At 43.6% G+C, this 144,179-nt stretch overlaps 1 protein-coding gene, 1 long non-coding RNA gene and 1 other non-coding gene across 8 annotated transcripts; 2 read left to right on the top strand and 1 right to left on the bottom strand.

Annotated features, from left to right (window-relative positions):
• Window positions 1-44,171: 44,171 nt before the first annotated feature.
• SLC1A3 (solute carrier family 1 member 3) lies at window positions 44,172-135,648 on the bottom strand. Of its 6 annotated transcripts, none has more exons than XM_085001565.1 (11): window positions 135,519-135,648; window positions 133,632-133,903; window positions 109,741-109,878; window positions 109,295-109,396; window positions 66,577-68,831; window positions 62,563-62,605; window positions 58,852-59,144; window positions 56,223-56,456; window positions 55,514-55,708; window positions 48,991-49,125; window positions 44,172-46,517 (listed from the first exon to the last, which is right to left on the bottom strand). In XM_085001565.1, exons 5-11 carry the CDS (start codon window positions 66,777-66,779, stop codon window positions 46,313-46,315), a joined length of 1,308 nt encoding a protein of 435 aa, XP_084857691.1. In that variant the 5' UTR covers window positions 66,780-68,831; window positions 109,295-109,396; window positions 109,741-109,878; window positions 133,632-133,903; window positions 135,519-135,648; the 3' UTR covers window positions 44,172-46,312.
• On the top strand, window positions 90,796-96,839 carry LOC146395501 (uncharacterized). The gene is made up of 2 exons (XR_014830824.1): window positions 90,796-91,903; window positions 94,321-96,839. It is a non-coding gene; the product is annotated as an uncharacterized LOC146395501 (long non-coding RNA).
• LOC146395500 (U6 spliceosomal RNA) lies at window positions 122,382-122,488 on the top strand. Its single transcript, XR_014831641.1, has one exon. It is a non-coding gene; the product is annotated as a U6 spliceosomal RNA (small nuclear RNA).
• Window positions 135,649-144,179: the final 8,531 nt, after the last annotated feature.

Genomic DNA, 144,179 nt, shown 5'->3' with positions numbered 1-144,179 from the left:
CAGCTCTCTAGAATTCTTGAGTCCACGCTTGCTGAAGTGGCCACCTCCACCCCCTCAACCTGGAGAGATTAAAATGCCAATGAGGGAGTTCCCTTCGTGGCTCAGAGGTTAATGAACCCGACTAGTATCCATGAGGATTCGGATTTGATCCCTGGCCTTGCTCACTGGGTTAAGGATCCAGCGTTGCCAAGAGCTGTGGTGTAGGCTGCAGATATGGCTCAGATCCCAACTTGCTATTGCTGTGGCTGTGGCCTGCAGCTGTAGCCTCTGTTTAGACCACTAGCCTGGGAGCTTCCACATGCCACAGGTGCAGCCCTAAATAAATAAATAAAAATAAAAATAAATAAAATAAAATGCTAACCATTTGCTGCAGGTCACTGACTTTTAGTTCCAAACGGGGAAGAAAAAATTAATGAAGACCACTGATACACTTGAAGGAAAGGCACCTACCCTCATGCATAAAACAATGTCAAGGAAGCATCAGGTAATTGGGCAAGATACGGATGGAGGGGGTGGCTAGAATTGAATTGAAACCCTGATTCTGTCACTTCCTGCTCTCTCTGGGTCACAGTTTTCTCATCTCTAAACAAGGGGAGTGATTCTACCTCCTCATCAGGTTTATATAATGCTTAGTAATACACAAAAGTACAGAGCACAGTGTTGGCACATGATAGAAACTGCAGAAGCATAAAATCCTGTCACTGCTTCTTGTCCTCATGATTCTGGGCCTTCATGAAGTATTTCTTAGGTTTAGCAAAATCTCACCTGAAGCAAACCATGCATTTTGCTTCAAACCATCCCAAGATGAGTGTGCATCAGGGCGGAGCCCTGTGTCAGCATTCTCTGCAAATTGTGCATACGAGACTCAAATTCCAAAACCAGAAATCATCTTTCCAGGAGCTTGTCTTAGGCAGGGCTCATTCCAGAAAGAAGAGGCCGAGACAAGGGCTGGTAGGCAGGTAGCTTGGAAGTTAACCTAAGGGAACGGGCCTGGGGAACTGGGAGGACAGGAAACAGGGAAAGAAGAGAAGCCAGTTCATATAAAGTTCATGATCAAGTTTGGTCACGGCGGTGAGAGACTGATCCTTCTGGGACAGTCTGAAAGCCGTGAGGAATGTATCTGAGAATTGCCCACTCGGGATTACAAGCAGAACAGGTACCCACATGCTCCCATTCCTAACTGGCCAAGGATGGCCCCACATGTTAACTCATCGCACACTGCCAGGTTTGCACAAGTGCTGGCTGGTTCTCATCCGTGTCCTAGGCCAGGTGGCTGAGGAGCCCAGGCAAGCACGTAGCCGAAGCGAGATGTGCTTGGGAAAATGGGAATAAAATGTTAGGTCCAGAATGTGGGAAGGGAACACAACCACGTCCAATGCTGGGGTCAAAGGAAATGCCAGGCAGACAGAAAAAGGAGCGAGTCTGCTTCAGACCTCGAATCGCTTCACTGTGTACAAAAGCGGCCACTGGAATATCCTTCAACTGCCTCTGTGAGGCGTTTGTAACCTCACTGGTCTCTTGCTTTCCTGAATTCTGATTGCATGTACAGCCTCAGTAATTTGGCCCTTGATGATCTATTCTCTTCCTTGTCCCCCAGTTTCTTTATGTATTTGAATCATGTCTCTCTTCCCCTTAGTCTCTTTGGGAAGCTTGAGGTGTGTCTTCTAACTCTTTTTTATCCTATCAGCACCTAACTGTGCTCAGCAAAAACCTGTTGACTTGAACGCTTTCGATAGATGATAAATCTTTTCTCTAGAAGCACAATGATCTTTTCGGCGCCTGTGGAGTCGATTTCCTAACTAGATTGAGACCCTCTCCAATTAATGGGGCTTGGAAAGCAACATCGTTAATGAGGGGCCGGGAGCTGGGAGCCCGGTGCTTTAGCGCCTCGGGGTGTTGTAAGGTTTTCATCAGCAATTCATTCTGCACTCCTTCTATTTGGTTTCCTTCCAATTGCCTCACAGCCAGTGGCACTCAGGAGGGACATCCATTTAGACAAGACTTCAAGCCTCTTGTCGAAGCTTTCTATATGTCATAAAACGTAAATGTGCTGGCTCTTTCTCTGCCTATCCTTTTCCCTCTCTGTTTCAGCCCTTCCTAACTGTAAATACCCAGTAGAGCTGCGCGGTGACACAGACCTGGGGTAGATCAGAAGGGAACTAGCATTTGTTGGATTCTTCTTTTTCTTCTTTTTACGGCCACACCTGTAGCCTATGGACGTTCCCAGGCCAGGGACTGAATTGGAGCTGCAGCTGCAACCCACACCACAGCCACAGTAACACTGGGATCCAAGCCAAATCTGTGACCTATGCTGCAGTTTGTGGCAACACTGGATCCTTAACCCACTCAGCGAGGCCAGGGATCAAACCTACATCCTTGTGGAGACTATACTGGGTTCTTTTCTTTTTTTTTTTTTTTTTTCCATTTCACATTTAGATCTTTAATCCATTGGAAATGGGTTTTTTATTTATTTTTTATTTTTTTAATTTTTTTTATTACTCAAATGAATTTATCACATCTGTAGTTGTATAATGATCATAGCAACCTGATTTCACAGGATTTCCATCCCACAGCCCAAGCACATCCCCCTACCCCCCAAACTGTCTCCTCCGGAGACCATAAGTTTTTCAATGTCTGTGAGTGAGCATCTGTTCTGCAAAGAAGTTCAGTCTGTCCTTTTTTCAGATTCCACATGTCAGTGAAAGCATTTGATGTTGGTGTCTCATTGTATGGCTGACTTCACTTAGCATGATAATTTCTAGGTCCATCCATATTGCAAAAAATGCTGGTATTTTGTTCTTTTTAATGGCTGAGTAATATTCCATTGTGTATATGTACCACATCTTCTTGATCCACTCCTGTGTCAATGGACATTTAGGTTGTTTCCATGTTTTGGCTATTGTAAATAGTGCTGCAATGAACACTGGAGTACATGTGTCTTTGTATGCTGGGTTCTTAACCCCCTGAACCACAACAGGAACTCCTATGTGTTGGATTCTTTTGGATAGCAAAAAAGGGAACACATTCAAGTTACCTTTAGTATTTTTTAGTGTGAACTTGGAACAACTTACATGAGTTATTGATGCTGCCACATTTAGTTGGGCAGGTTGTGCCTTGCACAAATCTCAGGAAGTAGTCACATCAGAGTCAGTATGACTGTGTCCCCACAAAGAGTGGCCCTATCTGAGGCCCCACCCTGGTTCTACTCAACCCGCATCTCTGAAGAGAGGGCCCAGAATCAATATTTTTAAAACATTCATAGGTTCTTGTTAATACTAAAGTTCTTAGTTAACACTAAATTTTAAAAATCACTGCTTAGGAGGTAGATTTTAAGAAAAGCATGCATAGGAATTCCCATTGTGGCTCAGTGGTTAATGGATCCGACTAGGAACCATGAGGTTTCAGGGTCGATCCCTGGCCTCACTCAGTGGATTAAGGATGCAGTGTTGCCATGAGCTGTGGTGTAGGTTGCAGACACGGCTCAGATTCTGCATTGCTGTGGCTGTGGTGCAGGCCGGCAGCGGCTACAGTTCCAATTGGACCCCTAGCTTGGGAACCTCCATATGCTTCGGGTTTGGCCCTAAAAAGACAAAAGACAAAAAAAAAAAAAAAAAAAGAAAGAAAGAAAGAAAAAGAAAAGCATGCACCAAAAGGGAAAGAAAAATGTGAGAAATTATCTCAGCACCTATGCCATCACAAGATTCTCTGCTTCCCAGGCTGAAATGCCTAGCTGGATAACTTCATGGATAACTTAGTAAATTATTGCCATTCAGAGTATGACCACCCCATTAGTGATTGGGTCATCTTTTCAACGGCTTCCAAATAGGCTCCTACTGCTTTCTCTTCTGTTTTTGGGGGGTTTTGTTTTGTTTTGTTTTTTACCACACCTGTGGCATATGGAAGTTCCCAGGCCAGGGACTGAATCTGAGCAGCAGCTGTGACCCATGCCACAGCTGCAGCAACACCAGATCCTTAACTGCTGAAAGACATTGCTGGATCTTAACCTGCTGTGCCACAGCAGGAACTCCTTCTACGTGCTTTTATATCCCAACTTTCCACGAGAGACGTTCCAGTCAGGCTGGGTTGTCACTACCCACTATGGAGTGTTCCATTTAGGTAGCATCTCAAGTCATCTCCTTGTCAACAGGGCTTAATTATGTTTATCTTACTTACAAATGTATTGCCTTGGGCCTGGGCATTTATTTTGTATTCAATAACCCTTAGTTATGCTGTCTTAGTGTAGAAAGAACTACTCATGACCACTTTCCTCTGAAGGGGGCTGTGGGTATGGTCAGAATCCAGTGCTTCATTGTTTGTTAGGACAGGAAGGAGATACAGTTACTTAGTACACCATTCAAATGCTATGTCCCACAACAATAAGAGCGAATATGGATTGAGGACCACTTTATGGTAGACATTTTTCTATGCACTTGATTAACATTCATAATTCAAACCTCAAAAACAACTTTTTCTGGTAAATTCTATTATATCTTTATGGATTAAGAAATTGAAGCATAGAAGTTCCCCTCATAGCTCAGTGGAAATGAATCTGACCAGGATCCATGAGGACTCAGGTTCAATCCCTGGCCTCACTCAGTGGATGAAGGATCCGGCGTTGCTGTGAACTGTGATGTAGGTTGCAGATGTGGCTTGGATCCCGCATTGCTATGGCTGTGGTGTAGGCCAGCAGCTGTAGCTCGTGTTCTACCCCTAGCCTGGGAACCTCCATATGCTGCAGATGCGGCCCTAAAAAGACCAAGAAAAAAAAAAAAGACAGAGAAAAGAAATCGAAGCATAGAAATTGTTCAGCCGTTTTTATATTGCAGAGCTACCATTGGAATGGACAAAATTTAACTCTGAAGCCATTGCTCATTATGACCGTTTCTAATCCTCATGACGGAGAACCACTGTGTGTGTGTGTGTGTGTGTGTGTGTGTGTGTGTGTGTGTGTGCGCGCGCGCTGGGAGGTGGTGGGACAGATTTACAAGGGAGAATGCCAGGCACAATTTAGGAAAGACTAGAATGTGCAGAAACCTCCATGGGTGCGTGATGAGGGAAGCAGTTGGAAGACAAGGACAGACAGATGTCACAAAGCAATAAGACACCACTGGGGTTGCCTTGAAGCCAGAGAGGATTGTAGCATGAGATCCGGAGCGGTTTCTCTCACTCACTTCTTCCCTGACTTCTTAGAAAGTGGGTGGGAATGGCATCAAAATGTCCATGGATCCTTTTCAACATAATGCCATATCAAATACCTTCCTTTGGAGCCATATGCCTCCAGCCTAGCATGGCACCTTGACAGACAAGATTGCAGAATTTGGGGTTAGACAGGAAAGTTTGGATTGGAGTGTGATTAAGGAGAGAAGGTGGAGGGTGATTATATGCACAGTGCCCAGGAGCATGCAGTTTGTGGTAGGAATGTGAGAAAGGGAGATTTACTCCACCAGGAAGAATACACTTAAGGACCAAGCCCAGAGCAGCTACTTAGCTGTAATCCAGTTTCCACTGAAGGTTGAGGCCATTATTCTAGTGATTCAGGAGGAAGGGGAGCTACTGAATTACCAGAATAATTATCTCCATGTCCTTTTTTTTTTTTTTTTTTTTTTTTGGCTTTTTGGCTTTTTGCTATTTCTTTGGGCCGCTCCCGCGGCATATGGAGGTTCCCAGGCTAGGGGTCAAATCGGAGCTGTAGCCTCGGGCCTACGCCAGAGCCACAGCAACGAGAATCTGAGCCGCGTCTGCAACCTACACCACAGCCCACGGCAACGCCGGATCGTTAACCCACTGAGCAAGGGCAGGGACCGAACCTGCAACCTCATGGTTCCTAGTCGGATTCGTTAACCACTGCGCCACGACGGGAACTCCTCCATGTCCTTTTTTCTTTTTTTTGATTTTTATTTTTTTTCCATGATAGCTGGTTTACAGTGTTCTGTCAATTTTCTACTGTACAGCAAGGTGACCCATTACACATACATGTATACATTCCTTTTTCTCACATTATCACGCTCCACCATAAGTGACTAAATATAGTTCCCAGTGCTATACAGCAGGATCTCACTGCTTATCCACTCCCAAGGCAATAGTTGGCCTCTATTAACCCTCAATTCCCAGTCCATCCCACTCCCTCCCCCTTCCTCTTGGTAACCACAAGTCTGTTCTCCACGTCCATGATTCCATGTCCTTTCTTTTTTTGTTCAGAGAGAGATCTGGTCTGCTCACCTCAACATGTGCCACATGGCTGGGAGAGGGCTGCCTCCTAAATCCTTCACCTCTTCATGAAATATTGTAATCATTGAAATATCATTTTCTTGGGCCCCTCTGGGCCTTAACCAGGTCTCCTTGGTGCTTCTCTGGCAAAACCTTTCTACCTTTCATTGTTACCATTTCTCTTTCAGTCACTGGCTTAGGAAGTAACTGGGGATACTTGATTTGAAAAGAAAACAGGGCCCTAGTTAGTGTTGTCATGCCATTCCCAAGTCACAATCGGTCTCTTGTAGGTCGGGAGTGATTTTGCAAAGTTCTGACTGAAGGTGGGGGGATGGACAGGATAATACTTTGCTCTCCCATTTCCTTTTTTTTTTTTTTTTTTTTTTCTTTTTTGGGCTGTGCCAGTGACATCCAGAAATTCCCGGGCCAGGGATTGAACCTGCTAGTGGCAACGCTGGAGTCTTAACCTGCTGAGCTACCAGGGAACTCCTGTTCTCCCGAATTCTGAGCAGGCTGGTGGGCTGTGCAAGATGTGGGTTGCAGCCAATACTTGGCGCACTGTGTGACATGGGTATTTACACATTCGAATCAATAGGTTTGGTGCCGAGAGCAGTATTTGAAGGAGAGTCCGTTGCTCCTCTGAGAAACACAGAACTGTCCTCTGCTTCAGGCACAATGATTCCTCCAGAGACTCCAGGAGTTTCAAAACAACTGAATGCAAGATAAGAAAGGAGATGGCTTGAGGAAAATAGATCGTTCATCCTCCCTGGGACTCTTCTGGAAGACATATTATTGACTTTAAGGCAAGAGGCCATGAACGTGTGCCTTTCCCTTAAGTCAGTAAATGCTCTGTTTTCTGAAGTGAATGGAAAAAAGGGGGTGTTTTGGTTCCCTATAGCAGTTTCCAGAAATGAGTATATTGCACAATGTGCTTCAGTCTATAATGCTACCAAATAGAACTTACTGTTACTCAGATGATTCAGAAGACCCTCTGGGATCTCATTAAAATAAACAGCAAGTATTTTGTGCGGCAGCTGGGTAGACAAGCCATTTCTCAGTGACTTCTAGCAATGAGTAAGAAAAATAAAAATAAATGCCTTTCTCAATTATCACATGTTCTAAGCCAATCATTCCGTCCATTGGAATTGATGGTGTAGCTCTAACTGTTAAGGGATTAAACAGACATGAGGCCAACATAAAGGACCGCCAGTGGTGGATTCAGTGGTTGCAAATAGAGTTGCGTCTACACAAGTTCTTTGTCAGAGTTAAGACGAGAACACAGCATTGGGTGTTTGAGATGCGTTTTGGTAGATCTGCCCCCAGAATCCACTGTACCTGCCTTCTAATATGCCTCCCAGCACTGTAGGAAGGCAAACCCCCAACAGAGAGGCAACTCCCCCATTTCCCAGACTAACCTACCCTCAGGGCTCTGGATGTGATATAAGTCTAGTCATGATGCTGCACGAGTGTAAGGTCCGGAAGGCAGAAATGAGGCCGAGGCCATGCTTTTACTGCTTCTGCTTTTTCTGTTAAAAGTCTAGTTGTGGAGACATTTGCATTTTCTGCAGCAGCCTTAGCAGAAGTTTGTGGGTGTCAAGAGGCAGCTCAGAGGGAACCCATTCCGCAGGTGAGGATTAAAGCATGTCTGCTTGGGTGGGGAGCCAGTTCCTGCCCATAAAGGCCTCCACACTGTGGTGGCTCCCTGGCTTTGCCTGTAATATTGTTCCGAAGGTGGCAGTTTCCTACTCTTGGGATAACCAAGAGCTTCCTTGGTGACCCAATTCGACCGCATGGCTTGGGGAGCCATTTCTGAAATCTCAACCTAAGTCTGTTTCCCCGGCCATCCCAGTGACTCAGTGAGATTTTTAATGCTCTACAATAAATCCTGTCATGCTTCAACTTGCTGGAATGGCTATGTTCTCTACAATTAAACCCTGTCCATGACTGCGATTAGCACAGGAGAGTTATCGGCAATAGACTCTAAAGAAATTAGATGTCTGGGTTTGTTGTTTTCTAATTTGATTACATTTGAAAAGAGCAATGATTACATTAGCATGAGAATTTGGGGGCATTCCTGTTGTGGCACAGTGGAAATGAATCCAAATAGGAACCATGAGGTTGCAGGTTCGATCGCTGGCCTCGCTCAGTGGGTTAAGGATCCGGCATTGCCATGAGCTGTGGTGTAGGTTGCAGACGTGGCTTGGCTCTGGCATGGCTGTGGCTGTGGCCGTGGCTGGCAGCTGTAGCTCCGATTAGACCCCTAGCCGGGGAACGTCCATATGCCGCAGAAGCGGCCAAAAAAAGCAAAAAAAGAAAAGAAAAGAATATGGAATACTGGCAATGCATGACATAGAGTGGTGAAATCATTACTTAGAATATGTATCCCTTGGAATGAAGTGCACGTGAAGGCAAGGCTTTGATGGACTGGGTGCCTGTTGGCCACTGTGGTGAGAACGAGGGACACAGGACTGTCGAGCTGGGTGTCTGCTTTTACCTATATTAGAGAACTTGAAAAAAAAAATCTGCTCAGGATTCTAAAGTTATTGTCATAAGGCATAATCAGAGGACCAAGAGGTGCCTATGAATTTCTAGAAGAATCATTTATTTCGTGAAGCTGTAGGGCTGATACATTCTAACATCAAATGAGTACTGATTAAAAGAGTGAGACCATATGAATTGAGACCATTTGGCTGGGTTCAATTGAACCTACATACCAAGGTGCCCTGAACTCCATTGAGTCTCTGTTGCCAGTAGAAGCATCTCCTTCTCTTCTGTTGGATGAGGCTGGTCCAACCTTGCTTAGCAACTCTGTAATGACCTTGCTGGGGTCGTTCCCTTGCAAGGAGTTTCCCAGTTGCTCTGCACTGGGAACAGAGAACCACCCAAACTGGTGAGGGCTTATTGGATTCCAGTTTTCATTAACATGAATGCCCTAAGACTCCAAATACTACTGTGGTCCTCTAGAGGTGATAAATGAATCTGGGTCTGAGTTTGTCTCTCAGTGGTCCCACTGGGTTTGTGAAACCTTTTTGTAATTGTTTCCCTTCCTTCCTCTTAAAGGCATGGTTGGAGGATACATTTCAGCAACCGCAGAGTTGCCACACTGGTTTTATGGAGTAAAAGCTATTAACCAGGAGGGGTCCAGTGGAAGCTGGAGTAACCCTACCCACACAAAAGTAAACTCAAACCAAACCCAAACAAAAACAAAAACAAAAACAAAAACCCACCCTAAAATAAAATAAAAAAGCCACCCCAAACTACTGCAACCCTGAAGAAATCACAGAGATTAGTGTCATCATAGAGGCTTTTAAAAGTGCAGGGATGGGAGTTCCCATCATGGTGCCTAGTATCCACGAGGACTCAGATTTCATCCCCAGCCTCGCTCAGTGGGTTGAGGATCTGGTGTTGCTGTGAGCTGTGGTGTAGGTCGCAGATGTGGCTCAGATCTGGTGTTACTGTGGCTGTGGTTTAGGCCAGCTGCTACAGCTCCTATTCGACCCCTAGCCTGGGAACCTCCATCTACCACAGGTTTGGCCCTAAAAAGAAAAAAAAAATGCAGGGATGATGATTCTTTTCATATCTGCCTTTGTCTCATCTATTTAGCCTGTACAAGAAAATGGTGGGTCTTGGAGAATGACAGTGGATTATTGTAAAATTCATCAGATGGTGATTCTAATTGTATTTGCTGTTCCACATGTCAAATTAACACAATTTCTAGCACCCCTAGAATGGACCTAGACATTTAGCAAATACTGTTTTTTCTTTCTAGTTGGTAAAAAACACTGGAGTCAGTTGTCTTTTTAGCTCACAGAGCTAGTAGTATTCTTTCCCTATCTTATTATCGGGGCCATGTCTACTCTCAGATGCTCAGTCATACCTTCATCCTCATGGACGCTGATCATCATGCCATGCTATGGAACACCCTACAGGTCCACGCTATGGATGACACCATTCAGTTGGGCCTGGTGAAAAGGAAGTCGTATGCATTCTTGGTAAGATGCAGGCATGGCAGGATATTTAAGAGATCATAAACATATAAAGGTCTGTTCACCTTAGTAGAGTTTATGATGAAAGACCGTCTGGAGCATTTGGGGATGTCCCATCAAAATGACTAATTGTACCTTCTACTAAGAAAGAGGTTCAAGTGTGATGGTTTTCTTTTGGCTCTGGAGACAGCATTACCATATTTGCATGTGCTGCTTGGACTCATTTGCTGAGTAATCTTAGGCCGCCATCTTTGTGGGGGCCCAGAGCGGGAAGAAGGGTACAAGCAGGGCTGCCACCTGGCCCTAATAATCCAGCTGATCTAGTGGTGACTTGTAAAGGAAAAAATTCAGGTTTTTGCTACTGCAGGGCAGTACCCAGTTCTTCCTGTGTGTTTCTTCCCCTAGAATCTCCTTTATTTTTACTTAGACCCTTCAGTTCTGACATTCCGGTCACCAAATTGTGTGGAGGTTTTTCCCCACACCAATCAATTCTTTGCAACACCAGCTGGGTGTTGTACAATTGCACTCAGTTCTTATACTATTTACCGGGAGACAGCGTCACATCCCACAGGTTAGGAATCAGTCCCACTGCACCCTGCCCCCCGACCCCCACTTCAGATGCCAGGTATCACCTGTACTTCTGACTGACTGGCTGTAGATCACCGGCTCTGACTCCCTCCTTGGGTTTGATGAATTTGCTAGAGTGTCTCACAGAACTCAGAAAAACACTTAACAATGGCCAGTTTGTTAAAGGACACGATAAAGGATACAGATGAACAGATAAAGGATACAGATGAATGGATAAAGGATACAGATGAACAGCCAGATGAAGAGATACACAGGATTCTCAGGAGAGGAACTCAGGCTACAAGCTCCAGCACTGGAGTTAGGATGTGTCACCCTCCCAGTGTGTGCGTTCATCAGCCTGGAAGCTCTTGGAACCCTGGACTATTGAGACTTTTAGAAGTTTCCTCACATAGGCACGATCAAGCATTAACTCCATGTCTAGCCCCTCTCCGCATTTTGGAGAAGTGTCAGGAGAATGCTGAAGATTCCAAGCTTCTAATCATGGCTTGGTTTGTCTGATGATCAGCCCTCATCCAGGAGCCAGCAGAAGCCCACACAGAGTCACCGCGTTAGAACAGAAGATAATCCTAGTATATCACGTAGGAATTTACAAGGTTTTAGAATCCCTGTGTCAGGGACAAGGTCAGAGACACAACTAGGATACGAGATGCTCCTAGGAAATCACAAGAGTTTTAGGAGTTCTGTGCCAAGAACCTGGGGCAGAGACCAATATGTGTATTTTCTACTATCTCACATGACTGGAGCATCTTTATCAGATGAGGATGGTCCACAGAGCCTGTCAGTGTACGGAGCCTCTACAAGAGTAATACAGTACACTTCCCGAGAGTCTGGAGCAAAGTCATCTTCTATTTGTCAGTTGATTACTTTCTTTTTTGAGAAAGAGGCCCGGTTTTCTTCTCATGGCCAAATGACCACATGACCTGAGCTATCCATCATGGGCTGTGTGTTATCTGATTAACCAAGCTATGGAAGCGGGTCTTCTCATTCTTCATTCTCCAACACTTCATTATCAAGTGGTCTTGAAGGACAAGCACATGGCATGAACAGAGTGCTCACACTGCCAGGGCATCACCTACTGCTATGTTACCCTCTCCCTCAATCAATTCCTATAGATTCTTGGGGTGGGGTCATTGAACAAGCTTCAGCAAAAGTCACAGATACAGCTCAGATCCGGTGTGGCTGTGGCTGTGGCGTAGGCCGGCAGCTACAGCTCTGATTCAACCCCTAGCCTGGGAACTTCCATATGCTGCACGTGTGACCCTAAAAAGAAAAAAAAAAAAGTCTAGCTTGGTTTATGGGTGCATCCATATAATGTGCTTGATTTAACTGAAAATCAGCTTCTGTAGTATAATAGACCCATTCAGCAATGACCTTGGAAGACAGTAAGGAAAAGAAAAACTCTCTGTGGGAAGAACTTGCCAATGTTGCTTGAAAAAAAAAAAAAAGATGTTCACACCTGAAACCAACTCTGCTGTATGTTAACTCTACTCCAACACAATTAAATTGAAAAGAAAAAAAGAAAATAAAGATGTTCAGATGTCTGGGTTGACACAGATTTATTGGTAATGGCGAATGGGCCTTGGGTTAGGAGGATGGTTAGAGATTTGAAGGGAAAAGATTGGAGGACTGGCATCAAGGAAGACTGGGGAAGGAGTTCCCATTGTGGCTCAGCAGAAGAGAATCTGACTAGCATCCATGGGGATGCAGGTTCGATCCCTGGCCTCACTCAGTGGGTTAAGGATCTGGCGTTGCCTTGAGCTGTGGTGTGGGTCACAGATGCAGCTCGGATCCCGAGCTGCTGTGGCTGAAGTGTAGGCCTGTGGCTACAGCTCTGACTCAACCCCGAGCCTGGGAACCTCCATGTGCTGCAGGTGCAGCCCTAAAAAGACAAAAAAAGAAAGAAAGAAAGACAGAAAGAAAGACAGGAAGGAAGGAAGGAAGGAAGGAAGGAAGGAAGGAAGGAAGGAAGGAGGAAGGAAAGGAAGAAAGAAAAACCGGGGAAGAGGTATGTGAATGGAACTCTCAGGATGGTCACAGAGTAGGAGGATGTGTGTGATTCATAAGTTTGTTCAAAATAGGGCATGTTTTGAGGAGAATCCGTGGACAAATAAATTGGACATATTGACCTGTTTTGTGGCCGTCTGTGTCTTTCCCCAGTCTGACAGATTGTTTCCCTGTGATTAGATTCAGGTTATGCATTTTTGGCAGGAATACCACATAACTAATGTGGTATCCTTTTCTATCAACATTAGGAGGCATATGAGATCCATTTGCTCTGTTAAATTGGAATTTGAGGTTGCTAGACTCACCATTTTGAGCACCTTGTGCAAATGAACCAAAGGCAAGAGAGGGGTCAATACTGTGTCAGCTGAGTGTTTCAGCCCAGTTATCAAGGGGAAATAGGACGGATGTTTTGCTCTGGGAGCAGGGAGAAATATTTTAGGAATGCAGAGGATTCTCTGGGGCACTTTATATATAGTAGTGTCCTGCCCAGTGGTAAAAGTTATATTAAATTACATATTTAATGTACATTGTTTTGGCCACATCTGCAGCATGCAGAAGTTCCTGGGCCAGGGATCAAAGCTGACAACACCGGATCCTTAACCTGCTGAGGAAACTCCTTTTATTTAACTTAACTTATGTATTTAACAATAACTTTAGTGGACAACTACAGAACTCTATTATACTCAGGATCCCCAATGGTTCAGATCCACTAGGAATGAAGATCTGGGTCACTCTGCCAGTAAATAACTTGGCCCTGCTGTGATGTTGGCTGAGGGCAAAAGTAACATAAGACAGGCTGTGGAGGAAATAAGTGGGAAGTACCCACTGTAGACTTGCAACTACCACAGGAACTGTCCTAGCCGCCAATGACTTCTTCCTTGTTCTGTTGTGTATATTTCATATATAGTAACCATTTTCCATCCTCTTGTTCCCTTTTCCTCAAACCTTTATAAGTGATCTACTAAAGGTGGCTAATTTTATCAGTGAATTTCTATATTATGGAATATCACAGTGGAATTGTTACTGAACTAGAGAAGGAGTGAATATTACCCAAGATAGATGCAGAGACTTATGGAACTTTGGATCTCCACTATTTTTCTTTTTCTCTCTTTCTTTCTTTTCTTGTCTTTCTTTTTGCTTTTTTTTTTTTTTTTTTTTTTTTTTTTGCTTTTTTAAATTTTTTTGGGGGCTGTGTCCATGGCATATGGACATTCCCAGGCTAGGGTTTGAAATGGAGCTGCAGCTGCCAGCCTAAGCCACAGCCACAGCAACACAGGATCCAAGCTGCATCTATGACCTACACCACAGCTCATGGCAACGCTGGTTCCTTAACCCACTGAGTGAGGCCAGGGATTGAACCCACATTCTCATGGATACTAGTCGGATTTGTTTCTGCTGCACCACAATGGGAACTCCCTGGATTTCTTCTTTTGAGGGGGAGTGTGTACATTTTGGGGGAGGGGTACAGGGACAATGAAGCTACTGTTTGGAAATTTAAACATAGAGAGGGAGTAAGTATGGATTTTGAAGACCCAGAAAATATGGCTTGTATGGTGGACTCGTGCTCAAGATCCATTTCAATAAAATAAAAAAACATTTTTACCTGGACTCTTTTGCAGCTAAGGTTTTGGATGTCGTTGGACTGGGCCAGTCAAACACATTTGGGCAAGATTTGGAAGGTGGAAATGGAGTGGAGACTGTATTTCTGCTGTGCATACTTTCTTTTTTCCTAGAAAGCATGATCATGGAGGAATCTCTTTTCTGAGGCAGCATGAACATCAATCCCAGTGTCTAGCAACTCTGTTGGTTGGAGAACTATGAGCTAGAGTATAAGGCGTTTCTGCTGGTGTGGATCAGAGCAGTCATGGTACGTACCACTTCCTGCTGGGGTAGCTGTCTTCGTTGTAGCAGCTGCCAGATCACGGCTGTGTAGTGTGATTCTGGAGCCAGCTGCTTCCTGACCACAGAAGAGGCAGAAGCTCCTTCGATGACCCATTTCTGTGTTGTGGCTTTTTGTTTTTGAATGCTTACCATGGAGGCTATTTCTTTAGCTTTCCCAACAATTCAGCAAGCCTTCACAGTAAGCTTGTAATAAGCATTTTTCCTGCTTTAAAGTAGCTACAGTGGATTATGTTCTTTGCAAGTAAACCCTGATCAACATAGGGACTTAGAAGCCCACAGTCTTGTGCCAATAGTTTACATGAGGAGCAAGCAAGGTTTGAGTATAACTTCTCCACTAGTGCTTGTTATGCTCTGTTTTCTAGAGGGACATCTGTCAAAAATGACATGTCATTTTATATCTTTTATTGCTCTTTCATCAGCCTTTGATTCTAATATGAAACAGTTATCTGAAGAGTATGAGACCAAAAACTATTGAGGCACCGAGGGGTTAATGAGGACCTATGTGACACCCTCTGTGACAGTGGTTCTCAAACATACCTGTGCATTAGAATTAACTGGGGAGATTTGAAAAATTCCTGATTCCTGGGCTGTCCGGGGAAATCAATCTCTGAGTGTAGGACCCAGCATTCAGCATTTTAAAAGCTCCGCAGGTACTTCCAGTGTGTATCCAAGTTTGGAGAACCACTGCAGTCTGGAGGAGAGGGGTCAGTTCTCAGGTTATGCATGAGTGGCAGTTGAAGAGAAATAAAATACTAGTAAAGCAGCAAATGTGCCACCTCGCAGTCACAAAACTGAAACATGTCTTACCGGGCTAAAATAAGGTGTCTGCAGCGCTGGTTCCTTTAAGGACGCTAGAGGAGACTGTGTCTTTGCCTTTTTCAGCTTCTAGAAGTGGCCTGCATCCCTTGGTCCTTGGCCCCATTCCGTCTTCAAAGCCAGGGAAGTCTGGCTGAACCTTTTCTGTGTGTGTGTGTCTTTTGTCTTTTTAGGGCTACACCGGCGGCAAAGGGAGGTTCTCAGCCTAGGGGTCTAATCAGAGCTGTAGCTGCCGGCCTACGCCACAGCCACAGCAATGCAGGATCCGAGCCATGTCTGCAACATAAAACACAGCTCACAGCAACGCCAGATCCTTAACTGAGCAAGGCCAGGGATTGAACCTGTGTCCTCATAGATACTAGTCAGATACGTTTCCATCGAGCCATGATGGGAACTCCCTGTACATTCATACTCTGCAAGAAGCATGGTTAGCCAGAATGGGCTGCTAATAAATTTAATAAAATTTGAAGTTGTTTAGTCTTGCCACTTTTCTCCTATTTGCAAAGTTGTATTTCCATGATTTGAAACTTCTTTGCAATCCCCTGGATGCTTGCTGGGCTGTAGATAAGGGGAGAATACAAACAGGCATACCTTTCCGTGTGCTGGCCTCTTGTTAGGAACCAAGGAGCTTACCACAAACAGGCGGTCCTGCCTGCTACTTGTTTTCCCTTCTTTAAGAGCCATTCTATAATAACCATCCTAAAATGAAAATTATTCTTTTGGCAGATGTCCCTCGAAATTTATTGCTTCATACCTGGTAACTGCAGGCGGATTCTAGTTCCCCAGGGGTATACTGTGCAGTGAATTCATCCAGGCAGTTTCAATGGGAAGCTGACAGTATTCTGGAGTTTTGCCTTTTTTTTTTTTTTGACCTTGTTGAATGGTCGGTCACACCTGCTTTAAGCAGAGTCTGTGCCAAGAGCATCGGCGCCATAATCTGTAGCATAGAATGCCACAACCTTAGCATTTATTTGTTGCCATGTTCTATCTCAGGGGAATTCCTGGCTTTGTCCTTGTTACCCTGTATAGATGCTTCTTTTACCACTTGCTCATCTGATCTCAAAAGCATCTGGGTCTACTTTTTTTTTTTTGGCCACACCCACTGCAGGAAAAATTTTCTGACCTAGGGATCGAACCCTCCCCACAGCAGTGATCCAAGCCACAGCAGTGACAATGCTGGATCCTTAACCCGATGAGCTGACAGGGACCCGCAGAATCCACTTTTAACCAACATCTCAGATTATCTACACACTGAGTCCTCGACTGAAAACTCGCAATCTATGTTTCCACAAAGCCATACTAAATGGGAATGGGAGTGGAGTTAGGCTGAAAAAATGGGAAACTAGTTGGGATCTCTGGCTCACTGGCTACCCTTAGTCCAGACTGGCGGGCTGGCCAGACTCGCCCTTTGTGTGCTCTTGCCTACAAGCTGCCTTGTGATTCCAGCAGCTCCTGCTGTCCCCTCTTCTCTGGGCCTGAGATAGGCCTCATGGGCCATCTTAACTCCTAGGCTGCTGCTCTGGCTGCACGGAAATGTCTCTCTTAGGCTAAATTGGATGCACAATTATAGGCCCTATAGAGGCTGTCATGGGTTTTCCTCAGTCTCGACTTTCTATTTTTGTTTATAGTGTCCCTGCTGCTGATTCTTTTTAAAGATTTTTTAAAATTAAACTCTAGTTGAGTTACAATGTTGCATCAATTTTTGCTGTACAGCAAAGTGACCCAGTCATACATATGTATATATATATATACATTCTTTTTCTCAAACTATCTTCCATCAGGTTCTATCAGAAGTGATTGATTGGAGGTGGCTCAGCAGGTTAAAACCCAATTAGTAACCACGAGCATGCAGGTTCCATCCCTGGCCCTGCTCAGTGGGTTAAGGATCCAGCGTTACTGTGGCTGTGGCATAGGCCGGCAGCTGCAACTCTGATTTGATTCCTAGCGTGTGAACTTCCATATGCCGCAGGTGTGGCCCTAATAAAAAGAAAATGATTGGAGATAGTTCTCTGTATCTGCTGCTGATTCTTTATCTTCATTTACATTACATCATGATATTATTGTACATGAGGATTTGAAAAGCTCTTCAAATCCTCCATGGACTAATACAGAACACAGAAAAGGATGTAGAATAATAACACCAATGCCCCTGTCCCTATCAAGAGACTGGTGATGGGTGTTGGCTGTGTGTTTTATGTCTCTACATTGAAAAGGCAGAGGGAAAGGTACAAATGGTGCCTATTTCACTTTGTGGATCAAGAGGGGTCTTGGTCGCCTGGGAGAGAAGAGGGGAGCTTCACCCAAACAGGTACTTTTCCCAGATATTCTAGATTAGGTAAGGGGTCTATAAAACTATAACCCATTGGGATTTGATCTACTGAGTAGATGGGAAAATTAATACCTGGGTCTTTCATTTTTGTAAAAACAAACAAACACACAAAACAGCCCCCTCAAAAACAAAACAAAACAAACAAAAAAACAAAACAAAAACCCATAAGTATAGCTAACTGAATTTCCAATATTAGAAAACATGTTTTTCATAAATAAAACCCGTACCATTTTAGCTCAATTGGCAGCATCTAGCAATCAGATTTTTTTAAAGGGTAATTTTGGGAGTTCCCATTGGGGTGCAGCAGTCATGAACCTGACTAGTATCCATAAGGACTTGGGTTCAATCCCTGGCCTCTTTCACTAGGTTAAGGATCCCACGTGGCTGTGGCAGTGGCTGTGGCATAGGCCGGCAGCTGCAGCTCCTATTGCCCCATAGCCTGGGAACCTCCCTATGCTTCAGGTGCGGCCCTAAAAAGCAAAAAAAAAAAAAAAAAGGATTTTGGATGGTGCATCTAAGGTGGAAGTTATCCTGAGGAAAACCTGTCTGATTCTCAGTCTCCCCCGTACTCTCCTCTTTCTCTCTCTCCTCGCCTCATCCTGCGCATTCCTCCTCTCTCCTCCTCCCTTTGCCTGGCCTGACACTGGATGGAGTTTCCATGCGGGCCCCACTGCGGTGCTAATAATAGCGATCACTGCTATTTATCAAGCCTTTCCCACTTGCCAGGCGCTGCGCAAAGCGCCCTGGATACATTACCTCACCGACTCCTCTCGCAGCGCTCCCGGAGGCTGGGCGTATTTGTGTGATGTGATGAGCCCGGACAGACAGGGCGTCTAATAGCTCCATGATGGCCTTGTCAGCACTCCAAATAACAAAGTTATTGGTATTCTTGACTTTGTCATGCTTGGCTTAAAATATATTGGTAAATATGAGGCTGGCTACAGAAAGGAACTAGCAGGAGGCCTATGGGGAATTGGAGTTATGCTTTATATATTTTTTTTTTCATCCTTTCCCTGAGCGGTAATTACTAGTGGTAAATGAAAATACTGGAAGCCGTGGTTTCTTACTGAACTTTAACTGCTTCCTTCCCTGCAGTAAAAAAAGAAAAAAAAAATACTGTAAAGATGATTAAGAGCCTAAGATGTAGTGGGAGTTCTCACTGTGGCTCAGTGGGTTATGAATCCAATTAGTATTCATGAGGATGTGAGTTTGATCCCTGGTCTTGCTCAGTGGGTTAAGGATCTGGCATTGCCATGAGTTGCAGTGAAGATCTCAGGTGTGGCTCGGATCTGGCATTGTTGTGGCTGTGGACTAGGACGGCAGATGCAGCTCTAATTCAACCCTTAGCTTGGGAACTTCTGTGTCCCCCAGGAATGGCTGTAAAAAGCAAAAAAAAAAAAAAAAAAAAAAAAAAAAAAAAAAAAAAAAAAGAGAGAGAGAGAGAGAGAGCCTAAGACGTAGAGAAGTGTTAAGTTTTGAACTCAACTTCTCCTAATAGGCTCACTCTTAACCATCATTGTCAATGCTTAATCCTAAGAGAGCCAAAAGGTACCAGGCCTCCATGCTGTGTATTTTGCAGATGAGACGTTCCAGGCTGTCTCTGGAGGGTCTGACCTTTTCGGGTGGAGCAAATGAGTCTGGAGAAGATGGCAGATCAGGGGAGGCAGAGATTTTTGTACGGGTTTTTCCCTCCTCCTTGACTGTATCTCACCTTCCTACCTTCCTCACTGTCCTGGTGAGCCCACCAGAGTACAGAACTCTCCAGAGTTCCGCTGCTTCACAGGTAAAGCCCTGCAGGTTGCTTTTAAAGTGCGACTCTTTGGGACTTCAGGGACTGACACACGTTCCCCAATCAGGCAGCCCAGTTCTCACACGGGGCACAGAGCCAACTTGTTGGGGCACGAGGGCACTGGGGGAGCACAGTCTTGCATCAGATGCTAAAGATCTTTCATCACATCACTCTGACAATGAGGCTACAACAACCACAGTTGAGAACTGATGCAACAGGTAGAAGGGGCTGGAAGCGCTGGGAGTTAAGCTACCCTTGCGAAAGGGAAGACGGAAAGGAAAATTAAAAACAGTATCTTGAGGCACTGAATTTAAATTACCAGCTGCATATTACCTGAGCCATCCCACATCTTTTAAGATGACCTAAGGGAAAATAATTATGTCACATAAAGTAATGAAGGATGTGAGAGGTTCATCAGAATATTATCCTTTCTTAGTTTTATTAATATGAATAAGGTGTGGACAGCAGTTTTGTTCTTGTACTTGTCATTAATTTGTGAATGAAAGCTTCAACGTTAGAGAAAAAAAAAATTACTGTAGTGGGCTGAATAATAGCTCCCAAAGATATCAGGTCCTAGTCGCTGGAACCTGTGTATGGTTCCTGGTTTCAAAAAAAAAAAAAAAAAAAAAATTCTTTGCAGGTGTGATTGAGTTAAGACTCCTGGTAGAGTTCTCTGGTGGCTCAGTGGGTTAAGGATCCAGTGTTGTCCCTACTGTGGTTCGGGTCGCTGCTGTGGCGTGAGTTCTGTCCCTGGCCTGGGAACTTCTACACGCCATGAAGCGCAGCCAAAAAAAAAAAAAAAAAAAGACCCTTGAAGTGGGAGCATTATTGTGAATTACCCAAGGAACCCTATGTAATCACAGTATAATCCCTTTAAGAGGGACATAAAGGGAGATTTGACATAAAAGGAAGAGGAGGAGGAGGAGGCAATGTGACTGTGGGGGCAGAGATCGGAGGGTTGTGGTCACAAGCCAGGGAAGGCTGGCAGCCACCAGAAGTTGGGAGAGGCCAAGAATAGAATCTTCCCTAGAGCCTCTGCTGAGCCCTAGATATTGGCCCAGTGATGCTGATTTCAGATATCTCACTTCCAGGACGGTGAGAGAATAAATCTCACGTTTTAAGCTCCCAAGTGTGTAACCTATTACACCTGTCATAGGAAACTGATACGCTTAATTTGAACCTAGGATGCTAGATTCTTCTTCTTCTTTTTGCTTTTTTAGGGCTGCACCCACAGCATACGAATGTTCCTCCCAAGCTAGGAGTCGAATGGAAACTGCAGCTGCAGGCCTACGCCACAGCCACAGCAATGCCAGATCCAAGCCACGTCTGCGACCTGCACCATAGTTCACGGTAACGCAGGATCCTTCACACACTGAGTGGGGCTAGGGATGGAACCCACATCCTCATGGATACTAGTTGGGTTCATAACCTGCTGAGCCACAAAAGGAATTCCCTAGGGAGTTAGATTCTTAAGTAATGAGCATAGGTCTCTCTACTGAAAACTGTTAGTACCTTTCTGTGACATAGAGGAGACACAAGAAACTGGCAGCAGTGGTTTCCTCTTGGAAGGGGAACCAGGAGAGTAAGCCTCTAAAGTAAGAGGCAGATTTACTGTTAGTTTTATATACTCTGATGCTGTTTGAATTTTTTTCCAATGCATGTATTCCTTTTTTTTAAAAAATAAACTTTCAAATTTAGGATCCTTCTAGATTGACAGAAAAATCGCAAAGATAGTACGGAGAATCCCCATATACTTAGGCCCAGTTTCCCCTATTATTAGCATCTTACATTAATGTGTTTCCTTTTTCACAATTTGTCACAGTGAGCCAATATTGATATATTATTATTATTGTGTGTGTGTTTTTAGGGCCATACCTGTGGCATATACAGGTTCCTAGACTAGGGGTTAAATCAGAGCTGCCGCCGCTGGCCTACACCACAGGCCCAGCAATGCCAGATCTGAGCCGCATCTGTGACCTACACCACAGCTCAGGGCAGCACCAGATCCTTAACCCATTGAGTGAGGCCAGGGATTGAAGTTTCATCCTCATGGATACTAGTCGGGTTTGTTACCGCTGCGTCACAAGGGAAACTCCAATATGTTATTATTAACTAAAGTCCATACTTTATTCAGACTTCCTTAGTTTTTACCTCCTGTCCTTTTTCAGTTCCAAGATCCCACCTGGAACAGCACATTACACTTAATTGTCATGTCTCCTTAGACTCTTCTTGACTATGACAGTTTCTCAGACCTTTCTTTGATGACCTTTTGAGGAGTACTAGTTAGTACTGGCTACTAGTCAGAGGAATGTCTCAACTGGGATTTGTCTGATTTTTTTGTCGTGATAAGAATGAGGTATGTATTCCTTTTTCAATTGAAAATTAGTTAATAAAAAAGGAAATATATGAGCATACTAAAATACTTATACAGATTATTGTGAGGATTAAAAGAGTGTGCATGTGTATGTTAGGTAGTATAATAGTATGTTAGATTAATGTAGTAAAGTCAGAAAGATTTAGGTTGCAATCTCTGTCCTATCACTTGTTAGTTCTGAGGTCTGGGGCAAATAACCTCTCTGAGACTCAGTTTTGAAATCTGTAAAATTATGACAATAATATATGCTTAAAACAGTGGTGATGAATGTTTTAAAATTACATGCGAAACAAATGCAGCTACCGTAAATTTTGTATTATTCTCAAGTATAATATTGGAAGATAAACTATATGCAATGGATTGTGACTGATTTGCTTGTAATGCAGAGAGTGTACAAAGAAAGCAGCCAAGTTATCGCTTTAAGTTGCCCTGGCAACTGGGGCAGCTTTGTCTTGAAATGTAAGTGGCTAGAATTTTTATACTCCATCTACTCTTGATTATCAACAGGTTGGATGCACACTGAAGAAAATTGCGGGAGGAGTGTAGACAAGTAGAAGAAAAATATTCAAACATAAATTCTGTTTTGGCATAGTTCTTCCAGTGTTTTCAATTATGAGTTTTTAAAAACTTAATGAGATCATATTGTATGTACCAATTTATTTTATTTTATTTTATTTTTGTCTTTTTGCCTCTTTCTAGGGCCGCTCCTGCGGCATATGGAGGTTCCCAGGCTAGGGGTCAAATCGGAGCTGTAGCTGCCGGCCTACGCCAGAGCCACAGCAACGCGGGATCCGAGCCATGTCTTCCACCCACACCACAGCTCACGGCAACGCCGGATCCTTAACCCACTGAGCAAGGCCAGGGATCGAACCTGCAACCTCATGGTTCCTAGTCAGAGTCCAGAGTGCTAACCATTACACGATGGACTCACGTTCCTAATCAGATTCGTTAACCACTGCGCCACGACAGGAACTCCTGTATGTACCAATGTAGTATCTGATTTTTTCCACCTACTATTTGATAAACGTTCTTTCATCACGTTCAAACTGCTTTTAAAGCATCATTTAAAATAGTTGCATAATATTTCCTTGTGCTAATAGGAAATAGGTTTAGCTACTGTGAAAGAGACACAGTACAACAGTGACTTAAACGTGATAGAAATGTGTTTCTCTATTGTGGAATTCTAAACTGATGTGGTGGCTCTGCCCCGTGACGTTGCCAGCGGCTCAGGCTCTTTTATTGCATTGCTCTGCCATCCCCAGGTGGGGCCCTCATCTGCATCATCTAGGATGTCTCACCACCATGTTCATGCGAAAATCAGAAAGGGGGGAAAAGATGGAGAAGGTACACCCCTAATCTTTAAGGGCACAACCCAGAAGGTATGCCCATCACTTCTGCTCATATTCCGTTGGTGAGATCTAGTCATGTGGCCGTAAGCAGTTGCAAGGATGGGTGGGAAACATAGTATTTATTCAAAGTGATTATATATCCAACTGAAAACCAGTGTTTCTTCTACATTACAAAGACAAGACTGGGAGTTCCTGTTATGGCTCAGCAGGTTAAAAACCCAACATAGTGTCTGTGAGGATGCAGGTTTGATCCCTGGCCTTGCTTGTTGGGTTAAGGATCCAGTGTTGCTGCAAGCTGTGGCATAGGTCGCAGATGTGGCTCAGATCTGATGTTGCTGTGGCTGTGGTGTAGGCTGGCAGCTGCGTCTCCGATTCGACCCCTAGCCTGGGAACCTCCATATGCCACAAGTGTGGCTATAAAAAGAAAAAAGAAAGAAAGAGAAGATAGATGCTGAGGGTTAGGTAGCAGTTTCTGTCACACTTTGCCTGGCTGCCCTCTGCTTGTATAAACCACACATGGTTGATAGAGATTTTTGATATCTCCATTTTATTTTGCTTTAATGATGAATCTTTAATATTTTTTGCTTACCAAGTTTCAAATGTTTGACATATCAGTTCATGTAAGCCTCACAATAATCTTATAGATAAATACTACAAGCCCTATTTTAAAGTGAAGGGGGTAAAGTTTAAGGAATTGTTCAAGGTGACGTAATTAGTCAATGGCATGGCCAGGATTTGAACCCAGAGACCACATTTTAGAACTACCACTATATGCTTCTCATTGTTTACACGTACTGATGACTGCCTTAGAGAAGATTTCTAGAAGAGGAATTACTGTGTCACAGGTGTGGACATTTCTAAGGTTTGTGATATGTTCGAATTGGCCTCCCAAATTAACTCTTTCATACTAGGCTTGGTTTTCCAGAAGTTCTGCCTCTAAGATGATAGTGGTGCTCATAGACGGGCAGTGGTTACTTACACACGCTTATACACCCCACAGTGTCCAGCCAAGTGGGAAGGAGCTCGCTGCACACTTGTTGCATTAACTTGGGGGACACACACTCCCGTGGAGGGTGAGCCTCGTGCCTGGCCATGGAAGGTATTCAAAAATACTTCTTACGTGACTTCACAGGCTCTTCCCATGGTGAAATGAATCTTTCCTCACCCCCACTCCTTCCGTAAGCTCCTACCTTTCTTTCACAGCCACATTCACAAAACCTTAACGGTACAGGGTTCAGTCCTCCTTCCCATCCCCGCTCCAACTTCCGGGCATCTAGTTTCCATCCCAACGTGTCTTCCCGGATGCCCTTTCAAAGGAGCGGGCTTGGAGTCTCCGTGTCAATAACAAGAGAAGGCAGTACTGTGTGTATAACCCACCACTATATTCCCCTGGTCCAGAGTAGATCCCCAGTAAAGATTGATTAGATGAATGAATATATATAATAGCCCCTTCGTAATTATAAAATCATGACATTTTTGGTCTAGAAGGAATTCAGCAACTCCAAACATGGTGCAGGCATAAAGTATAAATTGCTTCAGGGAAACACAGAGACAGCTAACAGAGCTGTCAGCGGGCTGGGGAGTGAGATAAGGAGGTGAAGGCAACTTCAGGCGTTTACTCTGTATGTTTCCTTGTCATTCAAATGCTTTACACGGGAATGAATTCATGTTCTCTCTCTCTCTCTCTTTTTTTTTTTTTTTTTTTTTTTTTGTCTTTTTGCCTTTTCTAGGGCTGCTTCCCGCGGCATATGGAAGTTCCCAGGCTAGGGGTCTAACGGGAGCTGTAGCCACCAGCCTATGCCAGAGCCACAGCAACGCGGGATCCGAGCCACGTCTGCAACCTACACCACCACTCACGGCAACGCGGGATCCTTAACCCACTGAGCAAGGCCAGGGATTGAACCCGCAACCCCGTGGTTCCTAGTCAGATTCATTAACCACTGCGCCACAATGGGAACTCCTCATGTTCTATTTTTAAAAACATATAAAATGTAAGCAAAAGCATTTAGTATATCTCTTTAAAATAATTTAGAACAAATGATAGAGCCCTAAAGGTTTTTCCAGTATGTTTCTAGGATACAGTCTCCCCCAGCCCTGCATCTGTGGTGTATGGAAGTTCCTGCAGTGATTGAATCGGAACTGCAGCCTCGACCTAGGCCACAGCAGTGGCATGGCTGGATCCATAACCCACTGTGTGGGGCCAGGGATCGAACCCTCGCCACCACGGAGACAATGCTAGATCCCTAACCTGCTGCACTGTACCAAGAACTCCTCTAGGATACAATCTTTATTATTTGAGACTGGCATGAAAGAGGACCTGAGTCTTCCATAACACAGCACTTGGTGTCATGATATCATGATTAGTCACTAAATATTAGGTTGCATGAGTCTCACCCCAGAAGAGTCATTTTATTATCAAATACAGATTTATTTAAGGTTTCTAACATGAATACAACTCCTCCCTTTTTTCCTTCTTCCCTCCCTCCCTCCCTTCTGCAGCACGTGCAGGACGGTGCTAGGTACCACGTGGGATAGAAAGAACATATACTTGGCTCCCACTTTCAAGAACATTAGGTATTGGCTTGGGAGATAAGATAAATGAAAAGGAAACAGATGATCTGCTATGAAAGAGGTAACACCGTAAGCTCAACGTGTGTGATTAAGTTCTAAAAGTGTAAACCCATGGGAAATGTTATGAAGGGTCTCTACCGATGCAGATTAAAGCAAAGCCGACCATACAAATGTAAACAAAGCATAACCCTGCTTAACTCTTTTTATTCCCTATTGTTCCGAGCGGTGGCTTCAGGATTGGTTACCGCCATGCTCAGATCGTTATCGTGATATTAACTGGCAAGTGTTTATCCTTCACATAAGAATGGAGTCCTAGCAAGTGATTTTGCCAGTACTTCTCGTTTCTGCTACAAAAGTAGAATGCTCACGCTTAAACTGGCACATGTACACACTCACCTGTCACTTGGGAAGGCCTCTCAGAATACAGCGTGCCCAATATCACACAGCCAGGAAGAGGCAGAGTCAGGAGCTGAACCAAGCTGTCTGTCTCCAAAGGCTGTAAGCTAAGCCTTTGTCTTCAGAAAAGGGAAGGGAAATCTAACCCCTGTTACTCAGATGCCAGGCACTCTCTTAAGCACTTTCACTTACATATTTAATCCTCATGACAATATTTAGTATCTGTTATAATCCATAGTTCTGTAGATGAAGACGACAGAGGCTCAGAGAGGTTAAGTTAGTTGCCTAAAGTCACACAGCTGGTAAATAGTGGAGATGGGATTCAAGCCCAAGTCTTTCTGACTCCAAAGCCTATGCACGTTCTATTATTTCAGGTAATAATGAGAAACATCCTTCAAAACATAGTGGTGGGAGACTAATAAAAAATGGTGATGTGGGGTGATCTTTGCCCTCTGCTAGCCTGGCTCCATCCTGGGTGCATGTTCGTTAGCAATTCTACTCTGACATTTCTCTTTACTCCCTGTAATCTGCCTCCAGCATCCTCTCCTTACCCTCTGATCGTTTTCGTCCACTCTTCAGCCACTTAATGATTCTCATCTTTAATTTCCATGAAATTAAAGAGCACCCCCATAGCTCTTTAATGATATTTCCCTCTGGCATTATAACTTGTACTAAAGCAGTGTTGTCATATGTATTTGTTGTTTTCGCCCTACTCTGACTATCCTGAGGACAGGAACTACCTCTCACGATTCATCTCTGTTTCTCTCGGGCTTGATGCTCACAGAGTAGGCACTCAGAGATTATTTTTTGACTTGAACTCCTACCTGGCTGTGCAGAGATATCTACTGAAAACCTTCTTCCCCACCTGCACTGCGTGTGTACCACCTCTTCCAGTTCCCACCCTTCACCATCAACCTACAGCGTTTTGAGTTCAGAGATAACTCAGTACACAAGACCTTCTGGTGTGCGGGCCGTGTCCTGTATCTGTGCTGCCCAACGTGGCAGCCACCAGCCACAGAGGCCATTGCACACCTGGAATGTGAGTAGCATGACTGAAGAACTGAATTTTACATTTCATTTTTAATAAAATTGACTAAATGATTGGCTGAAATAACTTTATCCAAATGAATTTCAGTAACAGCTACCATATGGAATAGCAGAGCTTTTCAAACATGGAACCAACAGGCTCCTCAATCCAAAGCTCAGATTGCAGAACAGGCTCTTTTGCAAGAATTCCTCTGAAGGGTATTCTGGAAACACACTAATGAGGACTGATGGGAAGCTGAACAGTTCACTTTCAGGCAGGTAGGTGCTCACGTTTGTTCTCAGGTTGTCTTGAACAAGTCATCGTGTAGTCAGGCTGTGGACCAAACATGTAAACGCCTATTGTCTACAGAGTGGCAGCTTCATTAAAATACCATTCATGTCTATGGGGTACAATGGGGGGAGATGCTTAAGTGGTTTGTGATTAAATGGCCCTAAAATCCTTTCAAAGGCATTGAGATGCGAACTGGGAAAAAGTCCTTTTTTCCTCCTCTTCGTTTCTGTCAAATTTAATTTTCTTGTTTTCTTTTCCTGGAACTCTAGTGGCTGTCAAGATTGTATTGCTGGGAGCCAAATTTGTCATTTTATCTTTGGCAGTTGAAGAACTTTGATTTTTCTTTCGAGGGGGAATGCATTTCCACTTAGAGCCTAGCTAAGTGAAAATGTACTCCTGAAACAAGATGTGCTCCGCTGGCTTCCTTCAATTTGTCAAAAAGACAAAAATCTCACCAGCCTCACTTTGTAATAATGCCCTGAAACTACCTGGAATCATCTTCCGCCTACTTTTCTTGTCTGTATTACCTAATATGTGTGGCAGGGAAGAAGAAAATGAACACATTTGCAGTGTAATGTTATGCTTATACATGTATTGTCAAAGCTAATTGTTTAAAGCAAGGTGTCTTATCTTCAGTTAAAGTGATCAGTGCCTATAAGTATCAAAAAAAAAATAGTAGTTTCATAAATCTTTTGCATAACAGAGTCCTGTACTTAACCCTTTCATATGTTGATGCCAAAAACAAAGACACTGTCCTGTTTCAAGCAAAGATTATCCTTCAAAAGACACAGATAAATGGCATGTTCATTAATGAAATTTTTTGAGGTTCCACTGTGCTCTACCTGGCTAGAAAGAGAGGTTTTTTTTTTTTTTTTTTTTTTTAATTTTCACTTGCAGAGAGGGAAACTGAGACCATCAATCAATCAAGGATCTTTGCTTTCCCAGTTTAACTGGGTATTAGCAATGTTGAATATTCAACATAATTTTCAAGTCCCCCAAATCTCAGTACCATCTTCAAAGCATATAAGGGTCTCTTTCTTTTTTTTTCTTTTTACGGCTGCACCTGTGACACATGGCAGTTCCCAGGCAACGGGGTCGAATTGGAACGGCAGCTGAGGCCTACGCCACAGCAATGCCAGATCTGAGTGGCATCTTCGACCTACCCTGCAACTTGCAGCAAGACTGGATCCTTAACCCGCACTGAGCAAGGCCAGGGATTGAACCTGAAGCCTCATGGTTCCTAGTCGGATTCGTTAACCATTGTGCCACGACGGGAACTCCCAAAAAACCTATTTTTAAACAGAAATAAACTCACAGATTTCAAAAGCAATCTTTTGGTGACCACAGGTGAAACTGTGGCGGGGAGGGAGAGTTGGGAGGGCGGGAATAACATACACACCACTGTATAAAATAGACGCTGAACAAGAACCTACTGCACAGCACAGGAAAATCTACCCAATAGTTTGTATTGACCTATATGGGAAAAAAGAATGGATGTATCTATGGATATATACATATGACCAATTTACTTTGTTGTACACCTGAAACCAATATAGCATTGTTAAGTCCACTATACTGTAATAAAATTATTTAAAACACACACACACACACACACACACACACACAAACAACCTAGTCAACAAGTATTGGGTTGGCTGATTGCAGTTCCCATGTATTGACTTCAATGAGTCCTGCTTTTTTTTTTTTCCACAACACCCCAGGAGGGCCTCTTGTATCAAAATTGTCATGAAGTCTTCATTTTTCAAAAAGCTGCTAAATTGTCTTGTGTTAAACACACCACCTTGGAGATCACAGGCCAGTTTGGGAGACTGGAATCATTTAAAAGTCTAAAAAAGAGTAGTTAAGGAGTTCCTGTCGTGGCGTAGTGGTTAACGAATCCGACTAGGAACCATGAGGTTGCGGGTTCAGTCCCTGCCCTTGCTCAGTGGGTTAACGATCCGGTGTTGTCGTGAGCTGTGGTGTAGGTTGCAGACATGGCTCGGATCCTGCGTTGCTGTGGTTCTGGCATAGGCTGGCAGCTACAGCTCTGATTAGACCCCTAGCCTGGGAACCTCCATATGCCGCAGCTGTGGCCCAAGAAACGTCAAAAAGACAAAAATAAATAAATAAATAAATAAGAGTGGTTAAAACCTAAGACTCTGGAATCAAACTAATAAAATTCTTAGTTGGAATTCCGACTTCAGCATTTGTTAGCTTTGTGACCTCAGACAAGTTATTTAACCTTAGCTTTCTCATCTGTAGAATGAGGATGATGATAATACTTTTAGATTTTTTTCTTGGAAATCTCCCAGCACATAGTAAGCTCTCAAGAAATCTTTGTTATTATTTTAATGGAGTAAGCCAGGCAAGCCATGATGAAGGAAGTGGGACTCTAGACTTTAACAGACAATTACAGAAGTTCCTGTGGTGACTCAGTGGTAACGAAACTGACTGGTATCCATGAGGACGCAGGTTCAATCCCTGGCCCTGCTCAGTGGGTTAAGGATCTGGCATTGCCATGAGCTGTGGGGTAGGTCGAAGATGCAGCTCAGATCATTGTGGCTGTGTCGTAGGCCGCCAGCTGTAGCTCCAATTGGACCCCTAGCCTGGAAACGTCCATATGCCTCAGGTGTGGCCCTAAAAAGACAACTATAACTATTACATTTAAAATGGATAGGCAATGAGGTCCTGCTGTATAGCACAGAGAACTATATCCAATCACTTGTGCCACAGCATGATAGAGGATAATGTGAGAAAAAGCATATGCATTTATGTATACATATAAACATAAATAAATACACATATATACATGTTTAAGTATATATGTGTATTTATTTATTTATTTATTACTGGGTCACTTTGCTCTACAGCAGAAATTGACAGAACCTTGTAAATCAACTATAACAAAAAATTTTTTTAAATAAATTTCAAAAAGGGTAACTAGCGAGTGCCTTATATAAAATAACAGAAGTGGGGAAGAAATCCAATATTTTTTGAATGCTTAGTAAGTTTCTGGAACTTAACTTTAAAGGAGACATTTTGAGGGTTAAATAAAGTAAGATCCCCCTAACCAGTGCAAGTTGTTGTTTTCTTATCCTGGTTTTGCAGCAGTCTTCCAGAGTTTAAGAAGCTTACCCAGCATCCTGTGACCCCGGTATGTTCTAAGTCCCTGTTCTTTCTCTCTGCCTTGCTTCATCCAACACAAGGAGGAAGGAGGTGAGCCAGGAAGGGTGTGGGGACATGAGGAATCAGTCAATCTGGCTACAGTCAGGGTTGGTACCTGGTTTCTGCCCGGAGTAAACACTAGATAGATAGATATAGATATGCACATAATGATAAATCCCAGGAGTTCCCGCTGTGGTGCGGGGGGTTAAGAATCTGACTGCAACAACTCTGGTGGTTGCAGAGGTGTGAGTTCTATCCCTGGCCCCAGGGCCATGGGTTAATGTATCCGGCATTGCCACAACTGAGACTCAGGTTGCAGCTGTGGCTCAGATTCAATCCCTGGCTTGGAAACTTCCGTATGCCATGGATGTCACCACAAAATTAAAAATAAGTAAATAAATAAAAATAAATAAATTCCAAATGGCCAAGATCCTGGGATGCTGGCCTCTTGACAACCACCAAATGTCAGTGCTAACAAGGAATTCCTCCCCTTCCTTCTGCTTCCAGAGCAAAGTATCAAGAGTGCACTCATTGCTTTATTTGGCTACAGTACTGGTAGTAGATGCAGCTGTCTAAGAGAAGTTTAACTTGGTTATGGAGCCCATCTTCAAGTTCACTGGAGCGCGGGGTGATTGTGGAGGGTTGGGTCGTATATGTTAGCAGAGCTCCAAACTGAATTTGGAAAATATATGATGGTAGAACCCTTGACTCGTCAGGATAAAAGTCCAGGAGTTCCCGTCGTGGCTCAGTGGTTAACGAATCCAACTAGGAACCATGAGGATGCGAAATCAATCCCTGGTCTCGCTCAGTGGGTTAAGGATCTGGCATTGCCGTGAGCTGTGGTGTAGGTCACAGACATGGCTCGGATCTGACATTGCTGTGGCTGTGGTGTACGCCAGCATCTGCAGCTGCACTTGGACCCCTAGCCTGGGGACCTCCATATGCTGTGGGAGCGGTCCTAGAAAAGGCAAAAAGACAAAAAAAAAAAAAAAAAAAAAAAAAAGATAAAAGTCCAAATCATCACATCCTGAGGAACTATTTGTGTTAGAAAGATGAATGTTTCTGGAAAGTAGGCAGTTTTGGAAACCAAAAGGCAGTCAAACCCTTAAAATCACAGAGTGAAAAAGTTATTGCTTGGTGTGATCACCAAAGGCTTGGAACTGTGGCTTTCCACTTTTACATCATCTACAATTAAAATAAAAATTTCCTAAAACCATATTTTCCTACATGTGGTGCACTCTGATATTTTCTGTTCTATTCTATTCTTTCATTAAAAAATATTGGTCAGGACCCAACAAACAGATGACCCACAACTTGGAAAACACTGATCTAGGAGATTATGCCCTAGTATGTTTTATTTTATTTTAATTTTTTGCTCCCTGCCCCCTTTTTTTAGGGCTGCACCCATAGCACCTGGAGGTTCCCAGGCTAGGAGTACAATTGGAGCTAGAGCTGCTGGCCTATGACACAGCCGAAGCACATCAGATCCTAGCTGAGTCGGCTAACTACACCACAGCTCACGGCAGCACCAGATCCTTAACCGCTGCGTAAGACCAGGGATCGAACCCGCAACCTCATGGTTCCTAGTCAGATTCGTTTCCGCTGCGCCACAACAGGAATTCCTGCCACTGTATGTTTTAGATGAAGTCCTGGGTTTGCAATGTATAGTTAGGGTTCAATTCCAGGGCTAGAGTAGTCTGGGGGGAACTTCTGCTTTGGATATGGATGTGGTTTAAATCACAACTTTGCCTTGAGTGAATTACTTATTCTCTGAATCTCAACTTTCTGGTATGTAAAACGGATATAGCATTGCCTCCTCATGGGATTGCTGTGAGGTGACTATTATACAACAGGTTTTAACATATGCCTTGTTCTTCTGGGTTTTACATTATACATGGTTAAAGAAATTACAATTTAACTAAACTGGGGCATTCTCATGTGAAAGGGAGATTAGATACGAAAGCTAGTGCCTGGAAATCCTTAAGACTAGAATAATCCCGCTCAGAGGCAGAGTGCTGGAATAATGCCTCTTAGAGGTTTGGGGAGAGAAAGATATGCCCAGTGTACAGTGGTGTTTTCTCTGGAAGTCCCCTGTCTGACCCTCTTCTAGCACCGATCACACAAATGTTAGTACTCTCTTAAGGATTTCCCCTGCTAGGATCTGTGCTTGGCTGGTAAATGGTAGGTGCTCAAGATACTGCTGACATTAATGCATAATTATGAAAGAGGGTGGCACTGTGGGTCACACATCCCATCTGGAGAACTCTAGCCAAGAAGCCCTGTGATGCCGAGGGGGGAGCTGGGAAGACTGGTCTTTTAATATTCAAGGTAATAACATACAGATCACTAGGGTACTGTGACTTGTTTCATAATGAGGCTGCCTAGACAGACCCCTTTCATTCTGGGAGAACCTCTGAGCCTCAGGAACAGCCTCAGACTTATGTCACATGAGGAAGAGACCGACCTAATACGCCAGCTCTTCTGAAGCCCTGGCGCGAGAACCTATACCACGGTAGGCAGTGTTATCTCATGACATATTTATATATCTCCTCCCCATTAGATTATAAATTCTTTATAAAATTTGTTTTTATGAAAATAAAACCCCTTGCTCTACGTGTGCATGATCCCTACCTTCCCAGCTACCACGACAAAGTAGCATCATTTGGCAGATGAGGGGCTGGAGGCTCAGAGAGGGTATAAACCTTCCCCAAGGTCACGTGGTTAGCAAAGAGCAGAATCAGGACTCAAACTCATCCCTCTAAAGCCAGAATTGGAACACGCAATAAATACGTGTTGACCTTGTCCACTGTTGGTGGCAACGTAAGTTGGTACAGCCACTGTGGAAAACGGTGTGGTGGTTTCTCAAAAAAACTAAAAATAGACCCAGCAATTCCATCTCTGGGCATATATCCAAAAAAAAAACAACAATACTAATGCAAGAAGATACACATCCATCCCAGTGCTCACAGCAGCATTATTTACAATTGCTAAGATATGGAAGCAACCCTAAGTGTTCACCAACAGACGAAAGGATAAAGTATATAATGGAATACTACTGAGCTAGAAAAAAGATTGAAATTTTGCCTTTGCAGCAACGTAGATGGACCTAGCAGGCATTATGCTAAGTGAAATAACGTCAGGCAGAGAACGGCAGATACTGTATGATCTCACTTATATGTGGAATCTAAAAAATACAACCAACTAGGGAATATAATGAAAAAGACTCAGACTCACAGATACAGAGACCAATCTTGTGGTTACCAGTTGGGTGAGGGGAGGGGGAAGAGGCAATATAGGGGTGGGGTATTAAGAAGTAGAAATGATTATGTATACAATAAGCTATAAGGATATATTGTACAACAGGGGTAGTATAGCCAATATTTCATAAAAAATATAAATCGACTATAACCCATAAAAACTGTGAATTACTCTATTGTACAGCTGGAACATATCCTAATGTTCATCAACGATAGTGTCCTAAAAATAAACTACGTGTTGGCGGTTGGCTGATCGACAGACCCAAGACTCTGCGATCTGATTCCCTGGAGATAAGCAGGAGCCTGAACTGCGACATCCAAGCTGGAAAGTGTTCCAGGATCCTGATCGCGGTCAGTGGGAGCATGCTTCAGAGCCGAGATTCAGGGGAGTGGCGATGCAAAAGATAATACTTTAGGGAGAAGAGAAATGAAAAACTAGTGAGCTAAGTCCTCTGTCTGAAGGCTAGAGAGAGAATGAGAGAGAGAACTGCTTTCATGAAATCTAGGGAGAGCCTTAAGGAAAGGAAGGCGGGGAGGCGAAGCCCTCTGAGCCTCAGGAACAGCCCCAGACTCTCTACACAGCACCCAAGTTCCTGCCTGGATGGGAAGGAGCAGAGAAGGAGGCTCCTTGTGGCTTCGGCGACTGGCTGGAGTTACAGTTCAGTTACAGTTCAGTCAATTCCAGCCATAGGTCATTTTCATAGACTCCTGAAACGCTGGAGTGGGGAAGGACTTTGGAGATTATTTGCTGCCATCCTGTGGTAAGATCTCTCTCTCCAGCTAAAACAGGAGGGACCTGCGGTGTGCCTACAATAGGAATAACATGAATGATAACAACTCCTGGAGGTGAGAGTAAAATCCCTCTGAAGCCTGGATGTTGAGCAATGAGACATGACACAGGAGCAAGCAACGGGTGTGGCTGGACTGGGCACTGGTTTTCAGGTGCATTTCGGCCCTGGCATGTGGACATGCTGGGCATGAGCTGTGTTCCCTCATTAAATCCCCAGAAAACCCCACGATCCTAATGATAATTCACCAGAGGAGAAGAGAAGGTTTGTAAAAGGGACATTATTGCCCCAGGACACACAATGAGTAAGGGGAGGTGTCTGATTTTAACGAGATGCTCCTGACTGCAAGGCGCATGCTAGGCTTAACCACTCTGGGGCATCTCAGAAGCACAGAGCTGCGACAAGGCTGGGCCAAGGAAGCATCTGCTTGGAGTCTGAGAGTTTGAGACACGTGGGTAAAGGAGTCATTTCTGTTCTGCTTAGAGTGACTTCTAGATTTCATCCAATAAGGACGTTGTGCGTTGCAGCCCCTACAACCCCTAGAGCGTTGTAGCCGTTCTGGTCTCCGAGTCCATTAGGGCAGGAAATGAATAGTCAATGGTGATCTCTTTCCAACATCAAGACCTTCCTTGGCCTTTTGGGAGTGGATTTGAAACAGCATTTCCTTTCTGTTTACTTCAAGCCTCCTCTCCACTTCCAAGGGGCTGGTACCTGGGAAAAATGGCTGAGGTTGGTTCAGGCGTGACCCTGCAGGGGCTGGAAGCCCCCGTCTGGGGTTCTTGACAATGTCTAAGCTCTACAACCATTCAGCTCTTTCCCCACTGTGAATCCATACTCTTTCCTCTCATGGGGCTGCTGACATGCACCAAAAGGTCCAGATGATCTGGCAATGTGACCTGGGGTAAATCACTGCCTCATGGGAGGGACAAATGGAGGAAACTGAGGGGCAGGGGAAACCTAGGCCAGACATTAAAAAACTAAAGTAGCTTGAATTTCACAATTGAGTGCATCTTGGGAGTTCCCATTGCGGCTCAGAGGAAGTGAACTGGACTAGTATCCATGAAGACACATCGTCAATCCCTGGTCCTGCTCAGTGGGTTAAGGACCCAGCATTGCTGTGAGCTGTGGTGTAGGTCGAAGACACAGCTCAGATCCCACATTGCTGCGGCTGAGGTGTAGGCTGGCACTGGCAGCTCTGATCGGACTCCCAGCCTGGGAATTTCCATATGCTGCAGGTGTGGCCATAAAAAGAAAAAAATGAATACATCTCAAAGGGACTTCTCAGGGAGAAGTGAAAAATCAGTCTTTGAAAAGACACTGGAAAAAACCCCTTGCATGAAAAAGAACCCTAATGAAACTTCCCTGACACTAGGCCTCATTTTTCTATAATAATAACTAGTATTATAATAATTACATAAGATTGTGGCGGGAAAAGTTGACACGATTTTCTCTTTTGCTTTTCTGAACATATATTCTGCCAAGCCTGGCCCAAGGGCACTCAGCTGCCTCAAGAAATCAGGATAATTACAGAGGGAAGAAATCAATAGTATTCAGGCGCTGATCTCCAAATAAGATCTTATTTCAAGGCAACAGGCTTGAGAGCAGGCATTGTGAAAAGATATTTTCTTGCTTTTTTTGTTCATTTTTGGCAGCCCCCGCGGCATATGGAGTTCCCGGGCTAGGGATCAGATCTGAGCTGCAGTCACAACCTAAGCCACAGCTGCAACGTACTGTGCCGGGCTGGGGATGGAACCCGCGTCCCAGCTCTCCCAACACACCCTGGGTCCCGTTGCGCCACAGCGGCCACTCCGTGAGAGATTTTCTAAATTCCCTCCTTTCCTTCCTTAGTTTATCAAGACCCAGGCCTGGTGAACCAGAGCATAGGGTTTCCACTGGGAGATGGATGCAGGAAGAGCAGTAGGTGGCAGAAACCCATCCCTTCCAGTCACCTTGGTGGCTTGAAAAAGAAGAGAGGCCCGCAGAGTATTTTCTTCCCAAGGCAGGCGTGACGTAGGCACAGGAGAACCCGGTGGACCGAGAGCTGTGACTCCGCCCCCTTGCTGTGCTGAGCTGCCCTGGCCAGCAGAGGGCACCGTTTGCTCATCTGAGAGCTCTCTCATTTGCGTGCGGTTTGGATATCAGGCTGAGAGCCTGCAGGTCTAAACAGGCACCCTGCCTGGGTAGGAGGGAGTTCAGGGCGGGGTGAAGAATGTAGGGAAGAGAAGAGGGAGCAGAAAGTCTAGGGAATCTCACTGAAAGATGCTGAGCATTTAAAGAGAAAGATGCTGAGCATTTAAAGAAGAAGATGCTGGGTTCCCCAAAGGAGATTATTTAGATGGGTTAAGACTAGGGTTGTCAACGGGGAGGATGAACAGAGAAATTAAAGTTCTCCTGTAGTGGAGCGGGTTAAGGATCTGGCATTGCCACTGCAGTGGTTTGGACCGATGCTATAGCCTGGGTTCGATCCCTGGCCCGGGAACTTCCGTGGGAGCAGCCAAAAAATAAAATAAGAGGACCCCCTGCCTCCCAAACCCCCAGTGGCAACCCCTCACACTTAGAATACATCCACAGTCCTTGCTGTGGTCTGCAGGACACCCACCAGGTGGGTCCTCCCTTGGCCCGTCTCTGACGCTCTCACCTTTTCCCAGCCAGCCTAGCTCCTGGCTTTTCCTCCCTCACAGCTCACACCTGCACCCAGGGGCCCGAGTCTTGCACTGGCTCTTTCTTTCCTTCCCATCCTCAGGCTTGATCTCTCATTCCCTTCAGGTCTCTCCTCCTCACACAGAGCCTCCTTGGGAAGCCTAGCCTGACCAGCCTATTTCAATAGTGCTCCAACCCCTCTCCAGGCCCTTACTCGGCTTTATTATTCCTCAGGACAATGATGAGAATTTGACCCTATGTCTTAGCTTGGGCTGCCTTCACAAAATCCCAGACACTAGGTGGCTTAAACAGCAGAGATTTTATTTTTCATAGCCTGGAGGTTGGAAGTTTGGGATCAGGCTACATGCCCGTGAGGGCTCTCCTCCTGGTTTGAAGAAGGCAACCTTCTTGCTGTGCGCTCCTATGGCCTCTCCATGGGCTGCGTGTGCGTGTGCGTGTGCGTGTGTGTGTGTGTGTGTGTGTGTGTGTGTGGAGAGAGAGAGAGAAGATCACCAGTCCTGTCACATTATGTCCCTGTCCTTACAACTTAACCTTAATTACCTCCTAAAAGCTGTATCTCCAAATACAATCACATTGGAGGTTAGGGCTTCAATATATGAATTTCGGAGGGGATGTTATTCAGTCCATGGCACCCTCATAAATACACATTTATTAGACTGAACTGCCATGAAGGGAGGGACTTTGCACATTACTATAACTACATGGCCCGTTATGTGTCTGGCACATAGTAAGCACTCTATAAATATCTCTAAAATATCACAGATACTTTATCTGTGAAATAGAGGGCCAGCATCTTCTCTGTTTATTCTGGTTGTAGTGTAAGTTAATGACTCCATTATAATAATAGCCCAGACAAGTACCATTCATCAAACACGTACATATGCCAGCATCTTCACCTTTGTTTCTGATCTAATCCTCAAGAAAATCCTAGGACATAAGAATGATTTTCATTGTGATAGGGCTGAGCCACCTGAAGCACGGCAAGGTTAAGTCACGGGACTAAAGTCACAACAGGCAAGGCCGAGATTAGGACCCTAGTCTGTCACCTCCAAAGTCCATTTCTTTTTAGACCCTGGACCAGTGCTTCTCAAACTCTGAGATGCTTCAGAACCACCTAGAGGACTTGTTACGACAGACGGCTGGGCGTCACCCTCTGAGTTTCTGGTTCCATAGGTGTAGGGTGGGACCTGAGAATCTGCATTTCTAGGACATTCCCAAGGGAGGCCGATAGTGCAGGTCGGGGGACCACACTTTGAGAATCACTACCACAGAGGCGTCATATCTCAAGTTCCTCTTTCTTTCAGACGCCTGAGCTATTTTCCGGGTCTCGAGTCTCTGCTTGAGTCCGTCAGTAATGCGTTTGCCGGAAATGCTCCGTGTCCCGTAGTCTGATGCGGAGGGGCCATCAGGAGCCTAGAGCAAGACCTTTACCACAGGGTGGCAGCAGCCGCCCGGGTACAGAGAGTTCGGCCAGACGCTGGGGACAGCTCATTAGCACTCCGTCCCTGGGGTTCCCACAGAGTGTGGGCCTGCCCGCCTCTGGACAGAGGGAGGGGGCCTGGCAGAGGGGGAGGCCGCTGGCACACAGAGCGGCAGTTTTGTTCTCTGGGAGACCCGGGAGGAAGCTGGGTGGTCCCCTCAGAGTGTCAGATTGTGCCCTTGACAAAACCACCATGCAGCGCGGGGCTGCTGGGAGAGCCGGGCCTGACAAAGGCCTCGGAGGAGACTGGCAGGGGCTGCCGGGACCCTGGGCGCGCACAGAGGCCTGGGCCCCTCTGGGAAGAGGCTTGGCGGTTTTTCAAGACGCCCGTCTCCAGGGGTGATGGGCCTCCGCAAAGCCTCCCTCCGAGAAGAGGTTGATCTGTGACCCCGTTGGGGAGTTCCTTCCTGCTCTCAGTGGACCCACGGTCCCCTCCTCCCGTCTCATGGCCATGCCTCTCCTTCCCTCACTAAACCAGTTTTGTTCTAAACATCTTAAGAATCTTCCTAAGTGCTTGAACGTTTGCTGAGACATTAGATGATTATCTATTTAATTCTCATTACACCTCAAGGAAAAGGTCTTGCTGGACAGACTGATGATGACAAGTTGAAGTCTCACCCATCATAGGCCAAGCTTGATTGACCACACAACCCAATCAATGGAAACCGGATATGAAAACGGGTTTGGAGATGTCAGGTTTCATCTGACCTCCACATGAACAGATGAGGACACTGGGGTCCAGGGAGACAGAAGGATTAGATCAAGGTACCACACAGTTGGTTAAAAGCAAGTCAGGGACTAGAACTCCCATTTCCTTGTCCAGGTAACCACTTGACCATAAAACCAACAGGTTATTTTCCAGGATTAACCAAAACAGCCCAGGGACCTGGGAGAAACGGCTCATGAATTTAGGGGTACCAGGTGTGGATTCAGGCCGGTTTGGAGTCAACCATTACTCCGAAGCCTTTAAGTTTTAGGAAGCATGAAACTATTTTTAGTATAGCTGTGTTTTCTTTTTCTTTGTTTCTTTGTTTCTTTGCTTCTTTCTTTCTCTCTCTCTTTTTTTTTTTTTTTTTTTTTTTTTTTGTCTTTTTAGGGCCACACCTGCAGCATATGGAATTTCCCAGGCTAGCGACACCAGATCCGAACCACATCTGCAACTATACCGCAGCCCACGACAATGCCAGATCCTTAACCCACTGAGCCAGGCCAGGGATGGAACCCGCATCCTCGTGGATACTCGTTGGGTTCTTAACCCGCTGAGCCACAATGGGAATTCCTAGCTGTGTTAGTTTCCTAACACACATGTAGATTTTCTGGACTTTTTCTGCTTTGGCTAATGGCTCACCATCAGCTTAAATGAACCAAAGTCTCCCTGAGGCCCTGTGGTGCCAAGGCCATGGAATTTGGTGACAGTTTTCAGACTTGTGTTGCTGATAGAATCTTTTGAGTGCTAAGTTCTCCCCAGGGCAGACCCATCATCAGTTCCTTTTGGGGCTAAGATGACCTTGGATGGTCTTTATTTTCTTCTGCTATGTCTAAAGGCTGGCTGCCTTTAGGCTTTTTTTTATGATCCCCTGAAACTAGAGAGTTGGAAAGGAAATGCAAATGCTGTCATTAGACACCATTTTCTTTGAGACCCACTACTCTCTGTAACCTGGCAGCCCATGTGTGATTACTGGAAAAGAACTTATGATTCTAAGGGGCATATTTTGTGCTCCGAGCCCTGCTTTTTTTTGAATCCTTCAGCCTGGGCTTAAAGAAGGGGCTCTTGTGGGAATGATGCCCATCCACGGAGGCAGATTTCTTCCAAAGACTTTGAAAAATGCCTCCTTCCCAACTTTACAATGACTGGAAAATGATGATCTTTGGGAAGTGCAATATGAAAAGAATATGGGTGCTTTTCTAAAAAGAACACCCCAAATGAAAAAAATATGTTCACATTGGAAAACAATATGTGGATGCCAAATCGTTCAGCCCTGTAATGGATTACAGAAAATATTTTATGTTTGGAGTTGGGGGCAGGGAGTTCTCACAGGAGGAAGGAGTGAGAGAAGGAAAGGGGGGGGGGAGGAGAAAAAGCAGATGTGAGTCTGAAAATATTTCAAGTGTGGATAACTGAAATGCCATTTACTTTAAGATTGTTCTGCGAAGTCTTAAAGTGATTGATCAGGCTTTTTAAATGCAGCCAAAAGATTTACAAGCACACAATGAGTGATAAGGCCCCCCAAACAAATAAATAGTAAGACATATTCTCAGATCTGAACTGCCTTTTAAAGCATGTTTTTGCCTGCAAAGAAATATTAAAAATTAGGATAGTTATTTTTAATAATCACACAAACTATTTCACCTATACTATTCACTTCCTCGAGGCAAACAAATTGTCTTGAATTTGTCCTTTTGCTTATTTGGAGGGTTGCCAAATAAAGGAAAAGGTACAGGTTGCCCCATGCAATATTTTGGGACACAGTAACACTAAAACATGATTTGTTACTTTGTTTTCAGATTTAACCTATATCTTGTATTTTACCTGACAGCGCTATTTGTATGTGTATACTCGGTAAAATGAGACTAATTCCAAACTGAAGGTTGAGACATCAGTTCTTTGGGCACAGTGAGGGAAGACCAGCTAAAAACGTTCCAGTGCCACTATCTGAGCACCTGTTCTGAACTCAGGTAACATAAGTGATGCCACTGGAAGATAATCCAGAACAGGATGGCATCCAAAAAAAGGAGATGCGAGGGGAGAGAAGCAGAGCACAGGGAGACAAAACAAAATACCCAGAAAGGAAGGGGGAGTTCCCATAGTGGCTCAGTGGTAGAGGAACCCGACTAGCATCCATGAAGACACAGCTAGATCCCCACCCCGCTCTGCTCAATTCCTGGCCCCGCTCAGTGGGTTAAGGATCTGGCGTTGCTGTGAGCTGTGGTGTAGGTCGCAGACTCGGCTCAGATCCCTGTTGCTGTGGCTCTGGCGTAGGCGGGTGGCTACAGTTCTGATTTGACCCCTAGCCTGGGAACCTCCATATACTGCAGGAGAGGTCCTTAAAAAAAAAAAAAAAAGACAGAAAGGAAGGGGATTTGGGGAGAAGTAGGATGACCATAGGGCAAAGGGAAACGAGGTGGGGAAGAATTTTAAACCCCTTGATAGCTTTCACATCTCGATCTTTTGCACTGCCAACCTTGGAATTCCATCCTGTGCTCATTCAAGCGAGTTCGCGAAGGAGTTCCGTTCCTTCCTGCGAAGCGCTCCGGGCTCCCCCCGGTGGCTATTGTGGGTATCGCTCCCCCGGACCCCGTCTCCTTTAGCCCAGACACTTCTCATCTCCCACTTTTCCCTCTGAACGCAACCCATCAGCTTCCTCCTTTCTTCCTTGCCCGCTTTTTCTGACGGCGTATTCATTCAGAGTCTGCTTTCGGTATGGGGCCTCCCAACCGCTCTGGCATCCCCGGAACAGACCACACAGAGCTGGTCATTGTTGCCCCAGTTCTGGGACCACCCGGGTGGGAGAAGGGGCAGCGCGTCGTCGCGGAGGCCGCATGACTGACAGCAGCGTCAGGTCAAGTGCCCAGCGGGCCACCAGGAAGGTCGGCGTGAGGCTCCCTCCCCGTCCCCACTCCCCTTCCAGCGGGAAATGAGCCCATCCTTCAGACACACGCAATTGACAGCGCTAAAACCTCTATTTTTCAACACGCTGTATATAAATAAAAGCTTACCAAAAAAAGGGGGGGGGGATCTTACTGGGAAAGTGAGACTTCTCAGCTTGGAAAGGGAGTTCTGCTTGGGGTGGAGCAGCGGTGCTGAAGGGGTAAATATGGGAAGCACGTAGACCCCCAAATCCTCACGGTGTAAGCTTTTTTAAAAATGTTGGGAGTGTAGCCACTCATCAAACACACACATACACACACATACACACACACACACACACACACACGCACAAAAAGTGTTACCGGAAAAATTTTCAGTTTCATTTGTGAGCAGATCTGGGACGACCACGCAGAGGGATCTAGGCTTGCTTCCCCCTCACCTTGGCCACACCCCGACAGGGCTGCCAGGTCCCTCAACTCTAAGGGCGTCTCCAAATCTTCCACAGGCTGACGGCCAGAATCTCAGGTGAGACTGTGGAGGTTGGAGGGTGAGGGGAGTGAAGCGGCAAAATTCAGCTTAGGCTGTGGAAGAGAAGTAAAGTGGTGATTGCAGGCAGGAGGAAGTATTTCTTTGAGGTGGATTGATTTTTTTTTTTTTTTTTTTTTTGATGGCAGGTCCCTGATTGCTTCCGTATCCAGATATCGGACTCTTCAGGGTGGCCAGGGCTGCTTTGATTGCCCCAGGCTGTGAGCATTTCCCCAAGGAGCCGTTGAAAAATAGATGCTTTGTAAAAAGTTAAATTGATCAGTGACTTGCCAATTTTTTAGTCAAAAGAACCTTTTGAGAAATTGATGGAAATTAAAGATTTCTCCCCCAGAAAGAGACAAATGAACAAAACTAAACTTTCTCCACAATTTCAAGGGCTATTTGAACCCACTGAGGTCCTCACGTGGGCCATCTTGGGGTCTGTGAACCATACTTAAGTGCCACCTTCTTCTGGGTGGCTGCCACCTGTCCGCAGAGTCAGATGAAAAGGTCTCCAGATACAACTTCAATCTGGGCATCCCATGATGTTGCCTCTGGATTCTTTATTACACAGCTTGATGGGGAAGAAAAAGCAGCCTACCAGCACATTGGCTGTTTCTGAAATATCCCTTGAGATGTCATTCAGCTCTTTTCACACATGGCAGGTGATAATCACATAGATAAATCTACCGAATTTGAAGGTCAGACAGGACATAACTTTTTTTTTGCAAGAGCCAATGATGGCATTACACTGTTCTAATTAATCCCAACATGGAAATGATTCCATTTATCTGAGAAAGTTGAATCTGAGGTGACCAAGTAAATGCAGGCTATTAAGCAAAGTGCTTCCCACACCAGCTCCGGTTCTAGGAGTTGAGCAGGGAGAGTGTGTCCTTATTTCTTTTCTTGTGGCTGGCTGCCCCAGCCGGTCCTTCCAAGATTTTACCAGTTAAAATTGGAAAAATAAAATCCGCATGACACCCTTCCTCGGCATTGCCCTGAACTCCATTGCGACATTTCCGTGAGTGAAGATTTTATTTTCCTGCGGGCGAAGAAGAATAACAACATGCCAAGGTATAATGTAAAACTAATTTGGTTTCTTTATTGAAAACACATCTACAAAGTAATGCTTCTCAGTCCACACCGGCTGCATGTAATATGCAGAGCCCGTGATGGGCTGGCGAGAGGGTCATCCCGAAGGACCTGCTTTCCGTAAGAAATGGTTAGTATAAAAAAAAAAAAATAAATCACACTGTGTAACAGAATTAATCTGACACGATTACGTTTTGCTCTACTGGTGTCATAAGATCACAGCCTTGTACATTAACTTCTGTAGTGTATTTCCCAAATAGAGCCTTGACATTAAAGGGTTACTCCACCACAGCCTAACGTTAACTTTTGTACACACATAATGCTGGCGATCTATATAAAAACATCTCTAATTGTATATCAGAGGATGGCGGTCTAGATTTTCAGTCTGTTAGCATAATTAAGTCCATTCTTCACCATTTACATGAGTAATTCAAACACAGCTGGTATTGTCTGACAGCTCCCGCTCTGCATCTTTGACTGGATATTCCTTAGAGTACAAATATTAATCTCCTTTAAACCTGGTAGCTGCCTCACCTGAAACTAAGGCCTCTTTTTTTCTCCCCTCTTGGAACCCCACTGATGTGGCTTCATACTGATGCTTCTTCTACCATTTCTCCCAGGGACACAAACAAAACCAAAATAATTCCCATTCCAGCTGAAGGTTTCGAAAGATTTGGTGAGTGGAATTCCAACACAAAGAAATATCCTGTTTCTCTCATTCTAAGAACTTTTGATTATAGTAAAAAAAAAAAAAAAAAAAAAAAAAAAAAAACTTTTTCAAATAAGAGACCACCCATGCAGCTCATGGGCCTCTAGTAGAGAGAGCTCATTGATTTGATTTGAAAATACATGTGACCTTATATTTTGATTTGCAGACTTCCTTAGGGAATGATTTTTGAACTGAAGAGAAAAAGTTTCAGGTTTGTTGGTTTTTTTTTCTTTTAAGAATCTCTCCTTCTAAAAAACTCTTCCTTAAAGATGACGTATAACCTTGGTATTCTAAAATCCTCTCTTTATCACGTCAACCATGCTCCACTCTTTCCTGGCTGGCTCTTTACTGTTCCATAGTAAGACCATGAGCATGCTTGCTAGTTGCTAGTCTTGCGTGGTATTTTCTAAAGGTCTATCATCAGTTGAGGAGTGGTGGGAGACACTCTTCCTAGCGTGGTTCCCTTTAGTTTGGGAAGAGTGGGTAAGACGGGAATGGATCCCCTGTTGGGAAGATCAAGGCAGAGTTTGGGGGAACACGTCCACTCCTGGAATGGCCTCCAGCCTGCTGACTCTGCCATTCTGGACATGGAACCTGGTAAACTGCACAGCCACCCTGCCCCTCCCTAGAAATGGTCACTCCCAACAACTCTCTTCTGAAAGTCCCATGCTCTGTGGAATGATACTTGCCATGGGATGTTCCAAGGGGGAGTAGAGGGCAGGCTCTTCCATGGCGCCTCAGTACCTCTGGGCTAGAATCAACCATAAGAACATCTAGGCAACTCGTTCCTTTTGCAGATGAAAACACTGAGGCCTAGAGATGAGACTTGCCCACAGCCACAGGGAAATTTCACTTTACATGCCTCCTCACGGCTGTGCTAGTTGTGTATTTCTATTGTCCTGCTACTGGTAAAATAAAGACACAAATCTCAAGAGAATGGGAGGAAAAAAAAAAACCTCTTCCAATGTCCAACTGAGAACCCACTGCTTATCAGGTTGCTGTGTTCTGATACTAAAACTGAATTGTATCCTGAAGGATTTTTAAATTTTGAAGGTTGATTTAAAACTATGTCTTCAGCTTACTATTCGTTTTGACGCTTTAATTTATAAGAATGATCACATTTACAGGATTGTGTGCCACATCAACTTTTAAGATCCAAGACCATTTCTGATCGCAGGACCTTAATAGATAAGACTAGCATGACATGATGGAAACATTTCAAACGTGGGATGAGAACTACACATTTGGGCCACTGCAAAATCCTCCCTTGTTTTGGGATGAATTCTTCCCAATCCTATCAGGGTAGAGAGGAAAAGGGAGGTAGGGGGCTTACTGGAGAGAATGAGTTGTAACGAGATGGAGACATGTCATAGCGGTTTTCAAACACCGGGTGCTCAAGGAAACATTTTATGTCCGTCTACATCTTGGTTTCACTGTCGATGGGTTTCTCGATTTCGCTTTCCTGGGCAATCAGCTGATATGGTTTCTTCATTTCATTCTCTTCGATCACTGAGTTGCCCATTTCGACATCCCGGTTCTTCAGTTCATGTCGGGACAAGTGTTCAACAATGCCGGCTCCCAGGGAGTCTCCCAAGACATTGGTTGTGGTGCGAAGCCGATCCCTGGGGAAGGGCAGGGAGGAAGGAAAAACGGGGCTCCCGTGAATATCACGTGATCTCAGCTGGTATTTTGGACCAGCCAGCTAAGTCACTGGGGGCATCTCTTATAATTCTGCTTGGTGTAGTCACCAATTACATCATTCCACGATAGACACATAGCATTTAAAATCACAGTTGCTAAGAGTTATAAGGATTGAAGTTCCTGTCGTGGCTCAGTGGTTAACGAATCTGACAGTGAGGAACCATGAGGTTGAGGGTATGATCCCTGGCCTTGCTCAGTGGGTTAAGGATCCCGAGTCGCTGTGGCTGTGGTGTAGGCCAGCGGCTACAGCTCCAATTCGACCCCTAGCCTGGGAACCTCCATATGCCACGGGTGTGGTCCTAAAAAAGACACACACACACACACACAAAAAGGGTTATAAGAACATATAGTTAATTTTCAGTTACTAGTTAATCAATGATAGGAATGACTCTTCCTTTTCTCCTTTTATTTAAAATTTCTCTTTGGGGAAGTTCCCATCGTGGCTCAGCGGTTAACGAACCCGACTAGGAACCATGAGGTTGTGGGTTTGATCCCCAGCCTCGCTCATTGGGTTAAGGATCCAGTGTTGTGTGCGCTGCAGTGTAAGTCACAGATTCAGCTCGGATCTGGTGTTGCTGTGGCTCTGGAGTAGGCCAGCAGCTGCAGCTACTATTAGACCCCTAGCCTGGGAACCTCCATATGCCACAGGTTTGGTCCTAAAAAGACAAAAAATAAAATAAAATAAAATAAAATTTCTCTTTGGTTCTCTTTTCTTACCATTCACCTTCCTTTTACCTGAAATTCTCAACCCCTGGGGGTCCCTGAAGTGAAAACAAGTATCATAATAATGTTAAGATGTTACTTGCTCTTAACCCTTTCATTTTCTCATGAAATGTCTGGTGGAGTTTGGCAAAGACTACAACACAAGAGAAACCACAACAGACTGAATGTAGAAGCAGTTAGTTTGGTATCAAGCCAGACATTAAGATTTGCAAAAATATAAAATAGTATCATTCTTTTCCCTAAATTTTTGGTTTGGAAAATGGTATTTTTTTTTCATAAAAATGTTATATGTGTTGACATGTAATGAATTCATTATTGTAATTACAGCATATGGAAGTTCCCAGGCTAGGGGTCAAATGAGAGCTGCAGCTGCTGGCCTGCATGGCAGCCACAGCAACGCATCTGCGACCGACACCACAGCTCTTGGCAACGCCGAATTCTTAACTCACTGAGCAAGGCCAGGGATTGAACCCACATCCTCAACCCACATTGAACCTGGATCCTAGTTGGGTTAGTTACTGGCTGAGCCATAAGGGGGAACTCCTATTATTGTAACTTCTGAATGAATTTAAGGTTAAAAAAAAAGTCTGTTTTTCTAACATGATAAGTATTGATAGATATGACCTCCACAGATAAAAGCTTTTGGGGTCCTCAATAATTTTTCAATGTAAAGGGACCATGAGACTAAAACCTTTGAGAACCATAGCTTTAAACTACAAAAGTACTGGCTGGGGAGCCAGACAGTAGGCTGAATGTCTTCCATGCATCACTGCATTTAATCCTTGCAGCACCACGGGGAGGGAGATGACTTTGCTGCCCTCACTTTATAGAGGAGGAAACCAGAAGGGCTGGGGTACCTCGGCCAGTGTCACACAGGGGCAAGACACAAACCCAGACCCAAGTGACTGTGGCACCCATGCTCTCCACTGACCACCCTCCCTCCACTCGTCATGTCTTGAGCACAGAGTTCTTCATGGTCATTAAATCTACTTAATGGCATCTATGTGGACCCTGGCACCTGCTGTACCCTAAGCTTTCACCTTGGGCACCTTGGAGGAGAATCTGTTACTAAGTGGAAAGGAAAGAAAAGTGACCGAAGACTATCAGCTGGAAGGGTGAGGGGCCCTAGGGGTTAGGGTCAGAGCCTATTTTCTTGGAACTTTCCCCAGAGTCAAAAATCAATTCCACTTAATGACGCCAGCTCTCTTCCCACTGTCTGCACGGCCACCCCTCTCCCTGTGGGGGTTCAGAGGGGACCATGTGTCTGGTATTTCGCCATCAGAATGGGAGGCACAAGGAGAAAGGCCGAGCCAGCCTGGGAGGCCTGCCGTTCTGTTCCAGCCGCTGTGGAGACGTGTTGTGCAATTCAGAAATGGCTCTGCTGATGTATGTTGACTTTACAGGCAGCGGGTTTCCCAATCCCCGACCGGCTTTATGGAGTGAGAAGTGTAGCAGCCAGATGTGCCCCACAGCCTGATAAGGCGGTGAGTGTGCACGGCATCCAGGGCTTGGGCTCCAGATAACGGCAGGGTTCGGGCAGGGAGGACAATCTAATCACACGCCGAGGTCTTTGCCGGACCATCTGGCAGGGGTGCTAGGCCGCCTGGCACCCTAGGATGCCAGAGGGGGCCCCCGAGACAGCAAGCTGAAAGCAGCCTAAGTGGTACTCACAGGAACCAGTCCACCGCGATGATGAGCGTGATGTCGTCAGTGGGCAGGCCCACGGATGTCAGCACGATGACCATAGTGACCAGGCCCGCCTGAGGGATCCCAGCTGCCCCGATACTGGCCGCCGTGGCTGTGATGCTGTTACAGGAAGTCCCCAAACAGAAAACATTTGGTTACATCTCTCCCCATAGAGAGCAGACCCTTTAAAACATGCATCGTGGCAATGCCTGCCTTGCTCAATCAATGTAAGAGGATGTACTTTAGAAAAATGTAAGTGAAACCCACAGCAAATATAATCCTCAATGGGGAAAAACTGAAAGCCTTCTCACTCAAATCTGGAACAAGACAGGGATGCCCACTCTCACCACTGCTCTTCAACATCGTTTTGGAAGTCCTAGCCACAGCAATTAGACAAACAAAAGAAATAAAAGGCATCCATATAGGAAGAGAAGAGATCAAACTGTCACTGTATGCAGATGACATGATACTATACATAGAAAACCCTAAACTCAAAAACTCCTTGAACTGATTAATAAATTCAGCAAAGTAGCAGGATATAAGATTAACATTCAGAAGTCAGTTGCATTTCTGTATACCAGCAATGAAACATTAGAAAAGGAATACAAAAATACGATACCTTTTAAAATTGCACCTCACAAGATCAAATACCTCGGAATACACCTGACCAAGGAGGTAAAGGACCTATATGCCGAGAACTATAAAACTTTAATCAAAGAAATCAAAGAAGATGTAAAGAAATGGAAAGATATTCCATGTTCATGGATTGGAAAAATCAATATTGTAAAAATGGCCATACTACCCAAAGCAATCTACAGATTCAATGCAATCCCTATCAAATTACCCATGACATTTTTCACAGAACTAGAACAAACAATCCAAACATTTATATGGAACCACAAAAGACCCAGAATCACCAAAGCAATCCTGAGAAACAAAAAACAAGCAGGAGGCATAACTCTCCCAGACTTCAAGAAATACTACAAAGCCACAGTCATCAAAACAGTGTGGTACTGGTATCAAAACAGACAGACAGACCAATGGAACAGAATAGAGAACCCAGAAATAAACCCTGACACCTATGGTCAATTAATCTTTGACAAGGGAGGCAAGAACATAAAATGGGAAAAAGAAAGTCTATTCAGCACACATTGCTGGGAAACCTGGACAGCTGCATGCAATGCAATGAAATTAGAATACACCCTCACACCATGCACAAAAATAAACTCAAAATGGCTGAAAGACTTAAATATAAGGCAGGACACCATCAAACTCCTAGAAGAAAACATAGGCAAAACACTCTCTGACATCAACGTCATGAATGTTTTCTCAGGTCAGTCTCCCAAAGCAATAGAAATTAGAGCAAAAATAAACCCATGGGACGTAATCAAACTGAAAAGCTTTTGCACAGCAGAGGAAACCCAAAAGAAAAAAAAAGACAACTTTCAGAATGGGAGAAAATAGTTTTAAATGATGCAACTGACAAGGGCTTAATCTCTCGAATATATAAACAACTTACACAACCCAACAGCAAAAGAGCCAATTAATCAATGGAAAAATGGGCAAAAGACCTGAATAGACATTTCTCCAATGAAGATATACTGATGGCCAGCAAACACATGAAAAAATGTTCAACATCGCTGATTATAAGAGAAATGCAAATCAAAACTACCATGAGATACCACCTCACACCAGTCAGAATGGCCATCATTAATAAGTCCACAAATAACAAGTGCTGGAGGGACTGTGGAGAAAAGGGAACCCTCCTGCACTGTTGGTGGGAATGTAAACTGGTACAGCCACTATGGAGAACAGTTTGGAGATACCTTAGAAATCTATACATAGAACTTCCATATGACCCTGCAATCCCACTCTTGGGCATCTATCCGGACAAAACTCTACTTAAAAGAGACACATGCACCTGCATGTTCATTGCAGCCCTATTCACAATAGCCAGGACATGGAAACAACCCAAATGTCCATCCACAGATGATTGGATTCGGAAGAAGTGGTATATATACACAATGGAATACTACTCAGCCATAAAAAAAGAATGACATAATGCCATTTGCAGCAACATGGATGGAACTAGAGAATCTCATACTGAGTGAAATGAGCCAGAAAGACAAAGACAAATACCATATGATATCACTTATAACTGGAATCTAATATCCAGCACAAATGAACATCTCCTCAGAAAAGAAAATCATAGACTTGGAGAAAAGACTTGTGACTGCCTGATGGGAGGGGGAGGGAGTGAGAGGGATGGAGAGCTTGGGCTCATCAGACACAACTTAGAATAGATTTACAAGGAGATCCTGCTGAGTAGCATTGAGAACTATGTCTAGATACTTATGTTGCAACAGAACAAAGGGTGGGGGAAAAATGTAATTGTAATGTATACATGTAAGGATAACTTGATCCCCTTGCTGTACAGTGGGAAAATAAAAAAAATAAAATAAAATTTAAAAAAAATAAAAAAAAGAGAAAAATGTAAGTGAATCTGCAAAGAACGCATTGAGCCAATAATCATATTAACTAGTATTTATCAAATGCCTATTATGTGCCTCCTGATATGTTACGCATGGCTTATCTCATCTGCTCATCACAACAGCACTTAGGAAGTTGGTCCGATCGTTACCATTACAGCCATTTTTTTTTTTCCCTTTTTATGGCTGCACCTGTGGCATATGGAAGTTCCCTGGCTAGGGGTTGAATTGGAGCTGCAGCAGAGGCCTCCACCACAGCCATGGCACATGGGATCCTTAACCCACTGAGCGAGGCCGGGGATCAAACTCACATCCTCACAGACACTGTCAAGTTCTTAACATGCTGAGCCACTTCTAAATGAAGGAACTTGTGCCTATGTACTTCTTTCACGTACCCCAAAGTACTCTCCAGTCTAAAATACTGTATAGTTACAGCAACAATTTGCTTCTAATAATTCCTCTCTCCCAGCAGAGACTTGTAAAGATACTGAACTTGTATGGTTAATGTGGTCAGAAAAAAAAACCAAATTATTAATTCGAAAGCAGCATGATTTATGAAAAGTTCTGTAGCGTGATCAATATCTTCTACAGAAGCAGCGTGCACCTGGTTCGTTTAATGCCTATTTGAGAAGGTAGAAATGTTTTCTAACTAGTAAAGTATCACCTAGATACAAAGTGGTATTAATAAAGTAATAAGTCTGTGGAAGAGACTGTTTGTGGTTCCCCCTGGTGGCTTCCCTCGTACAATGCGAGAATTTTCAGCTGGTGTATGGCCATTCACAAGGAAGACTGTATATATTTCCCAGGCTCCCCTGAAGCTTAGACTATGTTCTGGCCAATGAGACACATGTGGAAATGATCAAGCAACTTGCAGGCTGTGCCATTCTTCTTTTCTTCTTCTTCTTTTTTTAATTGATTAAAGTTAATTTTTTATTTTCTTTATTATTTTTTATTTATTTATTTATTTATTTATTTATTTTTGCCATTTCTTGTGCCGCTCCCGCGGCATATGGAGGTTCCCAGGCTAAGGGTTGAATCGGAGCTGTAGCCGAGGGCCTACACCACAGCCACAGCAACACAGGATCTGAGCCGCATCTACGACCTACACCACAGCTCAGGACAACACCGGATCTTTAACCCACTGAGCAAGGCCAGGGATCTAACCCGCAACCTCATGGTTCCTAGTTGGATTTGTTAACCACTGAGCCACGACGGGAACTCTAATTTTTTATTTATAAATTTTTTATTATAGTTGATTTACAATGTTCTGTCCATTTCTGCTGTACAGCAAAGTGACCCAGTCATACATCTATATACGTTCTCTTTTTTCACATTATCCTCCATCATGTTCCATCACAAGTGAGTAGATAGAGTTCCCTGGGCTATAGAGCAGGATCTCATCATTTACCCACTCCAAATGCAATAGTTGGCTTCTACTAACCCCAAACTCCCAGTCCCCTCTCCCCCATTCCCTCCCTTCCCCATTCCTCCTTTCTCATTGGCTAAAATTTGGAGCTATTCTGGACCACCTGGATGATAGAAACGCAAGCTTCCGTCCCTTACATGTAGAACATCTACCAGCCTGGAAGGCTTTGTGGAGGAGAGCTGCCTCCCACGAGAGAGAAATACAGTTCTATCTTATTGAAGCCACTGTTAATTTTTTAAAGTTATTTTTAATTCTATCACTTGCAACCAAAACCTTTTCATAAAGCAGGGCTTTTCAACCAGTACGCCAACGTATGCCCAAGAATAGGTTGCATACAAACATAGGCTGAATTATTGATCTCCCAGCTCCAGTGTAGCAAGACCCTCCCAAGACCAGTCACCTCTGGCCATGATCAGCCTCATCTTTTGATCCCAATGCATCCCACAACTATTATTATTTTCCAATAACACAAGATATATACACAGAGTCTGACATAACTTATTTCTAAATAAACATATGTATATACACACACACAATGTGAGAGAATTGATCTATCTATTTAAAAAGAGAGAACTCTGCCCAATATTCTGTGATAACATATGTGGGAAAAAACCTGAAAGAGAATGTATATATATGTATGATTGTTGTATAGATATCACTTTGTTGTACAGCAGAAATTATCACCACCCTGAAAATCAACTATCCTTCAATAAAACTTTAAAAAAATGAAAACGGGTCTTTCCCTATCATCAAAAAGAAGTGAAATAAATATTCCTCCTAATCTTGTCCCTTCCAAAAAAAAAAAAAAAAAGAGAGAGAGAGAGAGGCTGAGGCATAACAACCAGATATAAACTATAAATCTGTATTTGATCTTCATCTGGGGAAAAAAAAAAGCTACAAAAGACTTTTGGGGGATGAGTGGGGAAATTTGAATATGGACTAGACACTCTGGAAGTATTATTAAGAATCTTACTCTTGTGGTTACATAGAAAACCATCCTTATCCTTAGGAGATGCATGCTGAACTATGCACAAATGAAGTATCATGAAGCTAGGTGGGTGGTGGGGGATGATGGGAGAGGAAGGAGAAGCAAAAATGGCAAAATGCTAACAACTGTTGATCTAGGCAGATGTTTATTGCAGTATGCTTTCAACTTTCCTATATGTAAGACAGTTTATAATAAAAAGTCATGAAAAAATCTGACTTACTTCAATCTCCAAAATAAATTGCTAGTAATTAACACACACCATAAAGAGCAGTGTCTGATCTGTATTGTGAGGCTTTGCCTCCATTATACTTATTGGTCTGCTGTGTGCACTGACTTTCATTCAGCAAAAAGAAGAGATGATATTCACGTATGCACATGGATATGCACAGACTGCCTCTAGAAGAATACGAAAAAAACTAGCGAGCAACAGTGGTTGCCTCTGTAGAAGGCGTGAGAGGGAAAATTACCTTTCACTAGACACTTAAAAAAAAACCTATTATTTTAATAAAATTTAATAATAATTTGTTTTAATATTTTTCTAATTAATTTATTTAAATGATAATTTAATATTTATTTTATTATTCATTTAATATTTTAATTATTTATAAATATTTATATATTTATACTGTGTAGCATAAATTATCATTTAGTCTTTATAATTAACATTATATAAATATATATAAATAATATAATAATATAATATAATTATACTATTTCTATAATATTATATAGTAAATTTATTTAATTCATTTAACATTTTAAAAGTAAAATTATTATTATAATAGTCCTCAAAAATAAAACTCTCAACCTCTTTGTCAGTGTGGTCTGTCAGCTACTTTATAGGGCCTAAAAATTAACTCAAGAGAAAGGTCAATCCAGTTTTCAAGTATATTTTTATTTTCTAATACTGTCAATAAAACTAATGAATAATAAAAGCTAAAGTGTTAATGCCTTTTACTGAAGGCATTAATCTAACACTTTATAAATTTAAGATTTTTTAAAAGAGAAATATTCAGAGTATGTATGCGCAAATTTTAAAAGAGCTAGATATATTTAGACATGCGTACTGATAAGTAAGTATATCAATAGAGCAAGCAGTACATATAGTATGACTCCACTTTTTAAAAAAAAAAAGTGTGTCTATGTCTTTGCATAGGAAAAGGTCTTTATATACAAAATAGTAACAGTAGTCACCCATAGAAGGATGGGGTGATGACAATGTACTTTATACATTTCTATATTATTAGAAATTCATTATTACATGTGCACAGCTGTAGTCAAAAAAACTAGTAAAAAATCTCCAAATATCAAAAATAAAACTATTTATGAGTTCCCTGGTGGTCTAGTGGTTAAGACTTGCTTTCACTGCTGCAGCCCGGGTTAAAACCCTGGTCTGGGAACTGCGATCCCACATCAAGCTGCTGGGCGCCATGGCCACCATAAAAATTAAAATTAAAAAACAAAACTACTCTTACAAACCCTAACCCCCTGTTTATGTCTGATTTCCATCCACCCTCCATGCCCAACCAGTTTCTTCACTCCGTCCCAGATCACCATCTCTTCAAGTCATTCTTAAGACAGCGTTGCGTAGAATTTTCCTTGTACCTGATGGTGATAATCTGTCCAAAGTTCAGTTCGAAGTTGTTAACTTGAGCAATAAAAATGGCAGCCAAAGCCTCATAGAGGGCGGTCCCATCCATGTTAATGGTGGCCCCCACTGGGAGCACGAATCTGGTGACACGTTTGTCCACACCATTGTTCTCTTCCAGGCACTTGAAGGTGATGGGTAGGGTGGCAGAGCTGAGCACAGTAAAACAAGGCATGTCAGCTGACCATCCTGACAGTTCAGACCCTGCCTGAACCTTTGGTATTTTGGACAGAGCGTTCCTTCCTCTCCAAATCCTAAGTTAAAGGGAACTACGTCTGCACTGGTATAAATATGGGAGCAGGATTGGGAACAGCGGGTCCCGTCACTGGGTCATTTGGCAGCTCTCCTGCTTCTGGTTCCTCCAAGAAGTATCGCTTGTGATTACTCCCTGTTACAACAGCTTGAGAGTGGGCAGGAAAGGTTATAGCTGGTTTCCACTTTGTCCCCTAAAGGGGTACATATAGGGGTATATAGCCAGCCAGTCCTTGAATCCCAGCTAGATCTGATTAGCCTCAGAGTCAAAAAGCCAATTCATATGCCTGGACATTTACACTCTGGAAAAAATTCAGCCCCAACCTCCCCGCTCCTCCCAACCTGAAGGCTCTGATTCAAAGTCAAGTCTGAGATACAGGTGCTGATAGGAGTGAGCAGGGGACACATACGTACCTGGAGGAGGTGCCTAGAGCTGTGACGAGTGCTTGCAACAACCCTCCGATGAAAACCCATGGGTTTTTCCGTGTTACCAAGAAGTAGAGGAGGGGCAGGACAATGACGGCATGGATGAGTAAGCCCACGATGACTGTCACTGTGTACATGGCCAGCTGCCCCCCAATCACTCCCATGTCTTCCATCTCAACAATTTTCCCTGCAATCAGGAAGAGGATGCCCAGAGGGGCGTACCTATGTAGAAGCAACACACGCACAGTTGGAAGTCTGATTTCCAACAACAATCAAAAGAGTTGATTTCCAAACTTTTCTGCCCAGGATACTATAAGGACTTGCAGAAAGGGTGAACTTCCTTCTGTTCTTTTTTTTTTTTTTTTTTAATATAAATGTAAAAACAAATAGTGCATAATTAAGCTTTCTTTAAGAGTTTCTCTAGGTCACAATTTTTTTTCTCCCATCCTAAATCATGAAAAAAAAAAAAAAAGGCGAGTACCGATGTTTTGTTACTCACCTTTTTTCCTCACTAACCCTCCCTTCACTGCACCTGGGTCACTCTGGGGGTCCTAAGATGCCATCCACTCCCCCGCCCCCCTGTTCCCTTGCTAAGTACTCTGAACAGTCAGAATCCACCAAACCAAACCCCCGACTTCTGGGAGCATCTTCCACTTTGGAGCCTGATTCTCAAGCTAAAGCAAGATGCACAGGACACCATTTCAGTGTTTTAGATGTGCAATCAGCTCTTTAAATCAAGGGCCACTTTTATGGTCGTTCCCATATAACACACGACTTGCAATATTACATCGTATTCATCTTTTTTTTTTACTCTAAGAGGAAAATGTATGTTGTAGGGCAAACGCAAAACTAGCATCATTTGCCATAAGTAGAAGGCAATCATAGAGTAAATTCAGAGCTATTGAAGTTAATAAGGTACGAGTATGTACCACCACAATCGGTTATAGGTGTTCTAATTAAGTACCGATTACCCCCTGGGCTGCTACGCTATTTTTGATTGTTCCTCTGTAGGCTCGGCAAGAACAAACAACTGAGACACGAAATGGCTTGTACACAGGGAGTCAAGGCCCCTCTGGCCGGCTTTCAACTCCCTCTGTCTGATGTGTGTGCTAACCTAAAACCCGACTCACGTTACCAAAACCAGAGAAGCCACTGACCCTGCAGGAGCAACAGAAGGGTCTGCGGGAAACTGGGTGGGACATATTTCGGACTGAAAAATACAATGGTTCTTTTAAAAGTCCTTTCAAAATCTAGGCCAGGAAATTAGAAGTGTACCTGTTTTCAGAAATCTAATAACTCAGTGTTGAATGCGTAGGAGAATGTACAGCTAGAAAAGCTACATGTGAGGTTCATTCACCAGCCTTGTAAAGGCTTCTTTCATAAAAGAGGTGAAAGGTGGAGGCATTTTAATAATATGAAGATAAATGTCCACTTTCAGCTCTGCCAAGATTTCCAAGGCGGGCCTCCAGGATTTCAGCGGGGATTCCTGTGGAGACCACATTCTGACCGTCTTTGTGCCCCCAAGTTCATATCCATCTTACACAAACTCCTAAAAAATGGATTTCTCTGGGCTTTGGTGGCCATAAAGACAAAGGATATTTTTAATCATGTTGGTGAGTGCTTTTCTTAGAAATTGAGGCCTTCCTGCCTTGGGTGCCAAGACGTCCGGATTAAAACTAAAAGATAAAGGGAAAGCAACCCTCACAGGAGGCTTAAGCCAATCATATCATTCCCTCCCTGCTGGGGAGAGTTTACTTTGCAAGGTCAGTATTCCTCTTTGGATTTAGCGCTTTTTTTTTTTTTTGCTCTTTAGGGCCACAGCTGTGGCATATGGAGTTTCCTAGGCTAGGGGTCGAATCGGAGCTGTAGCTGCCGGTCTACACCACAGCCACAGCCACAGCAACGCAGGATCTGAGCTACATCTGCAACCTATATCACAGCTCACGGCAACGCTGGATCCTTAACCCACTGAGCAAGGCCAGGGATCGAACCCGCATCCTCATGGATACTAGTCAGATTCTTAATCTGCTGAGCCACAATGGGAACTCCTAGACCTCACATTTTATTTTTTTCCACAACATCTGTGGCTAAAGCCTGTGGTTGATTTGTTTAAGAATGTAAGCTCCAAACAAGGTCCTACTGTATAACACAGGGAACTACATTCAATATCTTATTAAAAAACTGTAATGGAAAAGAATTAAAGGAAAAAAGAAGAATGTAAGACCCAGGATACCCTTGTCTGTTTTCCATTCCTATGTCCATAGTACCTGCCATCACATACTTGGTATACAGGAGACCATCAATAAATATGTACCGAATGAATTAACTAATTCAATATAAAATGAGGGAATGAGGAATGGGATCCCATCAGCACGGGAATAAAGGGGTTGAGGTGACACCTTTCAAAACCAAGGGAGCAAACTTGGGAAGAGAAACTTGCAGATATGTTCAAGGCCACCGCCAGCCCAGAGTCACTGATGTTCTTGTGCTTCCCCAAACGAGAGCCGTGCCACTGGCCATCCTGCCTGGTGGCATCTTCCTGAGTACAGAAGACATGCTGATGGCAATAAGCATCTTCGACATAGCAAAAAAAAAAAAAGCAAAGAGAAATACCTACCACATGATCACGGCCACCAGACGCATGATGGCTTCGTTAAGCGAGTCAAAGAACTCTCTGAGGGCCTGCCCCTGCTCCTTCATGTTTCCAATCACGAATCCGAAGCACATGGAGAAGACAACGAGTCCCAAGGCATTGACCCCGTTCACAGACCCTGGGACTGGGACTAACTCCTCCTTGATCCTCGTCAGCGTCTCCATGGCCTCGGACACATTGTTTATCACGGCGCCCACAAGTGTGTCATTGGGTTGGATGGGCACTTTAAAGCTTTTCTTCTCATAGTTGGTTTTAAACTTGAAAAGAAAAGGCACAATAGGGATTAAAGGTAATTTTTGTTTTCTTTGCAACTGCTGGAATTTTCTATAATGACATACATTACCCTGATTTCAGAGAATGGTGTTGTAGAAAGTATCTATAAATCTCTATCCATCCATCATCAACTTATCAACAAGAAACCTTTCCTGCTTCCTCGGCACAAACACACACACACACTCAAATACATAACAAATTGTAATAGGAAAGCGGTACGTGGTTGAAATAAACATACCCAATGTTGGAATAAACATATACACGGGTTTTTGCTTTTTTTCTGGAACCCTAATAAAATGACTACGATGGGCTTTTAAAACACTGTAACTTCAAATAGTCACAATAATCCCTTAATGCTCTAGGGTTCATGTTATGGGATCAGGGGCAGCTTATCTAACATCCCTTTGCTCATATTGCACAGCTGTGAAACAGGGATGGCTGTGCTGGTTCCACCTCACAGGACTGTTGCAACGACCAAATTAAACAGGATATATGAGAACAGCTGGGAACTTCTAAAGCCCTATACTAATGTTGGCCAGTGGTGCTCAATAACAAACCACTCAGGACTAGACTTAGTTGGAGATTTCAGGGCATATGAAAAAATGTTAACTTTCCAAACAACATTCTTCAGGGCATTTCTGATAGTAGCAATTCCTGAATAGCTGATTGATTAATAGTTGACGATGAAGCACACTGCGCGTCTGTTGAGGACTTTCCTGTTACCCAAGAGATGGTCTTCCCCCCCATAGCTTTTGCAGAGATCCCCCGAGACAGTAGAAGTTGAGTGTCTTACTGTTGCCATTTGAAACAACTAAGCCCATCTGTCCTGGATCTTAACAAGAACAGAATTCCTGGCCATCACGATGGTTCTAAAGCACCAGAGAGAGTATAAGGTGTGGATGTTGTCTGGATCTAGTGTCTAGGAGAAGAAAGGGTGGCTCTACACGCTGGGTCCATTCTCCACCAAGAGTATATGGGAGACGTTTTTGTCCAATGGGAAACCACTGTTTCCAAACAAGGACATGGCCAGCTGCCATACTGTGGACACATCCCTAAGCAATCAGTGGCACTGGTGGTAATTTTAACAAAGAAATTGACCCCTCTTGGTCTCTGTTCCAGTCAACTCTCAAATCTCTAGTCTATTGGGGTGCTTATCCACTTTATGGATCGTCTAGGATGAATTTTCAATCCATATTAGCTTTTCCACTTTTTGGTCTTTTTAGGGCTGCACCCACAGCATATGGAGGTTCTCAGGCTACGGGCTGAATTAGAGCTGCAGCTGCTGGCCTACGCCACAGCTCCCAGCAATGCTGGATCCTTAACCCACTGAGTAAGGCCAGGGATCGAACCTGCGTCCTCATGGATACTAGTCAGATTTGTTTCCACTGAGCCATGAAAGGAACTTCCCAATTACCCTTTTCTATACCTCCAACTCTTTCCTCTTAGACACAATTTGCAGCCTACACAGAAACTGGAGCCTCATTTGCATTCTAAGACAAATAGATCTGGGAAGATACATTTGCTTCCCCTTCAAAATCCTGTAAATGCATCCAAAACCAAATACAATATATCTGCATGAGTCAGCACTTTTCCCAGCGCTGCTAGAAATCAGCATTTTTTGATGGTGCCTGGTGCCAGCTGACTAACTGGAATAGTCAGCCCCATGGTGCAGGGCTTGGCTGGGTGGATTGAAAGGGGTTTATTATTTATGGTTACAGTTGTGTTGAATAAAGAGAGTTAGATTTTGCCCTCTCAGGCCTTTTTTTTTTTTTTAAAGAAAGAATTCTGTGTGAATTTTGCAGTGTGTGCATGCATTACTTATTGAAACTGGTCAATACAAATTTTAAAAAGGGAAAAATAACAAAGTGCAAAACATGGTCCTCTTATGAAGTCCGGGTTTGATTTTGTTTGTTTTATAGATCCCAAGCCCTAGGGGGAAGTGACACCATCTGGGGAAATGTTTGGGAGCTATTATTTAACAACCAGAATGCCTAATTGTTTTCCTTTTAATATTGTGGGCAACAAAGCATTTTTTTTTTTTCAAGTGAGGTTGAATGAACTTTGCTAATTTTATTACCTAGTAGTAAAATGTATTTGTATCTCCAACATAGAGAGAGGGGCCTTTTATTTTATTTTATTGTCTTTTTAGGGCTGCACCCATGGCATAAGGAAGTTCCCAGTCTAGGGGTTGAATCGGAGCTGCAGCTGCCAACCTACACCACAGCAAAGCCATATCTGAGCCGTGTCTGCGATCTACACCACAGCTCATGGCAATGCTGACTCCACAACCTACTGATCGAGGCCAGGGATTGAACCTGTGTCCTCATGGATACGAGTCAGGTTCATTACCACTGAGCCATGACCAGGAACTCCGAGAGAGGGGCCTTTTAGAACTGAACCTCACTATGGCTTCCTGGAAGGTGTCTTATCATCCTGGATACTCCCTTCCAGGAGAAGGAATAGATTGCAAAAGCAGAAAGAGGATGGAATTTGGAGTCAACACATGCATTTGAATTCTAGGTCTGCCTTACTACGTGTGAAATCTTGTGCTATATACCCCCTCTGATTTATCATAGACAAAGATGATACCCACCATATTTATGGGAGGCGTAAATAGAACATTAGTGCTTGGCTCACAGCAGACATTCAATACATGTTGGTGGCAATCCTTTCTTTTCTTTTTTTGTCTTTTTTTTTAGGGCTGCGTCCACAGCATATGGAGGTTCCCAGGCTAGGGGTCCAATCGGAGCTGCAGCTGCCAGCCTCCACCAGAGCCACAGCAACACCAGATCCAAGCCGCATCTGCGACCTACACCACAGCTCAGGGCAACACTGGATCCTTAACCCACTGAGCAAGGCCAGGGATCAAACCTGCGTCCTCATGGATACTAGTCAGATTTGTTTCCACTGAGCCATGACGGAAACCCCAGTAATCCTTTCTGATGTGCTTCCTCCTTGAATCCGTAAGGTCCTTAAATAGACTTTTTAAAAAACCCATTGATTTGTAAAACCAAACCCAGAAACTTGATAATCTCCCAATCTTTAAACCAAGTTGTAAATGTTATTTTACACTGGAGTTTGCTTGCTTGGTGAGCTTTTGTGTGGGGGGATGTGGAGGCGGGGAGAGGGAGTGTCCTGATTAGACTTCCTAAGACTAACAGGGACTTAACGAGCCATTTGTATGCAAGACATATAGTGTCTGGCAACTAATAAGCCTTCACCACAAGGGGAGACCCCACCCCTCCCAATTCCCCAGGAAACTCTAGTCATTTCCATCTGGTTGGCAAGAGAGACGTGTTTCTTATTGCAGAAAAATGGGAAAGAAGGAAAACAGAGAGCGCCACTCTGGGATGCCAAAGAGGTATTTCAAAGAAGGCGGATGAGTGGCTATAGAGTATTTACCTGTTTAAAGCAGGCTTCCACCAGATTTGGAGGGAACATATTCCTGCAAAGAAAACAATGGTCACTTGAAAAATTTCCCAGGTCATAAGTTAGGTCCCTAAATACTTTTTCATTGCGTCTAACGTAAAGATTGCATTGAATTAAGCAGCAAATAGAAAAAGAGAAAGATTTTGGTGGGTTTTATGAAATGGGACATAGGTCACCCTTAAGTGTGGCCCATGAAGTTCATGTTTTCCAAGGAAGTCCCCAGTTCAACCCCTCTGTCCTTTTGTCAGATAATGGGATTTTTTATTCAGATATCAAATTCTGCTCCTAGGAAGAACCCAAAGGAGAATGGAGATGCCTTTTATCTTAAGCCTTCTGGTTAGCTGAGGTCTTATTCAAGAGTGGCCACTTTGGTATTGTGCCATCTGTTAAGGGACCAAATATTCCAAATCAAAAGTTATGGTCAGGAGTTCCCGTCATGGCTCGGTGGTTAACGAATCCGACTAGGAACCATGAGGTTGCGGGTTCGATCCCTGCCCTTGCTCAGTGGGTTAAGGATCCAGCATTGCCGTGGGCTGTGGTGTAGGTCGCAGACATGGCTCGGATCTGGCGTTGTTGTGGCTATGGTGTAGACTAGCGCTGTGGCTGTGGTGTATACTGGCGGCTATAGCTCCGATTAGACCCCTAGCCTGGGAACCTCCATATGCCACGGGAGCGGCCCAAGAAATGGCAAAAAGACAGAAAGAAAAAAGAAAAAAAGTCATGGTCAGAGTATGAGTTTGTTCTCCACAAAGTCTCCCAAAAGCCCTGTGGTGGATGAAAATAGTGACTCTGAATTGCTGGAGCTTCTGAAGCTCTTTGGCGACCAACAGGGAGATGGCCCACAAAATCTGAACTTGAGGCCTGTGTGGCAGGGTTTGTCACTTCCTCAGAGCAGAGTTCATGGTGGGGAGGAATAAGAGGCAACACTCTTGCTGGGGAATCTCTAACTAGCTGTGTGACCTTGACTAATTCATGGCACCCATTTATTTTTTTCTTTTCTTTTTCTTTTTCTTTTTTGCGACATATGGAAGTTCCCAGGCTAGGGGTGGAATAAGAGCTTTGGCTGCCGGCCTTCACCACAGCCACAGCAACACCAGATCTGAGCCGTGTCTGTGACCTATACCACAGCTCACAGCAATGCCGGATCCTTAACCCACTGAGCGAGGCCAGGGATCGAACCTGCATCCTCATGGACACTAGTCAGGTTTGTAACCTGCCGAGCCAGAGGGGGACTCCCATGGCACCCATTTAATTTTCATTTAACTCGTCTGTTACAGAGGAGATTGGATTAAAGTATCACTAGGGCTCCAAGATGCAAGACTGTGGGAGAAACCGACAGGCAGCTGGAGGGCCTGAGATTCTAGCAGTTGTATGCCAGCAACTATATTTTAAGGCTATAAGCTCTTTGTTCCTACTTAGACCTTCCTGTTTCTTTGTCCTTCCTATCTATGCTTTGCAGGTCTGTTTCTACAAACCCTGATAGAAATGTGAGTTTAGGAAATTCCAGGGTAAATGCTCAAACCAGGTGATGGGGTGGGACCACAGTGGTGTCACACACTTGTCACTGGGGCAAGGATGGGCAGAAACACACTGTGCACTGGTGGATCAACTCGACAAGGAATGACAAGGAGTAAAAATTATACGGAAAGGGAATAATAAAATATATTCCTAATCCAAACTACCTGAAGATAAAGTTCCTGGGGAAAAAAAAAAAACAACAGTAAAAAGCCTAAATTAATTGTATGAACTAAATAAAACTATAGCCATTGGGTGACACTTTGGCATGAGATAATATAGAGTGGCTTGATTCCTTTAGATAATTGTGATTAAACTCCCTGGAAAGGACCTTCAGGAGGAACCATGGGGCCGCCCTGTGCTTACCTACGGAGGGTACAAGGTCACTCATGGTAGGAATTGAGAGATGCTGTTGAAAAGAACCTTTGTTGCTCAAATCTCTCTTACTTCCCTGCTACAGATCCATTCCTTGAGATGGCATGTGAAATCAAGTCCCTAGGAGGAGTTTCTTTCTGATGATCAACGGGGAATCCTTTAGAGCAGTATTTAGGTTTGGCAAATCAGTGGCTTTGCAATTAAGTCGTGAAGAAGGGGGGTGGGGGGGTGGTTGGGGGTCTAGAGAGGACAGCCTGGGTGGGCTACTTGCTGGAGGAATGCTGAGCAGGTGGGGAATCCGGAGACCTGTGCCAGGATATGTTCCATGTGTGATCCACTCTCCAACCTGCTCTGCGTCCTGGAAGGCTGACGCTTTCTTTCCCTTCTGGCTTCCCACTGGGTTTGTCCAGTGGGAGGCGCTGACAGGTCACAGAGCAGTGGGAGAGAGCCAGCTCTCTCTCTGGCAGGTTGGCCAACAGCTCCCTCCCTCCAAATTACAGCTAGAGCTTCTGTCCTCAGGGCTCCATCCAGTTCCAGTAACAGCGCTCATCCTTTGCCCGTCAGAGCTCCAGGTGGTAACAGAACAGCTTCCTACTGCTGTTAGTCCCCTGGTGTCTCACCAGCCCTTGTGGCTTCCCTTAACTCTACCAGCACCTTTGCAAACAAACCCAGTTCAGTGATCCTTTCAAGCTTGTCATAGCTTCCTGCCAGGACCCGAATGATGAGAGGCCAGACTCAGAGAGAGAGAGCAGGCAGGGAGGTAGGTGCCATGAGCAAACCTAAGTTTACTTCACACTTTTGGGTAAAATGGGCTCTCTCATCAAGCCTATGTCAAGTATTAGCTAAGATTAATTTGTAATCGGTGTACAGTTTGTATATAAAACAATGCTAAAGAAGCCATCTTTTAATCTTTATTGCTGATCTGCCAAAGCCTTTCTCATAAACAAAAGGAAAACCTTGGAATAGATACGATCAGGCGGTCTCTGAAGTTTATTTATACAACAAATAAATGGTTGTATATAAGGGATGATGATACAGCTCACAAGTTCCAAACTAGACGAGGCCAATGCACAGGCTATACTTAAACCAAAACTAGCCTTAGAGGGAAAGACTTGAGAAAAGCAGGTGAAGAATTATGAAAAGGCATTATGCTAATGAAGTAAGTCAGACAGAGAGAGACAAACACTGTATGATATCATTTCTACCTGGAATCTAAAAAAATACAACAAATTAGTGAATATAACCAAAAAAAGAAGCAGATTCACAGATATAGGGAAGAAACTAGTGGTCGCCGTGGGGAAAGGGTGGGGGAGGGGCAATATATTGGTAGAGAATTAAGAGGTGCAAACTACCAGGTAAAAAATAAGCTACGAGGATATACTGCACAACACAGGGACTATAGCCCATAATTTATAATAACTATAAATGGAGTATAACCTGTAAAAATCGTGAACCACTATATATTGTACACCTGTAACGTATAAAATATTGTACAGCAATATACTTCAATAAGAAAAAAATCAGGAGTTCCCATCGTGGCACCATAGAAACAAACCCAACTAGGAACCATGAGGTTGCAGGTTTGATCCCTGGCCCTGCTCAGTGGGTTAAGGATCCCGCTGTGAGCTGTGGTGTAGGTCACAGACGCGGCTTGGATCTGTTGTGGCTGCGGCGTAGGCTGGCGGCTACAGCTCCGATTCGACCCCTAGCCTGGGAACCTCTATATGTCCCGGGTGTGGCCCTACAAAAGCAAAAAAAAAAAAAAAAAATCACACACATAAAAGAATGATTAGTATTCCAAGGTGAGCAGCACAGTCCAGAGGACTGAGTGATCAGATTCTGAATCCTAAAGGCAGAGCTCTTAAATCTTTATCTTCTCCTTGATCTTCTCACCTCTCTCACATGAGATCAGAAAACAGATGGAGAGCAGAACACAGATCCTTACTTGAATTTCTGTGAGGAAGAAGTAACGGCGTGACCTTCATTTCAAGCCCAGCAGGGCTGGTTCGGTCCTCTTCAGGGGTCTGATCAGCCCCCCCAGGAGGAGAGGTTGGGTGGTCAGAATATACCCTAACCGATGGGCTGGCAAGGACGTACCTGATCAAGTCCAGGAAGGCGTCTGCAGCTGTCACTTGTACAATTTTGCCTTCTCTGTGCATGTTTTCCTTTGTGCCCTTCCCAGGATGGATGATGATGACAATGATTATGCCAATCACCACGGCAATGACGGTGGTAGTCATGTAATAGACTACGGCTCGCATCCCCATCTTCCCTGACGCCTTACTATCTAGGGCCGCCATTCCTGGTGAAGGCAAACAGAAGGAGAGTTTCAGAAATCAGTTCGGTGGGATTCTCCGGTGGAAGGCAATGGGAAGAGCATTTCCTTCTACACTCCCCTGCCCCCTTCCCACCCAGCCATGGCACCACATTGAATCAGGGGATCACATCAGGTGGAGGAAACAAGCCACAGAAGGGCTGGGTAGCAGCTGTGTCCGCAAAACCTGTGCTCACCCAAGAGCTGATTTCACATGGCTTGCTAATGGTTTGAAAGCGTGGACTATCAAATTCTTTCCTAGGTTGCAATAGGTGAGGAAGCTATCAGTGTGAATCGGTGAAGTGTGTGTGTGTGTGTGTGTGTGTGTGTGTGTGTGTGTGTGTGTGTAAGAAATACGTTAAAAAGATTTCTGGCAGGCTAATCTAAGCATATCTCAAGTTTCAAGCACTATGGCGACCCACACAGATTAATTGCCGTTAATTCTTTTACAAGAATTATTTTGTGTATGTACTTGGTAGTCTTTTTTTTGGGGGGGGGGATGTTTTTATGTAAAATTTAAGCTGTTATTCTATTTACCTCCCGATTTATCTTCGATTTGCATTTAAAGTAGGCCAAAGGTCTCAAAGAGCATCTCTGTCGTTTCATTTTATCTCATCTGATCAAAACATTTTTAAAAGAATCATGTCGGTGGGGTTCTTCTCATTTTTGCCCTCTGCCTTCCTCCACCTTGTCCCACAGGCCTGGGGTGGGTGCCTTATCTCCCATTAACATTCTTCCCCTTGTTTTCAGGACATCTTCAAAGAGTACCTCGGGGAAGGTATAATCCTCAGGAATAGAGGAGTCCTGCCTTTGAAGGTTCCCTTAATTGCTCCAGCAAAGGGAACCCATCTCCATACCTCTTGGGATGGGAAAAAAAAAAAAAAATTGGAAAGGACGCAAAATTCTCAAAAGATTAGGTCATCTAGAATAATAGGGGCTCTTCTCTTTCATTAGCCACGTCTTCACTTCTCTTCCTTCTTTGTCCTCCCCAAATCCACTAAAACACTCTGTAGTGTGGATGTAGTTATCCAATTATGACATTATCCAAATATAACCTCATCCAATGATAGTTAAGCAAACGACTGTCTTTACTATTTAAAAGTGTCATTCTATAAATATTGTTAAAGGTTACGTTGTATTTCTGTGATCAGTATCAGATTTGAATAGTGGTTCAACATGTAGGTAGCAACCCTGTTCATACAAATGTACTTAGAAGAAGGTAAAGTATTGAAAAAAATAGTGCCCATGACTGCCCAATAACTGCCCACATCTTGAGACAATGGTAATGCGCTTATATGAGAACTGAAGCCACGACTTTCAAGTTATAATTTTGTGTGTCGTTGAATCATATCATTCATAATGTTCGTAATAAGCACTCAGTCCTCCATGTGTTCTTATTTTTAACAACAACCTTTAAGGCAGATTCAAGGACAATTAAGCAAGGTCTTGCTGAATACCAAGCAAAAGCGAGGGGAGCATAAATCCAGTTATTATGTTGCTGGATTTAGTGTGTGCCTTCTGCCCCCGAGAAAACCAACTGCGGCTCCCACAGTGAGGAGGCCAATTTTGGCTTTCATGCATGAACTTAGCTTCTTTCATCCTTGCCCTGGTTCTTGAAACCCAGGGCTGAAACCCCCTTATTGGGGTGGCGCCACTTCCACACTCCACCGTCATTAAAAATGGGCTAATCTGTTCTCAATCCAAGGGGTCCCATTCCCCCGCCCCCAGGTTCATTCTCAGGTCTCCATCACATCTCCACATGTCTTGGCTTTCCTGTGCTTGAAATCATTTCTCCCAGAAGGGGCCCACTCTCCTTCCCATCATTGCCTGAGCTTGTCACCACTGAAGCCTGCAATTCTTCGGCGGGTGAGTGGTGTGGGCACAATAGGCCGGATATCTCTGCTGGGGGGGGTACCAGGCAGCAGTATTTTCTTCCTCCGAGATGCTTTCTTTCCCTCTCGCCTTCTATTCTGTGGTGCTGTTCCGTTCTCACGCCAACTCTTCTCTGACGCTCCTGCCCACTATTCCCGACCTATAGCTATTCAGAGAGAGCGCTAAGTGGTCAAGGCAGAGCACTGGAAACCAACGGGGCAGACAAAGGAGGAGGCTTAAGTCTCCCTCCCTCCCACCACGGGGCGGCGGGGGAGGGGGGAGAAAGTTATTCCAGCATCCACAGTTACAGGGCCATCGGCTCTAGAAAACAAAGTTTATAGGTGGTTTTCTTTATTTTTTATTTTTTAAAAAGAATACCGGTATGAAAGTATTTTCTCCATAATTTCTAATCCTGTAATACCTGAAGACAAACCATTTTTTTTAGCAGTGAGCCTAGAAGGAGAATCAATAGTCAAATGAGAGGCCTCGCAACCTCTGATATTGGACCCTTTTCCTTTGTTTGTTTGTTTGTTTGTTTGTTTTGGCCACACCTATGGTCTGCTGAAGTTTTAGGACCGAGGATCGAACCCAAGCCACAGCAGTAACCAGAGACACGTCAATGACAACACCAGATCCTCAACCTGCTGAGCCACCAGGGAACTCCTGGTCCTTTTCCACTGAAAGAGAATAAAGCAGCAGCTGTGATTGTTTCAACCAAGGAAGGGGTGTGTGTGTGTGTGTGTAGGGGGGTGGGTATCTTCCCTAACCATTTATCTGTTAGGTCCTTCCCCTAAAAGGGGTCTGCAGTCCACTGGGCTGCTTGCCCACTTCTGCTCTGGGTACCTCAGCACCCCCCTCCCTCCCCCACCTCGTCCTTCCACCTCGAACCACTCCCGTATTCTCTGAGACAGGCTTGTAAAATTAAATGGGACCACCAGAAGCAAGGCCACACGCTGTCATCAGGCAACAGAAGGATGGATGAGGACACTCTGACACAACTCAGCCTGAAAGAGAAGGACCTTGATGCTGATGGAAACAGGAAAATGGAGAGAGGGTTCTGGAAGGCAAAACCCCACATGAGCAGCCTGTCACGCTTCCTTTCTCGCACACAAATTCTGTGACCATCTCTCCTTTCCCCTGCCTCCCGAAATTCCAGACAAAGCTCTACACCAGAGACTGCACACAAACGTCAGAGTGTCTGGGCATCAGGGTAAAGTACTAAATCACTTTGCAGAAAAGGGAACTTCAGCAGGAAGGGCCTTAAATGTTTGAGAGGGGGAAAGTTGGCATCGAGCCCTGTCACTTTAAGATACACGGAAGAAAAGGCACCGGGGTGAGGGGAAAAGAGGAGGTCACTTGGGTATGTAGGTACTTACGGGCGTGTGTTATGACAACTATGTGTTCATCTAAATACGGATTTGAGAAACGCATTCCAGATCAAGTAGTAAAGATAACGATCTTGACCGGTCTCTTTTCTTCATTTGATCTGGGCTTAGCTAAACCAGCCCCATTGAAGACAGCCTGACATCTTTATTATAAAAACAATCTGTCCTCAGAATTGAGATCCTCTTGAAACCCAAAGAAATATTATACAGTCTATTGCTACAAATGCTATGATAGTTCTTCTCATTACAATGACATGTTTGTAAGTTTTTATGTTTTGTACATTTTGAGTTAACTTTTGTGCTGGTCCACTGACTCACTCACCACACTCTCCCTCTGATCGACGGCACGTATTCACAATGACTGTTTGTTGTACATATTGTTGATATCATTCCCAAGGTAAAGATCCAAGAGACCAGAGACATTAAGTAACTTTCCCAGTGTTGCACAGCTAGTAAACAGAAGTGGCAGGATTTGAACCCACACTCTCAAGAGAGTAAGTATGCTTCCCACTATCCCTCAATTCTTATGGATGAGCCAGGAATCACCCACATTTCATTTGCTTGTTTTCCATGCTAGCGTTCTCTAATGTTCTTGCATTCGAGTTCAATGTTGAAATGAACCACCTGGCTGGAAGAAAATTCCATGGAGGGAGGTAGCTGTGGACAAACTCTGACATTACCCACCTTGAGGGGAAGTGGGAAACACTGGTCCCCAGAAGGACTAGCTAGAAAGCTGATCAGTTCAAATTTCTCACCATTTATAGAAAAATAGCCCAGAGCGTGTTCTGATGGTGAGTGGAGGGCCATGGAGACTTGCTGGCTTTGGGCACCTGAGTCTTACTTTCTAAAAATCAACCCACCAATAACCAGTCATCAAGAAAGTAATCAATCATTCACTTCTGCAAACCTGTAACATGTTTACCCATGAGTTTAGCATTTTAAAAAGTTCGAAATGATATTTTCTAGAATGTAAAAGATTTAGACTTTGTTTCAAATACCTGGGTATTTTAGGCAGCAGTCACTTTGAAGACAGAGGAAAAAAAAGAGAGGTTTTTTTTTTTTCGTTTTTTGTTTTTTCCTTCTTTTTTAGGGCCACACCCTGGGCACATGGAAGCTCCCAGGCTAGGGGTTGAACAGCTCACAGCAACGCCGGATCCTTAACCCACTGAGCGAGGCCAGGGATTGAACATGAATCCTAATGGATACTAGCCGGATTCCTTTCCAATGTGCCACAAGGGGAACTCCCAAGAAGAGAATTTTTTTTTTTTGATGCACATGGGTCAATACGCATTTACCTCTTTATTTATGAAAACAGTCCTTTTTTTTTTTATTTTAATTTTTTTTCCCACTGCATTCACAGTATGTGGAAGTTCCTAGGCCAGGGACTGAATCCGAGCCATAGCTGCAACCTACACCACAGCTGCAGCAACACTGGATCCTTAACCCACTGTACAGAGCAAGGAATAGAACTGGTGCTGCCACAGAAACCAACCAGATTAACCCATTGTGCCACTGTGGGAACTCCCGTGAAGACAGTCTTTAGATAATCCGTTTACACAACAGGTAGGCACCAAATTCACATATTTTGGGGGGACTGAAGTGGGAAAGTATTTCATAAACATGTGCATGGAACTCTGTAAGTCTACTGTAAATCAGAGTTCTCTGGTATAATATTTGGTATGACTTCTTAGATAAATGAAATATGTACTCAGTCAAGCATTAAAAGACCACATATAAATAATGTCAAGTCCCCAAGGTATTATTTGCTTGGATTTTATTCTCCCATCTGTTAAAAATCTGTCTTATATATTCATGCATCTCAATCTATTCCCCCCATAATTTCTCCCTCTAGTTTTGAAAAATGGAATCTAAAGGCGTCTGGTATGAATTGTCTTTCCATTCATCCTCCTGGTGCTTCATTTTTCTTCTGAGACCACTGGACCAGGCCCAGAAAGAACAGAAAAGGGGGATGGCAACTGCTGACTTAAGGGTATTGTTCTGTTTCAGTTTTTATTTTATTTCAGAGGTACTCCTTCTCTGCAATGGGCTTCTCAAAAACACTCATCTAATGAAAGCTGCCTGTTCTCAACCCACCTAGAGTTTCAAGCTGGGCAAACTTACAAGGAAATCGAGGGCGAGCTCTGGTATGTACCGTATTCATTTGAATACAAGGTGATTTTTTTTTAATAATAAAGTCAACCTGAAAAAATATGATATGCTTCATATTTGCAGACTACAAAATAAAGCTCGTGTGTCCTAAAGCAGCAGCCCATTGCCGGAGCAAGGGCACCCCAGCACCCCCAGCGCGGACCAGGAGCAGGAGGGCAAAAAGCTCCGAGGCAGGGCTGGGAGCGGGTGGGAGTGAGCATGAAACAAATCACTTTAAGCTTCTGTCTAAAAGCTTTTTTTCACTGAAATACTTTCTTCCGACTTCGTAATAGACTAGACGGGACAAAGGTAAGAGTCTCTGATTCTAGGGGTTCTGGACTGGAAGGCAAATTTTTAAAAGTTAGGTTAGAAATTACATCACAATTTTGCATCGCAATTAGCATAATTTAATCTAAGAGACAATACTTCAAACTACTTAACGCCAACTTAAGGCTTTTTTTTTTTAAATTTTTATTTATTTTTTGTATTTTTACCTCAGTGGCATGTGGAGGTTCCCAGGCTAGGAATCCAATTGGAGCTACAGCTGCCGGCCACAGCCACAGCAGCAACGCCAGATCCCAGCCTTGTCTGTGACCTATACCGCAGCTCACAGCAATGCCAGATCCTTAACCCACTGAGTGAGGCCGGGGATCGAACCTACATCCTCATGGATACTAGTTGGGCTCGTCACTGCTGAGCCACAATAGGAACTCTGGGCATTTTTAGAAGCACATTCTGTTTTAAAAAGTGGCACAGTGATTAAGAGTTCAGGCTCTGATGTTAGAATACCTGGATTCCACTTCTAGCTCCCAGGACCTCTGTAAGCCTGTTTCCTTATCTGTAGAATGGGAATAATGAAAGCTCCCTCATGGAAAGGGATTTTTGTACAGAAAGCACTTAGCTTTGCACTAGTAAGCATTCAACAAATGCCGTTATTAATTCATCAGATAAATAATAAATAAGCTACTCTCTAAGTATTATTTGACCTCCCTAAGCCTCCATTTCAGCCGGATAAGAAGATAAGAATACCTATATTGCAAATTGAGGGGAAACTTACATAAGGCAGCCATACAGGGGAGTTCTCATCATGGCGCAGTGGTTAACGAATCCGACTAGGGACCATGAGGTTGCAGGTTCGGTCCCTGGCCTCGCTCAGTGGGTTAAGGATCCGGCGTTGCCGTGAGCTGTGGTGTAGGTCGCAGATGTGGCTGGGATCCCGCTGTGGCTGTAGTGTAGGCTGGCGGCTATAGCTCCAATTTGACCCCTAGCCTGGAAATCTCCATATGCCGCGGGGGCAGCCCTAGAAAAGGCAAAAAGACAAGAAAGAAGCCATACAGACTTCTTAACCCATGTGGTGCAGTGGGGTTGGGATCCGGCATTGTCTCTGCGGTGGCTCTGGTTGCTGCTGAGGCACAGATTTTATTCCTGGCCTGGAAAACTCCATGTTCTGTGGATGCAGCCAAAAGAAAAAAATAGAAAAAAGAAGAAACCATACAAAGCAGGCCCTTGGTAAATGCTAGTTCTGCTCCTTATACAACCCTCTCTACTCGAGTTTTAGTTCTAAGAGCAGAACCGTCTGCTTTATTCATTGACGCAGCCGCCTTGCCTAGAACAGTGTCTTCACAGGAAGGCAGCCAATAAATAACTTGTCAAATAGTCATTCTTACCACTGTTGCTGTTAATACGCTGGCAGGAGGCCAGAGACTTTTAAAAAACATTTAGCCTGAGTTCCTCCCTGAAGGACAAGCGCTCAAGTTGCTTGCCTTTAAAACACTCTGAAACACAGGCTCGCGCATTTTGACTGCCCTTCCCCTAAATAATCCAAGAGTGAGGTCCCTTCTATCTTGAAGAAGCAGAGACAGACTTTGCGGGGGAGTGTGTAACCCAGCATGGCCTGGGCCTTTATTTCCAGAGCTGGGAGGTCCTCAGAGAGGGTGGCAGAGGCAGAGACCCGCTTAACTTTGCCTCGCCGCAGGGGTGGCCCTCTCTCTTTCCTGTCCCTCCCTGCCCAACTTCTTTATTCTTTTCCCTGCTCTTTTTTTTAAGGGGGGGGGGGTGGAGTGCCGTGCATGGGCGAAGGATCGAGATGGAGCCCGCAGCTTGGCACCAACCTAAGCTGCAGCAGTGACAACGCCAGGGCCTTAACCCAGAGGCACAAGAGGAACTCCTATTTCTCCCTCTTTAACAGGACTCGCTCTTGCAGACGAGCCTGTGTAAGTAATTGCCAGAATCCCATCTGTTCCCATGTTAACAGAAAAATGAGCAAATAAATGGAAAACTCAACGTAAAGAAGGGACTCCGAGAGGCAGAGCTGACGATAAAGGTCATGAGATCCATTTACTGGGTCATGACTAGTATTTTTATGCTAATGAAGGGAGAACAGAAAACGACAGACTATATACCACATGGGGTCAAGGCAAGTACTGTATGCTGTTTCGTGAAACTGTTTTTAGCTGTGTGTGGCCAGGTCGCGGCCTAAAATACTTTTATATCATATTTATAGATGCTGATTTTAAAACGTTTACAAATCCTGGTATATACCCCATTCGGTTAACATCACAGGCTTTATTTATTTATTTACTCATTCATTTATTTATTTTCTTTTTAGGGCCACAGCTGCCGCATACGGAGCTCTCCGGACTAGGGGACAAATCGGAGATGCTGCTGTCAGCCTACACCACAGCTCTCTGCAACATGGGATCCATGGGATCCTTAACTCACTGAGTGAGATCAGGGATCAAACCTGCATCCTCATGGATACTAGTTGGGTTCCTAACCTGCTGAGCCACAGTGGGAACTCCCAGTAGAGGCTTTTTTGTGTGTGTTTCGTCTTTTTAGGGCCGCCCCCACGGCATGTGGAGGTTCCCAGGCTAGGGGTCTAATCGGAGCTGTAGCCGCTGGCCTACACCAGAGCCACCGCAATGCGGGATCCGAGCCGTGTCTGCGACCTACACCACAGCTCACGGCAACGCTGGATCCTTAACCCACTGAGCGAGGCCAGGGATCGAACCCATAACCTCATGGTTCCTAGTTGGATTCCTTTCCGCTATGCCATGATGGGAACTCTGTGGTTTTTCTTGGTTTGTTTTTTTGGTTTGTTTTTTATTTTTCCAGTATTGGCTTTAAAAAGGAACCACGAGCTATGGTGCTCCCTTCCTGTCGTCTTGCCTCTGATCACCCTGACTGCCCACCCACCACACCCAAGACCTTATCCCTCTCGCTAGTGGAGACGAAGGAACCGAGGGTGCGGATCTCTGGTATCTGGTCAACTCAACAGAAATGCTAGACATTGCAGTGAAGGAAGACGTTTAGAAAAGGTTTGTGTCATGGAAATTTGAGCAAGGAAGGCTTTTATTTGAATCTGTGATTCTTAGGGAAGAGTTAAACTATCTTCATAAAAGAGCTGGGAACCACTGTGTGGAATTCATGGTCATGACATCGCAAGTATTCGCACATGGGTTTTCACCCTGGCCAACGTTTCCTTCCCATTGTAGCTGTTCATAGGACCACAAAACTTGGCATTTCATTCGCCTATAACACCACTTAGTTTTATGAGGTTCTATTGCATGAGTGTGACAAGGAAGCTTCCTTACAAATTTACTGCTTGTGATGGCAGATAATTTGTCAGGCCAGTTGATGTTTTAATGAGACCCTTACGACTGGTCAACGCAAGTCTTTTCTTAAGCTCAAGAGTTCACTGGCAGAACGAGGTGTGGAAAGGTAAAAGGCAAACACTCTCTTTCGAAAGACTGTTACATAGAAGAATCAGCAGAGCAGACATTATCATCAGTGGCAGAAAAAGTCCTATCATCAATTCCCACTCTGATAGGACTGAGGCACCTCCTTTTCCCTGGCATCCTTGAAAAGGACCTTCCACAGAGGGGCGCAGGGAGAGGAATCTGAGGCTCAACTTTGTTTTTTGGTCTTTTTGCTATTTCTTGGGCCGCTCCCGTGGCATATGGAGGTTCCTAGGCTAGGGGTGCAATCGGAGCTGTAGCCACCAGCCTACGCCAGAGCCACAGCAACGCAGGATCCGAGCCATGTCTGTAACCTACACCACAGCTCACAGCAACGCCGGTTCCTTAACCCACTGAGCAAGGCCAGGGATCGAACCTGCAACCTCATGGTTCCTAGTCGGATTCATTAACCACTGTGCCACGATGGGAACTCCTGAGGCTCAACTTTGACTGCTGCTCCCTCTCACATCCAAGAGCTTCCAGACCCTTCTCCTTCACCTTGGCGGCTGGGGGGGATGATGGGGGTGGGGGACGGGCGGGGAGAGACTGCTTCCCCTGGGGAACCGTCTGTGAGGTCAAGTTTGGTCTTCTCTACACTGGTCTCCAGCAGCCAATCAACCCATCCCATCCGTCTTTCTCAGCAGCATCTCGGGAAACTCTGCCAAGGGCCGGCTCCGAGATCCACTTCTCATGGGCCCCCGCTGCCGCCCGTGCGAGGCCCACGGAGAGGTGATTTAGACACCCCGTTACTCTGCACGCTGGCCCGTCTGCGCTCACGGTATTGGAATGTGCCGCACAATATGCTTTTTTGAAGAGGAACCAGGGAGTAATTCATCTTCTTTATGTGTGCTAAGCAGAGCAAGAGGGAGAGGCGAGCGGGACCCAGGACGAGCTGGGGAGTAGTGATTAGTAACAGCTGACAGCCTCAGACCAAGACCCTTTCTTTGGTTACCTCATTGTAGCCGCCGAGCACAAAGGAATGACTGTCTTCTCGCCAAGACTTAGAAACCCAGCTGAAAGGAAAAGCGTGGGATGGGCAGCGGGGGCCAGGGGCCCATCGGAGCCGCTCTTGGTTCTACCTGGGGAGCCTGGCTTTGCAAAGAAGCCTCTAGGGTGTGGAGAGATGCACCCACAGGCGGCGGACCCTCCAGCAGCACCCCCGCCAGGAGCGCCAGCGTGGATGGGGAAAGTAGGTGACTTTGCTCACAGCCCAAAGGGCGCGCAGGGAGCAGCAAATGGCTCTGGTTTAATGAGAGGAAGTTCTTTGAGGGCCAGAGGCTCCAGCCCCCTCTGCTCCTTTTGCCTGAAGAATCATGATTTATAACCACCCACCGGATGAGCAGCTCCACAATTTCGCCAACAGCCCTCTTTACTCGGGGTTGGCTAACTGCTCCGGAAACGACCTTTATGTTCTGGGCCCGTGCGACCTTCTTAAGAAGATGGTGACCAAGACAGCACGTTTTCTAACTGGCAGGATGCTGAATGGGACTGAGTTCTACCCCTGGGCCAGACTTGCCCCAAGTGAATCAAAGGAGGTCACCCGTTGACTGCAAAACATGTCAGACTCAAGGGGTGCTCTTTCTTCTCAGGGAAGGCCTGTCCCTCACAGCAGAAAAGGAATTGAAAGCCTGACAGAAACTGAAAGCAACATATGGACATTAAAACCCAAATCCATCTGGCCCCGATTCCCAGAACAGTTGAAGCAGAAGTGTGACTCCAGGCCTTGACATGAGGCTGGACAGCAGCGGAGATTCCTGGGGCCAACGGAGGCATACACACCATGTGACCCAGGGTCCACCCCGACCCCGCCAATTCCTCATCAGAAGATTCTGGAACCATACCCTACCTGAGAACCCTGAAAAGAACTGAGGTGAAGTCTGTGACCGGACACAGAAATGAAGATATTTTTAAAAGGTGGATTTCTTAAAAATTAAAAAAAAAAACCCAAAAAACAAAAAACAAGCATGAAGTGTGTTCACCTCAGCTATTTTCTGAAGTACATTCAGAATGTAGAATCTTACCGATGATATTAAAAAAAATAATTTCGAAAAATTTAAGTCCATGTTTTGACCAGTTTTGAGAGGGTGCAAAATTAGGTCTTTGGGGACGGAGGTGGGGGTTGAGGAAAAGGGGAAGAGAAGATTGTGGAGATAAGAGAGTTGAGGGAATGACAGATAAGAGGAGAGAGAAAAGAGAAGGAGAAAGAAAGGGAGACTTAAAAGCAGAGACGTATGGAATGGAGAAAAGGTTCAGAAGGTGCTTTTATCTCAGTCAACATATTTCTTGGGCTGTGGCCAACCCACCCCACCCCCCTTCAGTCCTGATTCGTTTTCTCAGCATTTAAAAGTTCATCAATTGTTCTTATCTAATCTATAAAGGAATAGTCGCACCCAAGGACTGGGAGATTATGCTCCCAACGACCTGACTCAAACAATAAAACACTATCACCTCACAGAGTGAAAAAGACTGTAAGCTCTGGAACTGCTTGCCTTCCCTCATCTCTGCCTTAAGCCTAACTCAGAGAACATTCTTTCCCTGGAACAGGAAAAGCTGCATTTTTTTTGCCCCCAGGCCAAGGGCGACCATGGGACTGAATTATTCCTGATATATTCCACAAGAAGTGAAGCAACCCTTTACGGCTTGTTTCCACAAATTCAACTTTAGTTTTGTAACATCAGGTGCATATTTTGATTTTTTTTTTTTTTTTTCAATTGCCCCAAATTCTCCACAGGACATTCTGGGCAGGCCCTTGTGTCAAACTTCACATATCCTGAATAGACTTCAGTCTTCTAAGTGGATGTCAAAGAAAAGACGTGGAAATGATGTTTGGTTGATTTGAGGCTGATATTACATGGGTTGGATTGGTAATATTCTTCTTCTTTTTTTGTCTTTCTGTTTTTTTAGGGCCACACCCACGGCATATGGAGGTTCCCAGGCTAGGGGTCGAATCAGAGCTGTAGCCGCCAGCCTACACCACAGCCACAGCAACGTGGGATCCGAGCCACATCTGCGACCTACACCACAGCTCACAGCAATACCAGATCCTTGATCTGCTGAGCGAGGCCAGGGATCAACCCCGAAACCTCATGGTTCCTAGTTGGATTCGTTTCCGATGCGCCATGACGGGTACTCCAGTAATATTACTCTTTAACTTGGACTTTGGGGATAGGGTGGGTAACTGTGCAGTTGTCAGTGTCTGGGGAAAAACCATAACTAGTGAATGAGACTATTTGGGTAAAATCTGGTCACACTAAAAGGCAGAGGAGAGAGAAAGAGCAGATGAACAGGGGACATTGCTGTTAAAAAAGAGGATGGGATAAAAGATTTTATAAATAAGGTAAAGCAAAGCAGGTACAAAACACTGATTTCAAATGACTAATTCGAAGGACTGCGACAGCCCCATCACGAATAATGGAAAGAGGCAGTAAGGTGGTAAAGTGATATTAAGGGCAATTTACTGCTTTTGAAAAAGTGGCTATATGAATTGCTTCTATAATTAAAATTTTCTCACGTATTCATTCAACTTTCTTTAAGGACCTTTTCAATGCTTTGGCCAAAGACACGATCATCAGGGCCCTTGTGTATTTAGCAATAAGTAAGACTTAAAAACAGACTATTTTTGTTTTGTTTGTCTTTTTTGCCATTTCTTGGGCCGCTCCCGAGGCACATGGAGGTTCCCAGGGTAGGGGTCTAATCGGAGCTGCAGCCGCCGGCCTGCACTAGAGCCACAGCAACGCGGGATCCGAGCAACGTCTGCAACCTACAACACAGCTCACAGCAACGCCGGATCCTTAACCCACTGAGCAAGGGCAGGGATCGAACCCGCAACCTCATGGTTCCTAGTCAGATTTGCTAACCACTGAGCCACGAATGGGAACTCCAAAAACAAACTGCCCTGAACAAATGCAATACAGAAAATTATCCAGCACAGTGATGTGGTTCGGAATGGGGAGGAAACAGGGAAATGTGTTGGGAGGTAGTGGAGGGAAATGGTTGTAATAGACAGTAGAGTTTGCTTGGTTTGAATCCTGGATCTCTCACTTACTAGCCTGTGACTGGTCAAGAGATGTCACCTCTCAGGGTCTCGGTAAATAAGGAATAATAATAGTATTTACATCATGGGCTTGTTCTGAGGATTAAATAAATGCAGCCTGTGATGGCTTCGAACAATATATGGCACGCATCTTAACCATGATGATGGTGGGGGTTTTTTGCCTTTTTTAAAAAAAAAATATTTCTAGGTCTGAAAGACTCCTTGGAACACCGCTGTAAAATATGAGCTCTCAGGAAGCAAAATTAAACCCTATATTTCTAGGCACATGCTAAGCACGTCATCGGATTTAATCCTCCCAAACAACTTCCATGGTTGGGATTTAACAAATGCCATTTCCCGATTAGGAAACAGGAAGGCAAAATCATAAATTCAGGACACACAGCTAGTAAGTGGCTCCTGGCGGCATCTGAACTCAAGTCTTTCCGCCCCCAGAACCCACTGTGTATTTAATCCCTACACCGACTGCCCTAGAGATAAAGTCTTCTTTGCACCGAACTTGCATCAACTCTTGCTTTGCATTTGATTTGCCTAATGGGGAATTCTGACAAAAGTCTGTTTAAATTCATATTTGAAAGGATGCCAAGTATCATAGTAAAAAAAAAGTTGTGGTGCACGTGTTGAAAAGTAAAGCCATGGTGATGACTGGCTTCTGTCAAAGCAGTGAGCAGCCTGCGCTAGACTTAGTCTGATATCTTACTCAGTTGGAGAGTCATGACATGACGGCTTTATTCAAAAGTTGATATGCGGATGGATATCCTAAATGAACAAAGAAAAAAAGAAACCTCAACCATGGGTGACTGAACACTGCAAGGACCTTGGGTGATTTCAGAACACCCATGTCTCCTGGTGAAGCTGCAGCATCTCCTCTACCCTGTACCCTCCAGAGTGTCAGCTGTCAAACTTTCTCTGAGCCTGTCCAGGAGGGCACTCGCTACCTCCTAGGCTAGATTGTAACTGGATTGATTGGTAATGCTAAAGTGTGTTCGTTACCTTAATTTTGTGGTCCATGAAAAAGTCTTTCCAGCACACAAACTAAATATTCTCCACAATTTGCCCATACGTGTGCACTTCACTTCTGATGTCATGGGTGTTTATCGTTTAATCATTTGGTGAGAAGATGACTCATCTACTTGAGAGTAGGAACTATTCTTTGTCCATTTGCATCTCAGCCCGAATTACACTGATGAGTTATAGTAAAGGTTGGGCAGCTTCGAATTTTTAAAAGGTGGTGCCTAGGAGTTCCTGCTGTGGTGCAGTGGGTTAAGAATCTGATTGCAGTGGCTTGGGTTGCTGCAGAGGCATGGGTTCAATTTCCTGGCCTAGTGCAGTGAGTTAAAAAGGATCCCGTGGTGCTGCAGCTGTGGTTCCCACTCAATCTCTGGCCTAGAAACTTCCACATGCTGCAAGTGTGGCCATAAAATAAAAAAAATTAGAAAACAAAACAAGGTGCTTAGAAAGAACTGAAGTGTGTGTGTGTGTGTGTGTGTGTATTTTAACTCCTTTCTCCTGAGATAAATTTTTGCTTCTGGAAGAACACAGAGCAAATCTGGTCCACACTTATCAGAGGGACCTTGGTCTTCTTTTCTCCAGACTAAATACACATCATTTCTCCAACTGATCGCCATGAATGATGATTTTCAGATGTTCACCGACCTGTAATCTTTCCCACTGCCCACCTGTCAGGGCCCTCATGCTCTGAGCCAAACCTCCTTTGCTCAGCTTCACTTCCTAAGGGTTTATCCAATTCTTCCAGGCAACCTAGCTGACTCAGTATTCCCTAGACATACCTTGAACTTTCCTGTCTCTGTGTCTTCGCTTTTAAGGCTTCCTTTGCTCTCATCCTCATTTCCTGTGGAAATCCCACTTCCAGCTCCCTGAATTCTCACAGCATTTTTTTTGTGTGTGTGCTCCTGAGCTTCATAGCCAACTTGGTTTTACAGTCACGTGTGTAACCTGTTGGGCTCTCCATGAACATTTTCAACTCCTCGCGGCTACAGACCGGCAGTATCTCTGCACATCTTTACTCTACACGCCACTTCGCACAGCACCTGCCCCAAACAGGAGTCCGACAAATGTGTCTTGGATGGGATTCCTCACCCTCTTAGTGGCTCCTCTGCTTCGTCAAATGTGCTCCCGAACATACTCGGTACTAAACAAATACTCCTGATGCTGCAGAGTACAGTGAACTATTAATAATTCTACTGAGGAAGCACACGGCTATATTCGTTCTTTTCTAACCACCACATCCTACTGTTGGTTCACATTAAGCTTTTAGTCACATGAACAGCTGCCAAGCTCAGTTGCTCCCTATCCTGTGATTGCACAACTGCCTTTGAAATCTAAAAGCAGAAATGTGCATTTATCCCCCCGCTCCACTTCGTCTTGTTGGTTTCCATCCAGCTTTGCAGCCTATTGAAGTCATTTTGAATCGTGCGTATAAGCATATGGGGTAAAAGCCATTCTTTGGGGGCACTTATCATCTGAAAACACAATGGAGGTGCCTTCTAGGTCTTTAGGTTGTTGATAAAAATATGAAACAGGACAAGAGCTTTTTTAAGTACACTAGGGTACTTTACTAGGTATCTTTCCAGACTGTCTTAAGCACTCATTAGGTCTAAGTATTCAGTTTCAAGTCTACTTCGCTGTTTCATTAGCTTCTATTTTATTGTCAAAGGTTTTACAGAGGACCCTGAATTTTAAGAATAACCAAAATAAATCGTATTAGGAACTCCACAGCCAAATGTTATTATAGGAAGGGCGTATTTTTAAATATAGGAAACTCTTACAAGATGCTCTGTGAGACTATAATAAATCTGACTTTGTAACTTTAGGAAATAACGCTTCATAAAAGCATCAATAGTATCCATCTTGAAAATGACACATTGATAAATATCTTTATTAAATGGGCATGTCATATCATTTGGGTAGAGATGTAAATATATCAAGGATTAATACAACTAAGTTATTCATAAGAGAAAGAAATAGCATCATAATCATTTTAGGCTTCAGGGAAGTTCATTGAATAATTCGCTGGCAAACAACTCTGGATTGTTACATTGATTATTTAAAAAGTCCATTATTTAAAAATGTATGCCTTTAATTTACCTTCATTTTTGCTCCTTCTGCAGGGAGCTTGTGGTTTTCCAGGTGATAGTTCTTCAATTCTAAATATACAAGACAGTCTGTATTTATCACATACTTCTAGTGGCTACCTTAACAGGGACTCAATAGATATTTTGTTGAACAAATGATGGAATGACCCATCAAGTCGCAACATAAGCAGGTGAGAATAATGAAGCAATTGTACTCAATGCACAAAGCAATGAGTTATTCATGTAACTTCTACTGTAACTCATCAGTGTAATTCGGGCTGAGATGCAAATGGACAAATAATAGTTCCTACTCTCGAGTAGATGAGTTGAGTAGATGAGTCATCTTCTCACCAAATGATTAAATGATCAACCCCCCATGACATCAGAAGTGAAGTGCGCACGTATGGGCAAATTGTGGAGAATATTTAGCTCATGTGCTGGAAAGACTTTTTCATGGACCACAAAATTAAGGTAACGAACACACTTTAGCATTACCAATCAATCCAGTTACAAATCTAGTGGTCACACCACATAGGTGGTTGCATGGCACTACAGGGAGGGGGTTTTTGTGACAAATAAATCTAACTGTGAACAGACGTTCCACCACTTGCTGGCAGGGACACCTTGGGAAGTTTCCTTGTCTGAAAATAGGGACAATAATAACAACCCTGCAGAAGGAATAACACATATTCAATGCCCAACAGGTCTTCTATACTCAACAACTGCTAGCAATTATTACGCAGGTGAAATTTTAAAAGGCAATGACCAGTCAAAGAATAAAGCTGCACTCAAGAGCATCATTTTGCCTCTTGAAGGTAGAAGAGAGGAAACACGACCTGAATGGCAACATCAGTGTTCTCGTACATTTTCAGCTTCGGATATAAATCACATGCTAGCCAATTTTCGAGGCATTACCATGTACCTGGCTCTGTCCCAGACTAAGTAAACCATGTAGCACTGTCTCTAATTTGCACACATCTTAATGCTATGGAAGCTTGATTGTAGAGAACATAATCCCCCGGGGAATCTGCTAACACCCTTGGAAACCAAGTCTGTTATCAAAAAGCCAAAATTAAATGCTTCAAACTAGGGCTAGGTCGTGGCTAAGGAGAACGAGTCCAAGAAACCAAGGGGCTCAGTAATGCACAAAATGACACCACTAGTTAGTGGTGAGGCTGGGACCGATCGAACATTTCCCCATGGCCTCTGCAAAGCAGTTTAAAGCTTTGTGTTCGTACACCGATTTGAAACCAGTGAAGAGTTGTCCCAGTCTTGGAAAGTCAAGAGCTTTTTTAGCAGATGGGGTTTTTTATTCTAACATAGAGAGTAAAATGGTTTTCATTGTTTATTCAGGGTCCAGGAACACTGACGAGCTGCAGTGAGCATGCCTTAGGAAGTCGCAAATCAGCTGAAAGGGGATGCAGTAACACAGGCGACACGATCTCTGAAACTGGCTACAGATGACATGGGCCAAGACCGAGAAAATGATCCTCTCTGGGCAGACGTGAGATGCACAAGCAAGGAAGGGCCTTTCACAGAGTACTCTCCAGCAAGGAAGCCAAAGAAAAGGCCTATGAACGTGATGTTTACAGCACTGAAGCAGAATTGCAGACTGGCAGTAAATCACTACCACGGGTCCAGTGCCTCCAGTGCACAGAGAGCAGGCTCACAGCCACATCTCAGCTGAGCTCGCCTCCGGGTTCCCCACTTGGCATAGATGACAAATATTTCTATTACCATCACTAACCTTAATTTCCACTTCCTTGATAAGCCTTGAATGCCAAAACCTTCCCCCATAGCAAGTCAGTGCTGCAACAGGTATAAAAACTAGTCCGACATGGAAACAGCCTAAATGGCCATTCATCTGTCAATGGACATTTATTTACACCCACACCCACACACACTGGAATACTACTCAGCCATAAAAAAGAAAATAATGCCATTTGCAGCAACATGGATAGAACTAGAGACTCTCATTACTAAGTGAAGTAAGTCAGAAAGAGAAAGACCAATACCATGTGATATCACCTATATCTGGAATCTAATGTGAGACAAAAATGGGGAGTTCCCAATGTGGCTCGACAATAACAAATCCGATTAGTAATCACGAGGACATGGGTTCGATTCCTGGCCTTGCTCAGTGCTTTAAGGATCCTGTGTTGCTCGGATCTGGTGTTCCTGTGGCTGTGGTGTAGGCTGGCAGCTATAGCTCCTATTTGACTCCTAGACTGGGAATTTTCATATACTGCAGGTGTGGCCCTAAAAAGACCAAAAAAAATTTTTTTTTAAATTAAAGAACAGGAGTTCCCGTCGTGGCGCAGTGGTTAACGAATCTGACTAGGAACCATGAGGTTGCAGGTTCGATCCCTGCCCTTGCTCAGCGGCTTAACGATCCGGCGTTGCCGTGAGCTGTGGTGTAGGTGGCAGACGCGGCTCGGATCTTGTGTTGCTGTGGCTCTGGTGTAGGCTGGCAGCTACAGCTCCGATTCGACCCCTAGCCTAGGAACCTCCATATGCCGTAGGAGCGGCCCAAGAAATAGCAAAAAGGACAAAAAAAAAAAGAGAGAACAGTTAATATAAGGCACAAATGAACTTATCTACAGAAAACAAACTCATGGACATGGAGAACAGACTGTGGTTGCCAAGGGGGTGAGGGGAGGGAATGGGATGGACTGGGAGTTTGGGGTTATTAGATGCAAACTACTGCATTTGGAGTAGATAAGCAATGAGGTCCTGCTGTATATAGCACAGGGAACTATATCCAATCACTTATGAGGGAACATGATGGAGGATAATGTGAGAAAAAGAATATATATGTATAACTGGGTTTCTTTGCTGTACAGTAGAAATTGACAGAACATCGTAAAGTGACTATAATAAAAAAAATTAAAAAAAACAAAAACAAAAAAACTGGAGTTCCTGTCATGGCACAGTGGTTAACGAATCTGACTAGGAACCATGAGGTTGTGGGTTCAATCCCTGCCCTTGCTCAGTGGGTTAAAGATCCGGCGTTGCCTCGAGCTGTGGTGTAGGTTACAGACGCAGCTCGGATCCCGAGTTGCTGTGGCTCTGGCGTAGGCTGGTGGCTACAGCTCCGATTGGACCCCTAGCCTGGGAACCTCCATATGCCACGGGAGCGGCCCAAGAAATGGCAAAAAGACAAAACAAACAAACAAACAAACAAAAACCAAAAAAACTAGTCTGATAGCTCCAAAGAGTGTATTCCAAAGAACCAAACAGGTTTTTATCACAAATAAATGATATATATATGTATATGTGGCTATGTGTGTGTATAGAGTCCTATACCTACCACTACATGGCCCCTCTTCACCTTTTCAGAATTAAATATCTCCTCTCTCTGTGGAGGAAGGACCTTGGTCCCAAGTCCCTGTGTCACAGCTCTGTGACTTCCTTCTTCAGCACCGAGCATCACTGCCTGGAGGCGCCCAAGGCTGAATGAATCAACAACCTCCACTAGACAATAGCCACTGTGTATGACTCAGAGCACAGAAGCAATGAGGACAAGGAAGGGAATGAAGCATGAAAACATATGGCAGATGCTGTCAGGACCATTTACCGCGTATCCAGTGAAAACACAGAGCTAGACGAGGTTTGACGGGAGAAATAAAAGAAGTGGTGCAGCCCAAGCTTGCTGAGCAGTGTATCGACAGCCTTATGGAGGCCACAGCACAGGAAAATGCCTCTTGAAATGCCTGGGGACTAACTTCCAGATGAGTAGAGATGTACACTGTTTCTAGCAGGGAGATCAACTCTGTAAAGAAGGTGGGTGGGATGTGGGATCGCCATCCCTGGGGAATCAAAACGCAAGATACTCAAGTGCCCCTTAACCTACTGCTGAGCGTTCGGAAGCAGGAGGACATTTCCACGGGCTTATCCGACGCCACTGTGGATTTTTCTGGACGCACACACAGTTTAATCTATGCTCCCGAACAGCCCTTGGAGAGGCCTGAGGATCTCCTCCCGAGGAAGATTCTGACATTAAAGCAGATTAAGAAGAAAACGTGAGGGAGTTCCCATGGTGGCTCAGCGGTATCGAACCCAACTAGCATCCATGAGGATGCAGGTTTGATCCCTGGCCTTGCTGAGTGGGTTAAGGATCCGGCTTGGATCCTGCATGTCTCTGGCTGTGGTGTAGGCCAGCAGCTGTAGCTTGATTTGACCCCTAGCCTGGAAAATTCCATATGCCGTGGGTGTGGTGCTAGAAAGCAAAAAAAAAAGAAGAAGAAAACATGACTTTTTCCTTCTTTCTTAGCGAACCATTTTTGGCTCATTTGAAAGAAATGTATTGAGCACTTACTGCGTGCCAGGCCCAGAGCCACAGAAGAAATACCACCCAGTGCTGGCCCTCTAGGCTCACCTGCCCACAGAACAGTGCTGCGGGCTCCACGTTCCGGGGACCTGGAGAGAAGGAAGGTGTGTATGGCAGAAGAAAAAAAGAGCCCTGGGTTAGGGGGTCTGGGGTCTGGGGGGCCAGGGTCTAGGGTGGGGGTGGGGCCATAACCTAGAAGCTGGAGCTCTGGCAATGCTTGACTTTGCTGTAGGGACAACTGGAAAAGCACATTTGGGAAGAAGGAGCAATTTTAGTGCCAAATCAGAGCTGCCTGTGCATGTTACCAGACTGGACTCTGAGAGCCAAGGATTTAGTAGCGGTGTCGTCAGATCCAATAAATAGGTTAGGAGACCTTGAGAGGGCTACGTGTGGAGTCAGAGGTTAGGTATTTCTGTGACCACTGGAACACATCGAAGGCAGTGGAAGGTTTTTTTAATTATGAGACATGAAAATATCCCAAATTTTGAAAACCAGGACCCCCTCCCTCTGCTGCCAAACACCTAGCATCTGTTCAAATCTATTATGAACCATTTCCTCAGGGAGGAACGTGAAAGAACTGCAAGCAGCTGCCGGGAGATGTGCTAAAGCCACTTCCACGCTGCAAATTTACATGCGTACAGATTCGTTAAGGAAGGTCATTACTGACCACGGACATGCGGCAAAGTGGCCGAGGAATTCACTCACAGAGCCCCTGTGAGGTCAGTGCCTCTAAGAGGTCATCAAGCAGCATAAGAAGTATAGCTCAGAAAATGCATTAAAAGGCAAACTAGCCAATTAGTCTGACGTCTCACACTCAGTTTACGAAGCTGTACCTATGCTCTCCAGTGGAAGCATTACGATTGTCAGTGCCCTCACGCTCACCATTCCAAAGCCTGAAATTTACTGCAGCCGGGCCAGTGGCTCTATTCGGACTTTTCCAGGTTTTAACTTCGTATTGTTTACTGGTACCTAAGAATTGTTCTTGGTGACGTTTTCGTCCACTGTGCCTCCTAGAGTCACTGTGGCGGGGGAAGAATAATAAAGCCATGTGATAGGGCCGCGTTAGTAACACACAGCTATATTGGGTTACTTGCTTTTTACTAAACGTTTTAGGCCAGTGCTGGCTCCCTGGGTAACTCTGGGAATTCTCTGGAGGCGAGCAGAAGACGTGAATCTAGCTCTTTGTGTCTGTAACTGTACACCTGCTATTGACGCAAAGGATGAAAAGAAAAAACGCCAAATACACATTGTTCTATTTTTAAGCTGCTGTACTCAGTTCCAGGGGAGGGAAAGATGCCTTTTCTCCCCTTGAAAGTTACCGAGCGCCAGCTATTCTGCTGAAGTATAAGTTCAATTTCCAAACTTTGAAGACAAATGATCTTAAGCACGGAGGGAGAAAGTGTGGGGGAGGGGAGGGGGCGCGCACGCGCATACCAGTTGGAGCTGGTGGTGCCAAAATAAATCTTTCCTCACATCCGGAAATGCCTATCAGGGAAGCGAACTAACTGGCAATCAAAAACTTCCATGTAATGCTCGCTGTTTTAAACAGCTCACACTCTCATGTCCTAGGGCAGAATTGCATGCTGTGGCTTTAGAAAGCACGCCACCAAATATTAACTGAAGACTGAATCCGTGAATCTTTCCAGGAAAAGCACAGCAAAGCTCTTTTTGCCTGCTTAAAAAAGCCAACTGCATAAATTGGCAGTAGGGTGCAATATTTCTCTGAGTCATGAGTCCAAAATGCTGGCTTTTCTGGTCTGATGCTGTTCAAGGGAAGCAGTGAAATAAATGGTTTCAGGAGGAGCTGGGTCACCTTGGAACTTTGACCCCTTTTGCTTCCTTTATCAACCTCTTTTGATAAAAGCGTACACCACTTTTTTTACACGAACATGGAGAGTTTTGTGACATTTTCTAAAAGTAAACCGGAAGACTTTCTGGGCTCTCAAAAAATGATGGTTGCAGCCCCAGGGATGGAGGGTCAAACGAAATGGTCTCTTGCTCTCATGAAACTGAGAGTTGGCTGGAAGAGGTGGAGAAGGACAATGGAGCCACCTGATGACACAGCATGGGGAGGTAAGGTTTCCTGCAGCAAGTGACATCCGAAGTAAAAGCTGAGGGCAAGGTGGGGTTTCAGGTAAAGAGAAGAATCCAGGCAGACATGGGGGAAAGGCAGTGAGAAATGCGATGGAAAGAGGTAAGTAGAAGCCATACAAGTCATGCTTGGAATTCTGCCCTTTATTTCAGAAACAACATGGGGAAAAGGTTCAGAGATGAGTTTTAGCAAGATCACACCATCTTCATATAAGAAAGGAGGTCAGAAAAGGGGAAGTGGAGTTCCCGTCGTGGTGCAGCGGAAGCGAATCCGACTAGGAACCATGAGGTTGTGGGTTCGATTCCTGGCCTTGCTCATCGGGGTAAGGCTCCAGCGTGGCCGTGAACTGTGGTGTAGGTCGCAGACGTGGCTCAGATCTGGCGTTGCTGTGACTGTGGTGTAGGTCAGCAGCTGTAGCTCGAATTTGACCCTAGTATGGGAACCTCCATATGCTGCAGGTGCAGCCCTAAAAAGCAAAACAAAAAAAGGGGGGGGGGGAGTCCCTGTGGCATTGGGGGGTAGGGGGAGGCGGGGAGACTAGAGAGGGCCTTGTTGCTGTAGATTAGTATTGACATGGTGTTCTCTGGACCAGGTGGAGCAGTGGTCAGAGCTGGAAGTCAGAATTAAGGTAGAATCAAGAGCCGGGGTGGGGGGGAGGCGGGGAGGGGAACAAGAGGAAGACCAAAGTTTCTGACTTAGCCCCAACTTTCTACATTTCCTTTGACTGAAAAACAACAATTTTTCAATAGTTTCCTACTCTGTCTAAAATTATAATAGCTGAATTCTCCATGTTTATATCCTTTCACTGGGAATACCTTTATTCTTCATAATAAGGAACCAGCTCTGTAAAATCTTAGTAGCTTGAAAGGGACCAGTGGGTCTTTTCCAGGCAGGGAGGCGGGCTCAGCATTATGAAGTCTTTCCTGTGCCTTTGAGCTTATTTTGCAGATGATTCTAGTTTGCATACCCCTGGCAACACTCAAGTAGCTCTCTGGCATCTTGACATAAGAATTTTTGTGAGTCTAAAAAAGTAGAGTTCGCATTGTCAGAGGCGGCCTAACTCAAGAGCCTGTGGCCAACTGAGTTTTACCAGCACCAAAGAGCAGTGTTAAGAAGCTCTTCGGGGCCTCTTTCCAGTAGAGACTTCTACTGTTTATATCTATCTGTGACTCTCTTGACCCAAAAACCATGGTCTAGGGGACAGAGGAAGATGTTAAACCACAGCAGGGAGGTGTAATCAGCAAAATCCAGAATGTGGGAAAAACTCATTTTACATGACAAAGAGCATGGCCCTTTTCTTTTTTTTTTTTTTTTTTCTTTCTTTCTTTCCTTCCTTCCTTCCTTGCTTCTCTCTTTCTTTCTTTCTCCCATATGGAAGTTCCCAGGCTAGGAGTCGAATTGGAGCTGCAGCTGCAGGCCTACACCACAGTTCATGGCAATGCTGGATCCTTAACCCACTGAGCGAGGCCAGGGATCGAACTCTCATCCTCATGGATGCTAGTCAGGTTTGTTCCCGATGCACACAACAGGAACTCCCAACATGGTCTTTTCAACAAACAAACACATTGCAAAAGAAGAGTAAGAAAGAGAAAAATAGAGAGAGGAGAGAGAGAGACAGAGACAGAGAGAGAGAGACCCCAAGACAGATGCAGAGAAAACACCTATAGGTTATGAGATTTAAATGATCGGCAAAACAAATTCAATTTATGAATGTGGCTTGATTCAAACCAACACATGGTAAAAAGAGAGGAAGAAAAAGAAATGGGGATTTTTGAAAACTGATTGTATGATATTAAGAGATTACTGTTCATTAAACGAATGATAATGGGCATTACGGTTTTGGCATGGGAAAAGAACTCTTCTCTTTTCAGACATAGATGACTCTAACAGAAACCAGACTTTCCCTCAGACTATAGGAAGTCCCTAGCCTGTACCCAGAAAAGAAGACTTTCACTTTCATCTCAGAGCCAGAGGTCAGGGTAGAAACAGTGGACAAGGTCACCCCACACTGAATCCACTTTCCTCACCTGCCTCTTCGCTAAGAGTTGGATGCCTCCGATAAAAACAGCAAGGTAGATTGATGGTCCCAAACTCTACGTTCACATTTGCCCAGCTATTTAATCCTGAAAGCGAACTGACAATGCAATCAATCTTCCTAAAAGTTTGAGTCAAATTTTAAAGGCACCAAAGTAATCTATGGTGCATCATTTTATGATTTATTATTTTTGGAAAACACACACTTAGGCTCAATAGGGAAGGCACATCTCCCTCAAGCGTTGGGAAGTAGGAAAAATGAGTATCAAAGCATATATCTCCAGAGAACTTTTTTTTTTTTTTTTTTTGTCTTTTTGCCTTTTTCTAGGGCTGCACCCATGGTATATGCAGGTTACCAGGCTAGGGGTCTAATCAGAGCTGTAGCTGCTGGCCTACACCATAGCCACAGAAATGTGGGATCCAAGCCGCATCTGTGACCTACACCACAGCCCATGTTAACGCCAGATCCTTAACCCACCGAGAGAGGCCAGGGATCGAACCCACAACCTCATGGTTTCTAGTCAGATTCATTAACCACTGAGCCATTACGGGAACTCCTCCAGAGCACTTTTATTTGTTTGTTTTTTGTGTGTGTGCATTTTTTTTTTATTTCCTGACCGCCCCCATGGCAAGCAGAAGTTCCTGGGCCGGGGACTGAACTTGAACCACAACAGTGATGACACCTGATTCTTAACCCACTGAGCCACCCAGGAACTCCTTTAGAGCACTTTCACACAGTAAGTTTATAAGACTCCTTCTGCCACCGCCCCCCCCCAATAAAAACAAAAACAAGAGATTCTATTAGTTACTCTTAATGACTACTAAGAAGAGTGATTTTTCTCTCCCACGTAAGTTGGGGTCGGAAAAATTGAGAATCATTAATCTGGACCTTCCTTTAGGGTATTTTATCAAAATGAAGTTTGTCTTAATATTTTCAAGAGTCAGGAGTTGGTTGTAGAACAAATCTGTTGGAATAAAGCTGTGAAAAGAGATAGGAATACCTTTCTTCTTTTTTTTTTGTCTTTTGTCTTTTTAGAGCCGCACCTGCAGCATATGGAGGTTCCCATGGGTCCAATCGGAGCTGTAGCTGCTGGACTACACCAGAGCCACAGCAACACAGGATCCGAGTCTCCTCTGCAATCCACACCATAGCTCATGGCAACGCCAGATCCTTAATCTACTGAGCGAGGCCAGGGATCGAACCCGCGTCCTCATGGATGCTAGTCCAGTTCGTTAACCACTGAGCCATGACGGGAACGCCACAATACCCTTCTTTTTAACAGACAAATAACAAGCAAGGCCAGAGCCCTCCTCTTTATGTCACTTTTCTATCTTGATCTTGTCAACCAACAGAAATTAGAGTTGCGTTTTTTTCTTTGAGAAGCCGAAAATTAGGAATTTAAACTATTTTTCAAGATAGAGATAATGAAATTCTCAGAGAATCTTCTACCTGTGAGCCAATCAGATAAATTTAATTCTGCTAGGATCGACTCGTAAAGTTCATAATCCTACACACATAAAGAATATAGTATCTAAACTGTACAATTAGAACTATTTTTTATTCGTAACCAAAAAAATGTATTTGTGGTGTTTTCTTGTTAGCACTTTTTTTTGGCCGTACCATTGGCATGTGGAAGTTTCCTCACCAGGATTGAACCTGCACTGTGGTTGCAGCAACGCTGGACCCTTCACCCTCTGTGCCACAAGGGAACCTCTGTAGCGTTTTCTTAAAAAGATTTCTGTTTTTCTATTTTTTTCTTCTATTGAAATCTTAGCACCTCTTGAACCACAGGTCATTAATGCAGTTAGAGTCAAGAGAGAGCAAATCCTGTACTTTTTCTCCCTTGAGTCTTTTCACAATGTCTGTGGTTGGAAAGAAAAACAGAGATTCATTATCTGCGAAGACCAGTCCTACGGCATAGCACAGGGAACTATACTTAGTGTCATGTAATAACCTATCATGGAAAAGGATCTGAAAAAGAATAATATATAAAACTGAATCACTTTGCTGTACACTTGAAACTAACACAACACTATAAATTAACTATATTTTCAAAAACAAGAAAAAAAAAGAAACTAACACAACACTATAAATTAACTATATTTTCAAGAAAAAAAGAAAGAAAGAAAGAAAGAAAGAAAAAGAAAGACCAGTCACACAGGGGGTCTGCTCTCACCTAAGCAATCCTTTCCGAGCCCCTCTCCTAGGGTGGCTGCGCTACTTGAACGTGGCTTTTGACTATCTGTACATGTGGGAAGCTGGTATCAGCAGCTCAGTGTCACAAGAAGGCTACAAGAACACTGTGATTGTGAACAAAGCCCATCAAAGCCATAAATACCTCCCAAGGGCAGCCAAAGGTTGTAAGAGCCAAACTCAAAGTACACAGACGAGGGGACTGTATGAAATGTAGTACAGAATGCATGTGGAGGTTGTCCAGAGACCTGATTAACCATAGGGGCAAGAATGATATATTTAAGAACTGTGTTCCAATTTATATCAGTCTCCCATAAAAAAAATTAAAAAAAAAAAAAAAAAAAAAAAAAGGTTTATTGACACAAATCTCAAAAATCTCAAATTTCCTTAAAAAGTTCCAAAATTGGAGTTCCCGAGTTTCCGTCTCGGCTCAGTGCTTAACGAATCTGACTAGGAGCCATGAGGTTGCAGGTTCAATCCCTGGCCTTGCTCAGTGGGTTAAGGATCCGGTGTTGCCGTGAGCTGTGGTGTAGGCCGGCAGCAACAGCTCTGATTAGACCCCTAGCCTGGGAACCTCCATATGTCTCAGGTGTGGCCCTAAAAAGACCAAAAAAAGTTCCAAAATTAAATTTTTGAAACCTTAGCTTGTTGCTCAGAGTGGCAGAGTCCTACCAGTAGATAAAATAATTGAACATACAAAGCTTAAAGAGATTTCCTTTTGACATTGAGATAGTGCAATCATTTTAAACAAATTAATGGAAAGGTATTCAGCAGAATAAAATATGATTTCTTGCATGTGTATGTGTCTGGTCCTCAAGAAAAAAAAGATAAAAACGTAGCCAAATGTACATTTAATGCTGATTAATGCTTTAATTAAAAGAAAATCTAAGTGATCACAGAAATGCCGAATAGAATGCTCACTACAAACTCACACAGCACCCAGAACGCATTTTAGCTTCCTCCACCTAAAGGTTGGGATAAGTTAAAAAAAGAAACCAAAAAAATCCACAAGATTACTGTGATAAATTGTGATAAAAGAAACTGCTCTCTTTTAAAGCATAATAATAGTTGGATAAACAATGAAATCCTGCTGTATAGCACTGGGAACTATATCCAGTCACTTATGATGGAGCAGGATAAAGTGAGAAAAGGAACGTATATACACGTGACTGGGTCACCTTGCTGTACAGTAGAAAATTGACAGAACACTGTAAACCAGCTATATGGAAAAAGCAAAAATCATTTAAAATTTTTTAAAAGTATAATAATAGTTGAAACTGCTACCTTTTCTCACAAACTGATTTCAGTTGTAAAAATAAAATGGATGATTGGAGTTTGGATATTTAAGGAAATGGCCTTTCAGTCAAAATTGGAGAAAATCTGCCTTTTTCTGGTGTGGACAAAAATCTCTTTCTATGAAAGAATCATGGATTTTATCTTATCTTTTCTATGTACCCTTGGTATAAGGAGACCAGTGGGTGGAACGGCAGGAACAATGTGCCAAAGTAAAATTAAATTTGCTTTAATATAGTTGATCTCTCTCTCTCTCTTTCTCTTTTCTGAGCAGTGTTGGGAATCACTTTGAATGCCAAAGGAAATATTCTACTTAACAAAAGATATATTTGAATTTGAGTGTATCTTGACTGAATGTCAAAAATGAACCTTTATTTGGAAAGATCAAGTATGCTTTGCCCCAGAGAAATTCATGGCAGCTAATTTTGCCTTTTGTATATTGACAATAATTATTGCATTGAAATCCTCTTAATAAATTATGTTATGACCAGCATGTGGCTGAAAATAGAAACTGGTTAACAGTGAGTGTGAGTTGAGTACTCACAGGACTCATAAAACTAGTTTAAGAGGAAAATGGTCAAATTAGATTCTTACTTGAAACTCCGAAAAAAAACCCCCAAAACAAAACAACAACAAAAATACAACCAACATATTTCCAATAGGGTCATTAAGGAAAACAAATGAAAACCTAAAACTTAGGTCTGCAGAATCATGAAATTTTCTCTGTGTGTGTGAGGTGGTCAGAGTCTAATCCCATATATATAAAATATGTATTTTATAATGATATGCTGTCACATGGAACTTGAATTTTATTACAACAGACACATTTTGGCTAGTGACACCAGGGCTGCGGACAGAAATGATTTCAACACAAACATCCCATGGGACCAATTCTACCTCTTACTTTCCAACAGCACAATAAACACGGGGGAATGGCTTTTAATGTACCTTTAAATTCCTGCCCACGCCTCTGTTTCCCTCACATAGCAATCTCTGTACTCCACCGGGGCAGGAATGTCTTATATTTGCAAAATTTTGAAACGTGAAGAATGTTTTTTCCTCAACAATACCCCTTTGAGCATTATTTGTGTATATTTCTTGAAATAGAAATACTTAAATAGAAAGTTTTCAAAGACTTAGGCACCACTTGGAATTTCCTCCTTTAAGAGACCACAAATTGTTTTCCCTCTAATATCCAAATCCCATTTCCCAGCAGGGAGGAAAAAGTGTCATTTTCCTCGGCACAGACAGAGAGTTGCACAGCATCGCGCCAGCGGAGCACCTCTGGGGGCAGCCTGACTGCACAGCTTAATCAGAGCGGAGACGCGCTGTCTGCCTTCATGCAGCTTGCACTTGGAGAGGACACTCTGGCCCAGAGCCATCGAAAGCAAATCACAGGGCTGGAGGATAAAGCCGACACATACCAGAGTGTGGTTTGTCCAACCACGGGGGCCAGACAAGACTGAACAATGTCTAACATTCAGATTTCCAAAAAGCGTGGGGTATTTTGTTTACTTTTTGAGGGTTTTAATCTCATGCCCCTTGTGTGGATTTCAACACAGAAATGGGTAATCTGAAACAGCAAAATAAACAGAGGAAACCAACTGCTGGTGAAAAAAAGCCAGCCCTTGTTATCGAGGATAGTCCGTGTAATACTCTATCAGTGTTCTTTAAAATTCCAGACTTCCCCTGGTCAGACCAAGAATCCACCCTGTCTCTGGCGGCAGCACCAATGCTGCTCTCCTTGACATCAACTTCAAAAGACCCAACCATCTTTAGTTTTCCCTTAACAATATAGTTTTGTTTCTTTAAAAAGTGGTCAGTGGCTTGAATTTCCCTTACACCAAAGAGTCTTTGGGGTTTTCTTTAATGAACACAAAAGAGTGACTTGTAATTAGCCTGCACTTCACTTACACCAACTGTAGGAGGATGTTACCATCAATGCGAGAAGTTGGTTGGGCTTATAACCTTATTCAGGCATAAAAATTAGCAATAATCTGGAGTTCCCGTTGTGGCACAGTGGAAACGAATCCGACTAGGAACCATGAGGTTGTGGGTTCGATCCCTGGTCCAGCTCAGTGGGTTAAGGATCAGTCATTGCTGGGCGCTGTGGTGCAGGTCGAAGACACAGCTTGGATCCTGTGTTGCTGTGGCAGTGGTATAGGCCAGCAGCTATAGCTCTGATTAGACCCCCAGCCTGGTAGCCTGCATATGCCATGGGTACGGCCCTAACAAGGCCAAAAAAAAGACAAAAAAGTTTAGCAATAATCAGTGCCACCATAAACTAGCTCATTAAGCAGAAGTAAAACTCACGAATTCAAGAAATGAGAGAGAAGCTGAATGGTACCACTCCCAAATTACTGAGAATGATCATTTGGCAAGCTTCACTTTGCCAGCTGATGGTCAAAAAGCGGTAGAAGCCATTCTGCAGAGACCTAATGCAAGATTTGGATCGGAAGTCTTACTTGTACTTTAAAAAAGGGCAGTGCCCTATAAGAATAGAACTTAAAAAAAAAAAAAAAAGGAAAAGAATGGAATTTTAGCGGCTGTTCTTGAATTACCCAAGTGCAGACCCCTAAGGAAGCAAACACTTCCTTTCTGAGTTGAAAATAACTTGGAATTATGGTTGATAATAAAAAAGAGTATAATGAATATATAATTCAATAGTATTGTAAAAGATCTGAATAGAACTTTCAGCAATGGGGGGCCATTCTGCAAATTAAGATGTACCAAGCCACTGAAGCAGCTCATAAAAGCTACTTCATACAGTGAGATTTGTATCCACACTCCAGTCTTAGCATCCACATTCCTTGGAGGAAACTCGAGTGTGTAATCCAAAGGTCCTCTTGCTTCAGTCTCTCTCCCTCCACCCCCACCCTCACCCCGACCACCTCCTCAGGGCAACCACAGGGGCCTCTGAAGAATGTCTTGGTTTGGAGAGATTATCTGATCACTGCCCCCAAACTTATCGTTCTAGATAACCCAAGCGGCTGTATTCACACACTTCCTAAAGTAAAATCCAGGCACAGGGAGAAACCTATCTAAAACAAGCAGTCTATGACGTTCTTTGAAAGGGATGTGTAAAAAACTGTCTGTGGTAGCTTAGATTAGTAAGCAAACAAGCATTTAGAATGCCCCTTCCACAAAGAACTGAAATGTTACACCTACCGTCTTTTTAAACATGTCTTAATTGTGTTAATGATTATACAACATAAAATTTACTGTCCTAACCAATTTCAAATGTACGGTTCAATATTGTTAAGTATATTCCCATTATTGTGTCACCTGCCTTTTTCAGCTGATTTTTATTCACTGTAACTGAAGAACTGAACACATTTTATTTGAGCACAATCAGAAGTTATAATTAATGAGTCTACATATATTTTAAAAGATGTCAACCAAAGACTTCACAAAGACTTCACATTTGAATTTTACTTTTTTTGAAATGTAAAATACACGATTATAATCCCCAGACTACGTCGTATCTTATGACTTCAAAAGTTTTGGCTAAAGCACACATCTTTTACAGGTAAAAGCACAAAAGAGAAAAGAAAAAGAAAAAAAGACATCATGATTGTTGGTGATAATGTGGAGAAATTAGGATCCTCAATACACTGCTGGTGGGGATGCGAAAGAGTGCAAAACTACTTTGGAAAATAGTCCTTGAAAAGGCTAAGCAGACTTAGCATATGTCCCAGCAATTCCACTTCAAGGTACATACCCAAGAGAAATATGTCCATGAAAGTTCATAGCATGGATGGAACTAGAGACTCTTACACTAAGTGAAGTAGGTCAGAAAGAGAAAGACAAATACCATGTGATATCACTTGTATCTGGAATCTAATAGATGGCACAAATGAACCTTTCCACAGAAGAGAAAATCATGGACATGAAGAACAGACTTGTGGTTGCCAAGGGGAGGGGGAGGGAGTGGGAGGGAGTGGGAATTTGGGGTTAATAGATGCAAACTATTGCCTTTGGAATGGATAAGCAATGAGATCCTGCTGTATAGCACTAGGAACTATAGCTGGTCACTTATGATGGACAATGATAATGTGAGAAAAAAGAACGTATACATGTATGTGTGACTGGGTTACGTTGCTGCACAGTGGAAAATTGACAGAACACTCTAAACCAGCTATAATGGAAAAACTAAAAAAAGAAATGAGAAAAAAAGAAAGTTCATAGCAACAGCATTCATGATAGAGCCCTGCCTAAAATGTGAACAAACTCAAAGATCCACCAACTAATGGATAAATAAAATACAGTATATCCAAACAATGAAATATTACTTAGTCATAGAAAAGAATGAAATACTAACAAATGCAATAATGGCGATGAACCTTGAAAACACGCTAAGTGAAAGAATCCACTAACAGAGGACCATGCTTATATAGAAAGGAAATAGATCAGTATTTGCCTAGAGCTATGGGAACGGGGTAATTGGGGAGTAATGGCTAGGGAGTGTGGGTTTTGGGGGGTGATGTCCTAAAAGTTATTATGATGTACAACTCTGTGACTATACTAAAAGCCGCTTAATAAGGGTAAATTGTATGCATGTGAATTACATTTCAATAAAACTTAAAAAAATAAAATCTGTCTTGTAAGAAGGTAATCCTAAATCTACCAATGGCAAGAAATAATTTTAGGGACGTACTATAAATCAAAAAATCTCTCTTGCTATTGTAAAATAGGTTTCTCTCATTCCAAAGACCAAAGGGAAGTTAGTGGTAGAGAACAAAGTTTGGCAACAAGGATGTTTCTGACAGTCGAAAGTCTGATATTCATTGCTCTACGGCCATTGTTCACATAAGGAAAATGTGCTTGTGGGATGTATGCAGCCCTTTTCAGGTACTTGACCTCACTTGGCACTTGTCAAGTTAGTGTTCAGATGTTTATTTAATAGGAAGTTATATAGTGACATCAGCCATGTATCCATTGAACATCTGTTTTCTGTTTAAATCAAATAATGATGCCCAAGTCAGTGGGAAAAACATGAATAAATACATTGAATTCTTTCCATCTGAAGATTTTTCACTATACACTTTCCTTAAGCATTTCTTATTAATGTACCCATAAGAATGCGATGAATTTCCAGTGTATTATTCTTAAATATGTTTAAGAACTACTACATTCATGTCTGGCGCTGAGAGTATCTTTGGGGTCAATGCCAAAGATTCGAATACTTTCAGATTTGTCATTCAGCGTAGGTCCCAAGACGAGACTACCAAATTCTCTTCTACAATTTTAAAATATGGCAAGATTCCAGAATAGAAGCTAGAATTATTTCCTTTTTTTTTGTTTGTTTTTGTTTTTGCTTTTTTTAGGGCTGCAGCCTTGGTATATGGAGATTCCCAGGCTAGGGGTCTAATCAGAGCTACAGCTGCTAGCCTACACCACAGCCACAGCAACAGTAACTCAAGAACTGAGCCGTGTCTGTGACCTACACACTACAGCTACGGCAATGCTGGATCCTTAACCCACTGAGCAAGGCCAGGGATTGAACTTACAACCTCATGGCTCCTAGTCAGCTTCGTTTCCACCGTGCCACAATGGGAACGCCTTCTTTTTTTTTGCTTCAAAATAATATTCTTTTCTTAAAATACTTAGTATGTAGGTTGGATATGCTGATATTAAAGATTTTATGGCATGTGTTTTAACTATATTATTTCAATTTGGGAAACTTTTATGATATTCTTTTGGAAAGTTAGTTGTTTTTTTGTTTGTTTGTTTGTTTTGTCTTTTTGCCATTTCTTGGGCCGCTCCCGCAGCATATGGAGGTTCCCAGGCTAGGGGTCTAATCGGAGCCGTAGCCACCAGCCTTCACCAGAGCCACAGCAACTCGGGATCCGAGCCACATCTGCAACCTGCACCACAGCTCACGGCAACGCCGGATCGTCAACCCACTGAGCAAGGGCAGGGACCGAACCCGCAACCTCATGGTTCCTAGTCGGATTCGTTAACCACTGCGCCACGACGGGAACTCCTGGAAAGTTAGTTTTAAAATAATGAAACTTCAGCTCTCAGCACCAACTCCTTTGGGAACAATACATTCAAAATACAGCTTAACTAGAAATAATCTGGTTCAGAAATCTTTAAGTATAGAAACAAATTCTGGAAAAGATGTAAGAGTTACCAACAGTAAGAGTTACCACCAGTAGAGGCAGAGACAGATTATAGTACTTTTCAGAGGTGAAAGGATTTTAGAAAAAAACCGTCACACAAAGCTATGTGTGTGCTATGCATGTGCACACATACACTTGTGCTACAGTGAAAACTTGTGTCCCCAAATTTCATAAAATCACCATTTTACTGCATTATCTCCTACTATGGATGTATCCAGCTCTCTAACTACAGGAGATGTTGACAATTAATATAAAGCACCAGCAGAGAAGTTTGTACCTTAAAATGGAAAGAAAGTCAAGAGTTTGATAACACTCTAAGTGACTGACAGTGCTTGGTGTGTGTGTATATGAGTGTGTGGTAGGACATTAAAGAAACATGAAACAAGTTAAGATCATCCTAATATATTACACTTGTCTTATCTGTTCTTTGCTTTTAGAAAGGTAATGAAGTATCTGGCATTTCGTTCAAAGTAATCCAGGGACAGGAAGGTATAGGTAGGAAAGGGGATCCCAGGGTATTACAGATGAGACAAGATTGCATGTGTGTGTTGTGAGTGTGCACGCGCACATGTGCACACCTGCATATATATTTTGTTTTTCTTTTTTTCTTTCCCCCCAATAACACTGACAAGTCCTGGTAGTATGAATGTCATTGCAACAGGCTGGATCTACGGGGCCTGTAATCACCTTGCCATCTTACTCTTCTTAGCGCAAAACAATAAGCCAAGAGCTTCTTCTGACTTGTTTCCTTGCCCCCCAGCATCGTAGAGCTGAGACACTGGTCACCCTTAATCCAGTGCCCTGTGAGAGGAAACCCCCCCGGGTTATTTAGGGGAAGTTGCTTCTCTCTGAGGAAAAGTCAGATGGAAACTCAAGCAATTGTTCAGAAAATTAAATACAAAGAAGGCAAAACCTATTTCCCCATATGAGGGAGTCCAGGAAATGGACGTCTGAAAGCGACACTCACTGATCATGTAGATGTTGATGGGTTAACAAAACAAGTGCAATCACGAGGGGTGCACTGGCTGCCAGCCTGGTGATCAGGGGTTATTGCAAAGACCTCCATGAGGAAACTGAAAACAAGTTTATCTTGCCTGGAGAAATGAATGTGCACAAACATAAGACTTGGGAACTTAGATTCTTCTACCCAGGCTACATCATTCCAGCAGATCAATCCCTCAGCAAAGCATATCATCACCCCAAAGCCTTCTTGGAGCTTATCATGATATACCTGCTAAACACAGAACAGATGGACCATGCAGTATTGTCCCCTGAAGATATACAATCCGTGACATTGTCTCAGAAGGCCTTGTGTGGCTATAGAACCTCTCTCTCTCTCTTTCTCTTTGTCTCTGTCTCTTTCCGTTGGTAGAAAGACCAGCATCTTTTTACCTGGCTTTATGAAACACGCTGAAATCTTTTATAACTGTATGCAGGTGCCCAGTCATTTCCAAGGTGAACAGTTCTCCTAACAGAAGTCCACTGAAATCAAAGTCAACATTGGGTGTCTCTGTGTCCTTGTGTCTGTGTGTCTTTAAGCCCAAATCTCCGGTCAGAATTCATCAGAATTGATCATTGCTCTACTGAAAACCCTATCAGCAGAAAAGCACCTCTTTCCAACCTTGCCACAGACCTGCAGTTCCAGCGGTTCGAAAGAAATCACCAAACTGGGGGGGGGGGGGGGGGGGGCTTACTTTTCTTTGAGAATAATTTAATTTATTTTTTTAACTTTTTTGGATTTTAGGGCTGCACCTGTGGCATATGGAAGTTCCCAGGCTAGGAGTTGAATTGGAGGTGCAGCTGCCGGCCTACACCACAGCCACAGCAATGCAGGATCCAAGCCGTGTCTGCAACCTACACCACAGCTCACGGCAACTCTGAATTCTTAACCCGCTGAGCAAGGCCAGGGACTGAACCCACAACCTCATGGTTCCTAGTCGGATTTGTTTCCACTGCGCCACAACGGGAACTCCTCTTTTTAATTTTATTAAGGAACTTCGCCCAAAGTCTTACAAACCAGAACCGATCAAAACTACAGGCTCTCTTGAAGCTGCAGAAATTGACAGGTAAGAACTCCCAACTCACAGAGGCCGAAGCCTTCTTTCTGGAAAGCTGACTCTTACACAAAGCCTTGAGCCTGGCGCTTTCTGAGCTTTCTACTCAAGAACTTCTCCATTGTTAGTTACCACAGATGTTTTCCCACAAACCCTCAGTTCTGAAAGGCTGGGGGACCACAGGCTGAAGCCCTCGGAGCCAGTGGCTGGTAGGACAGCCGACCCAACCCCAGCCGGTATGAACAGAGCCCTGGGTCCTGGTGGCTGTCCCTATCCAGTCATGTGACACTTAGAGCACTGAATTCAATTCTGAGAAGACAGTGGGAGGTAAGGGAGGGCAACCAGATTGGCGAAGAGCCTCGAAGAACTGTGCACAGGAGAAGAATTGGGACGGAAGTTCTAGGTTTTGCTCAGGTGTCCTCTGAGACCATCTGGAGAGCTGCCATCCTCTATTGCTCCATGTGGCACTGTGAGGACGACTAGGGGGACCTCACGGGAGACAACTTCAGCTCAACAGTTTGGACCCTCTAAAGAGGAAACATTCAGGAGGCAGCCTTCCAGGTGCTGGGGTCTGGGTACCCAGTATTGCCTCTGTGTGACTTCCAGCCTCACTCTCCCGGCTTCTCCCCTGGAAGCCGCACAGCTCTCTGCTCTGAAAGGGAAAGTTTCCATGGCTGTGTCCCTGTCAGAAGGTGCCTCTCCTCTATGACTTCCCATCTGTGAGGTCACATTCCCTGGGGGTTATTTTTACGGGGAACCTCACAGAACCCCACCTCGGGCTCTTACTGCATTTATTTTTGTTAGGTTTTAGTTGTTGGCCATGCCCCCTGGCATGCAAAAGTTCCCAGGCCAGGGACTGAACCCACATCACAGCAGCCACCCCAGCTGCTGAAGTGACAACCCCAGTCCCTTAATCACTAGGCCACAGGAAACTCCCTTATTGCGTTTAATGAAGAGTCGCGTGTGAGGTAAATAAAAACAAAGCTGTTTCTTCCCTGACCAGGGAGCCTAAAAACTGGAAAACAGAAAACTTTGTCCCCGACTGGGCTCCTCCTCCCTGGGTCGCCGTTCCCCTGTGACACTGCAACCACAAGGTTATCTTCCAACGAGACTCTGAACTCCTTGAGGTCAGGGGCCTGTCTTCCTCATTTTAGTATCGCTGGGTCCTAGAAAAGCATCTGGTACATAAAAAATTCAACCAAAGCTTATTTAGTGAAATTATCTATGATGGAAAGGTAGCCATTTATTTTCTGGGACAGCTAGACTTCAATAACTTTCTCCACATTTTCCCATAAGCCAAATCCACTAAAAATAAATACACGAAAGGCATTTACGGCTTGGATTTCCTTTCTATATGATGCAAAAAGAGCCAGGGGATCTCTTCAACCCTCTGATGGGTCTTCCCATTATATCTCACAACCGGCCTCTCTAGATGGATATTATCAAGCCTCCCTTCCCATGCCTGTAAACAGATCTAGAGAGAGGACAAAGTGGGGCCAACCCTCTGGCTTCTCCTGAATTGGGCTGGAGCTTCTTTCTGGGTGGCTTCTTTCCAGGGTGCCATCAAGAGTGCTGAGACAGAGACTCACTTAGTCTAAAGTTTTGATGAGCCAGAAAGGCTCCGCCCACAGCAAGTAAGCAGCATGTGGAATTTGCTGCCCTGTAGATTCCAGGGAGCCACACGCTGGAGCTGTGTTTCTCAGCAAGGACTGGGCAGTTGTATAGCCAGCGGTAATATTTACTGTCATGCAGCTATGATGAGATGGTCACACCCCAAGCTGCAGGGTAGAAAGCAGTCCTTCTAGTGCAAAGCAAGGACTTCTCCCTGGCTCCCGTGCTGTTGCTCCATTAATTTCCTGGGTTCTTTAACTGACCTTTAACAGGTAAGGGATCTCGGCAAGGATCACAGACAAATGAGATGCGTGGGATCTGGAGCCTTAGTTATATGCCCCTGAACTGAACTCTCTTCTTGTGCTGGAATCTTCATCTACACAATGTGGACCAGGACAGCTCTCACCACTGCCACGCTTACAGCCAACAGCGACCATTAACCGAGCACATGCTGTGTGCCAGGTGTAAATCCTCAGAACAGCCCCATGACACAGGCTCCATCTCCACCTTCCTTTTACAGAGAATGAAAGGGAAACTCAAAGAAATTCCTCCCCACCCAAGAGAAACACATCCCTTTCTTCGATAAGATGTATATATGGGGGCAAGGAAAGAAATCTATAGTCCATTTTCTTGCACACCAATGCCTGACGAAGCCCCCAACCATACTCCAGAGCCATGACGATGAAGAGTTTAAAATACTAAACTTTCTTTTCCTTGATTTCGGCTTTCATTTTTGCAAGGCTTGACCAAATATTTCACAAGAGAAATGTCTAGCTCTTGTTTTGCTCTCTTGTAGGACATGTCCAAACTTTAGATCATTCTTATCCTAACTGGCATTTCAGTGAAGCTAAGGGCCATACTTTGAAGTACACTCTTTATCGTCTGTACTTTTTTTTTCCCCCTTGGCTGTGCCTGCGGCACATTGAAGTTCCTGGGCTAGGGATTGAACTCGAGCCGTAGCAGTGACCCAAGCTGCTGCAATGACAACACTGGATCCTTAACCCGCTGCACCACAAGAGAACTCCAGTTAAAAAAAATTTTTTTTTTAGTTGTCTGAACTTTTATTTCTTCAGATAAGAGAGCCCTTTGCTGGTGAGGGTAGCTTGTTGGCTTCAACTATAGTTAAGTCCCATATTCCACTGAATTCATTGGTCTATCGATTTTTGGAAGACTGCCTGTCAAAAGAGAGGATTCCTCCTTCCAGGAAACTGAGGACACAGAGTCTTTGAGGTGAGTGATTGAAGAGGAAGGCACACTTAGAATGAGAAAAGAAGAAAGCACTAGTTTTCTGAAAAGATTCTGAAGTAAGTAGGAGGTGATGGTTATGCCTACACAGAGCAACCTGCAATGGAGTTTAATTATTATCTGGTGCATTTAATCAGGGTAAGTCAGTCAAACCAACTCATATTTCTGGCATGAACCATCGAGGTTGGCTGCCTATCCTGACCAACTCAGTACAAATTGGTGCCAACCTCTTATTTGCTTGCGTGGTATGCTGGCACTCAAACAGTCTTCTTGCTCAAAAAAATAGGTACTTGAGTACACATCTAGCCATTAGGCTTTCTCCCAGCTTCTCTCTGACAGCTTCTGGAATGCTACTACAGACCAAGGATGTTTGGAAGGATTGAAATGTCAAATTCGGGAAAAGAAAAACATGGCCGACAAAGGCTCTAGAGCCCAATTCACCAACAGGGATGTTCCAAGTATGAAAACCTAACTCAAATTTCTCAGCGGTTCAATGTGGTCAAACATACCGAATCTTCTAAAATGAAATGCCGAGGGCAAGCAAGGCAATAAGGTTTCAGGCGTTTCAACGCTCAGTCTGCCTAGACCCTGGCACTTTTGAACTGAGTTCTTGAGTTCCTGGAGGACGTGTTGAGTTCTTGTGTTTCTGGAGGATGCAGAAAAGGCCAGCTCGGGTAGGACCCAAGGTAGTTATCCCCAGAAGATGGATAGGAGAGGTTTCCCCACAGCTATTTGTTGAGTTGATAATAAATATGGTGTGCAGTAGCTGTCTTCGTGTTGAGTTAAGCTTTGGCGTGGAACTGCCAACGGTGGAATAAGGCAACGTATGAAACACAGCGATGGCCCAATGAGTGCACAAGTTTATCACTGCATTTCTTCTTCTTTTTCAAATCAGTGCATGTCTTATCATTAATAGCACCGACATTGAAACCTGTTTCGATATTGGTAACCCAAGGGTTGGATTTAACATTTAAAAATCTAGGTTCTTTCGAATTTTGGGGTTTCTGGATTCTCTTGAAAAATGGATTTGGCCCCTGTTGACATATGGCAGCAACTGACTGGAGCAGAGAGTTCGCAGATCACAGCTGTCTCCTTGCCTCCCTTTGTCTGCACTATTCTGCGGAGGGTCACTTTCCATTTATCCTCACACTCATCCCTGTTGCTTCTATGGAAGAGAAATATTTCTCTGTATTCATGACTCTATCAAGTCGGGAAACAAATAGGAGCCTGAAAGGGCAGCTTCATATATATATATATCCCCTGCTTGGTCACTGGAGGTATTGGAGTTTGCTTTCCCATTCTAAAATAGTGGACCCTGACTCTGTTCTCTCCCTAGACAACCCATTCTCCAATAATATCGCTCAACACACACAGGGACCCTGGGGAAAGGAGGGGAGTAACGCAAAAGTCCCCGCACCGCCTCACTTGCACTAAGTCACACTCTGCCTTGGCTTAGAATCGTCGTTCTTAAAACCCTCAAGAAAATGCTTATTGAATCTATCATTCACTCCAATTGATCGTAAGTATCTAAATGACCATGTAGCTTGGAAATGATGCCTTTGAGACTAACACCTTCAAAAGACCTCTGGCAAACTAAAGCATGCCCTCTGTCTTAAACCTCCTAGAAAAGAGCGGAGTCTCTTAATGGTCCCAAGTGGCAAGATTCCCAACTTGTAATTAGGTTTTACATTTTCAACGTTGATTTTATACGGGTTGTCTACAGCTTACTATTTCTTTCTTTTTAACACCAATATTGTAAATTTGATCATTTCTCCAAGGTTTACCCACAATTTCTTTTTAACCAGGCAGAGGGAGTGCATCATAATGGTTTGGGTTTTTTTCCTGAAAAATTACTCAGTTAAAATTCTTATTCCTTCAATAAAGTTGATATATTAGGTATTAGAAAATAGAGGAAATATCACTTCAAAATAACTGTTAACTAGGATTGCTACTAAAAGGAAGTAATAGTTTCTCTCATTGTACTGAGTGAGGGCTTTCCTCTTATAAAGGGGAACATAGTGGGGTTTTTTTTAGTACAATTATCAGAAAGCAGAAACCTCTAAACACTGTTCTCACCCTTGAAGAGACTGTATAAAGGAACCTGGGACCCCTCGGTTTGCGTCCAGGAAAATGTGCAGGTACTCAATTCAGAATCCAGCCAGTACGGATGGAGGAAAGAAACTCCCTTCTCCACGCAATCAAATGGCAGATGTGAGTTCTGTCCTCTAAGTATTTACTGCAAGAACCTGTTTCCCAGATAAATGGCAGCATGCGGATAAAGAGGATGTGCCCTCACGTCAGCATCCATCTAGCTTCTGCGATAAGAATCGCGGCCGCTCTGATTACCTCTGGTCAGCAACGGGCCAGGCCAGCTTCAAAAACAAGTGGCCCCAATCATCCTGTCTACATGATTGTTTTATGGGCAGTTCATCCCCCAATGGAAGCTTTATGTACATGCAATCACTCGTTTAAAGACCTGGACAAGTAGAAGCCAGCACAGATCTGCAAGGCACTGGGGGGAAAATAAAAATCCTGACATAGTTTCTGTCCACGTAATGGCCAGCGCTCCAAGGCACGGAATAGTCAGATTCTTGCCCCAAGACTTTTGAGTTGTTCCATGAAGTTCTTATGACACAGAGATGGTGAAAAGAGATTATAAATCTCCCTGAGAATTCCCTGGGAGGGGAAAAGATGCCCGAGCCAGCTCACAGAAGGATCTGCCTAAGGGTGGACAGTAAGCCAAGGATGGAAAAGAAAATAGGGCCAGTAATACCTGAGCTCTGGGCTTTAGCTACAAACCCAGAAACCATCCTGCCGGGGCAGTGTCTACGGACACTCCTTCTCCAAGTCAGAGATGTGCTGCGGGGAAAGAGAAGAGTGGGCAGGAAGGAGGGCACAGCAACAGTTCTCTAAACCTTCTTGGCTCTCTTTGTAGTCACCAATCACGTGTACCAGGACCTCGTCAACCATTTCCCATGCAAGGGTAAATCATTTATTTCGCTGTCACGGAAAATAAGAATCTTATCCTGCAAAGCTTCCACGCCTTGAAAATCCAAGTGTCAACTGACAAAATCTTTGGATGGGGAAATCTCCCACCCCCTCCCCATTCTCCCACCAGCGTAAAAGGCAACGGGGGTGGGGGGACAATGGAGAAGGGAACGAAATCATGCGGGTTCACCAGGAAAAGATACAGTGTTGGTGGCAACAGAGTTGGTGAGTGTGTTGTGGGCATTACCTCTTGATGAGGCTTCCAAGAAGGCTCCCGCTCAAGTCGTGGTGGCTCTGAGAACAAGCATTCTTGCATCAATAGCTAATAGGCTGTCCAACCAGATGTTATCTGGGTGGGATAAGAGGGTGAGAAAACAGACCTGTTGTACGCTGTTGTCAACTACATCGCTGTGGTCAGAGAAGGCTGGTTGTGTAGTGTTTAGCAGGGCGCCTCTTTCGTAGTGAGGCAGACCAGATTACGTGGCGGTTCAAATCCGTTTCCTCTTGTGATTGGTAAAATACGAAAGTTATAATCATTCATGCATTACTAAAGCCTCCTTTCCATCATTTTGAAGGGACTTTTATTTTCTAGTACAGAGCATGCATCCAGCAGAAACCTAAAAGCGTTTGTTTTTCTAAGCGATCTTTGGCAATAAGCACACATGAAAAACAAAACAAAACTGCAGAGGGTACCTGTGACAAGACTGGAGATGATGAGTGGTAACACCAGCATCTGTAGCATCCTCATCAGAAGCTCCCCAGGAAAGGAGAAGTACTTGACTTCCCGGTAGCTCATTTTGTATGGTCGCAGGGCAAACCCAAGGATTGTACCTGAAAAGGGGTGGGGGGGAGGGAGAAAGGTTGAGTCTTTCCGGAAACCGAAGGAACAATCCCAGAAAAATAAGCAAGTATTTGGCTGGTGTCAAACAAGAGTCAATTTATTTAAGCAGCAAATATTTGTGGTGCTTTGCAGCGAAGGGTGCACCTATCTTTTCAATCACAGTTTGGAAGGGAATGGCTGAATCCAAGGCTTCAAGTAGAACTTATAGAAAAATGTTCTTGGTCTTTGCAAATGAAACATTACTTGGTCTAACTTGAATGCAGTGAAACCAATTTTGACATGGCTCAGTAGAGAGTTATAAAGATCGGGGCCTAACTAGGAAACAAATCATGAATTCATGCACCAGGCAATTAGAGGGGGGAAAAAAAGCCTTATTATAATGAAGTTCCTTCGTAACAACAGATGTTAGAACTGCTAACATAACCATTTATAAAGAGGAGTGTATATGCACACTGTGGTATATGGAGTGACGGGCCAGTGGGGACCTGCTGCAGAGCACAGGGGACTCTATCCAATATTCTGTGATAATCTATGTAGGAAAAGACTCTGAAAGAGAACGGATGTGTGTACATGTATTCCCCAATCACCCTGTCGTACAGCAGAAATGATCACAATCTTGTAAATCAGCTATACTTCCATAAAACTTGAAGTAAATGAAAAGAAATAAGCTGCGTAATTTTATTTTTTACAATAAAAAAACTTCTTCACATTGTTCATCCATTTTCATCAGCTCCCTGTCTGCACACCACACTTTTTTTTTTTTTTTTTTTTTTTTTTTGTGGTCGCACCCTGGGCATACAGAAATTCCCAGGCTAGGGATCCAGCCTGTGTTACAGCAGTGACCTGAGCCTCTGCAGTGACAGTGCTGGATCCCTAACACACTGTGCCACCAGGGAACCCACGCACACCACACTTGCTGTCTACAGGGTCCCAGTGTTGCCTTGACAACTGTATTGTACAGACATGCAAACTGCTAGCAGGAGAAGACTCTAAAACTAGCAATTTTTCCAAAAATCTTCCCTGAACAATTAGGGAAAAGAGGAGAGAGAGAAAGCAATTTTCCCCTTAATTTGATTCTGCTCTTGGAACCTTAAAAACTATTCTTTTTTTTAAATATTAACTTTATGGGAGTTCCTGTTGTGGCACAGTGGAAACGAAGCTGACTAGGAACCATTAGGTTGTAGGTTCGATCCCAGGCCTCACTCAGTGGGTCAAGGATCCCTCGTTGCTGTGGCTGTGGCGTAGGCTGGCACTGTAGCTCGGATTTGACCCCTAGCCTGGGAACTTCCACATGCTGCAGGTGCGACCCTAAAAAAAAAAGCAAAAAAAGAAAAATATTATTAACTTTATATGTAAATTGAATTATGCATGGTACCTTTTGAAATGTTCAGAAATTAACAAATATATTGAATAAATTTACTCCTACTCCCCTTTCCCTAATTAACTTTATTTGCCCCCCCCCAAATTTGCTTATTCCATTGTTCTAACTATTTTCAAAAATTTGGCCCTGCTATTACTAAACCTTGTGAGTTATAGAGAAGTACTGAGTAGTCTAGAGGCTAGTGGTTGGAGGAGGGGAGAGAATACTGTGTAGATACAACTTTTTCCAAAGGAAGCAAACAGTCCTTTAGGGAAGCTGAACCATCCTGACTTCTTATGAAATGGGACACAAAGTTCATTTCAATGGTCACTGCAACGCTAACTTCAATTCATGGATTCCAGCAACATGAAGTATCCATTCTTTGATTACATACCACGATATCCCAATTATGAATTGAATCTATGTGACTCGATAATCCAGCTGACCCTGTTTTCAGGACCTTTAGAAAAACATTTATTGCTTTTTTCCCCAGTGTAACAGTAATATGTTCAAGACAGAAGAGCAGATTTGGAAAACACAGAAAAGTCGATGCAAAAGCCTGTCTTTATTGGTTGTACCATTTAAACAGCAAATAGCTAATGCTTACCGAACTTTTACTATTTGCCAGGCATTGTTGCTAGCACTCTACCTAAATATTTAATCCTCACACAAAAAATCCCGAGGACATAGGTACTAATTCACCACCAATTTACTGATGGAGAAATCTAATCATAATGAACCTAAAACTTGTTCCCAATTCCAATGGCTCTTCCATATCAAAGTCAAATAACTATTCCAGGGGCAGAACTGCAATGGAAATCCAAGAGGTTTGGCCTCTGATCTCACATTCTTTTTTTTTTTCTTTGTCTTTTTGTCTTTTCGCCTTTTCTAGGGCCACTCCCGCAGCATATGGAGGTTCCCAGGCAAGGGGTCTAATTGGAGCTATAGCCACCAGCTTACGCCAGAACCACAGCAACTCGGGATCCGAGCTGGGTCTGCAACCTACACCACAGTTTATGGCAACGCCGGATCCTTAACCCACTGAGCAAGGCCAGGGACCAAACCCGCAACCTCATGGTTCCTAGTCGGATTCATTAACCACTGCGCCATGATGGGAACTCCTGATCTCACATTCTTGACTCCCTTTCATACTTCTGCCTCTTCAGCAGGGCAAAGACAGCCACTGGTAGTGCTTCTGTTCATTTCTTTCCAGGATGTTCTCATACAGAGTTAAATACTTGGAAATCACGCGGGCCATGCTTTTCTGTATATGGTCACCGTAAACATTACTTTGAAGGCTTCTATCAGATCCAACGATTGTATCAAAATTTGTTCAATAGATTTTTGGTGTTGGACCCTTGGTTGTTCAGCATTTTTTACTTTTATGAAAAACTCTACTATGAATGTATGAAGGCTGTTTTTTTACCTAGAAATATTTAGTGTAGTGTAGTTTAGAGAAAGGGAACCAGAGCATTAAAGAATCTGACTACCGGGTGAGGGAAGGGGGGAAATAGGTGAGGGAGATTAAGAGGTATAAACTTTCAGTTACAAAATAAATGAGTCATGGGTATGAAATGTACAATGTGGGGAATATAGTTAATTATGTAACATCTCGGTAGAATGTCAGATGGTAACAGAATGACGAGACTTATGGCGATCATTTTGAAATGCACAGAAACATCGAATCACTACGTCGTGACCCAGAACGAACAGAGTAATGGGGGCCAATTATACTTTAAAAACAAACAAACAAACAAACAAACTCACAGAAAACAAGGTCAGAAGGGGAGGGGGAGGAAGCCAGTCAAAAGGTACAAACTTCCAGTTATAAGGCAAAGAAGTACTAGGGATGTCACGTACAAACACGATACCTTAAAATTGCTGGATGTTGGCTAAACTTATGATATCATTTTATGATGTATGTAAATCAGACCAGTGTGCTGTACATCTTAAAGTGTTACAGTGCTATATGTTGATGAAATCTCAGTAAAATTGGAAGGAAGCAGAAAATAAAGTATATGACTACCTCAATTTATGCCATCAAATTGCTTTCCGAGTGAGTTGGCCAAGCAGTTTAATGCCCCCCTGGTCACTGAGGAGGCTTTATTTCCTTATACCTCTAGGAACAGAGTATTATCAAAAAAATGTGTTCAAAGAAGTGAATTTTGGAATGAGATGAGTAAATAGTATGTATATTTGTTTTCTTTTGAATTTACTTGATATCTAATGAGGTTGCCCATTTCTCTTGAAATTTCATTTCTTAGAGAAACCATTTTCCTCCAAGCACTTAGAAAATCTTAGTATTTTAAGGATTTATGTATGTATGTGTATATTTGGTATAGATTCTTTATATAATAGAGATAATTGCCCTTTGCCTATGTTTAAAAATGTTTGCTCTAAGCATTTTTCTAATTTTATTGCCATTTATTAGTACTTAAAATATAAAAGTGTTCTCTGTTTTTATAAAATAATGTCTACATATCTTTTTTATAAGGTGATGTCTTTAAGAATTATAAGCCTTCATTCCCTTTACCCTTCCAAGTTTGATAAATCTTTTTTTCCTTTGTCTTTTGTCCTTTTAGGGCCGCACTTGTGGTATATGGAGATTCCCAGGCTAGGGGTCTAATCAGAGCTGTTGCTGCCAGCCTATGACACAGCCACAGCCACATCAGATCTGAGCCGCTTCTGCGACCTACACCACAGCTCACAGCCATGCCGGATCCTTAACCCACTGAGCGAGGCCAGGGATCAAACCCACAACTTCATGGTTCCTAGTCGGATTCGTTTCTGCTGCACCACGACAGGAACTCCAAGAAGTCTTTAATAGTTGTCCTTTTTTGCTAGTTTGCTTGGTTTTAAAATATTGAACTTTTACTCTCCCTGAAACTCAGTTTGGGATAAGGTATTTATTTAATTGCAATTTTCAGTGTGCACTATTCATAGAGAATATTAACACCACATAGGAATTATAAAAAGCTCGAGATATATCTGGTTCTTTCCTACTTGTTCATATTTATTTATTTACTTACATAATTATCAAATGACTAAAATAAGTGCTTCATTTTATAATACGTAAATAAATAAATATAAATTCCACTTGCGATAGAATGTATTTTCACTGGAATTGATTATGTTTTGTAACTTTTATTTAAATGCATTTAAACCCTGGCCATTCTAACGAAAAATATGCACAGTAAACACAAGAAACTCACTTTGTTCATCTGGAATTTGCCCATACCAAGGTAGTAGGAATGTTAGATATCCTTCAAATAACAATTTAAGAACAGGCTTGGTTTTGCGAGTTCATTTCTAAGGTCATTTCTAAATACATTTGTAGAAATGTATTTACTCCTATGCAACAGTATTTCCAAGGGTGGGTAGGATCCTGGCTAACTCCAGAAATGCCTATTTAAGTTGTAATTTGAAAAAATTTGATAATAGCTGCTCTATTAATGACAGGGTTTCTAGGAGCAAGATGCAAGCCAGTGTGGGTGAAGGAAGGGATTGCTCTTTCTAAATAACAGGTGCACTTGATCGCATTTCCCAAAGTCTAACCCTGGCCAGCCCTGATTCTGCTCCCCTCTCTGCAGGAGAGCTTCTTTCTCTTAGTGATGTTCCATGTACCTTCTCTTTCCTTCCTCCATCAAATTCCCCATTTATGTAGTGCAACCAGTTTTCATATAGGTGTTAGGAGGAAAAGCAAGCCAGCTCAGTGAATAAAGTCTCTTAACTCTCCAATACGCCAAACAGAGCAACAGAAAGACGGTCTAGGAGGCAAAGTCTCAAGAGGTGGTGATACTTTTCTTCTTTCTTCTTCCAGTCAAGCTGGTCCTGCTTGTAAGTGCAGTCGTGGCATCAGCTACCCTAGAATGTCTCCTTTTCTTTACCTTCTCCAACGTGGAATCCATATTTTCTAAAAACTCTTTATTTATCATCAGAGCAGTAGAAAGGCATTATAATTTTTTCAATGATTTTTATTTTTTCCATTTTACCTGGTTTACAGTGTTCTGTCAAGTTCCTACTATACGACAAAAGTGACCCAGTCCCCTATACATATATATGCTTTTTTCTCACTTTATCCTCCATCATGCTCCATCATAGGCGACTAGATATAGTTCCCAGTGTTATACAGCAGGATCTCATTGCTTATCCGCATTATAATTTATTTATAAGGACTAGTTTTAGGTCAAATGCTTTGAAAAGAGAAGTTGTTTAGAGTGATAGTCCATTGCAAACGCATTTTGAATGAGTTTTGTTCTTGACTTATGCTTTGGTCTATTTACCATCTCTGGGTTTACCAAATGAGCCACCGCTTCTCTTGAGAAAGAGGTTGTGATGGGAAAGGGCAAAGTTTATCCAGCTCTTACTGTACGTGAATGGTGGTGTGATCTCCATCACAACTTTATGAGACAGGTATTATACCTATTTTAAAGACAAATATGGAGTTCCCGTCATGGCTTAGTGCTTAACGAATCCAACTAGGAACCATGAGGTTGCAGGTTTGATCCCTGGCCTTGCTCAGTGGGTTAAGGATCCGTCGTTGCCGTGAGCTGTGGTGTAGGTCACAGACGCGGCTCAGATCCCGTGTTGCTGTGGCTCTGGCATAGGCCGGTGGCTACAGCTCTGATTCGACCCCTAGCCTGGGAACCTCCATATGTTGCGAGAGCAGCCCAAGAAATGGCAAAAAGACAAAAAAAAAAAAAAAAAAAAAAGAATATGCTGATGCTCAGAAGTTAGTTAACAGGCTCAAGGTTACAGAACTAGTAAGTGGTGGACCTGGGGGCTTCTCAACAAAAGCTAGTGCTCTTTCTACTAGCCTGCTTGAGGACAGTACTCAAATGCACCTGGCCTGAGTCTTCAGCATCTCTAACCCCTCTAAATTGTAGAAGCACCTGAGTATTCATCTTGGATCTGCTGGCAATGTCCCAGAGGCACCCAGCAGAGCCTGCAACCCTTCACAGGTCCTCCTATTGAGGACCTCACAATATGGTATCAAGGCACCATTCGAAATGGTCACCCTAAGTCCCTTTTTCTGGAATGACTTAACTACACTTATATAGAACTTATTAATTAAAGCTGCCTGTCTTTCCCCTCCACGGCACACATTTTAATTCTTGGAAATCATCAGTAACAAAGGTGGGAAAGACCCTGAATGAAAATATAGCTAATGCAAAAGGGGTTCTAGGAGCAAGATACAAGCCAAGAAACAAGATACATGCTTTAGGTTCTCATGCTCACAGACAACAGCTAATAGTCTTCAGCACATGCTGGATGCCAAGTCCTACAAGCAGACACCACGGAGGCCCAGACTAGTACTACTTGTATCTCACAGATGAAGAACCAGTCATTGAAAGAAATGGGTAAACTGCCCAAACCACAAAACTATATTGGTCGGAGCCATGGTCAATGTAGAAAGGGCTTAATTTCGTTCCAAGGACAGCTAAGCGGCTGAGGCAGACTTCCTGCCCGGGCTGTCGAGCTTCAGGGCTCAGTCCTCACCCACTATGCTGTACTCATGGCCTTTCAATAGTCACGATACTAATTTAAAGAGCCTAAATTAAGGAGTTTCCATTGTGGCGTAGTGGAAACTAGTAACCATGAGGTTGTGGGTTGGATCCCTGGCCTTGCTCAGTGGGTTAAGGACCTGGCATTGCCGTGAGCTGTGGTGTAGGTCACAGACTCGGCTCGGATCCTGCATTACTGTGGCTGTGACACAGGACAGCAGCTGTAGCTCCAATTCAACCCCTAGCCTGGGAACTTCCATATGCCACAGGTGTGGCCCAAAAAAGCAAAAAAAAAAAAAAAATTCTAAAGAGCCTAAATTAGTGCCTGATATTTTATCTATCTCTTCATTTTATGTTGAACTAGGTTAAGTGTAGAGCATAAGCTGAGGAAAGACTTTGTTGATTTTACCTAATGAAGTCAACATGGAGCTTTTTTCAATTCATTTGTTGAATGAATAAACAAAAGACAGTTTTTTTCCTTCAGCTCTCTGCTGGGACAGGCAGCGTTAGCGGTGAAGCCAGCGTGGTTGAAGTCAGCCAGCTCTCAGCATCAAATCAAGAGGAAATGCTATGAATGCAAAGACTGCTTTTTGGGGTAAGCAATACAGGTTTCTGATTACAGAGTCCAGCAAGGAAAAGAGCCTTCTGTGAAACACATTCTCACAGCCTGATGCATGGACTTCTCAGAGCCCTCTCCACTCTGCCCTTCTGACCAGCTGGGGGTAAGGGGAGCTTGTTTTCCTTCAGTAAAGTAGCTCACTGCCTCTGCAGGGCTGAGTTCCATTAGTGGGCACTTATTTAACCACATCGATTGATATTCCCAGAACTAATAAAAGCCTTTATGGCCACCAGTTCTTTAGTGCAAAAGAACAGATCTTTTGTTATTGATTACTTGGCAAAAATAACAACAAAAGCCAAAAGAACTTTCCAACAGGATTTGTTAGAGCCAAAGCAAACTTTGCAAAGTTGGCATCTTGGTGACATTATGTAATACAGAGATGTCACAAGCAATGTCAAGATGGCTCATGCTCAGCCAGCAGCCTTATAGCAGTGCTGTTTTAGTACTGTGACAAGATTTCTAGAATCTAGGAATTATCTTAACAAAAATGTTTAGGATCAAAATGAACTGTGCTGGTTGAATGCTATCAACAAAGATGCATTTTAAAAAGACAACTTGGAGTTCCCGTCATGGCGCAGTGGTTAACGAATCCGACTAGGAACCATGAGGTTGCGGGTTCAGACCCTGCCCTTGCTCAGTGGGTTAACGATCCGGCGTTGCCGTGAGCTGTGGTGTAGGTTGCAGATATGGCTCGGATCCTGAGTTGCTGTGTCTCTGTTGTGACTCAGTGGTAATGAACCCAACTAGTATCCATGAGGACACCGGTTCAATCCCTGGCCTTGCTCAGTGGGTTAAGGATTCGGTGCTGCCATGAGCTGTGGTGTAGGTCACAGATGTGGCTCAGATCTGGCGTTGCTGTGGCTGTGGTGTAGGCTGGCAGCTGCAGCTCCAATTCAACCCCTGGCCTAGGAACCTCCATATACCTCGGGAGTGGCCCTAGAAAGGCAAAAAAAAAAAGAGTAAAAAACCCAAAAAAAGAAAAAGAAAAATCTTTTCTCTTCAAGAAGGGAATTCTTCAGAGGTTCACTTTTTCCCCTGGAGAGTCTATACAACAAATACTTCTTCAGAAGATTAAATATCACTTCACTTTCTAAACTAAAACACAATGTACACACTGGAGCCTCAGAAAGAACACATCACTGGACAAACACACACAAATTAAAGCTAAGGTCCTGTTTCCCGATATGGACCTGTTTGGTCGGTATCTAATCTGAAAAAATTACTGAATAGTAAAAAGCCAGAAAATATCTAAGAGGAAAAGAATGAGATACCATTTGAAATGAACTTTAGACGAAATCACCCAGTTTAACTTTGGTGGATGCTGGAGTTTGAAATCACCAATTTTCACTAAGGTTCCTACCCCATCTCCAAACTCTGCCATGAATTGTTACTAACAATACAAAATTCTCCAGAAAAAGAAATAATGCCTCCAAAGAGCTCAGGTGGCGAAAGAGAATCTAAAATAGTGGCCCAAGAAAAAACCCACTTTCTGAGGTCGGCTATAAGAAAAGACCCCCAACCGCCCACCTAGGATGAGCCAGCTACCTCTTGAAACATTTACATTGCAAACCAGTCAAAACGCATTCAAACTCTTTCCCAGGAAAAGCTTGTAGATCTTTGACCAGAAAGGAGATCTTGCTTGTACGCAAGATAGCTCAAGGATATGACAGTATCGAATGTTTTTGTGGATTTCGTTTGGCGGGGAGGCATGCTGATGGCATGCAGAAATTCCCAGGTCAGGGATCGATCCTGAGCCACAGCAATGACAATGCTGAACCCTTAACTGCTAGGCTACCAGGGAACTCCTCAAATATTTTTGTTGACAGTGCACCGCTGTTTCTCCGTGACAAAACACTACTATTTCCCAGCAAGGATCTTTTCATTTTTGTAGCAAAAGAACAAACACACAAACACAAAACCAGCACTGGTTTGCCCCAAGGTTACAACTATCTAATGTAGGGTGTGTAACAAAATCAATGGGGTGGCATCCATGACCTTGGCCATATTCTACTGGTTAAAAGCAAGGTTGCAGTTCCATCCACACACCAACAAGTGAGCTGCATGGGGCGGGGGGGGGGGGGGGGGGGCGGGGGGGCGGGGTTTAGGGGTTTAGCCTGAGAGACTCTGCCTGGCCCCCCAGCTGCTGTTGAATGGTGTTTTTGTTTTGTTATGTTTTGTTTTGTTTTGTTTTGTTTTGTTTTGTTTTGTTTTTTGGCCTTTTCTAAGGCCACTCTTGCAGCAATATGGAGGTTCCCAGGCTAGGGATATAATTGGAGTTGTTGCCGCCAGCCTACACCAGAGCCACAGCAACGTGGGATCCGAGCCACGTCTGCGACCTACACCACAGCTCACGGCAACGCCAGATCCTTAACCCACTGAGCAAGGGCAGGGATCGAACCTACAACCTCATGGTTCCTAGTCGGATTCGTTAACCACTGCACCACAACGGGAACTCCTATTGAATGGTTTTCTGAGTATAGGAAATCACTTAACTTCTAAGTGATTCCCTACTGAGTTCCATGCACATAGGGGCCTACTCTTAGAGATCCCCTCTCTTCCAAACTGTGATTTCACCCACAATTTGGGAAACTGATTCTTGACTCAACTATGATTTCTCATATGCTTAGACTCACAAACTAAGAGTGACAGCTCTTGATCCCTAATTCTCTCACAAGGTGGGTTTTTTTGAGGGTGAGGGATGTCAGGTGTGATGCTGTAAAAAGATCACGGATTAAGAGTTAGAGGTGAGGGTTCCAGATGTGATGTTGGCAATTAATTATACTAGTAAATACTTCACTTAAATGACAAAGCAAACCTATAGGACTTAATATCGCCATGTTATAGATGAGGAGACTGAGCCCTAGAAAGAATAAGCCATTTGTCCAAGATGACATGGCCAGTAAGTGATGGTGGCAAAAATGGGATTTTGAATTTAGATCTATGTCCATAGCTCTTATCTTCTTCTTCTTTTTTTTTTTTTTTTTTTTTTTTTTGTCTTTTTGCCATTTCTAGGGCCGCTCCTGCGGCATATGGAGGTTCCCAGGCTAGGGGTCGAATCGGAGCTGTAGCCTCGGGCCTACGCCAGAGCCACAGCAACGCAGGATCCGAGCCGTGTCTGCAACCTACACCACAGCTCACGGCAACGCTGGATCGTTAACCCACTGAGCAAGGGCAGGGACCGAACCCGCAACCTCATGGTTCCTAGTCGGATTCGTTAACCACTGCGCCACGACGGGGACTCCTACAGCTCTTATCTTCAAATCACATAATCTCTTTGTCTCTCCGCCTTTTAATCTGAAAAATGGGAAAACAGATCAGAAAGGCAGTATCGAAGATCTTTTTGAATTTTTAATATTCTCAGCTAAATGTTCTGAACATTATCTTATTTTATTTAAATAAACCCATCTTGTTTCTTCTAATGAATTCGAAGTCCTTGATAATGCACATGAAAGCTTGTAATAAGTCTTAAAGTGCTTTATCAATTTAGTCCTTACAGTTCTTATGGCAGGTATGCAATAAATAATTGATAGATCGAAATGTTTCTATTTCAGAACTTGGTTAGGTTGTGGCCCAATGTGGAGCTATCAAAGGCCCGTCTCATGACAGCCTGATGAAGCTACTGGACATAAAGTTCCATTACCTCGTTTTAATAAAGAGGGCAAGGGCCTAATGGCGAATTTACCTGCTCAACTGGTCTGCTGGCTCCTGGTCTTTTGTTTCAGCCCAAACTTCCAGGCGTTTCCTGGTGAGAAGCTACTCTGGTTTGAGGCAACCTTTCAACCCTCCCCCACTCCTCTGTTCCCATATCCTTCAGAGATTTGGGCCCTGGCTTGGCTCATTCTTTTGTCCTTTGGTATTTCCTGTTGCTGGAGGTGGGAAATACCTGTTGCAGCCTTGTCCACCACTGGTGCCCAGATAACCAGCCTGGGTGACTGATGACCAAGCAGGGTGCAGATGCAGACTCAAATCCGCATGGCAATTGCATGGGAAGAAACCTGGAGTTCTGAAAAGCTTGGGGCTTTCTTCTTAAAACTGCACTAACATAGGCTATGTGAAATAATAATTTAACTTATAAGTAATCCTACAGGTCTTTTAAATGTCCACTCCAATGGCATTTTAAAAAATCTAAAAAAAAAAAAAAAAATCTATTTTAGGAGTTCCTGTCATGGCACAGCGGAAACAATCTGACTAGGAACTATGAGGTTTCGGGTTCAATCCCTGGCCTCACTCAGTGGGTTAAGGATCCGGCGCTGCTGTGAGCTGTGGTGTAGGTCAAGACGCAGCTTGGATGTGGCATTGCTGTGGCTGTGGTGTAGGCTGGCAGCTGTAGCTCCAATTCGACCCTAGCATGGGAACTTCCATAAGCCAAGAGTGAGGCCCTAAAAAGAAAAAGAAAAAGAAAAAAAATGTTTTAGAACTCGTAACTAAAAACACCAGAATCTGTTATCTGTTGTCTTCTTTTCTGGTTAAAAATAGATAGATAGGTAGATAGATAGATAGATAGATAGATAAATAGATAAATAGATAGAGAGAGAGATAGATAGAGATATCTATCTCTCTATATATAGATGTGAACAGAAATTGGAAATTAAATCTATTTTAAAATGTCCAAGTTCTCCTGTGCCTTTGTGTGTGTGTTCTATGCCTGCCAGCCCCCACAAACTGTAAAGTTCACTCATCTTTATCTGTGGCAGCAGCAGCATTGGGGCAAACTCTTTTAAATCTCACAATATGGGAGAGTAAATTACTACAACCTCTACAGGGTCCAAATTAGCAATATTTATCAAAATCACAAATGCATATTCCCTTAGTTTCAGCAATTTCACTTTTAGAGTGTGAAATAACTTTTTCCAAGATTATTCATTATACCATTTGAAAAATGATATCAAAAGGTTGAAAACAACTCAAGTGTCCATCAATTGGGAATTGCTTAAATATTATAGTTCATCCATACAATGCACCCACAAGAGAAGGAGGAGGCCCTGTATGTGTTAGTAAGAAATGACACCTGTGCTCACTTTGGCAGCACACATACTAAAATTGGAACGATACAGAGAAGATTAGCATGGTCCCTGCGCAAGGAGGACATGCAAATTTGTGAAGCATTCCATATTTTGGGGGACCTCCATATGCCGCAGGTGTGGCCCTAGAAAAGACAAAAAAAAAAAAAAAAAAAGGAAATGACATCTAAGGAATACTGTAAAGTGTAAAAAGCAAAGCATGAAGGGGGTTATATATACTGTGCTATCATTTGCTTTAAAAAAAAAAAAAACAAGTACGAATTTATTTTTACGCTCATAAAAGACACAGAAGAAAACTGATAACAAAGTTAACTAAATCCCCAGGGACCTTGGTGGGTGGGACACTTTCATTTTATACCATTTTGTTCTTTTTTTTTTTTTTTTTTTTTTGGCTGCCCCCCTGGCATGTGGAAGATCTGGGGCCAGGGATTCAACCTGAGCCACAGCAGGGACCCAAGCTACAGCCACTGACAAAGCTGGATCCTTAACCCACTTGGGAGATACCAGCTGTACTCAGATGTATAGTAAGTGGATAGTTTTCTGACGAAAAGACTCTTTCTGAAGACAAGAAAGTGGCTGAAAAAACTTTGACCTTAGTCGTTACAGGCTCATATGCTGCTTCCATCAGTTACCTACCCCACGGAGGTACAGGTATATCAAAGCTGAAAATGCACATGAGAGCCACTTGGCAAAGGCATGCTCTTTCCTCATCCATCATATTGTGTAAAGCATCCCAGTGCCAGAACTTACAAAGCCCTGGTAAAATTGAGTCTCAGCTTTATGTACATGACTACTTCCTTTGCCTTCAAAAAGCAAATCTAAGACAAGAATAAATAAATGAGAAAAAATAGAGAAAACAACTTGGGTCAGAGGCAGTTTCTTAAAAGACTCGTCATTTCCTGGAGTTCCCATGATGGCGTGGCGGAAATGAATCCAACTAGGAACCATGAGGTGGCAGGTTCGATCCCCGGCCTCGCTCAGTGGGTTAAGGATCCAGCGTTGCCGTGAGCTGTGGTGTAGGTCACAGACACGGCTCGGATCTGGCGTTGCTGTGGCTCTGGTGTAGGCCGGCGGCTACTGCTCTGAATAGACCCCTAGCCTGGGAACCTCCATATGCTGCAGGTGCGGCCCTGAAAAGACAAAAAGACAAAAAGCACTCATCGTTTCCTTCTTGTTGGCTTGGCCTTCCTCCATCAACACACTGAAGACAGCAGCAAGCACATGGACCCCTAGGGTTTTGCCTTCCTTGTTTTAAAGATGGAATGTCCAGTGATGCAACATGTCAGAGGATGGCAGAGGCCATCTTTTCAGGGTGAGAAGGGCAGCAATTGTCCATCTGTGCTCTCATTAGGGACAAATGAGCTTCATCTTACAAGATTCTGAACAGAAAGTCTCTCACTAATAGCCCACTGTTTTCTCTCGGGGAAGCAGTCACCACTTGTGGCCTGGAATCATTGCTGGAGAACCGGAGAAGTCTCTTTGGGGACCAGAAGAATGAAGCTGTCCTCTCTGGAGACAGGAACTCAGTCTTGAAATTCAAAACTTAAGTGTGTCTTTTGACTGCTGCTCCTAAATTTATCTCCAACTCTTGATACGACACACAGAGAGGAAAAAAGGAGAGGCTTTCTTCTACCTTATCTTAGTTCAGCCAGGGTGTATCTCCCTTTATCTAGTTTTGGGGGTTTTAGTGTTCTCTTTTTGGTTTTCAAAACCACTTAAGTGCATCTTTTTTTTTTTTTTTTTTTTTTTGACCGAGCCGCAGGCATGTGGAAGTTCCTGGGCCAGGGATCAAACCCACGCCACAGCAGTGACTTGAGCCACTGCAGTGACAATGACAAGGCCAGGTCATCAAGGGGCTGCACCACAAGAGAACTCTTTTTAGGGGCATTTTTTTTTTTTTTTTTTTGCCTTTTTGCCTTTTTGCCTTTTCTAGGGCCGCTCCCACGACAAATGGAGGTTCCCAGGCTAGGGGTCGAATCGGAGCTGTAGCCGCTGACCTACGCCAGAGCCACAGCAACGTGGGATCCGAGCCACGTCTGCAACCTACACCACAGCTCACGGCAACACCAGATCGTTAACCCACTGAGCGAGGCCAGGGATCAAACCAGCAACCTCATGGTTCCTCATTGGATTCGTTAACCACTGTGCCACGACGGGAACTCCTCTAAGGGCATCTTTTGACTGAGCGTCATGTTGACACTATTCCTGGTCTGGGGAATAAGCTCTGTGCCCTTGTGAGAACACTGACGTTTGACATCAAACTCACAATTTTTAATCTTTGATGAGCACAGTGGCTAAACTCTGTGCCCTGAAGTGATCTGCGTGTTTCCACATCTCACAGCAACGATACAGCTGACCTAACTGCCAGACCAAATACTTGATGAATGACGACACCCCGGTGTTCCATAAATATCAAGAACTCGTAACACCTGGAATGTCCGGCTTGGAAAAGACGGTGCTTAGATTCCCATTACCTCTTCCAAATAGTGTAGGCTCTTCCCAACCTTGCAGAGCAGAAACAACAACGCGCAACTTTTTGCCTTCTGATTTCTGAGACGGGCAGAAGACAGAGGGCAGAAGTGGCTTCTGCGAAGTGTGCCTCCCTTTGTCCTCAAACATGGCTTAGAAAGCACAGGTCATCACACCCAGAGTCAGGAACTTGACAGTCACAAGAATTCAGAGCCAGAGAAGGCGATGCTTGTTAGATTAGAGACCGGCTAGAATGGGTCCGGAGATGAATTCAGGGAAAAGGTCCCTGCAATTGTAGAGCATCTTGGACTGGAAAGAAAGCATTCCTCTATCTTGCTCCAAATATTCAGCTTCAGAGGAAGGCAAACATGATAGAATTTGAGTTGGAAGCAGACATTAGCCCAAATGTACTTTGCTGATGAAGAAACAGGAGGCCCAGAGATTTGTCTTAAATCATAAAGGAGCTAATGGCAGAGCTGAGTCTGGAAGCAGGACCTTTAGACTCTCAGGGCTTTCTCAGCTGTGTTTCAGACCTTCACAGATGCTAATCAGAAGAGGGGAGAGTTCTCCGGTGGTGCAGTGGGTTAAGGATAGAGTTGTCACTGCAACAGCTTGGGTTGCTGCTGTGACGCAGGTTCACTCCCTAGCCTGGGAACTTCCATACGCTGAGGGCGTGGACCAAAAATAAATAAATGAAAAGAAATAGGGATGAATGGGCCGCAGACCTGCTCTGGGAAAGCACTGTTATCTGTAACACTGCATCAATGGAAGGTATTATTATTGCAGGTAACTATTCTGAACACACCTGCTTATTGATTTCCGCCTTGAAAGAGAAATACACTTGAAATGGCCTGCTCAGTTTTTTTCATTATCAGAATTAACAGGAAGAAAAAAAGAGAAAAAAAAAAAAAAAAATCCAGAGATCCTCTTAGAACATTAAGCCTTCTGCCTCCTACTTCAAAATAAGCTTTACAAACTCAGTTAGAAACCAACACCATTATTTTCCCCAAGTTTCCAGAACCCCTCATCTCACTTGCCCCCATTCTGATGGGGGGCGACAGTGCATCAACAGAAGACATCAAAATGCTGGGGCAAAGGAGGAACCAGGAGGAGGAGAACTCTGATTGGTCCCAAGTGGTATGAACAAAAATGCACCACTGAGGAGCTCTCGTCGTGGCACAGTGGGTAACGAATCCGATTAGGAACCATGAGGTTGAGGGTTCGATCCCTGCCCTTGCTCAGTGGGTTAAGGATCTGGCATTGCCGTGAGCTGTGGTGTAGGTTGCAGACGTGGCTCGGATCCCACGTTGCTGTGGCTCTGGTATAGGTCAGCGGCTACAGCTCTGATTGGACCCCTAGCCTGGGAACCTCCATATGCCAGGGGAGCAGCCCTAGAAATGGCAAAAAGACAAAAAAATAAAATAAAAAAAGGCACCACTGAGTATGTGAACACATCCACTGAAAACATTTGCTCAGCCATTTCCCATTTTCCTGAGAGAGACCTCCGGCTGTCAGACCCTCCCTCCACCGAGCAGCCTGTGTGGTGATAACGAGCTGCCTGGGGATTACTCTCTGCTTTGGCTCAAAAAGCCAGGTAGGGAAGGGACAGATAATGCCAGTATCACTTACTCTGAGGCTTTCATCTCTGCCTCTCAAAGCCCTTTACAACTATTAAGTCTCTTCCTACAACTCTTTGCCTCTCCTGTCTCGGCAAAGAAACAGAAGCCACTTCCAGACCTAAACCAGGTGATTCTCCTCTGCCCTTCCTGCCAGCGGTCCTCCCTCTTCCCCGGGTCCCAGATCAGCACCATCCATCAAGTGTATTTTCACTTGATGCCACAGCACAGACAGAAGCCAAAGACGGAGGGTGTATAGTTTCCATGGGCACTTTGCCTGCCAAGCATGTGAGGAAATTATTTCAGATTACATGGTTGTAAGTGGCAGAACTGGGATATAAGTCTCGGGAGAGAGGTGTCATAATTATTCGATTTTGCACACGAAGAAATGGAGGCTCGGTTCCAGAACTGGGATAGAAACCTAAATGCCTAACTCCAGAATCTGAAACTCTGATCCACTCCCTATCGGGTCCTGGACTCTGTCCAGGAGATAGGAGGCAGCTCCCTGGAATGCTTTTTTTTTTTTTTGCTTTTTTTTAGGGCCGCATTTGTGGCATATGTTGGTTCCCAGGCTAGGGCTCAAATCGGAGCTGTAGCCGCTGGTCTACACCAGAGCCACAGCAATGCCGGATCCGAGCCGCGTCTGCGACCTACACCGCAGCTCATGGCAACCCAGATCCTTAACCCACTGAGCGAGGCCAGGGATCGAACCCTCAGCCTCGTGGTTCCTAGCTGGATTGGTTTCCGCTGCCCCACGATGGGAACTCCTCCCTGGAATGCTTTTAAGAAGGTGGGAGGGAGGGCTGGGATCTAATGCAGGTTGGGTATTTGCTCTTGCTGTCCCTGACAATTTTTCTACAGTTCTGCTCCATGGGAGGGATGATTAAGTAGGGAGAAAAAACAAACAAACAAAAAAAACCAAACAGATTCTAGTCCCTAACACTCTATCCCTGTGTCACTTCTCTAGAGCAGGGCATTGTGGATCCACTCCTTCTCAGCTCTGAGCCTTCCAGCCCAGCCCAGAGCCTCTGTGTGTGACAGCACATAGCTGGGCTCTGATATGACCAGCGGAGGGCCTGCTTCAGAAGCCACCCTTCCCCCACCTTCCTGAAGCTCCCTCTCTCCTTCTCATTTCCAGGAAATGCTGAAGACATTGGCAATCTCAGCTGGAAATCTGTTTACCATTCTTCGGATTCCTATTGTTCAACCTCAGAAGATTGCCCTCCTTTCAGTAAGCTAAAAGATGTCAGCATGTGGGCCACAAACGCAGGCAGTTGGCTAGTTGGGTCCCACTCCTGGCACTGTTGTGCAGCAGCTGATAAGTCTGCATTGATGAACCTTCTGGTTGAGCTAACTGACTCAGCGAGATATTGCGTTACACGTCCGAGGCTCAGAACAGCACCACGGCATTTCTGGAGGTTACTGCTTCTAGTCAGAAAGAAGTGTCCTGGAGTTAATACTGCTCCGGGAATAGACTCACTGACAGAGTAGCTTATGCAGGAGGATAACCTGATTCATCGATCATTATTCATTTATGTTCAAAGACGGACCCTGTCCTTGTTCAGTTTGGAAATGGTAAGACTGTCTTCCAAGTTTCTATTTGGGGTGAACCTCCTGCCCTGCATGTCCACTGCAGTGCGACCTGCATCTCACGTTCAACACGTCCAAAACTGACTTACTCATCTACCTTCACGGGTGGCATCATTGCCACTTAGCCACCCAAGCCAGAAATCAGACCATCAGCCTGCAGCACACCTTCTCTGTCAACTCACACGCAATCGCACACCAGGACTCAAGAGCGACCCTTGTTCTGAATCCTCAATTCACTCTCTCCCTTCTACCCCTCCTGTTGATGCATCAGTGCACATCCTTAGCTAACTGCTGTAATAAAACAAGAATGAACATTTCCTGGGAGCAGGGTCCAGCACCCAGAACACCATGGTATGAACCTGGAGCCAGAATGGTGGATGTGAATCCTAGTCAAAATGCATCAACTGTGGGATAAGTATCTGAGCTTCAGTTCCCTCATTTATAAAATGAGAATAGAAATACCTCCCACCCGGGGAGTGAGGATGAAATAAAGCTAACACACTAACAATACTTGCAACACTGCTTGGCACCATGCGTGTGTTCACAATATATATATATATATTATACATGAAATGACAAATGAGGAAACTGAGACTTCAGAACCGTTAAACACCTTTAGGATCACATGGTGATTAAGTATACCTGGCATATGAGTCCAGATCTATCCTTCATCAAAAGCCACATTTAAAATTTTCTTCCACATGGCACATCTCGGGCTCCAAATGTGGTTATTAATAACAAAGTAGAACCTCTAAAGTACCAACATAGAAAGGCATCACATATGATATAGAATGTATACACAATATGATCTCATTTCCAAAAATGCTGCAATCAACAATAATAAAAAAAATTTAAAAACAAAACAAAAAGCCAAAAAAATGCTGCAAACTTCTCTATTACTACCTCTGAACCGCGTGTATTCTTTCATCATCTCATTTTTCATCCATCTCCCTTACTAAACAACCCGAGGGCAGACAGTCCCTATTGTGTAGCAGATACACAATATCTAATATTTTTGAAATTGCTGAGTAGCATTGAATCTTTTTTAAAAATTATCTGACTTATTTAGCAGATAATAGATAACCGTGGGTAATATGTAAACATGTAAAAAGCACTCAAATTATACAAAGAGTAGGGAGTTACCATCGTGGTGCAGCAGAAACAAATCCCGCTAGGAACCATGAGGTTTCGGGTTTGATCCCTGGCCTCGCTCAGTGGGTTAAGGATCCGGCGTTGCTGTTAGCTGTGGTGTAGATGGCAGATATAGCTTGGATCCATTGTTGCTGTGGCTGTGGTGTAGGCCAGGAGCTGTAGCTCCAATTAGACCCCTAGCCTGGGAACCTCCATATGCTGCGGGTGCGACTCTAAAAAGATAAAAAAACAAAAAAAAAACAAAAAAAAAACAAAAAAAAATTAAACTATACAAAGAGATATTTAAGGGAAAGTAATATTCCTTCCATTGCATTCTCCAGATACAGATCCCAAGAGGCAGTCACAGTGACCAGTTTCTTGGATATCTTTTCAGATATTATCTGACTGCATTGAATTGAATGCAATTTAAATTTATTACCAGAGTATTAGGAAATGGTGGAACTGTTTTATATACTTTTAGTCAACATGTTTTCTCTCTTGAAAAGTCATCAGTTTCTTTCAAGGCCATATAAATAATAACCTAAACATTAATTGTGTGTGCGTGTGTGTGTGTGTGTGCGTGTGTCCTAAGACCAAGAGCAGAGAAAGGTGTTAGTTGCTATGCTTGTGAACTCCCTCAGGTACAATCATCTAATTCTATGCAATGATATTTATAGATTCCCTTCCCTTGATGCTGACCTTGCGACCCATTTCTTCATAATTCTTTGGCCTGAGATTTCATTTTGATTTGCTCTTTGTTCCCTGCACATGGAAAGAGTGACATTCTGTGACTTGACCATGATAAAGGACTTTCCTTTCTTTCAGGGAGCTGTCTGCGGTCACCCTAACACAACCGGCCACAGTTTGAAATGAGAAAGTGCTTCCTGGAGGAAGAAAGACAGGAACCACTCTTCTCAGTGTGGTTTTTGTCAGACCAATGTCTGCAACAGCCCTGCAAGTCACTTCATCTAATCCCCCCCCCCCTTTTTTTTTTTTTTTTTTGCTTTTTAGGGCATATGGAACTTCCCAGACTAGGGGTGGAATTGGAGCTACAGCTGTTGGCCTACACCATGGGCCACAGCAATGCTGGATCCGAGGGCACTGCCAGATCCCTGACTACTGAGCGAGGCCAGGGATCGAACCCGCACCTTCATGGATACTAGTTGGACTTGTTTCTGCTGAGCCACAATGGGAACGGAACTCCTCGTCTAATGCTTCAATGATGAATTATCCTCTGGGAACGCAGCACATGGCACTGCCTTCTCTCAGGTTGCGAACCTGCTCCTGTTACTTGGGCTGTGCAGCCTGGCACTTTCAGATTATTTTTGATATTGCTTAAAGACGCCATTAGAAATGTCATTGCAGAGAAATGGCATCAAACTGCACATGTGGTTCTATGCCTGTGTTTGTAGAGCAAACGGGACTGAAATATTTATACATTTCTCTGCTTTCTTTTAAATATATAAATTCATGTGTCTCTACTCCTCTTCCATTATTTTTCTAGTTTCTACTTCCACATATTAAACGCACTTATTTTACTTCAAAAAGACAAAATAAAACAGATTGAGCCCAAAAATGCACCAACATGGAGATTCTTCCCAGTCTTTTTTTAGTAAAAGTGATCAAAACCTAAGAATTCAAGGAGTTCCCCAGTGGTGCAGGGGGTTAAGGATCCAGCATTGTCGTGACAGCAGCTCAGGTCACTGCTGCAGCACAGGGTGGATCCCTGGAGAAGGAACATATGCATGCCACCGACGGAGCCAAAAAAAAACAACCAAAAAACAAAACCCTGAGAAACGCAGTAATAGCTGTAGTTCTTTCTTCTCATTTCATCTTTGGGGAAAATAACGATTGTCTAGCATCCCCAGTTTGTCCTTATGCTGAAGCAAATAAATTACAGAGCTGATATCCCCCATGTCCTTTCCCCATTCTTTCTTGTAGTATTGACATAGACAGGGTCCTCAGTGACAAGCTAAAGGAACCCTTGTTTTCTCTGGGCCCTCAGTGGAAGAGGAACCAAGAGACAACTGGGGGGTTCTTCCTCCGCTCCTAAATCTGTTTGCTACTAAGTTGCGATTCCAAGTCTTTGGTGTAGACTTGGTGTGGACCCAGTGGTCTCTCTGACTGTCAATGAGCTCTTTGCTTTGTTAGGACCTTCTTCTCTTACTTCTACCTCCTCAGTTTCCATTAGGAAAGCCAACCCTGAGGGCATCCTGCCAAGTTCTCTATCCCAGCTCAGCCAACTCATCACAGTTCTCACAAATCTTAAGAAAGTCTTCACTGGACTAGGAAATGATCCCAGAACGCCCTCGGAAAATGGTCTCTGAAATCCCAGCATTAACTTCCTCCTCTTAGTGATGTTATTTCTTGGTAATCACTTCCGAACTTCCTTCCCGATCAATCTGCTTTCCATGGTCAGGTTTTATCACTTTCCAAATTCTCTATTCTTTAACCGAAACATTTCTCTCCTAGAAATTGAACCCTAGTGCTTAGAACACCATGTCGAATACACGTTTCTGCATCTTTCCCAAACATACTCCAGTATCACTGAGCTCTATTATTATACCTACAGGGTTGCAAAATAAATGGATATTTGTTCAATGAATGAGAGGGATGTGGCTTAATCATTTGTAGGAGAATTACACCTTTTTGGCTGAGTTAAAGTCAATCGTATAGCAAAATGACAATGCTGTGTGAATGCATCTAGCATTGCTTGGTAATTGGCCTCTGCCAGGACATAGCAACATTTTTCTTCCTGGCATCTCTCATAGGATGTCAGCTAGTCAGGAGAGCAGAGAGGCGGGAAGACAGAGGGGTTGAGAGAATGGCTTCTGGCACTGGACAGCCTAAGTTTGCCTTCCAGCTCTAGCATTTACTAGCTGTGTATCTTTGAGCAAGTTGCTTGAACTCTCTGTGCTCCATCTCCTCAGCCATAAAATGAAGATCAGACTAATCATACCAACCCACTGCCTTCATAGGCCTGTTTAAGGAGTGAGCTAATACATGCAAAATACCTAGAAAGTAGCTAGAATAGTGCTATATAAACACGCACGATTATTATAACGCAGCTATTATTTGGCTTGACAACAACTAATTCAAAGCAAAAATGAGGTGAGAATACCGCAGTTTCTATCAACTTCCAAGACAAGGATACAGTATGGAAACACTTCTTCCACGAAGATATTTAAACCTGGGAGCCTAAAGAAAGCATTACTTCTCAAGTCAATCAGGACATTTTCTCTGAAAATCAGGTCACGTTTCTAAAAGTAACTGAACAGTCATTAATCACCAACAGTTATTAAGAGGAGCCAAAGTGGAATATATCTTAAAGTCTTACAACAACTCTTCTGCCATATTCCTATTTGTCTGCAATCTAAGAATCCTATTTTGCGGGATAAAGTTATAATTATATTCACATGCTATAGAATTTTCTTTGTTTTTATTATTGCCTCTTCCATTTGATGGAGATCTTGGCAAACTCCAAAGTAGAGATTAAAGGCTTTTTTTTTTTTTTTTTGAGGCAGATTAGTAAAAATTTAAGTTATAGCATTTTTTACTACGTGACCTTGGCTTATGTGTTTACCAGCTGAAGGATTTCTGTATTGGGTCCGTCAAAAAACCAAGTAAGCAGTTTTTTCAGCTATATTTTAAAGGAGGACTAATGCTACCCATCAGTAATGAACTATCATTTCGGCTACCAAGGAGTCAAACAAAACAGGAACGTTTTATTTGCACAGACTGCTGTCAACAATGCTACATTAGTAAGAGACTGAGATGTTTCAAAAACAGGTATAGCTATTTATGGCAGGCGCTTGGGGGCAATGATGAGAGATCTATCTGTGTTAACATCTTCCCCAATTTACCTTTCCCAGGCACTGGATGAGAGAGTGCGCAAACAAAAAAGATTCCGCCTCTGTGTCTAAGTGCTGATACTCAACTTCAAGTCATCATCAGTTAGAATATAATTACTACCAGAGACATGTGTCTCATTTTGGGTATACTAATTGCATAAATTAGTTTTAAGTGAAAGTGACATTGTATAATGATCACATTTTGGCCAAATCTTGCCTGCTTGCTGGTTTTTATTGTTACTTAACTGCTCAGGCCTAATGATTAAATTATCCTGTTATCCTCACATGAGATGGAAAAACATTTATTTCCCTTCTCCACACAATCAACTGATTTGCATAATGCCTAAGGATGCTTCTTTCAGATTCCCATGTGTTTACCATATACTGTTCCAAATATGCCAACAGACTGTCATTTAATGGGGGGAAAAAAATAATAATCATCTGATCCAGAGGAAAACCTAGGCTATCCTTTGGAATACCAACAATAAGTTCATCTGATAACATTCCCAGGCAGTCAGATGCCCCAGAGAAACAAGATCCAGGTTTGTTTTTTGGTTTTCTGGTGGTTATCAAATGACTTACCCACAATGACGGCGGTGACAGTGAGCAGCACAAAAGCATTCCGAAATAGGTAACTTTTAACATCCTCCTTTGTGATGTTCTGCACTTTCTTCTTAGCCAAGAGTGTGCGTTTACGGACTCCTTGCTGGAATCTCTCCATCCTGCCCCCCATCCTGGCCTCTTCTCCATTGCTTTTAGTCATAGCGTATTTCTCTGGAGCGTCTCTTCTTTGAATTCCAATGTCACAGAATCAGCCCCAGAAAGCCAGTCCTCTTTGGTGTTAAAGAACACAACTGAACAGGAGAGAGAGAGAGAGAGACAAGGGTTAAAAAACCTCCAGGGGTGAGAAATCAGTGCTGCCCAGCACCAGGGGAAGCTGTTGGCAAACTGCACAATCCCAGTAGGAATCAAGGGCTGGAGAGCAGCGATGCCAGTGACTCAAGGGTAGAATGTGCATATTTTCTGGACCACGTGTGAGACATGTGCACAAATCCAGAATATAGGAGCAGAAACTTAGGTTATGTTTCTAAAAACTTGCCCTTCTCTCTCCAGTGAAGGTATAAAAGAGTTCACCAGGGCTGGGGGTGAACTGACTGAGCACCCCCAACCCCCACCTGATCCCCTAGAACCTAGCAGGGAGCTTTGCACAACATTCACCCTCAATTAATGTCCAACCGAATGCCCAGGAAACGCTCAATAGCTACTTAATGGCTTATGATGTATACACGGTGAAGTCATATCCAGGTCAATAAAATGAACTCAGATATTGAGATTTCACAGTCAGCGGTTTCTGTTATGTAAAATAAAGTATTTTCTTCATGAAGGGAAAAAAAAACCCATGATAATATCAACTAGTAGCTGTGCTTATGAAAAAGAACACAGATACCCATGGGAGCTGCAAAAGACATTTGACTCTTTCACATGGTAACTATGAAATGTTTTTCATGAAATAAGCAAACTACCACTGGGCATATTTATAAGCTATCAGAAATCATAATCCCTTTTCATTTTTGTCACAACTAGAAGTACAAAGTGGCATTTGTCTTGTGGCACACATGCTGGTGTCGTCTGAGGAAACTATCACTGACTTCCCAGGATGTGAAAATTTAGAATTTCTAAAACAGATGAGGAGATGAATCTCATTTTCATTCCAAACTTTGCAGCATATGGTTTCTAGTTTCTTTAAAGTGCTCCGAGGTTATTCGAATATATCTAAGTAAATCTCTCCTAGGTAGAAATCAGCTGTTGGGAAAGATCAAGGGATTCCTCCTGCTGTTTTACAAGATTTCTAATCCATAATCTTTCCCATGATAGATAAATCCAAGGAAAAGTCAGTGGTGCCTGTGGACGTGTGTATCTGGCAACGCGAACAGCCAGCGTGTGCGTCCGTGGGGGAGGTAACTAGAAAGCAAGAGCTTCCTTGGAAGCCTTCGGCAAACCCAAGTGCGGAAAAAAGGACTTGCTTTAACAGTTTTGACTTATAAATAAAATTGCAGGTTGGGGGGCAGTGACAATAAGACCCCCAACTTGCTTAAGACTTCACAGCAGATTAGAAGTTTGGGGAGACGTGAAGAAGAGGAGACGCGAGACCAGATTTTGTTTCCCCTACGACTCTCTGATTCCCTTCACCAGTCACTTTTAAACAGACCAGTTCAGCCCTGGCTCTTGTCTAGAGCTCGAACCACAGGCTGCCCCCAATCCACCCTGAATGACTCAACTCCAAATTAAGAGAGGACACGGCGTAAATAGACACCACACGCTCATTGCATTAAATTACTAACGTGAACTTTATCTACCAAAATGGCTAGCTTTTACTCTCGCTACTCCTCGGCTTGGGAAACGAAATACACGGGCAGAGAAAAAGAGTGAGAAATTAAGCTGAACAGGAATACAGGACGTCAGACCTACCTTTTCTGATTTTGTGGCGGGTGGAAGATACCCCAGGCAATGACAAGGTGAATTCCCAGCAGGTACAGCGGAGCAACAAAACGCAGCGAGCAAGGCGTGCATGTGCTCTGAAACTGCAAATTACTATGAGGGCAACTTAAGAAAAGGGGCGGAGTCTGTGCCCGGGAAAGGGGGAGTGGGGAAAAATGAAAACACCACGGAGCAGGAGGGGGGAAACCCGAGGTTTCTGGAATATTGATTAATCTTGGCGCACCAGAAGCATGCTTGCTGGCTTTGTTTTGCTTCTTAGACCACTTTCCCGCTTTGTCAGTTCACTTTCATTAGAAATGCAAAACCAAGACCAGGAAGAATGGGAGAATAAAGCGCGCACACACACTCCAGAAAGCTTGAAGTCTTGATTAGAACGTTTCAAAGATTTTTCTAGGGCTAAATTTAATTATCTCACATTATTGCAGCTTTCCTCCCCTTAAGGAAACACGAGTGTGTGCTCTTTTGCCTGGTTGTACAACTGTTATGAAAGAGTCCCTCTTTTTAGAATTGGGGAAATAACTGACATTACTTGGGAAGACCCGGAACGCAATCAAGAATGGAGAAAAATAATACTTAGCTACAATTCTCTAAACTTGCCTAAACTTACTCAAAACACAAGATGAGACATGCCTCTATTTTAGCAGTTTAAACTCTATTATAACAAGCCTAATTTAGCTCAAACTGTCTGCGTTGCAAAGATTTTAAAAAATAAGAAACATAAAGAGACCAGGATCTTTGCTAAACTACTAAAGTAAAAAACATTTTAAGACCAAGAGTGTAAATGCACGCTTGAAGTTTCGTCATTTGAAAAGATAAGTTACTGTGCCGAAAGATGCCTCCGTTTTAAAGGTTAAAGGTCCCTCATACTCCTCCCCCTGCCCTGTCATTTTTAGGAATTAGAAAATTCTCTTTGCCTTGAGAATATAACTTGCACTCTAGTCCACCTCTTTTAAGAAGGAAAGTAGATTGTGAAAATAGATTTTTTTAAATGAAAAACAAAACAAAAACTGTTGAGCCTGACTCAACTCCAAAACTTAGAATTTATTTAGCATGAAGAAAAATGTTTAATAGAAACAAAAACCCATACCGAAAATTACAACCAGAGTTCTATATTCCTGTTTATTAAATCTCATATTCTCCATGCCAAATCTGCTTAATTCTTGGGTCTGTTTTCCAACAAGAAAGTATGTCTTTTCCCTTCATTAGCAAATCCTGGGAGATTCTAAAGATATGTCTCCTGCCAAGCTTCAACTCTTGCATGTATATATTCTTTGGAACAGCTACTGGTTGGAAAGCAACTGGGTGAATCATGTAAATGCTAAAGTTATAAATTAGCAGGGATTGTAACAACTTTTAAAATTGCACCATTTTAAGAGATTACTGAAAATGTATATACTCTCGACGGTCCCCAAACTCAGCAATCTTCCTCTTCCTCTGCTCTCCTAGATCACTTAGCATCTGTATCACGTTGTTTAACACTTAATTACACTGTCTCCTACTGCGCCTGTCTTTTTTTGTGTTAAATTTTGACCTCGCAGCTAAATTGTAAGTTCTTTGAGGGCAAGAAGGGAATCTTATACCTGATACATAATAAACATTACATAACACCTATAAATGAATGGCAGACTGTAAGGGTACTCAACAAAACACTTTGCAAACTTCTGTGTTAAAACAAAATCGCTTATTTTTGTGTTGGCGCTTCTGGCCTAGGTACATGGAGCAGATGTCATTTCTCAACACCATGACTACATTTTAAAGCATTTATTTACTACACTAAGTCCTCTCTGAGCCATGGGTTTAAGACTAATTTGTCCACATTTCTTGTGGAAGTGACTTGTGTTTTAAGAGAACTTAAAAGTGAAATCTTTACATGATTTTAAAGGGGGTTTCAAGCCAAGTGGAATTTCCGTTTCCTAATTCTGTTTTTTTTTTAGAGACAAGAAGAAGGACTAGAAAAACCACACTTTGGTTAGCATCTCTTAAGATGAGAAGGCCCTAGCGCCCCTTCCTTTTTTCTTTTTTTCTAATCCCTAAATCTTGGTGAAAAACCATTTCATTATTTCCGTTTGCACAGACGTTATGGGAGCCTGGTGAACCCTGGAGAAGGGAAGTCATTCGCCACTGAAAGTTTTGTTGGCTGTAATAAAAACCTAATGAGAAAATGAGATGCCAAGAGTCTTGGTTCAGACTTTTAGTTTGAAGGAAACATTGGGAGTGACTTTTAAGTACCACTTTCTCTGCAGTTATGCCTTTGGGACAACCTGGGTTTACTCAGCACATATTTCTTCCTTTTCCTCTTTTTTTTTTTTTTTTTTAATAAGACCCTTGAGCATTAAAACATCTTTTCCTTCATAGAAATACTTAATAAGTGAAATGGTAAGAAGTTATGAACAAACCTCTATATGCTGCATTACATTGAAAGCTACTCTGGGTAGGAGACACAGAGCCAGGAAATCATATTAATAGTGATATTCCTGAGATTAAAAAAAAGATGCTGCAAATGTTGTTGCTTTTGAAAAATTTACCAAGAATTTTCTTTGACCATGCTATTATGACATATGTTGTAGGTTACTTCATTTGGGGGAGGGACGGGGGAAATGTCACTCTAGCAAGAAACAATGGGATCCAACCTATCCTTAAATGGACTATTCCCATTCATTAGGGTGAAGTATGAGGGTGAAGAACAAGTATGTTTTGTAACATAGTACAGAACAGTCACATTTCAGCACTGAAGATAAGGGAATTCTGGAATTTGAGGAACAATGTGATTAGAAACCCTGTTAACCTTTATTGAATATTTTCCACTTTCATTTTTAATTTCATGGGAGATTTCGTCCTTCCTTGTTCACGTCGTTTACATTTTAGAATCGCTGGAAGGAGTGCTGATTTTTCCTTCTGCAATATGGAAATTTGTTGAGACAGTGAAGGGGGCGTGACTTAATCCCAGTGGAAGTAGCCGAGGAGGTAGGCGTAGTAGAGATAGTACTTGTGGCAGTTGATCTTTTGTCTGAAATTCTTTCCTTCTTAGGTTTGAATGGAGAAAGCAACACAGCAAAAAATCGGTGGTGAGTGCTGGTTAGATTTTTAACTGATCGGGTTTATCTTAAGCCCTTATGGGAAGCCTGAAAAACCCAACTATAAAGGTGAACTCTAATTAATCTTTACCGTATTCACTCATTCAACAAACCTTGAACAATACTGTACCTCCAATACTAGTCCCTTTCCTTAAGGAGCCCACAAAGGCGGCTGTAATTATTAGGCAGCGGGCATGGGAGGCCCCCATGAGAGTTTTGGGAGACGTGAGACTGAGAGCTCCTTGGAGGAGCTGTGCCTGGCCCAACACTGTACACTGTATATACAGAGGATCCAAAACACTCCATTAAAAAAATTTGAAGTCGGAGTTCCCCTTGTGGCTCAGTAGGAACAAACCTGACTAGTATCCCTGGCCTTGATCAGTGGGTTAAGGATCCAGCATTGCCATGAGCTTTGTGTTAGGTCGCTTGGGTGGATCTGGTGTTGCTGTGGCTGTGGTGCAGGCTGGCAGCTGCAGCTCTGATTTGATCCCTAGCCTCGAACATCCATGTGCAGAGGGTGTGGCCCTAAAAAGAAAAAAAACAAACAGACACCAACTTGAACTCTACTCCAAGGGGAGAGGGATTAAGCGCTGGAGTGATTTGATTTGATTTATTTATTTTTATTTTTTTTGTCTTTTTTGCTTTTTCTAGGGCCACTCCTGCGGCATATGGAGGTTCCCAGGCTAGGGGATCTAATCAGAGCTGTAGCTGCTGGCCTATGCCAGCAGCCACAGCAACGCAGGATCCAAGCTGCGTCTACAACCTACACCACAGCTCAAAGCAATGCCAGATCCCCAACCCACTGAACAAGGCCAGGGATCGAACCCACAACCTCATGATTCCTAGTCAGATTCGTTAACCACTGCACCATGACAGGAACTCCTGGAGTGATGTTAATTTTAGGTTGATGCAAACCCTTTAAGAGCATAATACGACTTGAGTTCAGAAGCCAAGGGGTAGGAGGCACATTTACAAACTGGGATATTCACACTTGCATTTTAAAAAATTGATTCCAGGAGTTCTCATCATGGCTCAGTGGAAATGAATCTGACTAGGAACCATGAGGACAAAGGTTCAAGCCCTGGCCTTGCTCAGTGGGTTAAGGATCTAGCATTGCTGTGGCTGTGGTGTAGGTCGGCAGCTACAGCTCTGATTTGACCCCTATCCTGGGAACGTCCATATGCTGCAGGTGAGGCTAAAAAAAGACAAAAAATACTTAAAGTTTTTTTAAAATTAGAAAATTAAAAATCGATTCCATTGAACAATTCAGACAACTTCACGGCACTGAGGGCCTCAGGCAGCTGGCATTGAGTTGGGACCACCTCTTGAGGTTCTTCCTCTCCAGGTACTTGCCTCCACACAGCCAACTTCACTTGCTTAGTTACCAGTGTGCTCCTCTAGCACATTACAATGTTTCGACTTCTAAAGGGGTTTTAAGAAGCAGCTTAAAGGGAGTTTCTGTCATGGCGCAGTGGAAACGAATCCAGCTAGGAAGCATGAAGTTGCGGGTTCGATCCCTGGCTCAGCGGGTTGAGGATCAGGGGTTGCCATGAGGTGTGGTATAGGTCACAGACGAGGCTTGGATCTGGCATCGCTGTGGCTGTGGCAGTGGTGTAGGTCTACCTCTGATTAGACCCCTAGCCTGGGAACTTCCATAAAAAGAAAAAGAAAAAAAAGAAGCAGTCTAAGGGGAAAGGCCTGGGGAACCCAGTTTAAGAGGGACAGAGAGGGAGTTCCCTGGTGGCCTAGTGATTAAAGATCTGGCATTGTCACTGCTGTGGCTCAGGTTTGATCCCTGGCCTGGGAACTTCTGCATGCCCAAAGTGTGGCCAGGAAAAAAAAAAAAAAAAAAAGAGGAACAGAGAACAACAGGAGCCTCCTCAATAGATCAACAGGTGGTGAGAAATTATACCAATCAAATTTTACTCTAAGTTTTTTTGGGTTTTTTTTTTTTTTTTTTTTTTTTGTCTTTTCTAGGGCTGCACCTGTGGCATATGGAGGTTCCCAGGCTAGGGGTCTAATCGGAGCTGTAGCCGCTGGCCTACGCCAGAGCCACAGCAACGCCAGATCTGAGCTGCGTCTTCGACCTACACCACAGCTCCTTAACCCACTGAGCAAGGCCAGGGATCGAATGCGCAACCTCATGGTTCCCAGTCGGATTCGTTAACCGCTGAGCCGCAACAGGGACTCCTCCTGCAGGTTAACTAAAAGTTGAACATAATGGTGGTTTAAAGAAATCTAGCACATTTTCTCCATACTCAGACTAAAGAGGGTCTGCTTTTTAATGATGATTTCACAAGTGTTATTGCTATTAATTATGACTCATACTGTGAAATGGCTCTTTTCCCAGCCAAACATCCACAGGACCAGAATCACCAGAATCTTAGCATAGCTGGGAAAGATAGGGGACATTAGCTGGAATTAAAGCGTTTGGCAGGGTGTTAGCAATAATGATAGTCAACATTTTTATAGTGCTTTCTAGTTTTGTAAACACTTTGACACACATTATCTAATTTGATCTTTGGGACAGTGCTTTGCGGTACAGTCTATCATTACCAGTCCTGGATATCCAGATGTTGACATGCAGTTTCACAGCGATGAAGCAATGTGCCCAGGCTTACAGGCAGTGAGTGACAAGAGTTCTTAACACTTCTCGGAACTTTGTTTTCTCATCTTTTTCCAAAAGAAGTCCCCGGTAGTTTCTGTTAAGACAAGAGAGAAAAGAAAGTAAAGACCATTAAAAGGAAGGCCTACCATCTGTTGCTTCTTCTGGAAAGTCAACCATAAACTTCTCCTCTTCCCTCTGCTCCTCCTCCAGTCCCTGACAGGGTTGAATGTTCCTCCTGTGTGCTCCCAAGACTCCCTGGGCTTCAGTTTCATCTTGCTCTGTAACTCTGCCTTTCTAGACTGTAGGCTCTTTCAGAGCAGAGCCTGTCTTTACAGCCACTGCATACCCAGGCCCCAGTACAGAGGGTGCTGCTAAGAGTTGCTGCGTGAGGACTATTCACAATAGCTAAGACATGGAAACAATCTAAACCTCCATAGAGGAGTTCCCGTCGTGGCGCAGCGATTAACGAATCCGACTAGGAACCATGAGGTTGTGGGTTCGATCCCTGCCCTTGCTCAGTGGGTTAACCATCCAGCGTTGCCGTGAGCTGTGGTGTAGGTTGCAGACGCGGCTCGGATCCCGCGTTGCTGTGGCCCTGGCGTAGGCCGGTGGCTACAGCTCTGATTCAACCCCTAGCCTGGGAACCTCCATATGCCGCAGGAGCGGCCCAAGAAATAGCAACAACAACAACAACAACAACAAAGACAAAAAGACAAAAAAATAAATAAATAAATAAACCTCCATAGACAGATGAATGGATAAAGAAGATATGTACATAGATACACAATGGAATGCTACTGGGAGCGGCCCAAGAAATAGCAACAACAACGACAACAACAACAAAGACAAAAAGACAAAAAAATAAATAAATAAATAAACCTCCATAGACAGATGAATGGATAAAGAAGATATGTACATAGATACACAATGGAATGCTACTCAGCCATAAAAAAAGAATGAAATAAGGCCATTTACAGCAACAAAGACCTAGAGATTACCATAGTAAGTGAAGTAAATCAGAAAGAGAAAGACAAATACCGTAGGATATCACTTATATGTGGAATCTAAAATATGACACAAATGAACTTATCTGCAAAACAGAAACAGACTCAGACTCATAGATACAGAGAACAGACATGTGGTTACCAAGGATGGATTGAGAGTTTGGGATTAGCAGATGCGAACTATTATATATAGAGTGAATAAACAACAGGGTCCTACTGAATAGCACGGGGAACTATATTCTATGTGGATATATATACACACACACACACAATGTAACTGAAGCTTTCTTTGCTGTACAGCAGAAATTAACACAATACTGCAAATCAACTATACCTCAATAAAATACATTTTCAAAAAAGAGTTGCTGCATGAATAAATGGACACAACACAGCCACAAATATGAGAAATTATATCAATTTATCTCCAATCCTAAAACTTGGGAGAAAGAACATCAGTAAGCATCAAACCTGAAAAGGGGGAAAAGCCAATGAATTCCCTTGTCAATCATTACAATATAAAATAGATTCAAGTGGAGTTCCCATTGTGGCCAATGGGATCGACAGTATCTCAGGCGTACTGTGATGCAGTTCGATCCTAGGCCGGGCAAAGTGGGTTAAGGATCCAGCATTGCCACATCTGTGGTATAGGTCGCAACTGTGACTCAGATCTGATCCCTGGCCTGGGAACTCCATATGCTGCAGGGCGGTCAAAAAAATAAAATAAAACAATTTCAAAATAGATTCAAGTGAAACCGCTCTAATGGAATGGGTGGGAGGTGATGGGGTCAGAACCTATCTCAGTGTCCCCTTCTCTCCCTCAGGGAGACCTTTCATCAATCCATGGATTCCACCCATCATCCTTGAGAACAAGGATGAATGAAAAATCAGGTCAGCTTGTGCCAGATTCCTTAGTGCCAGGTTCAGGTTTAGAACTTGTGTCCATTTCTGCTCCTAGCATGTTTTCTTTTTCTGTCTTTCTTTTTTTTTTTTTTTTTTTTTTTGGTCTTTTTTGTCTTTTCAGGGTCGCATCTGTGGCATATGGAGGTTCACAGACTAGGGGTCTAATTGAAGCTGTTGCTGCTGGCCTATGCCAGAGCCACAGCAACACGAGATCCTTTGACCTACACCATAGCTCACAGCAACACAGGATCCTTAACCCTCTGAGCGAGGCCAGGGATTGAACCTGCAACCTCATGGTTCCTAGTCAGATTTGTTTCTGCTGCACCACGACAGGAACTCCCCATCATGTTTTCAATCACTCAACCACAAGTTCTTCCTCTTTCAATTTTGAATGTCATCTGTAAAATGAGGTCAGACTACGTTACTTTGCTCATGTTGCTTTCCCTTCTCACATTCTATGATTCTAAGTCATGTCATGCCAATAACGGGCTTGCCCCATCCACTTTGGTCTATTTAGTTAAGGACACAAATTTTTATATGCACGCAGTGATGAATGGCTTCTCATTAGATTTTTCTGCCACAAATTAAACACAAACATATAAACAGTTACCAAAAGAAGCATATTGAAGGGCATGGGTTTTATGAAGCATAGCAATGACATGAGTCTTTTATAAGTGTTTGCTGGTATAGAATCATAATTACAGCAATCAAGACAGATACACTTCTTTTGTAAGGAAAAAAAGTAATTATAATTTAAAAGCACACAGCTCAAAGTTGCCATCACAAAACGACTATTATAGCAACTATTTCGCGTTTGGACATTTTTTTGGCAGGAGGTCTGGGCATTGTTTATTGTGAGTCAGAAACAGGCACTGAGAAAATATGCAAATTTTTTAAGCAAGAGAAAATGCAGCTTTGACTTGAGAAAACAGGGTGAATGGTGAAAACCGTCTGGGTCTTGCACACAAATCAATCTCAGCAGCTAAAATAATTTTTGGTCATCAGAAACTGTGAGAGTAAATTGGGGTAAATCTGAATAACGTTA

This window comes from Sus scrofa, chromosome 16 (genome assembly GCF_054392235.1).
Source record: "Sus scrofa isolate SSC_HxYL_T2T_F1_AM1 chromosome 16, Sscrofa_HxYL_maternal_Yorkshire_Landrace_v2.0, whole genome shotgun sequence".
Taxonomy (NCBI): Eukaryota; Metazoa; Chordata; class Mammalia; order Artiodactyla; family Suidae; genus Sus; species Sus scrofa.
Note: the sequence above shows the minus strand (reverse complement) of the source record. Positions and strands in the feature narration are given on the sequence as shown.

What these genes read in the sequence shown, in the direction of transcription:
- SLC1A3 (XM_085001565.1), bottom strand. Translation starts at nt 66,779, where the DNA reads ATGGCGGCCCTAGATAGTAAGGCGTCAGGGAAGATGGGGATGCGAGCC. An exon ending in GGACAGATTATCACCATCAG is followed by an intron (nt 49,126 to 55,513) that starts GTACAAGGAAAA and finishes TTCCTGTAACAG; the next exon opens with CATCACAGCCACGGCGGCCA. An exon ending in ATCGCGGTGGACTGGTTCCT is followed by an intron (nt 46,518 to 48,990) that starts GTGAGTACCACT and finishes GCCCTTCCCCAG; the next exon opens with GGATCGGCTTCGCACCACAA.